Consider the following 142,388-nt stretch of genomic DNA (forward strand, 5'->3'; position numbering starts at 1 on the left):
TATCCTGGAAGATGTTTTTCTCCTGGAGTTCCTGGTAATGTTCCCAATGAAGTAACGATATCGCCACCTGTTTTCATACGAGACGAAATAAATTTAATTTTATTTGTACCACATTTTATACATTTACCTGTAAGTGCACGCTTTTTATATTGTGTTATTATTGTTGTTAATCCATTTGTGGGGGTGGATGCTCTACATCGAACACAATATAAATCCATATTATTTATTATATTTGTATAACATGGATGTCATTGATTTCTCAGCGACACTAAATCAAGAGCCAGTCAAGCATCATCCAGCGCTACCAAATTCTATCAGAGCAATTATCATAGGTCCATCTGGGTCTGGTAAGATGCAATTATTATTTAGTCTGATAATGAGATGGCTCAAATGGAATAAGTTGTACTCAGTAACTCCATCAGTTGATGATCAGAGATGTTACTATGTACTTAAATATATTAATGAAAATGCAAAATGGTTGGACGAAGATGGTAATGATATTATTTATTTTATCACCGATATTGATGAAGCCCCATCTGTAGATGACCGCGATGGGTTTATTAATAATCTCGTGATATACGATGATGTAATGCTGGACAAACAATTCAATCCAGTTCGGATATTTTCTCGAGGCATACACAAAAACACAGATGTGATTATGTTACTCGGCGATATACACAAATACCTAAAGTGATCAGAGATAACTGTAATATTTTAACTGTGTTTAATGGAGTCGATACACATACTCTTCGAAATATTCATCAGGCTTGGTGTAGTGGGAATATATGGATATGATTAGGTTCAAAAACTTCTTTTCAAAAGCACAATCTGCTCCACACGGATTTATAACAATAAATTTACATGATTCTCGATCGCGATATCGTATAGGTGTTGATAAAATCTTTGGTTGAGAGATTTATATAATAATGATTTAATTACTCACACATTTATAGCAGCAGAGAGGGTCACGGTGGGTAAAGAAAATTTAGAAAAACACGAAAGACAAAGGACAAAGTAACAAAATGAATTAACCCAATTAGAGAAACTCTCGGTTTTAGTTAGAGGCTTCGGTTTGACGTTATTGATTTTTATTTTAATTTTTCTTAGAAAGCTTTATTTTTCAAAAATGGACCTTTCAGCAAGTAGTCTGTTCACCCTATCTGCTCCTAAAGATTGCAGAGTTACCGTCACCCACAAATGTAGTATTGGCGTATTCGGTGGAATATTAACCAAAGAAGGCTCTGAAAAATGTGATGACATTAAAGCACATTGTCCACAAGTGTCGGGGATGGTTTTGATACACCATATCGTCGGAACTTACGGTACGTGGGTCTGGATCGTATTATACAGATAGAAAAACGTGTGGGATGTGATTACGATAGTGATCAATAATTCCCCGCATCAAACACGTTATGTGATTGTATGTATGTATGTATGTATGTATGTATGTATGTATGTATGTATGTGTGTGTGTGTGTGTGTGTGTGTGTGTGCGTGCATGCACGCACACACACACACATACATAAATGCGTTCCGTCTCGACCGATTTTCCCTTGTGATTTTTTTTTTATCATGACATGCATTGTTGTTACTACTTCAGTTGGTTGTTGTTGTTGTTGTTGTAGGGTTTAACGCCATTTTTCAGCACACGATAGGCTATGTATGGCGGCCAGTATTAATGGTGGAGGAATAACCCGGGAAACCCCCGGGAAGAACCACCGACCCACGAGAAGCTACTGGCAAGCTTTCTCACATACCCACATTGGACTCGAACCCACGCAGACAGAGGTGAGATGGCAGTGATCCGTAACGGAGAGCGCTTTAGACCACTCGGCCACTCGGGACCCCACTTCAGTTGGTACAAGGAAAGAAAATGAGTTCTGTTTCAGAATGAATTATGCAAACGTAAACAAAAATATAAAGATTCAGCAGAACTGACTAAAGTCATTTCACAAAAGAATGTTCTTTTTGGGCCATTGGAAGTAAATTCATGTTTTAAAACATATTACAGAAAACAATTTGCCTTTCGTATTTACAACACGATACTCGCCAGATCAAAACATAAGAACAAGTTGAAAAATGTTAGATGAGTGGTTTGAAGAAAAAAAAAACACAACAAAAAAACACAAGAAGGATATTGAAATGGAAGGCGGGGAATGACGTTGTTCTTTTAAGTATCTTGGATATGATGACGTACGGGAGACAAGTACGTTAAGCCGTTGGAATTTTATATTTCATTATGTTATAGTAATCTCCCTTAGAAAGACATGTCTCGACCTACTTTTGTGAATGGCATATGGCATTGTTTTGATTTTGAGCGCCAGGTAACGCTGTTTTAAATAACTTTCCATGTAACTGTAACTACAAGTTGAACATACACAACACCCATCAGGTTAATGAAGGAATTATTATATCGGCAAGGTGAGACAATACAAATTAGAATATTTCTGTCCAATGTTATCACATGACTGTCACATCGTTCTCAATCAATGTCATAGACAATGTGTGTCATGTTGGTTTTAATACCCATTTAGTACCTACCAGACTTTTGTGTATTATTTTTCCGTGTTAGGATTTTGCATTAAAGTTTCTACTATTCTACTCAATACCAGTGTAACTGATTTGTATAAGTGTTTGTAGGCCCAGAATTTTCAGTTGCTGAGCACCCGACCCAGACCAACAAGTTGTTCTCGGCCTTTCTTTTGACACGACAACAGTCGTACCAGAAGAATGAAAAAAAGAAAAAAAAAAAGGTCATGTAACAATTTTTGTGTACCTAGCCCATCTCTTTATTTTGTAAGTTGCCTCTGTTAGTGTCTTCTTAACATAGAATGTTGAATGGTAAGGTTTGTTTTTTTTTCCCTCCAGATATATACGTGCTCCATACATGTACACAGACATACTGTGCAGGGAACTTGAACATGCATAGACGTACATGTCCCCAATTTTACACATGTGCACACGCTTATTGTAAGGGTATAAAACTGTATTATACTTACTGTCATGATGTACTGATTTCTCTTTCAGAAGTCTGTGCTACAGAAATTGCAAACATCAGAATAAGTGGTTAATAAAATAATTAAATGAAACCCAATTTGTATCTCTATGACTCGTTACCTGTCACATACCAATTTAATAAACCAAATATTACAGGTACTGGAAGTTCATAACATGAGTTTGTTTATTAAACTATGTAATTTGTCTCAGTGATTGAAAATGAGGATTGTATTTAATTTTAATTGCCGACAATTAGATTTCATTTAGATAGTTATTAATAAATAAATAAAATATAATAAACTGCCACTAGAACAAACCATATTTTGGATAATGTAATAAATTGTATTTTTTCATATAGAAGAAATAAAGGATTAAAACAATTTCAATGAATAAACATTTTTATTGTTCATTGAACTTCACCATACATTGACCAAAAAGGTTCAGAACATTTCGAAATCATTTGAAACAATGCCTGTAAATGGGGAGAGCACAGTCATTCATATCTTCACACCATAGTAAGTGATCATTTATTCTTTTGTGGTCACCAATGTTTTGGGTGAGGCACCATTACAACTATATATTTTAGGGGTCAATTCAAAGGTATATATCGATAATACAAGGTCAGTTTATTTTTTTGTTGGTACATAATGGTCAGTTTGCTTGGTCAGTACATAATGTTCAATTTACTTGTCAGTAAATTATATTGTTTGTTCTATTGGCAGCTGCCAAATCTAGGAACCACCAGCAGTTAGAATTTGTTACAATGTAGGGTTTTTTGGGGGGGGGGGGGCAGCCAGGTTGAAGTCATCTGTTACCATGAATCTTGAAAAAAAGTTTATTAGGTCATGAACTTTATTTTTATTAGGTAAGACATTTCACTGATTGTAACTGTCAAGATGCCATTATGAGCAAAATTTTGCACCTATTTGAACAAGAACTCTGTTTGCTAATGTAACAAGGACTGAACAAGGTGAAAGTCTTTATCGAACCACCTCAACATTAAAGTTGATTCATCTGATCCATCTATTGAAATATAACCCTATCTGTGTTGTGTATTTTCCAGATGCTTTAAATGAATGTACTGAACCACTTGCCGGATATTCTTAGAGACACTAATGAATCCTAGCAGACTTTCATAAAACATCCGTTTCCTACACTCCACAGTTGTCATGTTAAGTGGCGCTGCATCTCATAGTACAAAGTTGATGTTGGATTGGAGCAATCTTTCTTCTAATATTTTGGGAAATCTGTTGCGTTTTTCCAAGTATAGTTTTTTATTTATTAAATTTGCACACCTACCGTTTCTTCACAATTTCTTAACTACACCATATATTTTTATACAGGTCCTGAGTAGATGGTAGATTTGAGTGCCAGACTGGTGTTATCAAAATAGTCTTTAGTACTCTGTATGTTTTGAATTTAATGTGGTCATCTTCCTGAAAGATTTGCTAGGGGTGGCAATATTTTATTTTCTGCTTTAACTGATATTAACAGGATTTGGTACTTATGGGCATGGATACAACTTGTTTCACTATATCTGTGGGCACAGCTGAGATAATCCCTAAGCACTGATGTTCAGGACAACTGTAATCCTAAGTCCAGCTATTCCAAATCTTCTTTTTAGCTTGTCCAAAGCAACTCAGTTTTTGCCAATAATGACAGTTTGTAGATGCATATTTTTAAATAATTTTCACAGCTAAGATGAAAAATAATCTTACATTTACTTTGATTCCATTCACAAATGAATGAAGTAGTAAATGTCATTACTTTCAGTAGAGGTTATTTCTGATACAGTTCCTTCCTTATTTGGTCAAGTAAATAACTAATGTTTGACAATAAACCCAAAACTAATGGCTGTACCTGATATTATTACTGACCACTGACCATTCTTGGATTTTATTAAAGAAGCTGGAGGTACTAAATATGTAAATCAAAATACTTATGTATTACAAAAACTACCTATGTATATGTAAAACAAACAAAAATATGTGTTGCTAAAAATACCTATATGTTACTAAGGCATCCTGTAGTATCCATAGAAAACTTTAAGTAGTTATATAATTCATAAAGAACTGTTGTTGGTATGGATCACGTGCATTATTTGTACAACAGCTACAACAGCCAAGAATAGAATATCTCCATTGTTGGTGATATTTAGTTAAATTATTGATAGAAAAAGAACAGTGGTTATACATGATAAATAAGAATATTACGCTAAGGTACTAACTGAGGTACTAAATCCCACTGCAGTGTTGGTCTACATGGTTAGAGCATATTCCTAAGTTGCGGGTTCGAACCCAGGCCAAGTCATACCAGAGACTTATAAAAATGGTACTGCAGCTGCTTTTCTTGGCACTCATCATTAAGAGGTAAGTGTTCGGGCTGGTCTGCCTGGTGTCAGGATAATGTGACTGAGTGGGACATGACGCTACATGTCTGTGGCAGATGCCCCAGAGCTAGATATCACTATAAACTGCCACACTGCAAACATCGTAGCGATATGATTAAAATTGTTGAAGCTATATTGAAGATCTAAATCTTACACAAACACACACACAAATACTTAATGTAAAGTTATTTATTTTCAAAAAATGATCATTTAAATGTTATTACATCTGCAGGAAAACAAAATTTCAGTCAAATTATCAAGTTTGTTTTGAAAAATGAAAGAACACCATCACAAGTATACGGTGTCTAGTATTTTATTTCTGTTTTCCAGGGCTGTTACATATCAATACATATTCGTGATTGATGGCCATTTTTGAAACAAATTAGCAGTATATTTTGCAGTGTTTTGTTTTTCATATATTTGCTTAAAAAATGGAAGGATCATGCATATTGAAAATACAATTGCAAATATAATAGTTAGCCAAAATCAGCAAAACATTAAACTTAACGTCCTGTCATCCACTTCCTAAATATAAGTCTTTTCTTTTGCACAAATATATATTTGGGCAACAAGGTGGAAAATGTTTAATAAAAAAAATACAAAATGTTTGAAGGACTATAATTTTGCAAATATAGGAGAGAGGGTTTATGCAGCTCTAAACTGTATTTTTTGTAGGGCTATCCATCTTTGCCCTTTATTTTCTCTCACACACGTAGATGGACATGCATACACTGCACACACATTCCTTTGAACAAGAGAAAAATTGTTTTGTATGCATGCATATCACATTTCTTGCCACAATACACAGAATATGGAGGGTATGAATATTCACATTTGTTTAAGCATGTACATATTTGAATGGCATATCAACACATTCATGGCTACATGCTGCCAAGTAAATTTAACTACCCACAAAAAGGTATACAGAACATGGAAAAAAGGCAAAAAAGAGTGAACTCCCTTAGTCAGATTTGTGATATAGAACTGTACTGCAATAAAATTAATAAAACTACTGTGATATAGAACTGTACTATGATAAAACTGTACTGTGATAGAAAACTGTACTTTATAGCAAAACATTTAGGACCTCATCCAGAACATCATCACAGACTGCATCCCAGGGTAGAAAGATTGCCTCCATTAGTGGGCTCTTTTGACATGCATTCCAAGGCAAAAAGATTGCCTCCATTAGTGGGCTCTTTTGACATGCATCCCAGGGCAAAAAGATTGCCTCCATTAGTGGGCTCTTTAAACCTACATACATGCAAATAAGGTCTATTTTACATCCTATAGACTGGCAGAGGGGTTAATTTTCACTATTTACAAGTGTATCTCACCATACGTCAATTTATACAGAGATATTATAACTGCTCACTTAGAGCTGTGTTGATTTAGATCTCCTCAATTTAAATGTGAACTTGTGTTGTCTTGTTTAATATCCAATAGCTCCTTCCCTCTTCACTCGAAGGAATAAAAGTAGGCATACTTGTTCAAAGCATGCTATTTCATCAAGGAAATAACCTTCAGTCCCACTCAAGCATTCTTCTCTTGGAAATTTTAGGGTTGTAAATAAGCCAGTATTGTAAGTGCAGTCAAGCTATACATTTCTCCCAACTAAAGGTTTTATCACCCATTATTCATCCTATGTATGTATACAGACCCAGAATTTTACAGTAGTCAATTTCACTGTGTCATCTCTTTTAGCAGGACCTCACCTGTATTTACAGGTATTTTGTGTGCATCTTCAATTCGAGAACAGGTAAAACCTTACACAGAAAATTAGTTGAATCAAGATAATATGTGTGTAAGCTTATTTTTGAAATTAATGAATGATATACTGTATGTAGTTATTTTTTATACATGTTTATTGTTAATTTTTCTAATATATTTGGTTGAAAAGTGTTGATAATTATGTTGATAATTATGGACTTGTCTTATAAATGAGTATATATGGTATGTATTATTTTTGCTCTAAATTTACCAAGCAGCATTGTATTCTGTGTATTAATTCAGATTTGACCATGTGTGTAAATTTTGTTGGAAGTCCTAGGTAATGTAGCTATCATATTTTGTTGGAAGTCCTAGGTAATGTAGCTATAATGTTTTGTTGGAAGTCCTAGGTAATGTAGCTGTAATGTTTTGTTGGAAGTCCTAGGTAATGTAGCTATCATTTTGTTGGAAGTCCTAGGTAATGTAGCTATAAATTTTGTTGGAAGTCCTACGTAATGTAACTATAATATTTTAGAGCATCCACAATGGTCACTGTTTTTAGGGAGCCTCTGTTAAGCTCCATAGTTACCATGTCTTGTGAAGATGATGTGACAGTGACCACTGAGGTTTTACAAAACAAATCTTGACCATTGTATGCATATAGGGAGGACAATCATCATGAAGAAAGCAGTATGGATATTGGTAGCTTGGATTTGATTTGTGAGCTGTAATGCCATTTTTCTGTTTATGAAAGGCTATATAAATGGTGGCCATTATATTTGGTGGAGGAAGAACCACCAACCCATGGAATGCTACTGGCAAGCTTTCTCGGATACCCATATTGGCTGAGCTGAAACTCAAACCCATGAGGAAAGAAGAGTGAGTCATTGAATTGGTAATGGCAAGTTCTTAGATCACTTAGCCACCCGGGGCTCTTGGTAGAAATGAACCAGATATCTACTCTTTTTATGATGAATTGCCTTAATTAGCCCACAATTTTATATTTTTCTATCCCAGAAGAAATTTGGAAAATAATTAGATGCAGGAATTCAAAAGAAATTGTTTTCTTGAACAATGTGTCAGTAATATATATCACAAAGACAAAATCTCCATTTTTGTGAAATCAGATAAAATATCTGCAAAAGTCTGTATTATGTGTGTGTGATTTGGATTTTTAATGTAGCTTTAACAAGTTTTCAGTTATATTACTATGATGTCTGCAGTGTGGCAGTTTATAGTGATGTCTAGCATTGGGGCATCATGCCGCAGACATGTAGCATGTTGTCCCTCCCAGTCACATTATCCTGACACCAGGATGACCAGTCCAAACATTAATGTCTTAATTGTAAGTACCATTTTTTAAAGTCTTTGTTACGACTTGGCTGGGGTTCGAACCCGCAACCTCCTGCATCCGAGGCAGATGCTCTAACCCAGGGGTGTCAAACTCAATTGCTCAGCAGGCCAAAACTCAAATCACACGTAAGGTTGCGGGCCGAACAGGATAAACATTCAATAAGTGGAAAATTAAACCTTTTTTAAACATTAATATAAATTAAAACAGAAAAAAGTTTTAATAATAAAAAATCATTGGCATACCCATTTTCTCTCTTATGCCAATTTGTCAGAGCTGGATGTTTGGCAAGGCTGCTAATTAGGGAATTTGATTTGCACTTTATATTGCAGGGCCATTGAAAAATATTTTTGCCTAAAATTCTCTCGGGCCGGATATAATTGTATGCCGGGCCTGATGTGGCCCGCGGGCCTTGAGTTTGACACATGTGCTCTAACCACTAGACCAACGGAGCAGTCCTGTATTATGTAGAGACAAAGCTATACCTCTTGTCATCCCGCAATTTAAGTCTTCCTCTGATATAAATAATGGCAACAGTTAATGATTTCAGTGACAAATGATGTAAGTACTGGTACATGTAATATTATTTGACGTAAATTTACTTGGTATTTTTTTAAAAGTTATACAGCAGTTGTTTAAGTACATCCAATATTTTTGCCACAGTGGCCACCTTGAAAATCTTGTTATTGCCACTTTTCTTGAACTGATGGTCATATCAGCGTGGTTTTCACTGAAAGATTTCTTGCAATGTCTAGTTTTTCTTGAATATAAATAGAGGCGATGTTACATGCAATATTGCTGTCACAGAGGTTATTTTTAACATGGCACTTATTAAATGGAAAGTCATAGTGATATGGGGTTTTCACCAGAAGACTTGTTATAGTGTCTTGTTGGTCCTAAATCAAAATGATACCAGTTTCACATTCATTATGGCTGCTGTCTTGAAAACAAAAGATTTCTTATAATGTTATTTGGTCCGAATTTCAAATGAATCTGAACTTAGATTCAATATGGCCACCTCAGCTGCCATCTTGACAATCGGTTTACTGCTCATGAATATCAGAGATGTTTCAACACTCAACAGTTAAAAGGAAGTTATGGTCTTATCTTGGATTCCTGGGAGAAAAAAATTGGCCAGTAGAGCATCAGTCCCATCAAGGGACTCTTGTTAGTTTTAGGTGATTTCGCATATGGTGGCATAGTTGAGGCTATTTCTGATAGCAGTGCATATCACTAGAGATGCAAGATTGAGAGTCAAAAATCCCCTTGGTGTCAGAACTGGGTGTCAGATTGAGTAAAAAAATATACCCTGGTGTCAAAACGGGAGTTCAGATTAAAACTTGGGGGGTCTGTGATGCACAATTGAGGGTAAAGGGAAACAGTGTCAGATGGGGTAGATTATCTGTAAGCGATGGTGTGGCTACCCACTTTGTAGAAATCTTACACAAAGTCCCCTCTTCTTGCAAGAGGTGTGGGTTGGCGGATTGTACCTTCTTTCAAGGTGTCCTCTTAATTTGGTTCTTGTTATCTAGAGGTTGACCACCCTCAATATTATTGCCCAGTTTGAGTAAATAGAAATATAAATGGTGAAACTTATAGGTGGAATAGATAGAGATCTGAACAGATATATAGAACAAACCAACATGCGCTCCCGTACATGTAAATAAACAATTTACTCAATTACATAAAACAACTGTGAGAATTCATTACAGCAGGAATATACTCTGTTTTTAGATATAAAACTTTCACCGAATTACAAAAAAAACACAAATATATTTAAATAAAATAGCTGATCTGTTTTATTGATAGATTTAGTTCATCATAGGATCAAGTGAACAATCGAAGTCAATGCCTTGTACGAATGCATATCCTGTTCCTTTCGGTTCACTCCACTTCCACTGTAGCACATAGATTCAGGTACCTGGATCTGAGGATAAGTACGTCTCACTGTACTTGTCAGAATAATATGTTGCAGAATTAATACGTTGCACCATATGTCACAGGAGCTATTTTCTCCCTTTTAAAAAATATAAATAGAGACAACCTAAATTTTCTGTTGTTTATGATAACAGGTGCTTGCATTATCCCCATCTCGTTTTCAGATCTTACTATAATCGGTGCTAAACAGATGCTAAGGCTATCAGTTGGCTCCACCTGTCCTATAAGACCCTAGTTAGTTTAATGGCTAATTCATCATGCATTAACATCACACATTAACACCACACGAGGCATCACGATTCCGAGCCAGCCTCAATTTACACAAGTGAATAAATGAAATACATTACATGGCTTCTACGTCATGTTCGGCAAATACACATTCAGCCTTAATCATACATAAAATCTTCTAAATTCGGTGAATTCACATGGATTCTCGTAATCATATTAACTAATGTAATGCATGAAATTCTTAGAACCTAATTCTTATGCAAACAAGATGACAAATTAAAACAATTCGTCAAACTTATCTAAAGAAGATCAATGTACGACTTCCTATGCATAAACTCAACACAGTTATACTTTATAAAGCAAATTGATATACGAATATAGAAATTAAATTCATGCAAATATAAGTAAATAAATTCAGCAAAGCATTATATATGGCATCAACAAATTACATGGAATTGTCACAACTACCTTTGCTTTCAACGATCCTCGCTTCTATCGCTTAATTTGTTCGTTGGTTTTCCTTCGACAACAGTCCTCTTTGACAACAGTTTTACGAGAGAATTTCACCCAAATTTCTCTCGGAGTCTTCTTTACACTTGTTTTTTCTTGCAGAAAAAGCTTAGACTGATTAAAATTTTCGATGTGGGTGATATTAAACTAGGAAATTTAGTGTGGGAAACACGCCCCTTATTTAGTGTAACTAATCAGGATTAAGTATATTTGCCGCCTTTTTCCAGAGATGCCAAATCTGGGGTCAATTTGACCTTCTTTGTTGCAACTACTGGTCAATGGAAATTCTCATTTTGTGACAGTTTTAGCATGAAATCAGAGTTTACCTTGTCCCTAATAGTCCATCTGGCTGCTGTATAAACAAATGCTTAATTAAGAATAAAATTCTTCCCTCGAAAAGACATTAGCAGTGATGGCAGTATGGCGATTTGATACGAGCCTGTCCCCATAAATCTAATTGATTGTTCTCTGGTCTCAACTAATGTGTTTTTCATAGATCGCCAGAAATTTGCCCCTTTGCATTAGCCTATTTCATCAAGATCTCATTGAGAGAGATTTTTGCCAATTAATGATATGACCTTGTATCAGACTAGCAGTGTTTTTCTACACTCTGGCATCAGACTGGCCGTGTTTCTTTACACTCTGGCAACTATATTTCTGGAGTGTTTCTCTACACCCTGGCATCAGACTGGCAGTGTTTCTCTACATCCTGGCATCAGACTGGCATGTTTCTCTACACCCTGGCAACTGAATTTCTGATCAGATTACGATTAGTTAAATAGTGTCATGTTATTGGATTTTGCACGAGTCTGATTAAAAGTAAGATCTATGCATATTAATGAGGTAATTCTGTGTCTAACTGACTGCTAAATTTATCACCTTGGAGACCAAATTTCACTTAAACAGGTTAGATTGGTGCATATAAATGAGATACCTTGCATTTGATACCTTAGTAGATCTTGAGATTATATTTCTCGTTCATTTTCAATAAAAAGCTTGGGAAATAGGTCTGTAATCAAGATTTTGGATGACTTTGATCAAGAGGCAGAACATAGCAATGGAAATAATTCATAGCAGACATTACTGAAGTAATTAAAACCAATATAATGTGAAGTTTGGGAGAGTCAGATAGATTATCTGAGTTGTGTTCATAGAATATTACATGAGCTTTCTTAGCAGAATGGCCTTCTGTTATGTTGAGCAGCTTACTAATGGGGGGGAGGTGCCTGAGGTCTTAATGTGCCAAAACCAGGGGTGCTGGAGGTCTTGGTGTGCCAAAACCAGGGGTGCCTGAGGTCTTGGTGTGCCAAAGCCAGGGGTGCCTGAGGTCTTGGGGTGTCAAAACCCATTTGGGCCATCATTGTCACTCCAGGTACCATTTACCCTTAGTATACCACTGGCTGTGTTATGTAAGACAGATGGGCAGTATCAGGTACATGTGGGCCTCTTGTTTATATTATGTTCTGTGACAGTGTTCAATTGTTGTTTTTACGTTCTAGGTAAAAGGGCAGGCACAACAAATAGGGAGTCACTGGTCATTGGTTTTATGGAATAGATTGTATATTGAGCCTAAAATTTGAAAATCAGTATATCATGGAAACTAAATCAGTGACTGCGGGTTTTTTTTCTCTTCATTTTGAAGACTTGTGTAATGTAAGTATACTTTATTAATTACTTAGCATCTGTTGGTCTTAATAGGCAATGTTATACTAAATGTATGAAAATTTAGCAAGACTAAAATAATTTGACTTACAGTAGTCCAACATTTTTGTAATTGCTTTATGTTGACATGGATGAAGATAAAAAAAAGTATCTTAATATTATTACAATATGAAAGATAACAGCAGACCAAAGATATTTCCCATATTATAGTTATACAGAATTAAGAACCAGATAATGATTTATAAACACTCTCTAATGTATATGAGGAACATTAGCTTTATAAAACAGATTTCTGGGTAATTTTCTTTTAGTTCTGTCATGCTAGTCAGCCTTACCTAGCAACTCTCTAATTACCTATGACAAATAACCAGGCCTTCATCTGTTGCTTGGTTTTTCTGATCGTACTTTATTAATACAGTACAGATAAACACGTGAGAGCAAAAAGTGTCGGGTGTTATGTGTCAGGATAATGTGACTGGTGGGACATCATGCCTGGTGTATGCAGCATGGTGCCCCAGTGCTAGCCATCACTATAAACTGTTACACTGCAGACATCATAATGATATGACTGAAAAATTGTTAAAGCTACGTTAAAAATCCAAATCACGCACACACACACACACACAAAAACTGACAAGGTTCTATAGAGTAGATTAAAATATGGAGAATACATTATTTGAGTTTTGGATAACTTTAAAGTGATGTGAAATTACATTTTGTATGCAATTAGTAATGATTTCTCCTTGACAACAAGGGATAGGTTGAGTTCAGGGCAGTATTTTAGTGTTAGTAACATAATATAAGCCTCAGGGATACTTATCTATGACCCTGTATTCAGAGTTACAGTGATTAATGTTTCCTTTAGTATAAACCTAAAGAGGTCTGGTTTCTTTCAGGTACTTTTGTGTCAGTGGCCCATGTAAAGCTGAATGTTATACTAATCTCAGGTTCACTTATCGGCTGAAGTCTAGTAAATACCATAAAGTACCAAATTAACAGCCTTTATGTATTTCTTTTGTTTGTGGGTTAAATGCCATTTTCTGCATATGACAGGCTATATGTGGCAGCCATTATGTATAGTGGAGGTAGAACCACCAACCCACCTTTTGCCACATTTCCTCACATAATGGTTGAGCCCAGGACTCAAACATGCATGGTCAGGGATGAGATTGCAGTGATTTGTAAAGATGAATTTCCTAGACCACTCTGTCACCTGTGGGCCTCCACCTTATGCTTGGAAAAGGATTAGTTGAGTTGGTCACAACTGTGTGTAATTTTGGATTTTTAATATAGCTTTAACAATTTGAGTCATGTAGCTATGATGTCTGCAGTGTGGCAGTTAATAGTGATGTCTAGCACTGGGACATCATGCTGCAGACATGTAGCATCTTGTCCCACCCAGTCACATTATCCTGACACCAGGCTGAGCAGTCCTTACACTAACCTATTAATGCTGAGCACAAAGTGAGGCAACTGCTAGTACCATTTTTATAAATCTTTGGTATGACTTGGTCGGATGCTCTAACCACTTATGCCACCAGAGTGGTCACAATGGTCAAAACTAAAATATAGACCTACAAAATATAACCTTATGCATCTTCATAAGGAGGGGCATTTAGTACTGCCCTTGTCCATCTTTTTATTAGGAGGGGCATTTAGTGTTGCCCTTGTCCATCTGTTTGAATATATGCTGCAAAGTTCATTTGTGTTCCTGTGAATCTTATTCCTGAAGCGTGTGGCATAAATATTACCTTTCTGGTGGAATTGCCATTGTTCTTGGTGTAGACATGATCCTTGAATATTAATTTTCTGGTGGAATTGCCATTGTTATTGGTGTAGAGATCATTTTTGAGCATTAGTTTTCTGGTGGAATTGCCATTGTTATTGGTGTAGCCCTTATCCTTGAGCATTAGTTTTCTGGTGGAATTGCTAATGTTATTTGTGTAGCCTTTATCCTTGAGTATTAGTTTTCTGGTGGAATTGCCATTGTTATTTGTGTAGCCTTTATCCTTGAGTATTAGTTTTCTGGTGGAATTGCCATTGTTATTTGTGTAGCCTTTATCCTTGAGTATTAGTTTTCTGGTGGAATTGCCATTGTTATTCATGTAGAGATCATTTTTGAGCATTAGCTGTTACATTTAACCCACTTTCTCTGGAAACTGTTGCATGTACATTCATCATACTTTATGGGTGTATTTTTTAGGCTCGTAACAAGCAGAAAGGAGGTCAACCTGACCTACATTTTAAACTCCATTCCCCCACCCCATGTATTGGAGTAGGCATCTGCTGAGCAGGCAAGACAAAACACTAAAGTTTTGTTCTAGTTTTATTTATAAAATTACATTTCACGTCGGAAAGAGCATGTTTATTGTTTTCAGATTTGCCATCATGTAATGTTTCTGAAAGTTTTGCAGCTTAAACTGGAAGATACACCTGTCTTGCTGTATATTGTTGGTCTTGTTTCTCGGTCTAAGTCAAGGGGCAGTACAACATAATTACTCTTCTCTCTCCTCTAATTACTAAGTAATTTGAGACAATTGAATGAAACAAAATGCGTTCAAAGTTGTATACCTTATTATAGAAGGTATGTTCGGTTCCATGTTAATGGTCATATCTTCATGGTCAGGGGTCAGTTTACGTGTAACTTAAACCGATATTTCTTGTTTTTCCTGTAATTAATCCGAATTTCGCTTACGGATAATATAATGAAACCTTACCTACTTGGACAGTGCTCAAAGAAATATTTTTTTGACACGGGCTATGGGCTGGCGACTTTAAAAAAAAACACAAGCCCAGACTAAAATTCCACAAGCTCAGACCCCAATTTCCATATGCCTAAAATTTCCTTAATTTAATATTATTTGTCACACAATGTTGCAATTTCTACAACTCAAATATAAATTCACTAAAGGATTTAAAAGTAATATAGGTGTTATTAGTGTTCATCGCTACACTTACTAGAGACTGGATTGTCCTGGTGTTCAAAATTCTACTCTGGATTCTCTGAGCACACCCTGGTCAGAACTAAGTTGATCCATGTCAATACTTTGTTTGCACTATGTGCAAATAATTCATTGCCTCACGACCACCTTATTTTATTTTTTACTGGCATGTTTCACAAAGTAAAACTCCATTGTCCAGATCTGAAATTCATTTTTGTGGGGCTTTGCTAACACTATTGAGAGCTAATTGCTTCCTAAATCAGCTTTAAATTGTCTTTAAAAATAAATCACACTTGAACACTATTCTAACAGTTGAAATGATCATGCTTTGCAGTTTTTAAATGCAGTAAAATCCAACTTCAAAGAAACGTTGTCGCTGTTTACAGACTTGTCAAAAACCTATACTACATACAGCTTAAACATTTCATTCAAAGCAATAATATATAATAACTTTTGTTCTACACGCATCTAACATCTCTTTGATTTGCCGATTGGGTTGTTCCATGTCGTGAGCATATCTATGCAAATTAGCACAATGGGCTCACCCACTGCAGTCTTCAAAAAACATTTCACTAGCAGTTGTCAAAAAATTAAGTAATGTGTGAAATGGTGGTTTATAATCTGACTTCTTTGCCTTTGAATTACCACAGGTTAAACTGCCCAAAGGATAGTTTGACATAATCTCCAATCATGACTGTTTTCAGTTTATATATGCTACATATACATGGTGTTGTTTTTTTTCTTCCATTTTTGAAGATTACTGAAAATTGTTTTCTCAAAACACAGCCATGTCAGGGAGTTTGGGAGTACAAAATCATGTTTTTAGCATGACCTGCCATGTTACAGTTTGATTAAAATCAAATCTCCACTTCACGCAGGACAGTGGCAATCTGATTTTAATCAGATTGCACCCTGTTATAGCAGGCATGTCAACTCTTTAAAATACATTTTCGCATTTCATTAGTGCAATCAAAGTTTTCTCTGACAGATTTGTGCTGTTATAGCAGGTATGTCAACTCTTTAAAATAAATTTTTGCATTTCATCAGTGCGATCAATGTTTTCTCTGACAAATTTGATTATTATTATTATTATTATTATTATTAATTATTTTTTGCAAGTCTGGCACCTCTTTAGAATACAAGATGGGCCCAACCTGAAATTCGAAGGGCCCCGAGCACTGGGCTATCAGAATTTTTTTTAGCACTGTTTAATATCATTATTAATGGAGACGTAAAACTGTTTGATACTTTTGGTATTAAAAGAGTGTTTTGATTTTGTTTGCACTGTTGAACATCATTATCAATGGAGACGTAAAAATGTTTGATACTTTTGGTATTTTTAGAGTGTTTTGATTTTGTTTGTCCAATAAGTTATGTTTTCAAGGTCAAATGTTATAGTCTTTACATTAAAATCTGACCTCTCTTTATCTGCTGCTTCAAAGTTTTTATGCCATTTGTTAAAATGATTTTTTATCTCACTTAAGCATATGAGGCCATAGGTATTACCTATCTGGCTGTAATGGCAGTGATCATCAAAGTTATGGTGTTAGTCATTGAAAGTCGCTAATCTTGTACAGCATTACTTATGGTATATAATATATGACTATAAGTGTAACGTTTTTGGCAGATATGCTAGCAGTGACAGGAAAGTGGAATCTTTGGCACTGAGTACAGTGAAAGACCATACTGCTTATAGGTTTACACATTGAAATTTTGTTTGGAAAACTCAAGGCTATAATAATCAGGTAAACAGATTGGATTAAGAAAGAAAACGTAGTGTTGTACTGTTTTCTCCTGAAAGGGGCTCTAAGCACTCTGTGGATTGAATTTATATGGCCCTTTGAACTTTCAGAGTGCTTTGTCCAAGTTGTTCCTGTGATATCTAAAATCGGGTGAGAAAGTCTAATTTAGGATATTGTTTTCGTGATAAAAGTGACACATTTTGACAGACTATGAAGAACTGTGCCATTGTGTGTAGATAATTAATTCCTTTTGAAATCTTACGACAATCGGTCAACACTAATCTCTTAATCATTCATTTGGAAAAAGAGGCCAAAAATTACATATTGGTACTCTCTCCATATATACATGTACTGCACAGACCCAGATAAGCTGTTACATAATGCAGCAGCAGATCTGGGTCTCAGTGCACTTTGTTATGCGTGATCAGTAGAACAAACAGTATAGACCCTAATCTGCAGGTGCATTATACTATGGCAGATCAGGATCTTTGTTGTATATAATTTGACTTGTAAGTGAGATTATACAGTATCTAATTTCAGTTTCATCACAATGATTACATTTCTTTTAATTAATGGGATGTTTTTCCATTGACCAATAACACTTGCCCCATCGTTCTAATGTTTTGACGAGACTAAAATGATGAGTTGGCAAATTGTTCAGGACTTAATCATTGAGACAACAATTACTGGATAAGCATCACCTGTTTGCTAAAATTTTACATTTATATCATCTTGATAGGAGCCAATTTTGTCTCATCCACCTGTAAATCAGGCTTTGGTGTTTTTGAACCTTCCATACATACGCTTGCTAATAAGTCGGGTCCAGCTGCAAATAACATGGACCCAGACCTGCCATTGCATAATGCACTAGCAGATCAGGGTCTGTGTTGTTTGTTCTACTGATTACCCCTACAAAGTGCATAGACCCAGATCTGCTGACCCATTATGCAATGGCATATCTGGAACTGTGCAATTTGTAGTTAGACATGGCTTATATGTGAGTACATATGGTAACAAGAATTGTCACTGTACCATACGTACTCACTTTTTAGTCAAGTCCAACTACTAACAGCATAGATCCTGATATGCCATAGCATAATGCACTTGTAGATCAAGGTCTTTTTGTTTGTTCTACTGATTACTTCTAACAAACTGCACAGACCCAGATCTGCTGGCACATTATGTGATGGCAGATCTGGGTCTGTGCAGTTTGCAGTTGGACTGGCCTTATAAGCAAATAAAGACAGTAGTATTATCTGGTCTTGCCAGAATGCTAGTAATTGTACCAGTCTATCTGAAATTATATATGGTTAATTGAGAACATTACACCCACAATAAGTACCTGAATAGTCAGCAGATGAGTCAGCTAGTTCTTTAATAAGGTTTTATTATAATTGTCTACCTGTAATGACTAATCTTACTTACTACACTTGTCCCAAAAGTATGACTGTTTTGGTTTCCATGTATTTAACATAACCTGCCCACGGCTGGTTAACTTCAAGGAAAAACCCAGTGTTAATCTAGACACAAGTCAGTTTTTCAGTTAGGCCCTCAGGGACAATGACAAACTAATTCACTAGGTAGTACAAGTGAATGAAGTCAGTTTTGAGGTGGAATAGTTCATAAGGATTGTTAATTGAGAATAGTCCATTAAAACCCTTTGAGACAAGTTTAACAGAGGAATTTAAAGAGTAAAAAGGTAAGGTACAAATATGTTTAATAATGTTTGAGAGTACATCCAGATGTACAGTATGTAATTAATTTGCTGTATAGTCATATTCCATTATTTCCATTATTTAAGTTGAAAAAAATGCACAGGCCAAAGACAAAAAGGTAAAATCCTGGCTAAAAAAAGACAATGCCAACCCTCCCCCAAAAATTAATAGTTGGTCCTTAATCTTCCCATGAAATTTCCAATGAAAATCAGTTTAAGTATACACACGTAGCAAGTCTTGGTTTGTTAATAGGACTTACAACATTTTTTAAATATTGCTTTAACAATTTTTCAGTCATATCGCTACGATGTGTACAGTGTGGCAGTTTATAGTGATGTCTAGCACTGGGGCATCGTGCCGCAGTCATGTAGCATCATGTCCCACCCAGTCACTTTATCCTGACACCAAGCCGACCAGTCCTAACACTAACCTCTTAATATTGAGCGCCAAGTAGCGAGGCAGCTGTTAGTACCACATTTAGAAGTCTTTGGTAGGACTTGGCCGGAGTTTGAGCCCGTGACCTCCCGCATCCGAGGTGGGCGCTGTAACTCTAGTTCGTTTCAGATCTTGATTATTTGGACAGATTATGATAATGCTCTAACTCCATGTACATTCCTTCAACCTGTCATACTTAAAAAATAAGGACATTTCTATAAATCTGACTGCTTACAGGGTGACCACATGAACTTTACAAACATTCCTCTTCAGATTTAAAAAAAAAATTATGATTAAAATTTTTTAAACTCATTGCTTACAAGTTATTTTTTTATATCCAGGGGTGCAGAAATATGTTCATGTCATGTCTTAATGTCATGTCATGTCTTCATGTCATGTCATGTCATGTCATGTCTTGATTACTGCATTACATTATTCCTCCCTTGCAAAGTTGGGAGGAGGTCAAGCATTTTGCTCATTTGTTAATAATGTGTCCATGATATACTTTATATCTTGGACTCCATTTCACCTGTGACCATGAAATGGGCTTGTGGATGCATCATAATGAGAGTAACTGAACCGCACCAGAATTAGGTAACTGACATAAATCTTTTTAAAATTTGATTTAATTTTATATATTTCAATATGTGATCATTAGACCCTACGATGGATCTCAAGGAGAGGAAAGCAACTGTACCCAAACTTGGTTACTATCAGCTAATTATATGTTTGAGTGACTTTTGTATTTTCAACTATTGATTCATTGTGCTCCTGTTAACTTGGACCTTATGGCACCTATAGATATGAAAATTGGCACATGAATGTTTGTAAAGGTGATTGACTCCACTAAACCAAAACTAAGTCACTATTGACTTAATTTATAAGCTTTATTGAATTCTGTATTTTGAGTTGTACACTATCAATTTCTGGAATAATGTTTAACATATTTTCATCAATTGGATTCTGGCTGTAACTCAAGGAGAGTAACTTCACCATATCAAAACCTGGCTATTGTGACCTTATTTTATGCTCATGTGAATTTGTTATTTTGGCTATCAATTTCTTACACCCTCAATATCTTCATCCCTTTTTCACCTATACTAATACAAGTTGGTATGTGGATTCAACTCAGTGCAACTCCACCATACCTAAACTAGGCCACTGTGATCAAACTTCTTTTTCTTTACTGATTTATTTTCAGTTATCTATTCTTTGTACCATCAATATCTTGGATGCTGTTTCACCTACGTTTCTTGTATGGATGCTTCTCAAGAAGAGTAACTCAACCTTTCAAAACCAGGTCACTGTGATTAAAATTTTCACTTGAATATCACACTTTCCCATTTATATTTGTTGTAACTTAGCTATCTTAAACCATACAGTACACCTGTGGTGGGTTACAAATTGCCCAATCAATCCAATCGGCATGGACAGATGGACAAAGGATTAAGTGCCCACTACCAGTAATGGATGCCTACTCAGTTTGGTGGATTTCCCCATAGTCTTCTGGAAATTCACTTCATCTATTGGAAGTCCACCACATATTTTATTGCAGCCTTAGTGGGTTGTATGGCACCCCTGGTTGATCTATTGTATTTGCTCCTTATGTTAACACAAAAACAGATGGGAGAAACCCCAGTGCCATTAACTAGACTATGCAAGTGTCAATTTCATACCTTTACCAGCACTAACTATACAGAGGTAACATTTCTTGTAGTATTTAACAGTGACCTAGCTTGGGATATATAAAGACGAATGCGCGTAACTGCTTGGCTATATTGCATATCAGGGGTCTCAAACTCAGACCACCCTGAGGGCCACATGAGGCCATTTTTGATGGCCCAAGGGCCACACCACCTTTGTTATCTCTCATGACACCTTGTGACACTAATCATTTTGTGGGCCACATGATACGGTTTGGCGGGCCACGTGTTTGAGACCCTTGATGTATATCCTATTGATTGATTATGTGTGTGTACAAGTTGGCATATACAGAAACAGAAATTTACATACAGTTCTGCATTAAGTGGTAACTTCGATCTTCTTTTTTAATTTCATAAAAGTACTGCATCAAGTGATAACTTCAGTTTTTTGTTATTATTATTTACTTACACTTCTGCATCAAGTGGTAACTTAGACATTCTTTTTTAATTTTTATAAAAGTTATTAGTTTACTGGTTATTAATTTGTCATAGGTTGCCTTTTATATGCATACTATTTCCAAGACTCATCTTGATGAAATTAAAGAAAGCAGTAATAGAAAAAAACTGGAATTTTTTTAGAAGTAAACACCATACTATTTATATTGTACATGTACAATCATGCACAGTGGAACATTATGATATACATGTACAATCATGCACAGTGGAACATTATGATATACATGTAAAAACTCTTTTTGAAGTTTATTCTATAAGAATCACATGGCATCATATATTAAAATACGAAGAGATACACAATCTATGCTACAAAAAGGTTCTTCCGTGCCTTCACCCATAAACTTTGGAAATAACATTGTTTGTAAGAGAGAATGCATGGAATCGTGTACATTGCATTGACTGCATTTTTCCATTGGGTATTTTTATCATGAAGAGTGTGATTTCAATGAAGAAAAATGATACTTTCCATTGTCACTTTTTTGCAATTCTGCATGCATCACCATTCACTGGCCGCCAAGGAATGACATTCTTACTTTGAAGTCAGACAATTTACACCAGTTAGTGTAGCTGCCTTGAGCTAACAATCAGCCTGGACAATTCTTACTAGCTAGTTCAAAGTCGTGCTTCGATGTTACATTTGATTGGAAAATATCACAAAACCATAAAGATGTTATATTGTGAAAAACAACTTTGGACTGAAATGCATTGATTTTAAGTTTTCATATTATCATGTAAAACTTGTCTCTAGTGTTACATGAAAAACCAAATATAACTAAATGTGTTTATTTATTTAGAACTGTACCACATCCACTCTCTCCCTCTCTCCCAGCCTACACCCTCTCCAACTCCATAGCATAATAAGTGAATAGAGTATTAAGTCTTAAATGACTTGAATTTAGGTCAGTTCCTAGCAGCAACTGGTCAAGACCATGCCTTCATGTTTCAAAATAAAGACTTACTGTTGAGTGAAAATGTTTCTTCTCGTCAAAACCAAAACTTAGAAGATATTTGTTTGTGAAAAAACAAATTTAGACCCATAGCCATTAATTCTGATATTTTCATTTATAGCTTGTTTCTAGCAGTGTGTATCAAGCAAACCATATAATAACATTTTTATTTTCCCATTTAGGGTCCAAGCATTTAAAAGTAATAATAAGTTATAATGGCCCTGATTCACATTGATGATTTTATTCAATCAAAAGAAACATTAACTTATGAATTTGTTGTTGTTGTTGTTGTTATAGGGTTTAACACCATTTTTCAGCACAAGATAGGCTATACATGGCGGCCAGTATTAATGGTGGAGGAAGAACCCGGGAAAACCCCGGAAAGAACCACCGACCCACAAGAAGCTACGTGCAAGCTTTCTCACATATCCAGATTTGCCGAGCCCGAGAATTGAACCCACGCAGACAGAGGTGAGATGGCAGTGATCCGTGACGGAGAGTGCTTTAGACCACTTGGCCACTCAGGGCCCCAACTTCTGAATTAAAATATGCATCTTTCTTTGTAAACACGAGAGAGAGAGAGAGAGAGAGAGAGAGCTTTTATCACTGACTTGGAGAAGATGCATTTTTTAATTATCTTACAAAATTTAGAAATGAAATTTTAATTCGGCTCTTTATTCAGAAACTGCGTAGCAATTTATTTTGTATTTAATAACAATTTACATTATTAATTAATTGGGTTTTTAAACTGCTATTAGTGCACTTTTCTTATTTTCTTACTGTCTGTTGTATAATCTGGTTATACATAACAGGTACAGACTTAAAGCTTCAAAAATGTAATAGATTGAAAGTCAGATGAGTGGGCATTATTGCATTAGTCAAAGTGAACACAGTGACAATACTCATGACCATCTTAGAATTAATACGAATGATTAAAAATAAACAGGAAATAATTTTTGGGATTTACAACCTTTGAAGCCAAAACCTCTTCCGCTTCCAGGTCAAGTGTATTTAATGAAGTTCTACAAGGGATACCTGTTTAAAACCAGGAAAAATAATAAGCCACATATTAATAGCAATCAGTGCAGAGATTTTTTCTAAGCCTTGGCAAACACATAGATTAGTAGTTTTGGGTGATTTACAAGTCATTATTGATGTGATGTGCTCAGCTTATGCATAATCCAGTACAAGTTAAACAAGTGGGGATATTTTCTGTATGAACAAGAAGAAATCCCACATAGATAAAGATGAAATCAAATTGATATACAAAACTTGAAGCTATTTATTGTACAGTAAATACATCATATCTTCTGTTGAATTACAACAGATGATATGATGGATGTCCAGAAGAAATTAACTGCTGCTGCAAAACAGAAAGAAAAAAATATTTTTGTTCCCCATCTGCACAATACACGTACAGTACTAACTGTCCCTGCCCTTTTGTTATTCTGTGTACATGTACATCTCAAGGCAATTAACCCTCTATCATTATTGCTTTTAATTACACTAGACAAGTGCTTTTAAGCTTAATTTCGGTTCTCAAACAATCGTTATTGATTTTAATTACACTAGACAAGTGCTTTTAAGCTTAATTTCGGTTCTCAAACAATCATTATTGATTTTAATTACACTAGTCATGTGACTTTAAGCTTAGTTTTGATTCCCAAATATCAGTGCCATTTGGGCATTTATGGACATAATTACAGTAATTTCACATTGTTGGTCTGATTGCTAAACCCTTTATAAAATGCATTTGATCTATGTTCTTTGACGACAGAATGCTTGGTGGTTTTTTTTTCATCAACTTTTTTACAAGGATATTTGGGTCAAAATTAGTTACTAAACTGATAAACATTATTCTCTTTGGGAACAGTTTTGCAGTATTTATCATGTACTGTACCAAATAAATTGTATCTTCATTAACTGAAAATAATAAATACAAGTGTATCTCCTACCAAAAATATTTAAGTCATTACACTTTTCCATCAGTTCCATCCATCCATTTGGTAATATTAAACTCGGTCAGATGACCAAACCAGCAATCCTAAGTATGTTTTTAAGTTATAGAATGTTGCTTTGTAGTTGACATATAAGGTCTGTGGTAAAAGTAAACATGATTATTTCCTAAGAAAATCTATCACATGGACATATAAAATGTATCACATGGACATATAAAATGTATCACATGGACACATAAAATCTATCACATGGACATATAAAATGTATCACATGGACATATAAAATGTATCACATGGACATATAAAATGTATCACATGGACATATAAAATCTATCACATGGACATATAAAATTGGGTCCCAAATACTAAGCAGAGGTTGAACTAGTATATTTTGGAGAGCATGCTGTATATTTCATTGAGCATGTTAAGCAAACATTTTAAAAGTGATTGGAAGAATAAAAATAGAAGTCATAGCATTTCTAGCATATTTTAATTTTAATAGTGGAATGAAGCCCACTGTAATACTTGCGATTTCTTTTTCATATTCTCTGTTTAAAGTCCACCAAAATCAGACTTAAACACCCAAATACATTCAAGTACCAATTTTCATGAGAAAGATATGGTTTTAGTCTGTTTTTGGTGGGCTTAATTGCATGTTTCATCTAATGATAGGCTGGACATAGTGACCAGGATATTTAGTACAGGAAGCACTTGGAATAATGTTCTGAGTTCATATCCACTGAATTGCTTCTTACGTAGATGGTCAGATGGATGTAATTTGGACAAATGAAACTGGATTGTACATCATCACTATACTTATTATGCTATCTACCTGATTTAATTTTTAACTATTATGGATGTGCACATATACTTGGGTAAAGAAAGGTAAAATAAAATCCTTGTTTTCAAAACTTTTTAAGCCCAGTTAAACTTGTCATATACAAGAATGAGAACAATTTTGCACCAATGGTTTCAGTCTCAATATCTGAGATAGAAAGATTATCTTGTTTTGGAAGTTGATGGTTACAGGTATTCACTGCATAATATTTGCATTTCATTATCAGTCCTTGATCTATCATGCCCCTGCAGGCTTAGAGATGTAGAATAGACCCAATGAACACACACCAACCCTGCATGCCATGGATGTAGAATAGACCCAATGAACACACATCAACCCTGCATGCCGTGGATGTAGAATAGACCCAATGAACACACATCAACCCTGCATGCCATGGATGTAGAATAGACCCAATGAACACACATCAACCCTGCATGCCATGGATGTAGAATAGACCAATGAACACACATCAACCCTGCATGCCATGGATGTAGAATAGACCCAATGAACACACACCAACTCTGCATGCCATGGATGTAGAATAGACCTGATGTACACACATGAACCCCACAGGCCCAATCATGTTGGTACAGACCTGATGCACACACATCAACCCCATAGGCCTGGGCATGTAGGTACAGACCTGATGCAAACACATCAACCCCACAGGCCTGTGGATGTAGAATAGACCTGACACATAACCCAGCAGGCTTGGGGATGTAGACCAACTACACAGATGCAGTACATCCGAATTCATTAAGTTTCATGTCTTTCAAAATTAGTGCATTAGGCTTCAGGTATGGGAATGGTGTGTAATAAGGTGGATGTTTAATTGTGCATGGACTGTATTGTTTTTGTTTTCAAACATATGCTTAAAATTGTGCTAGAACCTTAAACATTCTGAATCCCTATATCCATTGTTGTTAAATGATTTATAATTAGTTTATGGTTAAAAATAATTTTGTACATACTGTATGTTTGGATGGTTTCAGTATTTTAAATATTATCAAATTCTTGTGATGGAAGAGAGATTTACAGTTCACTTCGTAGTGTCCTGTGAGTCATAGTAGTTTAATCTATAGAATCTTCTGTCTCCCAGAGAACTGCTGTGGCACAGTTGGTAGTGTTGGACTTTTGATCCATGGGTTGATGGTTTGATTTTGCTCAGGCCAACCTGGGTAGGTTGCCCCATTGTGTCCTTGGGGAGAAGTGGCCGAGTGGTCTAAAGCGCTTACTGTTCTGAATCACTGCCATCTCACCTCTGTCTGCGTGGGTTTGAGTCCAGTGCTCGGCTAGCATGGGTATGTGGGAAAGCTTGCCAGTAGCTTCTCGTGGGTCGGTGGTTCTTCCCTGGGTTTTCCAGGGTTCTTCCCCCACCAGTTATACTGGCAGCCATGTATAGCCTATCTTGTGCTGAAAAATGGCATTAAACCCTAGAACAACAACAACAACTATCCTTGGGGAGAGGTGTTTACTGTACTTTTCTTGGCATGATAGAGCCACATAAAGTTCTGAAAGTGCTACTGAAAGCTAATTTGTTTTCAGCTACCATTCAGAAGATGGTATTTGATGGGAAACTTAAAGAAGCCATGATTAAAATGACTACATTGTAATGGTTTCAATATAAAATACATTTTGTTTTGAAAGTATGTACTGTTTCAAAATGATAAATGACCTCTCCAGTTTATTTTGATAGAAATACCCATACCATAATGATACTAATACTTAGCAACAGAAATAATTTATAAAGAAATCTCAGTACCTTTTGCTCATGTAGAACAAATAAAATAGACCCTGATTTGCAAGTAAATTCCGTGATAGTTGATCAGGGTCTATTTTGTTTCTACCTGTAGTTGGACTTCATTTTTATGAGTTTATACAGTACTACCAGCCTTATGATATGACATTGAATCAATATACATGTACCCATTTCTGTTAAGTTTGAATCAATATAGTCATTTGTATTCAACTTGAACTTCCTGATAAATGTGTAATTTTATAACCTTTTATCTGTCTTAAGTCTGCCTTAACAGTTAACTGCAGCATAAATAGTAACTTTACACTAGGACTGTTCTGGCACTCAGCCCCTAATGAACATTTATTTGTATCAACTAAGATTTTGGTTATCAAAATTAATTAACATATTGTGGTGCAGTCTGGTTTTACTAAATTGACTACACACATACCTATATATGGAGGGACTACACATATACCTATATATGGAGGGACTACACACATACCTATGTATGGAGGGACTACACACATACCTAAATATGGAGGGACTATACACATACCTATATATGGAGGGGCTACAAACATACCTATATATGGTGGGACTACTCACATACCTATATTTGGATGGGCTACACATACCTATATATGTAGGGACTACACACATACATATACATATATATGCATGTATTACACACATATCTATATATGAGTGTAAAGTCATGGGATTGCATGTAATATGCGGGTAGAGTCATAGGATTGCATGTGATATCAGGGTAAAATCATGGGATTCAATGTGATATGAGTGTAAAGTCATGGGACTGCATGTGATATCAGGGTAAAGTCATGGGATTGCATGTGATATCAGGGTAAAGTCATGGGATTGCATGTGATATCAGGGTAAAGTCATGGGATTCAATGTGATATCAGGGTAAAGTCATGGGATTGCATGTGATATCAGGGTAAAGTCATGGGATTGCATGTGATATCAGGGTAAAATCATGGGATTCAATGTGATATGAGTGTAAAGTCATGGGATTGCATGTGATATCAGGGTAAAGACATGGGATTGCATGTGATGCAAGGGAAAAGTCATAAGATATGGAAAACTTGGACTTGTATCGGTAACAAAAATCAAAACATTCCTTAATTACACTAATAATTGTACTCTTGAAACATATGAACAATCACCCTTTCCTAATTGGTATTCAACAGACAATACCAGACAAAGCCTCCTTCCATTTTCCCAGTCACAATGGCTGAATCCTGGATCTGAAATCCCAATGGCTGAATCCTATATTCAGTAATTGGTATAGACAGAGTTCAAGTTATGACAGTAATTGGTATAGACACGTTTCAAGTTATGTTAGACATAAGGCAAACTAAACCAGCTCACTAATTGATGAATACATACATGCATGCATGCATCCATCCATACATACATACATACATACATACATACATACATACATACACACATTGTCCAATCTGGATAAGTATGAACACGACAATAAGTCTATATAGAAAACAGGTGCACACTTGCCCTTCAGTATTTTCATACCAAGTATGACTGAGTAACTGCATGTGTATTTGGAAAATAAAACTTTGTTCTGTTCAATATTCCATGATTATCATAATGATATACTTTTGGATATTTTATTCTGCCCTTTGTTAGTTTCTTTGTTTACCCATTTCCTTGTGATATGTTGAAATTGGATGAGCATGAACATTACAACATTACAAATAGTTTTAAAATGTGATGTGTTATTACTGTTGATAAGTGCATATAAAGTAATCACAATTTGTCTTCACTAATTTTGAAAATAAGCATACAAGATTAGTTACTAGGTCTTGAAAATGGATTTTGGATGTGGACTTTGCTGGACTTGATATAATTTTATCTGCATCAAAAATATTACATTTTATAATAAATAACACTTTTTATTTTGTTCCGAGTATTTATTCAGACTATAAGTCTCATAATTAACAAGAGCATAATTAATTTTGTCATACTAAGATCTAATAATTGCCTAATGAGTCATACCAAGATTTAATTATTGCCTAATGAGTCATACTAAGGGGAAAGTATATATCTTGTAGAGGTTTGATATACAATATTTATCTTGGTACAATGTTCATACTTTCTGAGTGGTTAATTAATTTATTCATATTAAGGTCATTAATACAGCACAGAGATAAATGGAGGCATAATTGTTTTCAGAAAAAGTTAAACTTATTTCTGCAATACTTTGTCAAACACCATTTTAAACATAACCACAAAGTGCTGTCTCATGTCTATTATATTATCAGTAGTTCATCTCCCTGTGTAATTATGCTGCTAAAATTATGACCAATTAGCATGCAACAAATAATCAACATGCACCCTAGGTATCTAGTATACAGCTCAGAATTAAACGCACAATTGTATGCTACATGTTATGGTTGGCATATATGGGGAGGTGATGGTGTGACAAAATTAATAAACTTTCAATAAAATTGTTGTGGGTGGGGGTGTTTTGTCCACATTATATCCACCTATGATGTACACAAGGACTGACATATTATTGACTGGTAGCATTCAGTGGTATAGAGACTGTCCAAGCAACTCCACCCACCACCTTCCCCCCTCCCAAGTTTAGGGCCCAAAAATTCCCATCAAGCAACCTTTTTTATTGAGAGGGGGACCCAGAAAATTTTTTATGGGGAGTTGGGGGGTTGAAGCCCAGAATTTCTTGCTATGCCACTGATTATGTTATATGCCTTTCGACTGAAATGAAGTTTAAATTTGATCTAATTGCCAGTGGCATGTTTTAAAGTTTTCTGTTTTTTTTATAGTTTTATGTACATGGATGGGTGTGATATTGAAAACACCAAGGTGTTATCTATGTGACTGTTTCATTCCTGGAGCTATTATTGTACATTGAACTAATAGGAAATAATATCAGTTTGTATATGCTTAATATGCAATCCTTCATATTATATTCACTTGTTAACTTGCACCCAGTGACATATTGAAATTCTGCAAGGCATGAAGGATTTAATTGTTTGATCAATGACTGCTAGCCAGACAAACATTCAGATTCTGCAGGTATGAACTGAAACTGAAACACCATTACATTTGCAGATATAATCAGTGCCCCAAGATATCTTAACCTAGTTGGTGTATCAGCCCTCTATTTATGACTGATGTCACCTAGCTTATTATATATATGTATCTGTGTAGGAATTTTGTTTTCTTTCCTTTTTTACTCTGATATTCTGACATATTCTTGCTACCATGATAAAATGCAGCAGCCTGGATTTTGCAGTACACACCTGTACACACGTTTTCTTTGTGCTAGTGTTCTGAGTCTATGCTCTTAAAATAAGTAACAGAAAAGAGTGAAAGACAACAAGCTCTGTAAAATGTAAGAAATATATTTATTTCTCTAGAATACAAAGTGAAAAGGAGAAAAAAAGAACTTATGGTATTGCGAATTAAATCCCAAAAAAATCCAAGAATTGCAGACACAAGTCCTAGTAATTTAAAGTCCTGAATAAAATTCAGTAAAAGTCCCAAAGAAATCCCACAGTTGAAGGAGATGACATGTCTGTTATAGCTGTTAGATTGCTGATGTGTCAACAGTCTTTTGTTGAATCACAGTAATATAATTCCAGGTTTGAATTCAGTATAAATTCCAGTGAATGTCTTTATCCAAGAATTTTATCAGAGCACATTTGTATTTCCAGAGAAAATAATCACTTGAATTCAATAATTTAAAAAACATTCAATTCTGCCCAAACTGGTCACAACATAATACAACTTGAAAGAGCATGATGTTAAAGCACAAATGACCAAGTTCTCACAATTACAAGATTATAAAATTCTCTACTTGATCTCAGGTCACAATTAGCATTTTCTAAAAATACAAAAACATTACCTAATGGAAAATAACCTTCAAGAATGATCCTGATGTTTACAAAATCAAAACCATAACCTGTAAAATTCACTTAGGAAAGTCCAAAACCCTGACCCAAATAAACATATTTTACTTCTATTAATAATAATTCTGATATTAAGCTCATAAACATAGAGACTAATTTAGCTATGTATTAGTTGTTGACATAAAATCAAATAATTTTTTTTTTTTTTAAATGTCAATCAGGTCAAGTAGAAATGAACTCAATTTTGGAAAGGTCAAGTCCAGTATACAACGTTACATTACAATAGCATGTAATGAAATAAAAATTTTTTTTAGCTAAGAAACAAACAATTAAATTAAATATACATAACAATAGGAAGAGTAATTAACATGTAGATCAAAGGTGGACACTGAATGTTGACACAGTGTTGTGTGTCTCATTCTCACTAGTTGTGAAAATCAAACATCTCACTGCTTTTGTAGGGACACATAAAGTTTTGTACCATGTGTAACTAAATGTAGTTCATCACTGTAATATGAATATATACCTTAATTAATGAAGGTTTTGCAGTTGTGTTTAGTGCAGTCATTACAGTAGTTTTCTGTTATGCCACCTTTGACTGGCTTCTCATTGTGGAAATGTTATTCTATTTACACATAAGCCCCCCCCCCCTCTGCCCTTCAGTGGTCTGAAGTACTCATCTTTACAGATCACTCACATCTCATCTATCTATGTGCAAATTTGTGTCTCGGCTTGTCCAATATGGGTATGTGAGAGACCTTGCCAGTAGCTTCTTGTGGGTCTGTGGTTATTTCCGAGTTCTCCCTCCAACCAATAAACTGGTCACCATGTATAACCTATCTTGTACTGAAATATGGCATTAAACCCCACAAAACCTAAGCAAACCTACACTAAATTTGTTCTCTTTAATAATTTGCATTGTACTTTAATAGTTAAGATAATCTGATTACCTTTTGTTTTGTTCTTTGGACTGAATGCTGTTTTTATTAGCTTTGCCGGTCATAGTCTTGGAGAGCCTATAGGATGGTTTTTAGTCCATCTGTCCATTATCACAAGTTTATTGTTGTTAAATTGCTTGGTTGATTGCCATGAAACTTTACATATCATTCTGTATCACATTCTGTATCATCCTACACACTATCATCAACATTACCTGTATAATGGTAAATGGAAATGGCGATGTTGTGAGCAATGGGACTCATCAGAATCTTGACATTTTCTTGTGAGTGGGTGTTTTGAAGTTTAGGTGATTTAAGTTTGAAGCATTTCCATTGTTAGCTAATTTAACTTTGTATAGCTTACAATTTGCTTCTTTCAAAATGGTGCCAAACTTGCTGGGTGAACAAACAAATATTCATATACCAATTTTCTGTGTGACAAAAGTTATTTGAATGTTAGTTACTTATTTCAGCTCAAGTTAACACTCAAAGTCAAAGGTGAATTTTTTTGTCTTGTAATCAAACCATACCTGCTTAAATACAAGTCATGTAATTTTACCATTTCTGCTCAAATGTTTATCTTCATTTCTTCAGGACAATGGTGTCACATACACTGTAATCAGAATGTACAATGTTAACTTTATTTAGTTTAAACATGCCCATATTTACCAAATTTTGCAAAAGGAGCTGGAATACAAGCTCACAACATTAGAAAAGACCCTTGTCACTACAAATATAATGGCAGAAATTAGTCAAACATGACAAGCATCGGAAAAGAAGAAGAAAAAATTATGATCTTCTGATAAATAAAGATTATTGGTTTGAAACAGGAAAAATCAGATATTCAAGGTAAAGGATGGATACCAAACTTCAGAAAGAATATCATTGTACGTAATGCACGTACATTATTATCAATTGATCATTGTTCTGTCTGAGATAAACAAAACAAAACAAAACAAAAAAATTAATACCATTATATTTAGCATCAAAGGAAGGAACATTAGTTCAAATGCCTTTTATCCTAAATGTACTTTGAAACAACATAAAGTACAGTTGAACCCGGTTATGTCGCCGGCCTAGGGGTTTGCCAAAAAGCGTCAAGATAACCGATGATCGAGATAAACGAAAACCAATATGGCGGCAATTCAGATTGTTATAGTTCAGGGGAGCTAAAAAGAAGAGTGTTGAGACAGGAATGAACATTTCATTAAGACTAAAATAGATTTTGCAAATGCTATGCACCTTCTGCTTCAACCCCATGGTTGCATAAGGGATTAGGTATGACATGATTGTTGTAAATGACCTTTCTCAAGGTCACTACATTGCTTTTTGACCTAGTATGAAGAATAACATATTTGCAATCACAAGAAAGAGAACAAGAAGGAATGGAATGCTATTACTTTCTTTGGTAATATATTTTTTAAATTTTAAGAAATCACTTTCTTTTTCGACATTTTCAGGTAGGGTATGAGACTAGAAGAGTAAAGCGAAGACTTGGTGGGTGGGTGGGTTGAAGACTGCCTAGCAGAGAAATTTGTTTGTCATTTGTGTAAATTGTATATTGATGTTTCTCACACCAAAGGAGGAAGCAGTTTTTTAAAAACATAAATTGGTGTCCATGAAACATGGTTAATATTATGATAGAATTGTGGGTATCTAGGATTCCTCATGTCCATGGTAAATATTATGATGATCATGTGAAGATGCACATATTGACAAAGTATGTATGATGATGAAGGCTGTAGGATTTGAACCTGTACAATGTCAATGAGCTCAGAATGCTAACTATTCTGATGCTTTTGTGTCTGTTAGCCACCATTTACAACATACAGAATAGTGCACCTGGCCTATTCTGCCTCCTGGAACCCACAATATAACATTTTATCATCATCTGAAGATGCTCACATTGATAAATAATTTTGCTTTTAGAGTTATTGCCCTTTTTGTATTGCAGCTGCATGTGATATAATTACAAATCTTGTGAATGTTGTGAAATTTGGTTTACTAGAATATTATAGTCATCAACAGAAGATGTGTACATTTACAATACACTGTATAATGTGTGTTGCCCTTTTTGAATGTATTGTGCTGAGATGCAGTTAAATGCTGCTACATATATACCATAGTTTTGAAAGGATCACTGAAAGAATGAAAACTGTTTTGACACAGTAAATTGACATTTATATCAGACATCCTGACTAAACTTTTTAAATGGCTTGCATTTGAGTTACAAACACTTATTGACAATAAGATTTTCAAATTAGTCATTCTGGTGGCCATATTGAATGCAAGATCAGCACCATTTTCTTCAGGACACACTGGTCATCAGTTTTGGTTGAAATCTAGTGCCAATATGACATTCCATTTTCATCAGGACACACTAGTCATCAGTTTTGGTTGAAATCTAGTGCCAATATGACATTCCATTTTCATCAGGACACACTGGTCATCAGTTTTGGTTGAAATCTAGTGCCAATATGACATTCCATTTTCATCAGGACACACTGGTCATCAGGTTTGCATGAAATCTAGTGCCAATATGACATTCCATTTTCATCAGGACACACTAGTCATCAGTTTTGCATGAAATCTAGTGCCAATATGACATTCCATTTTCATTAGGACACACTGGTCATCAGGTTTGCATGAAATCTAGTGCCAATATGACATTCCATTTTCATCAGGACACACTAGTCATCAGTTTTGCATGAAATCTAGTGCCAATATGACATTCCATTTTCATTAGGACACACTGGTCATCAGGTTTGCATGAAATCTAGTGCCAATATGACATTCCATTTTCATCAGGACACACTAGTCATCAGTTTTGCATGAAATCTAGTGCCAATATGACATTCCATTTTCATTAGGACACACTGGTCATCAGGTTTGCATGAAACCTAGTGCCAATATGACATTCCATTTTCATCAAGACGCACTAGTCATCAGGTTTGCATGAAATCTAGTGCCAATATGACATTCCATTTTCATCAGGACACACTAGTCATCAGTTTTGCATGAAATCTAGTGCCAATATGACATTCCATTTTCATCAGGACACACTAGTCATCAGTTCTGCATGAAATCTAGTGCCAATATGACATTCCATTTTCATCAGGACACACTGGTCATCAGTTTTGCATGAAATCTAGTGCCAATATGACATTCCATTTTCATCAGGACACACTATTCATCAGTTTTGCATGAAATCTAGTGCCAATATGACATTCTATTTTCATCAGGACACACTATTCATCAGTTTTGCATGAAATCTAGTGCCAATATGACATTCTGTTTTCATCAGGACACACTAGTCATCAGTTTTGCATGAAATCTAGTGCCAATATGACATTCCATTTTCATCAGGACACACTAGTCATCAGTTTTGCATGAAATCTAGTGCCAATATGACATTCCATTTTCATCAGGACACACTAGTCATCAGTTTTGCATGAAATCTGTGCCAATATGACATTTTATTTTCATTAGGACACACTAGTCATCAGTTTGGCAATATGACTTTCCATTTAGATTTAGTAGTGATGACTGCTATCATGATGACAGCCGCATTTGATATCAGATCAGCACTGTCTTCATTTAGGACCAACCAGTTAAAATAATTAGTCTTCTGGTGAAAAACGCAATGATGAAGAGACTTTCTGTCTCTTGGAGGTTTAGCTTTTAAAAGATTTTCATGGGAGTTTCACTAAAAGACTTCTTATAAGATCTGGCTGGTAATCAATAAAAATAGTGCCAATCTGACAATAATCCAGTAGGGCCTAATGGCAGCCATCTTAAAATCTAATTACAAGTCTGCCTTAACAGAAAGTCATAATGGCACGGGGTTTTCACCAGAATACTGCTTAACATGACCAGTTCATATCCAGTAAAAATAGTGCTGATATGACATCCAGTATGGCCACAACTTCATAAGCAAAAATGGGGCTAATCCTGTATGACCACCATAGCAGCCATCTTGAAATCTTGTTATTGCCACTCATTAATGGAAAGTCATATCTTGAAAATATTGTTATCTCTACTGTCATCCCACTCGGCCAATTGTGTTTTCACCAGTAGTTGCTCTTACATGAAAATGGTGACAATCGTACATCCAATATGGCTGCCACAATGACCGTCTTAAAAATAATGTTGTCATTACTCCCCTTGAAAGGATGATCAGTTTGATATGGGGTTTTCACCAAAATGTATTCAATTATGTCTGCCTTGTCCTATATGAAAATGATGCCAGTCTGACATCTCATATGTGCACCACTGTAGCTAAATTGAAAATATTTTGGTTGCTGACAAATTTTAGAGATGGTTTCAACACTCAACAGCTATAGAAGAAATTGTCTTGAATTCCTGGAAATTCTTTTCATCCAGTAGAGCATCAGTCCCTTAGAGGGACTCTTGTTTTCTTTCTTTCTTTATGTTTCTTTTTTTTATAAATTCTATTTTGGCTATTGGAGGAACAGACATTGATGGACATGCATATGGATTCCAAAGTAATTGCAATGTCAGTAAAGCTTCTGCCAAGGAGAACTGGACATAAGAGTCCTTATTTATATGTTGAATATCATGAGAAGACTACATGTTGTAAAGTAGTTGTGTGCGGTTTAAATTTAGTGTACTAGTAGTCTTAAAGAAAGACATTTAAATATCTTAAACTATTTTAATAAATTATAATCTGATGGTCAGGAAATGTTACATAAATTAACACACAATGTGAAAATAAATGAAAGCAGCATTTCCTGTTGTAAAATTAATTAGAATTTGATTAGACATTATCCAAATGATAAGGGCCAGCATTTCCTGTGGTACTATTCCACTTATCAATGGAAGTCATTGGGGTCAAGTGTTTTTTGCCAAGAGACATGCCACACTAACCAACATGGGCTGATCTGATGGTGAGATTTGACGCTTTTGGGTCTTGAATCTGGCATGGTGACCACTGAGCCATTGTGACCTAGAACTGTCAAAATTCAACACAGTTCTGTAGATTGAGTATTAGAAAGTCAAGCATATGACATTTAACTACTAACTTCATGAAGGAATACATAAAGCTTTTATCATAAGTGATTTAAATTTTAGTTTCAGATTATTTTTTGGCAGCAGAATAGAAGTAATGGGTAAACAATTTTATATTGGGCTATAACTGACAGCATGGAAAAAAGTTATTTTAAACCATAACATTTGGAAATTGGCAAAGGTAAATATTTCTAGACTTTTTTAATTCAGCAAACTTTGAATCTTAATATTTTAGTCATTTTAATTATTTCGGACGTTAAAATTTTGTGATTTTCTTATGGTAATACTCATTGAGTTCCATTTTAGATGAATAAATTTTTTACCATTTCTTGAAATAATATATTTGCAAAATCTTTGTGTGCATGAAAATTATGAGATTTCATACAGCACGTTAAATACTGAATACAGTCAGTACTCTGGGTTTTGTAGATTCCATATGCAGTTAATTATTTGAATGCATAAAGTTGGTTCATATTTGCTTAAATGTGTAAAATGAACATTTATCACACAAACAGTTCCTAAGATAAAAAACTAATGCATTGCATTTCTTCCAGAAAATGATTGTGGCATAGATGTCCAGTTATCAATTCTAGAATAGATGTCCACTTAACAGTACTAGAATGTATGTCCATTTAACAATACTAGAATAGATGTCCACTAAAAAATACTAGAGAAGATGTCAACTTAATAATACTAGAATATATGTCCACTTAACAATACTAGATTAGTTGTCCACTTGACAATACTAGAATATATGTCCACTTAACAATACTAGATTAGCTGTCCACTTGACAATACTAGAATATATGTCCACTTAACAATACTAGATTAGTTGTCCACTTGACAATACTAGAATATATGTCTACTTAACAGTACTAGAGTAGATGTCCACTTAAAAGTACTAGAATAGATGTCCATTTAACAATGCTAGAAGGTATGTCTACTTAACATACATGAATATATGTCCACTTAATTTTTGAATAGATGTCCAATTAACAATGCTAGAAGAGATGTCCACTTTACTAGAAATACTATGTGACATGTCAATTTAATATAATCAAAGAAAGAGACTAGATGCAAAGAGCAGGGGTACCTATTGGAATCAACTTCAAAACAAACTTGAATGTGATAAAAGCGTATAATCTGGCCGAGTGGTCTAAAGCGCTCTTCATCATGGATCACTGCCATCTCACCTCTGTCTGCGTGGGTTCGAGTCTCGGGCTCGGCCAATGTGGAAATGTGAGAAAGCTTGCTGGTAGCTTCTCGTGGGTTAGTGGTTCTTTCTGGAGTTTTCCTGGGTTCTTCCTCTACCATTAATACTGGCCATGTATAGCCTATCTCATGCTGAAAAATGGCGTTAAACTCTATAACAACAGCAACAAAAAGCATATAATCAGTACAGTAAGAAAGAAATCACCATGAGAGCTAAGCAAACACTACTAACAGGATTAAGTGTATAATGGCATGATCTACAAATTTTTGTATGTGCTTCTCAGCATTCGATTTTTTCTCCATGTATACATAATGCAATTACAACATTGAGACTGACCGACAATCATGGGGCTGAGTGACATCAGGACACCATGATGACATTATAGTGTTGTTGGTTCACAGTTCAGAATGGAGAGTTCATGACAAGTTGAAGAAACAGTTTAGCCTGGGTAGAGTGTTTTTCTTGAAAAGGACATCACAAGGCAGAAAGTGAGAAAAGAAGCTGTTTTGAATAGTGAAAACATTGTTGGAGTAGTGAAAAGCTTGTTGGAAAAATGAAAAGCTTGTAGAAATAGTGAAAAACTTGTTGGAGTAGTGAAAAGTTAGTGAAAAGCTTGTTGGAATAGTGAAAAGATTGTTGGAATAGTGGAAAGATTGTTGGAATAGTGAAAAGCTTGTTTGAATAATGAAAAGCATGTAGAAACAGTGAAAAACTTGTTGGAGTAGTGGAAAGCTTGTTGGAATAATGAAAACTTGTAGAATGGTGTAAACATATTTGGAATAATAAAAAGCTTGTTGAAATAGTGAAAAGTTTGTTGGAATAATGAAAGCTTGTAGAAATAGTGAAAAACTTGTTGGAATAATGAAAAGCTTGTAGAAATAGTGAAAAGCTTGTTGGATTAACGGAAAGCTTTTTGGAATCAAGAAAAGCTTCTTGGGATAATGAAAAGCTTATAGAAATAGTGAAAAACTTGTTGGAATAATAAAAAACTTGTAGCAATAGTGAAAAGCTTGTTGGATTATTGGAAAACTTTTTGGAATAATGAAAAGCTGGTTGGAATAGTGAAAAACTTGTAGAAATAGAGAAAAGTTTGATGGAATAGTGAAAAGCTTGTTGGAATATTGGAAAACATTTTGGAATAGTGAAAAGCTTGTTGGAATAGTAAAAAACTTGTTGGAATAATGATAAACTTGTAGCAATAGTGAAAAACATGTTGGAATATTGGAAAACTTTTTGGAATAGTGAAAAGCTGGTTGGAATAGTGAAAACCTTGTAGAAATAGTGAAAAGTTTGTTGTAATAGTGAAAAGCTTGTAGAAATAATAAAAAGCTTGTTGGAATAGTGAAAAGCTTGATGGAATAATGAAAAGCTTGTAGAAATAGTGGAAAGCTTGTTGGAATAATGAAAGCATGTAGAAATAGTGACAAGCTTGTTGGAATAGCGAAAAGCTTGTAGAATTAGTGAAAAGCTTGTTGGAATATTGAAAAGCTTTTAGAAGTAGTAAATAATGACAAACTTGTTGGAGTCATGAAACCTTGTAGAAAAAATGACAAGCTTGTATAGGTAGTGAAAAGCTTGTTGGAATAGTGAAAAGCTTGTAGAAATAGTGAAAAGCTTGATGGAATAGTGAAAAGCTTGTAGAAATAGTGAAAAGCTTGTTGGAATAGTGAAAAGCTTATTGGAATAATGAAAGTTTGTAGAAATAGTGAAAAGCTTTTAGAAATAGTGAACAATTTGTTGGAATCATGAAACCTTGTAGATAAAGTGGAAAGCTTGTAGAAGTAGCTAAAAGCTTTTTGGAATAGTGAAAAGCTTGCAGAAATAGTGAAAAACTTGTTGGAATAAAGAAAAGCTTGCCGGAATAATGAAAAGCTTGTAGAAATAGTGAAAAGTTTGTTGGAATAGTGAAAAGCTTGTTGGAATAGTGAAAAGCTTGTAGAAATAGTGAAAAACTTGTTGAAATAAAGAAAAGCTTGCTGGAATAATGAAAGCTTGTAGAAATAGTGAAAAGCTAGTTGGAATAGTGAAAAGCTTGTAGAAATAGTGAAAAGTTAGTTGGAATAATGAAAAGCTTGTAGAAATAGTGAAAAGTTTGTTGAAATAGTGAAAGCTTATTGGTATAGTGAAAATCTTGTTGGAATAATGAAAGTTTGTAGAAATAGTGAAAGGCTTGTAGAAATAGTGAAAAATTTGTTGGAATGATGAAACCTTGTAGATAAAGTGGAAAGCTTGTAGAAGTAGTTAAAAGCTTTTTGGAATAGTGAAAAGCTTGTAGAAATAGTGAAAAACTTGTTGGAATAAAGAAAAGCTTGCTGGAATAATGAAAAGCTTGTAGAAATAGTGAAAAGCTTGTTGGAATAATGAAAATCTTGCTGGAATAATGAAAAGCTTGTAGAAATAGTGAAAAGCTTGTTGGAATAGTGAAAAGCTTGTTGGAATAGTGAAAAGCTTGTTGGAATAATGAAAATCTTGCTGGAATAATGAAAAGCTTGTGGAAATAGTGAAAAGCTTGTTGGAATAGTGAAAAGCTTGTTGGAATAATGAAAATCTTGCTGGAATAAGGAAAAGTTTGTAGAAATAGTGAAAAGCTTGTTGGAATAGTGAAAAACTTGTAGAAATATTGAAAAGCTTTATATGCATCTGTTTTTTTTATTAAGTGCATTAAAATGACATCTCTGTGAGAGCACATAATTATATGTTTGAACTTCATCTTTTACTTTCAGTTTATCTAGCAGGGAAAAAGTGTAAATTCCACAATGGAGAAGGCTTCATGGTTTAGCCCTGCAAATGTGGTGCTATTCTGATCTGATGGGGAAAGAACAACTCATATACCTAGGTGTCACCATGGCAATTCAGGTTCCATTGTCAGCAGCGAAGACTCCGGAGAAATTGCTGACCAAAGGGTCAAGTTACTTGCGTATCAGGACTACTCCTTTGCAGACATATGGTAAGATTCAGATCAAATTGTATTACTGTGTGTACTGTCTCGCTAACATAGCAATTGTTTGATCTGAGGTTATGGTGTGATCCATTGTCCATTATATGCCATCTATTCAGTCGCTCTTGACAACTTCTGATGAAAAATCACTTGACCAATGCATATGATTTTAAATGGCAATCCTTGCATCAAGGCATCTCAGATTTGTTCAAATGAAGTTTATCCATCAGCATATATGGCCACCATTACTAAAAATATATTTTTTTAAAAATGACTTCATTACATATACTGCTTAATAGACTTTTATTCCATTTAACAGAATGTATGCTGGTATGTAGAGCCATCAGTAACGATTGACATTGCAATAAACAACAGAAAAACCTTCAAACAACAACTTCTCAAAACTGCTCAGCTGAATTGGACCAAATACAGAAAACATTTTAACATGAAGAGCATTAAAGATCTGTGTAGGTCATGTTTAAGCCCAAACTTAATTATGATAATTACAGATGATGATTTATACGAATTTAGAGGAAATGGAAATTTACTTAACATAATGGGTTGTAGTGCAGTTTAGGGTGTAGCAGTAGTCAAAAGTACACCATTATACTTATCCAGTCAAAACATCCAAAGATTTACTTGAAATATACATTAAATCAGTGTGGTACTTTCACATTAAATATCATAAAATTTCAGGCATGCAGTGTTTGCTAGTGCTGGACAGAAACAAGAATTTGCATGTTCATGTTTTATAGTAAAAATTACAAACCCTAGTCGTGTAAGTAATGGCTATCAGTGACATTGCCATTAGAAAATTTATTTCCTATCATAATTTCCGATGAAGGTGGTATATTTTAGCTACTTCATATTAAGGTAATTTTAAAGGTTCGAAGTTATTAATCAGTACACATAGTGTTTTACGGGAAGAAAGTTGTGTATCTTTGATATCTGTTGTCATCAAAGAATGATGGAATGTTCTGCATTTTAAATTTATGGATTTTTTAATTCCATGAAAGTAACAAGGTTCAGCCTATAAATAAACATGCTGTATGAAATATAATTGAGAATCCTGTGAATGTATTCACCTGTAGGCACAAAGTAGGTCCAACTTTTTGCAATGGTTAAAGTAAAAACTTAGTCACAAACAGTAGCATCGCAATGATTTGTATTTGAGCTGTGTTGGTGGGTTGGTGAGATTTAAGAAAAAGGTTTCTGAAACGAGTTGCATGACTATCATTGTGCACAGGTACATTATTTGTTAATTATCCAGACACAGTTGTGGTCATTAATTTTGGTACAGATATTTGTTGATCTGGATGGCGGATGCATGTAGCTTTACACAGAATATGTTCTTTATCTGGAAGACACTCAATCATTGTCTTCAAAAGGTTTGGAATTACACTGCATCCATACATTCATCTGTATTTTAAATTTGTGTCTTAGCTGTACATTCATGGTGAGACAGAAAATAAGTTTTAGCAGGGAATGTTGTGACACAATCATTACTATGAAAATTTTGTGTTCAAGATTTTGAAAGTCCAATAAAGGAGGGGTACTTCAGCATATTGTCAGAGGGGAGACATCTGGTTCCATTAAACACTTGTCTTTAATTTCAGAAAAAGAATTCCATTCTGTAGGCTTGTTCTGATAAAGCACATTTCCCTTTGCTTTCAGCTGTAGACAGCCATTCTTGTGTACATCTTGAAAATACAAAGTTTGAATTACTGGTACATCAAAATACATCTCAGTCATTTGTATTCAGTGCTTATAAGAATTGTAGTAATTTTTAAAAATAAAATATGTAATTAACAAGTAAGATATACAAGCAGTGAATGGCAGTTTACTTTAGTGTTTGCAGTGTAATAGATCAAGGTCTGATTTTTAATGACAGTGACATGTAATTGGATATCAACAAGTTAATACCAGGTCATGTACCTTGTATTGTCAATGTCCCCTTAGTAGGATTGATAGCCCTAAGGCTGTTTTGTATTTTGTCAATGTCCCCTTTCCCAGTAGGATTGATAATTGTAAGGCTGTGTTATATTTTGCCAATGTCCCCTTTCTTTATAGGATCGATAGCCCTAAAGCTGTGTTATATTTTGCCAATGTCCCCTTTCTTTATAGGATTCATAGCCCTAAGGCTGTGTTATATTTTGTCAATGTCCCCTTTCTTTATAGGATTGATAGCCCTAAAACTGTGTTATATTTTGCCAATGTCCCCTTTCTTTATAGGATTGATAGCCCTAAAGCAGTGTTATATTTTGCCAATGTCCCCTTTCTTTATAGGATTGATAGCCCTAAGGCTGTGTTATATTTTCTGGGTGACTTCAGTATGGTATAGTTTTTCCAGTCAGTTAAGTTTGATTATTAAGTTCACTGTAAACAAGCTTTACTAATGTATTTTACCCACTTTTTATTAGTACTAGTTGGCAGGATTGAGTTACGAAGTGGGTCATGTGTGAAGTTTTATAATATACAGGACCTCAAATGACTAATGGAAAAGTTTATAATAGTTTTAATTCAGATTCAGTTTTTGTGGGTGTAGTACCTATGCCATAAATATATATATATATATATATATATATATATATATATATATATATATATATATATATATATATATATATATATATATATATATATTTGAACTGAATAAATATTGTTAAATATTGTTAGTTTACAAAAAAAAGAACAACCACAGCAACACAAAGTTTTTATGTAAATTATGCAGACCAAGAGATACATTTTCCATACCTGTCTATGTAAAATGTTTTATAGTAAAATGACTTTTCCAGTAATGCTATTCTGTGAAGGCATAATATGATAAACTGAACAACAGTGCATAGAAGTTCCAGGTAATGTTAAAATTATGTACCATGCCTTTCGGGGTCTGAGGATGCAACAGGTAAATTATGCTTTCAGTTCAGTCAGTTACAGAAATAGATCAGTGTCACCCCAAAGGCCACTGACATGGTTGATGAATGACTGTGACTGTCACAGTGACTTTATTATCAGGTTACATTCAAATCCTTACTGTATTCACCCACACAGATTGTGCACCCAACTTCAGTCATCTTAGAACCAGATCTATCTTCACAGTACTTTGTGCCCCATTAAATTTATCAGTGTTCCATTCTGCTCACCTGAATTCATAAATACAATGAAGTGCATAGACCCTGACCTGTTATTGTCATTTTTGGTGGTAGATCCTGGTCTATTTGTTTACATTTGGATGTATCTTATATATACACCAAGAACATACATAGTTTCTTTTCTTTTACTCCAATTACACTGGTGCATATGTATATGATTATAAATATATATATATACAATTTGCATCAGGTTTACAGACTATATTTCATATAGTATTCTGCTTTGTGTACTCTATATGGCATATATTAATTGGCTTTATAGGCTATGTATGGCATATAGTAATTGGATTTGTAGACTTTGTATGGCATATAGTAATTGACTTTGTAAACTTTGGCATATAGTACTTGGCCTTGTAGACTTTGTATGACATAGTAATTTGATTTGTAGACTTTCTATGGCAAGCATTAATTAGCTTTGTAGACTTTGTATGGCAAGCATTAATTGGCCTTGTAGACTTGATGGCTTATAGTAATTGGCTTTGTAGACTTTGCATGGCAAGCATTAATTGGCCTTGTAGACTTTGTATGGCATATAATAATTGGATTTGTAGACTTTCTCTGGCAAGCATTAATTAGCTTTGTAGACTTTGTATGGCAAGCATTAATTGGCTTTGTAGACTTTCTATGGCAAGCATTAATTGGCTTTGTAGACTTTGTATGACATATAGTAATTGGCTTTGTAGACTTTGCATGGCATATGGTAATTAGCTTTGTAGACTTTGTGTGACAAGCATTCATTGGCTTTGTAGACATTATATGGCATATAGTAATTGGCTTTGTAGACTCAATTTGTCATACAGTAATTGGTTTTGTAGACTATGTATGGCATGTAGTAATTGCCTTTTAGAGTTTGTATGGCATATAGAACATGTAATTGGCTTTGTGGACTTTGTGTGGCATATATTAATTGACTTTGTAGACTTGATGGCATTTAGTTGCTGGCTTTGTGGACTATGTATGGCATATATTAATTGGCTTTGTAAACTTTGTATGGCATATAGTTATTAGCTTTGTGGACTTTGTATGGCATGCATTAATTGGCTTGGTAGACTATGTATGGCATATAGTAATTGGCTTTGTAAACTTTGTATGGCATATAGTAATTGGCTTTGTGGACTTTTTATGGCATGCATTAATTGGCTTTGTAGACTGTAAGGCATGCAGTAATTGGCGTTGTAGACTTTATGGCATATTGTAATCCCTATTGTATACTCCATATGGCATATTTGAATTGGCTTTATAGACTGTATGGCATATTGTAATCCCAATTGTATACTCCATATGGCATATATGAATTGGCTTTGTAGACTATGGCATATTGTAATCCCTATTGTATACTCCATATGGCATATATGAATTGGCTTTGTAGACTGTATGGCATATTGTAATCATTATTGTATACTCCATATGGCATATATGAATTGGCTTTGTAGACTGTATGTTATATTGTAATCGTTATTGTATACTCCATATGGCATATATGAATTGGCTTTGTAGACTGTATGGCATATTGTAATCATTATTGTATACTCCATATGGCATATATAAATTGGCTTTGTAGTCTGTATCACAATTAGCAATTTTTTAGACTCTTTATGACATTAAGTTGAAAACTCAGAGGCCATCACTATGTATTGAACCAGTCTATGAAGACTTTGTCCATTTTAGAACCTCGTGGAGACTTGTTAGATGTAATTTTACTAAAACTAAACTTAGCATCTTAGATCTACATACACGTGCTATACTATGTGTATAGAAAATGGTAACCTCTTCAGTGCAAGTTTTCTTTATTACACAGACATTAAATGTAAATGAAATTGTTTTAGAAAAATGCTGGTATAAGTAATCTTGTATATATTGCTTAATTGATTATCTGGTTATTAAAAAAAATTTACCAACTGCATTTGATTATTTTATGCAATGGCAAACAAGTAATTTTTTGGTATTTGCTGTCTGTGCCATTAGATGTTGTTCCATTGTATACAGTGTACAATAGACATTTGTTGGAGTGTGTTCTGTTCTAATTAAAATCTATACTCGCTTGTAACTTGAGGCAAACTGCAAACAACAATCTGATCTGCTGTAGCATAATGTGCCTGTTAATCAGGGTCAGTGTTGTTTGTTCTCCTGATCGCTCCTAAAAGACTGCACAGACCCAGATCTACCAGCACATTAAGCAAGTATATACAGTATAAAAAAAATTCATCCCCCCTTATAACCATTGAAACCCCTCCCCCCCCCCAATAGTCAGAACACATCATATTTGTGAAAATCCTGGAGAAATCACTGGTTAAGTATTTTGGTATGTATAGATGTCTGTGTATGTCTGTATTGTTATGTATACCTATATTATGTATATTATTTTCATAATAATAGTTTACTTAATGTTCATTTAGTTAATGACCTTTTTAATGATTATATCATTTGATCATAGTCTGTACTTTAAAGATGGCATTATAGTGCATAAATTGTTTCATTCATGGATTTAAATTTTGAGTTAGACAGTCTGTGCAAGTAAACATCAAGTAAACATCACATGATAGACAAGGATATGATTTCTAATGCAAGAGGCCAAGCTGACCTAGTTTCATAATGGTTGGTGTTTTTTGAATAGCTTATTGGTTGGAGTATTTTGAAATACCAAGAATGATTCATCAAAGCTTTATATTACAGTTTTAGCTATTGCTTATTATCTGTGTAAATGAATTTTTATGCAGAATTAGACATTCTTGGTGCTGTTGGTCTTGGAAGAGTTATATGAGAGGATTGATTATTTTCGTTTCACCCATGGAAGTCGCTGATCAACATTGGATTAATTTATACCCATGTGAAAAATGGCCAGGTTTCTCAGTTTGAGGGATAAATTACATGGCCCATAAGGTGATGAAATGTCAATATTATATGGTTTTAATGGAAACCAGTGATGTTTAGGACAAAATATCTTTCAGGATTCAGTATTATTCAGATGCTTTGGCATACATGACTTTTTGCATGTAATAGCTGCATTGGGGCTTTACGACCCTTGAATCATAACAGTATGTCTGTGTATGTCTCAATGTCTGTGTATGTCTAGATATATGTGTATGTCTCGATGTCTGTGGTTTAATGGAAATCAATACAATCCTGACTGTACAGTGAAGTCCAGTTTTTTTATAAACAGGAATATAATTCAATCTTTTTTAAAAGTCTAGGACCTACTTAGATGGATCATCATCATATGCTGCATGCCAGGGCACAAAAGATGCCCCTCAAGACATGCAGGAGGGTGCATTGGCCCATTCTATAGACAGAGATTGGATAATCAATTTGTTTTTCAGTTTTTTTATGGATATATTAGTTAAACAAGTCACTTAACTGTCACCAGCTTCAAATTAGCACAATTTTCTGGTCTCCAATCGGTAATGTGGTATTGATTTCTTAATAGTTAATGTAAAATGCTGTGGGAGTTCATCACCATCATTTCCATGAAAATCATGATCTATTGTATGTACTCATGTACAAGTTGGATCCAACTGTAAACATTATTGACCAAGATTTGCTGTTGTGTAATGCACCTGCAGATTTATGTTCAGTTGTTCGGAGTAATCCATAGAACAAAACAGCTTAGACCCTGATCAGATGGTGCATTATGCACAAGGTATGGATGTATATATGCGCCATATGAATGTGTGTATGCATGGTATGGATGTATATACGCATGGTATGGATGTATGTATGCACCATATGAATGTATGTATGCATCATATGAATGTATGTATGCAAGGTATGGATGTATGTATGCATGGTATGGATGTATGTATGCAAGGTGTAACTATGTATGTATGTGAGGTATGAATGTATGTATGTAAGGTATGAATGTATGTTTGCAAGGTGTGAAGGTATGTATGCAAGGTATGGATGTATGTATGCATGGTATGAATGTATGTTTGCAAGGTATGGATGTATATATGCATGGTATGTATGTATGTATGCAAGGTATGGATGTATGTATGCATGGTATGGATGTATGTATGCATGGTATGGATGTATGTATGCAAGGTATGGATGTATGTATGCAAGGTGTAACTATGTATGTATGTGAGGTATGAATGTATGTATGTAAGGTATGAATGTATGTTTGCAAGGTATGAATGTATGTATGCAAGGTATGGATGTATATATGCATGGTATGGGTGTATGTATGCATGGTATGGATGTATGTATGCAAGGTATGGATGTATATATGCATGGTATGGATGTATGTATGCATGGTATGGATGTATGTATGCAAGGTATGGATGTATAAATGCATGGTATGGATGTATGTATGCATGGTATGGATGTATGTATGCACCATATGAAAATATGTATGTAAGGTATGAATGTATGTTTGCAAGGTATGAATGTATGTATGCAAGGTAAGGCTGTATGTATGCATGGTATGGGTGTATGTATGCACCATATGAATGTATGTATGTAAGGTATGAATGTATGTATGCAAGGTATGGATGTATGTATGCATGGTATGGCTGTATGTATGCATGGTATGGGTGTATGTATGCACCATATGAATGTATGTATGTAAGGTATGAATGTATGTTTGCAAGGTATGAATGTATGTATGCAAGGTAAGGCTGTATGTATGCATGGTATGGGTGTATGTATGCATGGTATGGATGTATGTATGCACCATATGAATGTGTGTATGCAAGGTATGGATGTATGTATGCATGGTATGGATGTATGTATGCACCATATGAATGTATGTATGCAAGGTATGGATGTATGTATGCATGGTATGGATGTATGTATGCACCATATGAATGTATGTATGAAAGGTATGAATGTATGTATGCAAGGTATGGATGTATGTATGCATGGTATGGGTGTATGTATGCATGGTATGGATGTATGTATGCAAGGTGTAACTATGTATGTGAGGTATGAATGTATGTATGTAAGGTATGAATGTATGTTTGCAAGGTATGAATGTATGTATGCAAGGTATGGATGTATGTATGCATGGTATGGATGTATGTATGCACCATATGAATGTATGTATGAAAGGTATGGATGTATGTATGCATGGTATGGATGTATGCATGCAAGGTGTAACTATGTATGTATGTGAGGTATGAATGTATGTATATAAGGTATGAATGTATGTTTGCAAGGTATGAATGTATGTATGCAAGGTATGGATGTATATATGCAAGGTATGGATGTATGTATGCATGGTATGGATGTATGTATGCAAGGTATGGATGTATGTATGCATGGTATGGATGTATGTATGCAAGGTATGGATGTATGTATGCAAGGTATGGATGTATGTATGCATGGTATGGATGTATGTATGCAAGGTATGGATGTATATATGCAAGGTATGGATGTATATATGCAAGGTATGGATGTATGTATGCATGGTATGGATGTATGTATGCAAGGTATGGATGTATGTATGCAAGGTATGGATGTATATATGCAAGGTATGGATGTATATATGCAAGGTATGGATGTATGTATGCATGGTATGGATGTATGTATGCAAGGTATGGATGTATATATGCAAGGTATGGATGTATGTATGCATGGTATGGATGTATGTATGCAAGGTATGGATGTATGTATGCATGGTATGGATGTATGTATGCAAGGTATGGATGTATGTATGCATGGTATGGATGTATGTATGCATGGTATGGATGTATGTATGCATGGTATGGATGTATGTATGCAAGGTATGGATGTATATATGCAAGGTATGGATGTATATATGCGCCATATGAATGTGTGTATGCATGGTATGGATGTATGTATGCACCATATGAATATATGTATGCACCATATGAATGTATGTATGCAAGGTATGGATGTATGTATGCATGGTATGGATGTATGTATGCAAGGTGTAACTATGTATGTATGTGAGGTATGAATGTATGTTTGAAAGGTATGAAAGTATGTATGCAAGGTATGGATGTATGTATGCATGGTATGGATGTATGTATGCAAGGTATGGATGTATGTATGCATGGTATGGATGTATGTATGCAAGGTGTAACTATGTATGTATGTGAGGTATGAATGTATGTATGTAAGGTATGAATGTATGTTTGCAAGGTATGAATGTATGTTTGCAAGGTATGAAGGTATGTATGCAAGGTATGGATGTATGTATGCATGGTATGGATGTATGTATGCAAGGTATGGATGTATGTATGCAAGGTATGGATGTATGTATGCAAGGTGTAACTATGTATGTATGTGAGGTATGAATGTATGTATGTAAGGTATGAATGTATGTTTGCAAGGTATGAATGTATGTATGCAAGGTATGGATGTATATATGCATGGTATGGATGTATGTATGCATGGTATGGATGTATGTATGCACCATATGAATGTATGTATGTAAGGTATGAATGTATGTTTGCAAGGTATGAATGTATGTATGCAAGGTATGGATGTATGTATGCATGGTATGGGTGTATGTATGCATGGTATGGATGTATGTATGCACCATATGAATGTATGTATGCAAGGTATGGATGTATGTATGCATGGTATGGATGTATGTATGCACCATATGAATGTATGTATGCAAGGTATGGATGTATGTATGCAAGGTGTAACTATGTATGTATGCAAGGTATGAATGTATGTATGTAAGGTATGAATGTATGTATGCAAGGTATGAAGGTATGTATGCATGGTATGGATGTATGTATGCACCATATGAATGTATGTATGCAAGTTATGGATGTATGTATGCATGGTATGGATGTATGTATGCACCATATGAATATATGTATGCAAGGTATGGATGTATGTATGCATGGTATTGATGTATGTATGCACCATATGAATATATGTATGCATGGTATGAATGTATGTATGCAAGGTATGGATGTATGTATGCATGGTATGGGTGTATGTATGCATGGTATGGATGTATGTATGCACCATATGAATATATGTATGCAAGGTATGGATGTATGTATGCACCATATGAATGTATGTATGCAAGGTATGAATGTATGTATGCAAGGTATGAATGGATGTATGCAAGGTATGAATGGATGTATGCAAGGTATGAATGTATGTTGTTTGCAGTTGGACTAGACATATCCTCAAGTATCTTTACACAGTGTACATGATATGTGTGTGTGCCACATCTATCCCTTGTAAGTATAGCGAGATGTGTCATGGGCAGAATGGAAAGTGTGAAGGATACGGCTTTATATATATGTATACTGTTCTGGCTTTTGCAACATAATACACTTTTTATATGACTTTGAGAAAGAAATTCTTTTCTTGAATTTCTCCGACAGATCATTAAAAGTTTGGACTAATAAATAATTAGATTCCATTCAGTCTGAATGAACAAAATTTAGGTCTGCCTGAAATATGACCAATAAATGTGCCAAGTTTAGACCTAATTTTAATGGAGTAAAAATTTCACATACCACACCTGGTCTTTAAATAAAAGGGGATGAAATGGGGGGGAAGGGTCCAGATCAAGATTTCGCTAATACTGTTTAAGTCTGGACTAAATCCAGCAATCAGATTGGAAAGGTGATTGGTTTGTGTTTATGACATTTTTAACACATTCTTGGCTATATCAGGAAGAGGAACTGGGAGTTAAGTGCCTTTACTAAGGACACATCAAGGCAACCAAAGTGGCTTGGCCGTGGTGGATATGTTGAATTGGAGACCATTAGATTGCAAGTCCAGCACTTTACCAACTGTGCTGTGGCAATGAAGTTGGTCCTTTGAAATGTCTGGAGTCAAGAATTAAATGTTTAAGATAATACATGTACATATATGTTGTTGAATTGTGGCCAGCAAATAAGTAAGATCAATTATAGGAAATTTAAGTTTAGGACCAGAGATGGGAGTCATTTAAGATCAGGGACACACTCTATGAAGACCTTTGCTAAGAAATTAATATTTGATGAAAAAGCTGTTGGAAACAGTACAAAAGCAGAATGGTAGTTTTCCTTTTCAAAATAATCGGTGATAAAATATATATTGCAGCATGTTATAATGCAAAATTCCTAGCTGTCTAAGCATTACAGTGTCACACATAGTACAAACTTCCTATGTGTTTAACCATTAGTGTCACACAAGTACAAACTTCCTAGTTGTCTAACCATTAGTGTCACACAGCACAAACTTTCTAGTTGTCTAACCATTAGTGTCACACATAATACAAACTTCCTAGTTGTCTAATTACCATTACAGTGGCATGCTTAGTGCAGACTTCCTAGTTGTCTAATCATTAGAGTGGCATTCATAGTGCAAGCTTCCAAGTTGTCTAACTATTAGGGTGGCACACAGTGCAAACTTTCTAATGTCTAACTATTAGCCTGGTATGCATACATCATCAATGTAAACTTCAAAGCTGTCTAACCATTACAGTGGCATGCATAATGCAAACTTCCAAGTTGTCTAACCATTTGGGTGGGATTTGTAGTGCAAACCATAGATGTTAAAAACGTTCAAATTAAAATAAAAAACATAAAAAAACTCATTTTTTCTCAATAAATAAAAAAAAAAAAAAAACGTTCCAGTAGATTTTAGGAACACAAAAATCAATATTTTACTTATTTACATGCTACTTGCCAGTTTTAAAGTTTCAGTGATACAAGTATGAAAAAATGTCAAAAGTTTTAAACCATAGTCCAGATAACATTGAAAATTTTTTCACTCAATGTTGTTATCACCATCTGACTGATCTGACCACTCTATGGTTTCCTCCATATAATATCCTGTATGGCCGATGATAAAAAAAAATGGAAGTACCAAATAAAAAAAATGCAAAAAAATAAAAAACGTAAAAAAACGTGTTTTCAAGGTAAAATAAAAATGAAAAAAACGTTTTTATCATCTATGGTGCAAACTTCCAAGTTGTATAACCATTTGGGTGGCACACATAGTGCAGACTTCCTAGTTGTCCAAACATTTGGGTGGCATTCATAGTGCATACTTCCTAATTGTCTTACCATTAAGGGTGCATGCATACATTTTTTAATCAGAAAAGCAGCAAAACATGTATCATTACAAAATGCTTGACACTTTGCCTGGGAAAAGATTTGCCTAGGACCCCTTGGATTTTCAAATAATAATTGATGTTCAGCTAAGGTTTGATACAGCAGATGGAGTTTGGGAATATGTCAGTGAACTTTGGATCTGCGAGAACTTGGGATTTCACTTGTCAGTTCTTTGGTTCAAATTATGGACGCTACATGTAGTAGCAATCAGCTTTTTTTTTGCAAAGTGAACCATCTGTTTGTTATGTTTATTTCAGAGGTCCTTTTTGTGGATGCAGTGTTTAATGGCAACCTGCCATTATACTTTTCAATTTCAGCCAGCTACTAAAAAAAATAATAAGGCAGCTTCCAGAGGTGTGACGTGAGTGCATTGCCACTGTGCAGTCCAGGGACCTGATAATTCCATAGTGTGTTGAAGTCCTAGCATAACACAGATTTTGGAAAAAGTTATATTGGCACTGGTCAATATTATCAAGACGGCTCCAAAGACATGCACTAATAAACCTACTTTCTCAGATCAAAGCTGTGCTAACTTTTTGAGCTTTTTAGTTTTGACTGGTTATAAATAAAATATTTAAAATAAAATAAAAAAAATGTAGCCAAAAAAGAAGGGGAGAAATAATAAATCAAGAGGTATATTTAATAATATGATTTAAATCATATCTACCATGGTTTGCACAGGCTTGAAAAGTCGTTCAGTTTCATGGGTCCTTAAAAGTCCTTCAATTAATCCTGGCCTGAAAAGTCCATGAATTTCAGTAAATCTACAAATGGCCATAAAAAGTCCATGAATTTTATGTTTTAGAGCCAGGTTCCGCAGAAAAGAAGTATATTTGATGTAGTTTAACAACTTTTTACAAAAAAATGGATGAATTTTTAGTCAAAAATAAAGAATAATGTACACTGGTTGACATTGAAATAGCCTGTTGAAATGTGCAAAAGTATTAGCATTGCATGATTAGCACTGTATCCACACTTTTGATTGGATATCATATTATATATAGCCAATAGCTGTTGCCATTACCAGCAACTTATTTGTCAGAAATTTATCTTTGCGGAATCCAAAGGAAAGGAAATGACTTGAAACAAAGACAGATATAATGAGAAATTGAAGAGAATTTCTAACACAACTACAGTAGGTTCATAGAGACATACAGTAGGGTCATAGAGACACAGTAGGGTCATAGAGACATACAGTAGGGTCGTAGAGACATTCATTAGAGTCATAAAGAGAAACAGTAGGGTCTTAGAGACATACAGTATGGTCATAGAGACATACAGTTGGGTCATAGAGAGAAACAGTAGGGTCATAGAGACATACAGTAGGGTCATAGAGACATACAGTAGGGTCATAGAGAGAAACTGATGAGTATATTCAGCAGTACAATGATTTCATGCACAGCATTCCAGCATTTAGTTCAGAGAAGTTTTTTAAATAATCCCTATCAAGATAAACTAGACAAGTTTTACTGCAGGTACATATCAGGTGAATAAAATGGTCAAATCTTGGATGTTGTTAAGATGTTGCTCATTCTTTCAGGCCTCTGTAGAGAGGGATTTTCTATAAGCAAGTATAAGTTGAAAACTTGAAAGAATAATCTTTGATTACTGTTTATGTATATTTAATTTATATTGTGTGCTTGACCTTTGTCCTTGATTGAGAGTTTATATCTGTCTGATTCTTGTCATGTTTGTTAGTTATAAATAAGTTGCTTACTGATATTAGAGTTCAAAATCTAGCCTTATTTGCAAGCTTAGAATGTTCTGGAATCAAACTTATAACCCAATTTCTGGTCATTTTATTGTGTCTTAGGTTTTATATAAAGTTGTTGTAAACAAAAGTATTAATTCCTATTATCAGTCAGTGGAATCACTTTTATTGTGTTCATTTATAATTTGAGAGAAATCATTTATTTAAATTATGCATTGGAATTATTAAGTGCTCATTTAATTTTTGGACAAAACAATACCTTTTGAGATTATTGAGGACTCATTCAAAGACATTGTGATGATGTTATTGTGGTACATCAACTCATTCAAGACTATTGGTACATCAGCACTTTCAAGACTATTGGAATTCATTCAGAATATACCAACTTTATGATTATATGGGATTTAATTCACATTGCTATAAGTACCTTTTATAGTTTTACTTTGTATTATTTGGGAAATAAATTGTTTGTTGAATTTTACGAAACCTTGTTGGTTTTGCTTCTGTCTGTTACATAGTTTAAGGTCATCAAGATGTAGTGCTCACAGTAGAGTAAAAAGAAACCCAGTGTAGACCCTCACCATATTGTGCAGGTACATGAGGTGATGTCAAATCTGGTTCTGTGATAATCACAGTAAAAATAGACAAAGTATTATAAAGTCTCACTCTCTTGTTCAGGTACATGTTGTGACAGCAGATCTATTACTGTAGTGTTAACATTAAAGTAGATACAGAAGTTTAGACCTCACTCTGTTGTGCTGGCATATGATGTGATGTCAAGTCTGGTTCTGTGATGTTAACCTTAACGTAGAAAACACATTGGACTCTCACCTATTTGTGCAAGTGCATCATGTGTTCACATTAAAGTAGAAAAAAAAAGCTTAAACATGCAGACCCTGAGGTATACGTGCATTATGTGAAAGCAGATCAGGTTTTACAGTGTTCACATGAAAGGAAGAATAAACAGTGCAAACCCTCCTCTATGGGTGCTTTGTTGGACAGCTTATCTGGATCTATACAGGTTACAGCTGGATGTGTATTATATGTGAATAAATACAGTAATGCTTGCTCTTAGTCTTCAGTCTGTGAATAGTAATACACAGGTTACCATTGAATTCAGCTTTTGTCTGACTTAGGAGAAGTGTAATCAATTAGCTAGCTCTTTTGTTTGATTGGATGATCTTGAGGCTGATGGACCATACCTGGCTAGCTCTTTTGTTTGATTGGATGATCTTGAGGCTGATGGACCATATCTTGGAACTGTTGAATGAAAGCTTAGTCTAGCTCTCAGCATCAATATCTGCTTCTCATTCACACTCAAGATGAGCTTTTGGAACATAATGGGGGATCCATTTTGAAACTATTCACATTTATTGAGGTAGGCATCTTAGGATTTTATAATTTACATAAATTCTTTGATAAATGTTACTTTATGAGTTTGCAAAAAAGGTTGTTCTAATCTCAGATTTTCTATATGTAGGATTGTTTTACTTTCACACAAGATACTGTACATGTCAAAATGTTAATACTAAGGATCACTGTAAGAATTTATTGCCATGAATTCTTAAAAATTGCTTTCTACTCATGTGATCTGCAGAAGTGGCTGTCTAAATTATTGATTCTCTGAGAACTTGAAAGGTGTATCCAAGAGACATGTGTGTGAGATGGGTGGGTGTATTTTTCTGTAAATGAAGTGTATTGCTTATAGAGTTCTCACTGTTAAAGCAGGGCCTGGGGGAGGGGGGTAACATCGATGGATCGTTCCTACTCATTTCTTCATTATTACCTACTGACCTATTGTTATCCAATGTCAAGTAATGGTTGGTGATTCCAGTTTATATTTCCTGTTTTTCATGTTTGCATATAAATTGATCATAATCAGTCCTTGAAACTGTTTCAGTTCATGATCTTATGCCATGATTGGATGTGTATGGTTCCTCATCAGGCTTTTTGGATGTGTAAGGACCTAGTCAGGCTTTTGAGAGTCATGTTTGGAGGTTCTACGAATTCCATTTAAGGCCGTGAACAGAGAAAAATCTAACAGACATTACTTTTTATTATCTTATGAGGTTAAGTGAGTGGTAATCCGAGTTTCCTCTGACCCTTGTCACCCCATTTTTGATATTTGGATATTTATATTGGGGTGTAGAGTCAGAGTCCATTCCCTATCGAAAAGTTGGAATTCGCATACACCATTTGGTGTCAGCATGGGGTGGCCACTTACTAACGGGCCTAGTCTGAGTTTCCTCTGACCCTTGTCACCCCATTTTTGATATTTGGATATTTATGTTGAGGTGTAGGGTCAGAGTCCATTCACTACTGAAAAGTTGGAATTTGCCAACACCATTTGGTATCGGCATAGGGTAGCCACTTATTAGCCGGCCCAGCAAACTTGAACGACTTTTCATCGAGATATACCTGCATGAAGTTGATAGGAATATGATTGATTTTCCTATAAATTGTGATCATAGCATTCATTCTGTCTTTAATCCGCTGTCAGATGAGACAAAAGTACGTCGTTGCTGAAATTTGAGCTGGATCTGGCCATTTGCATTTCTATAGTCATGTGATTACACAACTCTCACAACCTACATGTCAATGGCTTCAGAGGTCATACAGTCACATGATATCAACAATAAATAATTTCTAGTGTCACTATAGGAAAACAAATCAAACACATAAATGAAAGTCACATAATTTTTATAAAAAAATTAAAAAACATAAACTTCTCAAAATATTTATTGTGAAAACAGCAACCGAAAATATGTAAATGGTGCAGCAATTTGAAGAAAACCAGATTCACCAAGAAGAGAGCACATGTCAATGTGGTAGTCACATGACACCTTGACAAAAATCATTGCTGACACGTGCTCGGTACTTATTTAAAATGATTTTCTCCAACCTGCTGCGATACAGACAGGTTTCTGGTCATTGTTCTCAGAATAAATATGTTGAGAATTAAGTGTGCATTATATTTATTTACAAACATTAAGTGACTTCTACATAATGTCCAAATTCTATGTACAAAAAGTTTGGAAATTTGTTTGTCGATATCACATGACTATATGACCTCTGATGTCAGTTGTGAGATTTGTATAGTCATGCTACTCGGGATGCAAATGGCCAGATCTAGGTCAAATTTAAGCAATGACGTAATTTAGTCTCATCTGTCAGCAGATTAAAGACATGATGAATGCAATGCTCACAATTTTTGAGAAATTAAATCATATTAATATCGATTTCATGCAGGTATATCTTGATGAAAGTTTGTTCAAGTTTGCTGGGCCGGCTAATAAGCGGATACCCAATGCCGACACCAAATGGTGTCGGCAAATTCCAACTTTTCGATAGGGAATGGACTCTGACCCTACACAAAAACATAAATATCCAAATAGCAAAAATGGGGTGACAAGGGTCAGAGGAATCTTGGACTAAGTGAGTGGTTCTTGCAGACCTTATTAAAATAATAATTATTGGATTTCATTAAAAATAGGAAATCAGGGAATAATAGTAATAAGTGCAAGTTTGAATTGGAGACTATTGAGTGTTTCTCAAAGCTCAGTTCATAAGTCATTCCTTCTTTTGTCAAACTGATTGAGTTTTCTTCAAGGCTTTTAACAAGTTATTCCTTACTTTGTAAACCCAAGTGAGTAATAAATTATCAGTCATTTTGTCTTGTAACCAAAGAGTGTTTCTCAAGGCCCTTCTCAAGTTGAACCCATATGAATATAATTAAATATATGAAATCATTACATTAAAACTTTGATGTTTATAAATGTTTCTAACAAATTTCTTCATAAATAAAGTTTCTGATGAATTTTTTGGTCCAAAAATACATGCAACCTCTGTAATACCAAATCAATGAGTATTTTTGTCCAAAAGGCACACCAGCACTGAGATACAAGATCAATGAGTTATTCCATGTAGACATGATGCAACTGATATTTCAGTCTTGAATTTTTAATACCATTTGTTTCCACGGCTTTTAATAAATGAAACAAAACTTAAATTTGAAATTGTAATACCATTTAATTCCATGACTTTTAATAAATGAAACAAAACAAATGTGAATTTCTAATACCATTTGATTCCATGACACAAAACTTAAATTTGGGTCATGTGTTCCATCCATGATCTCATCTTAAATCTAGGATTGCCCACTTCAGCGGAGAATTAGATAGCTCATAGAGTCTGAGTTTGACTGGGTCCTTGTTCTCCAGGGAGTTTATGTTCACAAGGAGTTGAGTGGTTTATTACATCCAAGGCAAAGAAGATTGTCATCTTGTATGACATGCAAGTCCAGGATGCATCAGGCCTGCTACACATCCCTAGACCCGCAGGGGGAGGACCTTTTAGAATAACTAAATCCAGTAAAGAACATCTCTGTGCAGTTAGTCTCAGTTTTGTATCAGTTTGCCTCCAAAGAGATAATGGTTGCAAAACAGCTTGGATCATTTTTGGATACTCGTTAATGGTGAGTTCATTAGCATTTCAGTCTGGGTTTTTATTATAATAGTATTTGGGATGGCTTGAATTCTAGAAATTTAGTAGATTGATGTGACTTGTAAGTTTTCTTTATGGTTTGTGTTATGGAACAAGGTTTTATTTTTCTGTTCTAAATATAAAGGAGATAAAGATTATAATAAACTTGAACCAGCCCACCAGCTTGATCAGGAAAAACAGAAAGTCATAAAAATAGAATTGGAAGCTGATCTGTACGTACATTTCCTAATGTCTTGTGCAGATGTTAAATACATGCATGCATCAATGTGAAATGTTGCAGCAGCTGGAAAATTACGTAGAACTTAAATAATGCTGTTGTAAAGAACATCCTTAATTATGAAATCAATATTTATACCATTATTATTACATATATTTGCAAACAGTTGATCTCTTTGTATTATGGGATTGTTTGTGTATGCTTCCATCTTGGGAGGATACATATTTGTTGTCTATTATATATATGATCATGTTCAGTCCTTCTTTTCATACACATGTATAATTGTTTCACTTGTGGGTACAACTTGTGAGTACAACTTCAGCAAAAAGCATTTGTATGTTTAACTATTCTGTACTGATTTGAAACCTCCCACTTTGTCCCAGCATTGAAACTTTTAACGTTACCATGCCACCCACCACAGACCCTACCTCACCCCAGCTTCATTTGCTGGGGTATACTGAACTCAGCTTTTCTTTCATCCCTCTGTCACACTTGTCATGTCTGTTTCACATCTGTTTGTATATTGTCTAGAAGGTGTATTGTACGTAAAATGGGCATTGCCACTTTAGTACTTCTTTAGTTATCTTCCCCTAAATTTCTAAATTTATGTTTATACTCCGTGAACACAAGAGCTGCATTGGCTGATTGGTTAGCCTGCCAACTTATGATCAAAAAGATGCAGTTCAAATCATAAACCTGGGTCAGCTACTGGGCCATGCACTTTACTCCAATTGTCTTGGCCCAAAATAAACCTACTTGTGTTGCTGTGCCCTTAAGCATGAAACCAAAACAAGTTCCATCACACAATTGTGTTCTGTTTGTATCTCCAGAAGTGTTTGAGATATATTCATAAAACTTGGTAGGCATGATAAGTAACTGACCTGTCATTATTCATGAAACTTTGTATGCATGGTAATTAATATGCATGCCATTATTTATGAAACTTGGTATGTGTGGTAGGTAATATACCTGTCATTATTCATGAAACTTGGTATGTGTGGTAGGTAATTTACCTGTCGTTATTCATGAACTTGGTATGTGTGGAAGGTAATGTGTCTGTCATTATTCATGAAACTTATTATGTATAGTAAGTAGTATACCTGTCATTTTTCACCTCATGATAAAGACTACTTTTCCTTTTACTTTGCACATCTGATACAAATTTAGATTTCTCACCATTAAGGATGATGTCACCTAACACAGGTTGTGTGAAGTGAGTATATTTTTACATGTGTTTATTCCAGTGTAGTCTGGTTCATATTGGATTAATTGTTAAATATGTATTCATGTTGGTATACATCTTTATGATTTATTCACTTTCATCATATTTGTATGCCATTTACATTTCCTGAAATATCTTTCCTTTGCATATGTGTAAGGACTTTGCATGGAATTGTGGGCTTTATTGGATTGAAACTGCTGAGTTATTGCCCCCTTTTAAAAACTTGGCCATTTTCATATTTTGAACCATTTCAGATACTTTCATTAGACTTTTATTTGTACATGTATTATTATTAGGTTGTGTGTCACATAAAGAGCTGTATTATCAGTTGACAGTGTCACATTTATATTATCAGTGGATGTTGTGTCACATACAAACATGTATTACATGTGTCACTAGATGGTACATCACATACAAACATGTATTATCAGTAGACTGTTACATACATGTACAAAGTATATTATCAGTAGATGGTGTGTCAGTCATATCTGTTATCAGTAGATGCTGTGTTATTGTCACATCAGTTATAGGTAGATGGTGTTTCGCATGTGTATTATCATGAGACAGTGTGCCACATGTATTATCAGTAGATGATGTGTTGTGTGGATCATCAGTAGATTGTGTATCATGTGTATTATCAGTAGATGGTGTCTCGTGTATTATCAGTAGATGGTGTCTCATGTGTATTATCAGTAGATGGTGTTGCATGTGTATTATCCATAGATGGTGTCTCATGTGTATTATCAGTAGATGGTGTTGCATGTGTATTATCCGTAGATAGTGTATCATGTGTATTATCAGTAGATGGTGTCTCATATGTATTACCAGTAGATGGTGTTGCATGTGTATTATCAGTATATGGTGTCTCATGTGTATTATCAGTAGATGGTGTTGCATGTGTATTATCAGTAGATTGTGTGCATGTGTATTATCAGTAGATGGTGTTGCATGTGTATTATCAGTAGATTGTGTGCCATGTGTATTATCAGTAGATGGTGTTGCATGTGTATTATCAGTAGATGGTGTTGCATGTGTATTATCAGTAGATGGTGTTGCATGTGTATTATCAGTATATGGTGTCTCATGTATATTATCAGTAGATGGTGTTGCATGTGTATTATCAGTAGATGGTGTTGCATGTGTATTACCAGTAGATTGTGTGCCATGTGTATTATCAGTAGATGGTGTGCCATGTGTATTATCAGTAGATTGTGTGCCATGTGTATTATCAGTAGATGGTGTCGCATGTGTATTATCAGTAGATCTTGTGTCACAGACAAAAGTATACATTATATGAATTAGTTTATTTTCATGATGTTTTTGTGGTTTGATGGGGATAAAAGCATTTTTCTTGTTATTTTAAAATTTGTGGATGTGAATCTGAAGGAGAAGGGAGTCATTGTCTTTATTGATGGATACTTGTTTATTATATCTATTAATGCCTGGTTTGTATTGACCACAACAACAATGACGATTTTTGTACCTCATAAAAAAGTATCAATTGATAGTGTTTTCTGGAAGTTTCTCATGTAGGGACTTTATTCCATAAGTACTTGCTTCCTGACAGATCTTGCTGTCTTTTAACTTTGACAGTATACTAAGTTTGAGAGTATATTAAGTTTGACAGTTTGACAGTATATTAAGTTTAACAGTTTATTAAGTTTGAGAGTATATCGACAAGATATTAAGTTTGAGAGTATATTAAGTTTGAAAGTATATTGACAGTATATTAAATTTGACAGTATATTAAGTTTGACAGTTTGACAGTATATTAAGTTTAACAGTATATTAGGTTTGAGAGTATATTGACAGCATATTAAGTTTGACAGTATATTAATTATGACAATATATTAACTTCGACAGTATATTGAGTTTGACAGTACTTCTGAGTATAAATGTTTTTCATACTCTTATTATTGCCTTAAGTCTGTTTGTACTATGTGCAACTCTGAGTATCAGCTCAGACTTCTTGACACCAGCTGAATACATGTATAGAATGCTAGTTTTAAAGTTTTATCAAGATGAAAGGCCTGAAGATTCAATGACAAATTGACCTGCACTTAATAATCTCCAGTACAGAAAACCCAGAGCCACTCCTTCCATGATACTGTTAGCTGTCATTGTTTGGACACAGCATTTGATTAGTTATGTAGCACCAGTATTGCCCTAAAAGAGATTATTGGTGCTTAGTTGTCCAGCATGGAAAATTTACCATGCATAGTTTATTTTCTTTGGATAGTTGTTGATAATATTATTTGTTTTCTTTTATATATACCAGTTGGTCAATGGTTATACTTGGCTAGCATGATATATCTGGACTTCTAAATGCAGCAGTCCCTTTTTATAGTCTCGTCAGTATGATCCTTTGACTATGCTTCCTTACAGTGAGACTATTTTTTAATGAAGTACATAATACGTACAGTTTTGCTGCACAGAACAAAATGGGATCAAAGACCATATACAGCTTGAACTAGTACCAGGTTATAAGGAAGGGCCTAATGTGAGAGAGTGCTGTAAACTGGAACCACATTATAAGAAGGGCCTTAATTTGAGAGAGTGTGGTAAACTGGAACCACATTACAATGAAGGGTCTTATATTGAGAGAATGCTGTAACTGGAACCACATTATAATGAAGGGCCTTAATGTGAGAGAGTGTGGTAAACTAGAACCACATTATAATGAAGGACCTTAATTTGAGAGTGTGGTAAACTGGAACCACATTATAATGAAGGGCCTTATAGTGAGAGAGTGTAGTAAACTGGAACCACATTATAATGAAGGGCCTTATAGTGAGAGAGTGTGGTAAACTGGAACCACATTATAATGAAGGGCCTTATAGTGAGAGAGTGTGGTAAACTGGAACCACATTATAATGAAGGGCCTTATAGTGAGAGAATGCTGTAAACTGGAACTACATTATAATGAAGGGCCTTAATGTGAGAGAGTGTGGTAAACTGGAACCACATTCTAATGAAGGGCCTTAATTTGAGAGTGCGGTAAACTGGAACCACATTATAATGAAGGGCCTTATAGTGAGAGAATGCTGTAAACTGGAACCACATTATAATGAAGGGCCTTAATGTGAGAGAGTGTGGTAAACTGGAACCACATTATAATGAAGGGCCTTAATGTGAGAGAGTGTGGTAAACTGGAATCACATTATAATGAAGGGTCTTATAGTGAGAGAATGCTGTAAACTGGAACCACATTATAATGAAGGGCCTTATTGTGAGAGAGTGTGGTAAACTAGAATCATGTTATAATGAAGGACTTACATTGAAAGAGGGCTATTGCAGTATTTCAGGCCATGATAAGGTCAGGGGTCAGCCCTATAAGTTTTTCGAATGTAAGGGATAGGGTTACATTCATCAGACAAAATCTTCTGTTGTAAGAAATGTTTGCCAAAATTATGTTGTTGTTGTAGGGCTTAACGCCATTTTTCAGCACAAGATAGGCTGTACATGGTGGCCAGTATAAATGGTAGAAGAAGAACCCAAGAAAACCCTGGAAAGAACCACCAACCCATGAGAAGCTACTGGCAAGCTTTCTCACATACCCACATTGACTGAGCCCGAGACTCGAACCCTCGCAGACAGAGGTAAGATGGCAGTGATCCGTAAAGGTGAGCACTTTAGACCACTTGGCCACTTGGGACCCCACAAAATTATGTAACCTTTATCGGATAGTCTTGTCAGCAAGCATGGGGTTATTAGGAAAGAATTATTGTACATCATTCTCTGGAGCATTTGTTTTTCTCTCTGTCATTTTGCCTCATACAGTAACACAAGCTTGCTGTTAAACATAGTACTACATTTATTTAAGGCATGGATAAATCTGAAAGCAAATAAAAAATTGAATGGCCTCAAGTCTAATTAGGTAATCTACAAATCTGCATGCCATATTCATTTTTCTACCTTGGGTAGTTTTCGCTTAATCTGACTACCAAATTCATTTTTCTACCTTGTTAGTTTTTGCTTAATCTGACTACCAAATTCATTTTTCCTCTACCTTGGGTAGTTTTTGCTTAATCTGACTACCAAATTCATTTTTCTACCTTGGGTAGTTTTTGCTTAACCTGACTACCAAATTCATTTTTCTACCTTAAGTAGTTTTTGCTTAATCGTTAGCCTAAGTTATATTTAAAAACAGTAAAAGTCCAAAAAGTTTAAAATGGTTGTGGGGGAGAAAGTAGTGGTAACTGCCTGAAAATCTAATTATTTCATCAATTTTTGACCATAATAAAATGTGTAAAACTTAATGGCTTGAAGTACAATAAATTGTCTAAAAAAGGCAAGACATAGTAGTCACAATGCCTGTCTGTCTGTCTGTTTGTCCGACATCCATAAGTCTTTTCGTCCTGTGTCTAGTTTTCATTCAAGTTTTGCACATATTCACATTTGAAGGAGTTTTGAAAACCAGACCTGATTGACCCTGGGGTCAAATTAGTAGTTATTGCTTGCAGTCTTGCATTTCACTGAGGTTCTGAACACTTTCTATTTAGTTGTATTCCAATGACCAAGTTGATAGTCAGCACTCTGTCACTGATTTTAAGGTCAAAGGTCATGACTCATTGCTGTAACCTTACTGTCTTGTGAGCATGAAAACAAACCAGTATAAGTGATTTTCTTTGTCAAACCAAGTAGTAGCTGAATAGTGGTTTGGCCATGGAAAACCTTTGGTGACTAGCATAGATGACAAGAGTTGTGATTGGCGACTAGCATCGATGTTGGCTATAACTGCTGTAGCGGCAAGCGTGCCTTAACACTATGATGTGTCCAACAGTGGGAGAATGAAGTATGAATTTAAACTGAATAAATTCAACAATAATTACAAACTTATATCATTGAATATACATTATGTGCAATTGAGACTAACTTAAATTGTGCTTTATCCAAGATTCATACCGCCTTATAAAGTCAGATCTCTCCCATTTTACATGTCCCTCGTTCCTGATACAAATGTAAAACTCTTATTTCCCAGAGTCAACTTCTTGCTTCTTGCAGAACTTAGATTGCTTAAATCCTTGAGGGGAGCTATTCTAAAACCCCTGAAATTCCGTCAGGAACACACCGTGTCATTTAGCTTAGCCAATCTAGATTACTGCTTTACCTGCCAAAAATCTTATCAGTCCCACAGAAGTCAGAAATTTTGTTCTAGTCCATCTTTATTAATAACTATTCTGGAAGATATCCTTTTATGGCACCAGTTTCAAATGGACCACAACTTCCTAAAATACTTTCTCCAGGTGCATGTCACTTTGGACACTTTACAGCTATGACCTCACATTAACATTGCACCCCCTTATCTGATCTAATTGTTGATAAGCAGGTCCTAATTAAAACTCAGTTCATGCCCCAAACAGAACAGATTAATTATTACAAGTTGTCAGGCTAGGGCAATTCAAGCCAACACATCAATCTTAATAGGTACATGTCACACGGACCCCAATAAAATGTACTACATAATCTGTATAAAAAAAATTGCATCTTTCCAGTCTGGCACATCGAAAATTAAACTCACAATGGTTCTGGCTGGTACTTCACAATGTGCGTAGAACTTGAACCACCCATTCCGTGAGCAAAGTTTATTATGTCTTGCTGAGTCAGTAATGTTAAAAATGCAGACAGCTGCAGTTTTGAGTGGGCCATTGCATGTCAACCAGTCAGAAACGTACAGCAGGCACCTGGGCAAGCTAGAGTTATATGGGATCAATTTCCCAGTGAAGGTTTCCAACATCACCTCAACCCAGATTCATGGTCAGTGTCTTTAGTTGGGTGAAAGGTCTCTACCTGTTGTGCAATACAAGAAAGCAAGGCCACATGCTGTATTGCCTGAAGTGAAAGGCAAAGCCAACAAAAGCCACTATGTCTGTATTGAAAGCTTAAGCCACCTGGTATATAAAACAACAGGTACTAACTAGTACAAGAAGCAGACATACCACTTGCCTGCATATCTTCAGCCAAATCAACCTACTGGAGGCCCACACAAATGATAGTGCCAGCATAGGTGACACTGTGCCATGGTGGAAGCTGGAGATGTGCACCGTGGCTTTGCCAAAAAAGCCAGGCCTCACACTGCTCATCAAAGAGCTATGACTCCGTATCCACGGCTCAATGATCCACAAGACTTCTGCCTGAAAAGGATTTTGGAGGTCAATGGTTCCCTTCGCATGGAGACAAAATGGCAGCGGGGACTCTACAAAAAGTACTGGCGCATTACTGATGTGGTTCACATGGTTGATGGTGCTCTGACTGTTGTGTTTCCAGGGATAGCCCTGTTGTCCACAATCATCATTGCTCCCTTTGCTGTCAGCCTAGAAATTCTGTCCATGACCTTTGTTCCTGACATGGGCTTATGCCAGTTGGAGGCTTGCCACAAAGGCCAAAATACATGACAAAATCCATGTCCTGGCCAAGGTCAAGCTTAACATAATTCTGGACTGCATGACAGTGTCAACTCCTCCTTAATGAGCGGTCAGAAATGAGATACGAGTGAATGCAAAAGAGGTTCATGACACTGAGGCCATCAATGAGGCAGCAAGTAGCAGCTGATCACCTGATCAAAGGACAAGGCCCACGTGGAAATCCTTGCAATGCTCAATGCGGCTGGGAAGTCAACTTGAGTTGTGTGGCACACCACCTGATCTCGCCCTCCATGACCCCTTCCCTAAGGGAGTGTGCCCTGACAGGGCTGAGGCTTGCTCCTAGTATACCTCCACCATATTTGCTGGGGCTCTATCCCAGTGGAAGCCATTTTTCATAAGGAGTTGGGGTGATGAGCAAAATGGATATCCAGGCATCAGTCCACTAGTTGTACAAAACGTCTGGTGTTTGGCTGTGGCAAGAAAGCCAGTAGCCATGCACCAGACAAGCACAGTTGATGGATAATGATGATGAGGACTAGCACTTTTTGGATGATCAGGTCTTTTCAGACAATGGTGTTGCATATCTTTCGAGCAACTAGGATGAAGTTCACAAAAAGGTGGACATTGATAATCCAGATTTCACATGCCTGCATCCTGTGGCCATATGAACATCTACCTGACCTGCCTTGGTGAGATCAACTTTAGCATGTTCAAACGATCAGTAGCAGTGCCACCATGCCTTGGCACGAGGAGGTGCAAAGCCTTGCAATAATGCACTTTTAGATATTTTCTTTAACATGCCTGAGTGACCATCAATCATGTTGCCGCTGAGTAGCTGAAATGCACCAACAAATACAAGCACAGTTTTGTGGAGAACACAGGGCTGGGTTATGTCACAGAATAGGAGTGCTAGCCACCACAGACGTCACCTATGCAGATTGTATCACATACTCATTACTAGTTGCAGAAAGTTTTCATTAGCATCTATACTTGTCGCCAAAAGTTTTTCTTTGGGTGAAGCGAAACTAATTTTCTCTTAGTACTAACCCAGTTTGTGGATATTTCTTTATAATACCTTAAATGTTGTCACTTAAGTAACTTCTTTTTTTCTCCAGAAAATATTTGTTATAGACTTAACTCATTATGGCCTGTGGGTGTAGCTTGACATTGAAACAGTTAAATTTTATGATCTGTTGATGATATCAGGTTCAGTGTCCAAGGCCATGACAAAAAATTATACGCTGCATTTGCAGGTAATTGTGAACATGTTAACAAAACATGAGAAATTTTTGTTTCCAAATTTAATATCTTGGAATTTCACAAGAATATCAGAGATAGCTTAAATGCTCTGCAGTTACAAGAATAAAATGATGGAAGAAAAGCCTGATCCTGGATTCTTGCATCTTTGCTAGCCAAATGTCATTTATCCACTTGGTTCCACATTGACCCTTGGCATGTCTAGATGGGCAGAAGTGTTTTGAACAAGTACATTTTTGTGGATGAGAGAGTTATTGCCTCTAGCAATCAAATCAATTGCCTAAATAGAGAATTTGTTTCATGACATAAGTTTTCTGTAACCCTCTTCCAATGTGTCCATCAGCCTCAAGAAAAACATGAAAAGTTAAATTAAGAAATTTACTTGTGATGCGTTCTGTTTTATAGGGAGGCCACTGTGATTATTCCCAACTAAGTAAGTGCAGTGAATAATCGGATCAGATGATCTGCATCCATGCAGTTAGTGGAGCAGTAGATACTGTTTGGCTAGTTATATTGCCACTGGTTGATGCAGTATGAAGAGTGAAGCTTGAATTCTTGGAAATTAATTTTGGCCAATAGTGCATCAGTCCATTTTGGGGACACTTGTCATTTCCAATAATGTATCAGCCCACTTGAGGGACTCTTGTCATGGCCAATAGTACATCAGTCCATTTGGAGGAGACTTGTCATGGCCAATAGTGTATCAGTCTATTTGAGGGACTCTTGTCATGGCCAATAGTGCATCAGTCCATTTGAGGGACTCTTCTCATTGCTATGCTTTTTACTGTAATTCTTCTGTGATAGACCCATGCTTTGGTAATAATTCCATCTGCAACTTGTGCAGAATTTTGGAAATATTTAATTTTAAAATTCCTTGTTTATTGACAGGTTCATTCCCAACTTTCACCAAATTTAAAAATAACATCCCCTGGGGTTGTATCACAGTCTCTTCCCCTGGGATCATATCATAAGGCACATCCGCTGGGGTTGTATCACAGCAACAGACTCATAGAGTTCTACCACAGGAGAAACATTACTGTAATAATTCTTATTGTTTGTACAATATTTGTATTATTCGGTTCTGAAGCAGTGAACAAGTTATATCACAGTATCCTGATATGTATTGTATATACTTGTGTATAATTAGTAGTTATATCACAGTATCCTGATACGTCTTGTATATACTTGTGTATAATTAGTAGAAGAAGCAATGTAGACCCTGATCTTTCTTCACTGAGACAGATAACTGATATTTCAGTGTTATATATGGCACATGATCCTGTGTACTTTTCTCTAATAATATGCTCATTTTCAGAGCAGGTGAAAATAAACTTATCCAAATATACCTGAACTGATAGCCAGTAAAAGTTACCTGGAATTACTTTCACACCTGTTCATTAGGTGTGCCAAAATATCTGATTGAATCCCTGTGCTCCTTTGAGTGCCAGAAATGTCTGGGGTTGAAGCTTCTTTCAGTTACATGTACCTGTACTGTGAAACCTTCAAATAAAATTGTTGGCAGCCAATTACCTTGATACATATACAAAGTGATCTCCAGATGTCTTTAAAGCAAACCAGACTTTCTGCAGGGGTTCTTTCAGCCTTTTTTCTGCCTGCATATCCACCAATATTTCAAGAAATTGTGAATCTAACCATATATCTGTCCATCCAGCTGTAATGCATTCATTGATATCCATTACCCTGTCTCCTCATAAACTGCTGGTTTGGGATTTCATCAAACTTGGTATTTTATTTCCCCAATTACTGATCATATACAAGAGGAATTATATGGGGGGATGTCTGTCCCACACACACACCCCGGCCTAAGTGGCTAGAATGTCCACCTTGGATGCAGAAGGTCACAGGTTCGAATCCCCAGCCAAGTCAGAGCATGAAGGTGCATACTGTACATGTTAAAAGTTTGGGTTACAATGCCTGAATCATGATAAATTAGTGGGAATGGGGTAGGGGGAAGGGTCGAGGTAGGCAATATATAAAAAACATTGGGATTTGTCTCCATATACTGAGTACATACTATTGAATACTTGTTCCCCATCAAATTTTATTACAGCTGCTTTGTTACATTCCAGTTCCTGGACCATGGAAGTGATGGGGTTTGTTGGTATCATGGCACAGAAAATAAAATAAATTCCTTTAGTATTAAAAGTGATTGATCAGACTGCAGTCATATATACATTTTTTTAAATCAAAATCTTTTTTTGATCCACACTTTTGAATCAATGATATATACAGAAAGGTATAAATTTAACATTTTGTATCAAAGATATATATACAACTAGATATAAATTTAACTTGTATTTTATGGTCAAGAATTATTGGAAAAGAAATACAGATTGTAGAATAATACCTGATTTTGGTTGTTTGTTTATTTCTTTTTATTGATTTTTAGTTACATGACTATATGGCCAAGTAAGTTTGTAATATGGCCCTGCAATTTCCATGTCTTGTCCATTGTATGTCAACATTTGGTTTAAAATATTTTTGACTTGGCCAATAAAAACAAAATTTAAAAAGCATTCTGGCAAATAAATACAGTATACCAAAAGATCTTCTTGGAACCTTGTTACCATGAGAGGATGGTTTTATTTATTGCTCACTAAAAGGTTTATCTCAAGCCAAGTCATTTATGATAACCAGATGGTGTGCCACAATCTTTTATCACAGGCTATGTTATTTATAGAACTTTGCCTGACTGAATCTTTTCATCCTTGGATGATATAAGCCCTTTGCATTATCATCTTGTATGATATAACCCCACTGCATTTTCATCCTTGCATGGTATATGCTTAATAGACAAATTCATCATGCACTGTACATATTATTTCAATTATATTGCTGGGAAGTTCAGTTTTTGTTACATTCATATTAGCTTGAATTTTATTAGTCAGATTAAATTTGTTTAAACAATCTTCACATTTCCTTTTTTCTGAGATAAAAGATAAATTTGTAATTACTTGTTATGTGGCAAGTGACAGATGTTGCATGACACAATGAATATACAAGAAATAACACTTCATTGGTTCAGTACTTCTGTCTTTTGTGATGAAACTTCTGTTACTGGAAAACGGGTAAAAAATAGTTGCATAGTTTTGGGCTGTGACAACCTCCAGTGAGTGAAAAAATGACAGTATTTCTTAAAGACCCTTAAGGTGGGGTTATCACCCTTGGAAAAAAAAACCTATATATTTCCCTTATGTGCAGGCCATGGAAGTCCCTCTTGGGATTAACAATGTAGAGGCAGACCTGAAATCTTGGTAACAACTAGTATGGTTTATGTAAAAAAAAGGTGGAGGGGGATGAGAATATTTCCAGTTATATCTGGAAGCTTTTATATGCCTGCCTTAAGGCAGAGCACACCATGTTAAGCTTCATCCATTAACAATATAGTTTCCTTAGTGATAAATTATGCATCACAAGCCTTCATCAAACTTTGCATGTAAGTTTTCCTTTAGGATGCAACTGAGAACCCTATTGATTCAAAGGTCAAATCGTCAAATGTCAAGGTTACTCACTAACCAGCTAGAAACAGTATCCAGGTGATAACTTAATGCTTGACATAACCTTGACCTTCTCTGCAAGTGCAAGGTTATCTTTAAGTCATGTATTATCATAAGTGTGACATAAGTTTCGTTTAAAGGCTCAGTTAAACATTTGGAAGCATACGAACATCAGACATGGGATTAGCTGTTTTCAGCCAATTTCAGACATACGAGATAATGATATATATTAATGGACAAAATTTATTTGTCCTATGCCTCAATCAAACAAAGCACGGTTCAGTATAGAATTCAGTGATATTTTATAAAAGTGTCAGGTCAGATTTTAATGTGCTAGTGTTTCACATGTTTTATATTTTTTATTACAAAAATGCTTATTGTTCTTTTGTACCTTTACATTATGCAATTCATAATAATGAATGCAAATAAAGCAGCATCAAAACTTTCTTCATTTTTTTGTACGATATTGTCTGCACTCTTCCCATATTCAGTGAAAAGTAACACCCACATTTTATATGTAAGTCACAGAAAAATGTTATGTTTAAGATGGATTGTGCATGAAACATTGTCAGTCCAAATGAAGGGAAATCGAATGGTTCCTCCAGTGCTTATTAGCCGGCCTGTTCATAGAGCAGAATAGCTTATGGGATGGCCTGTTAAGGGTTGTCTGTCACCTGTCATCCATAATCCATCCATTTATTAACACAAGTTTTTGGGTTGTTGTTGTTTTTGGGTTGTTACCTTTTTAAAATGACTGAGGATTGAAATTAACTTTATACACACATTTGTCTCTAGTTGGTCTTAAAGAAAATATTCTGTTAAGTAGGGCCACCATAGCAGCCATCTTGTTAACTCTACTCTTTGAAGAGAGACTCATACCAACACTGGGTTTTCATCAGAAGACTTCTTATCTAGTTGGTCCTAAGTGAAAATGGTGCTGCTAGTGACCATTTTGAAAATCTTGTTATTGCTTTCCCTCCTGAATGGATGGTTATATCAACATCGGGTTGTCACCAGGAGACTTATTATGATGTCTGTTTGGATGTAATGAAAAAGGTGCTACTCTGACATCCATTATGTCCATCATAGCAGTCATGTTGAAAATCTTGGCAAGTAACTTCTGAATGGATGGTCATTTCATCATGGGGTTTTCACTTGTGATGTTTTGTAGTACCAGTCTGTAGTACCAGTATGGCCACCATGGCAGCTACCTTAAAAATCTTATCTCTGCTCCTCCATAACAGAAAGTCAAATCTACTGGGATTTTCACAGGAAGATTCCTGGCCAAAACAAAAATGATATCAATTTGATATCCAATATGGCCGCCATGGTGTCCATCTTAAAGAATCTTTTTATTGCTACTATTAATGAATGGATTGTCACATTTACTTAGGGTTTTCATCAAAAAACTTCTAATGATATCAAATAGGGCCTAAATGAAAATGGTGCTGATCTTACATCAAATATGGCCATCACAGCAAACTAATTTTAAAGTGTTGTTATTACTCAAAAATATCAGAGGTTATTTCAACACATGGAAGTTAAGTAGAAGAAATAGCATTGTCTTAAATTCCTAGAAGTTCTTTTCTGTTTGTAGGAACTCTTTTATTGAATTAAATTTATGTAAGCTGTCTTACTCTTGTGCCAGCCAGGATGATGCAGTCATTACTCATTGCTGATATGTTTTTTAACTCGAAGGCTTGAAATGGCAACTTGAATCTGTTTTACAAAGCTATCATCTAATGAAAATCACTTGTACATCTGGCTGTAGTGGAATAATTTTATATTTACCACTACTTCATTGCACTGTCTTTATCCTGAGAGAATTAGATGTAAAATAATTGACTTTGATGTTTTACCGTGGTTTTAGCAAGCTGTGATGCATGTACAGCTAACTTCATTTTACCACTCTGTTTTCATTCTTAAAAAGTTCATTTGATCCAGCCCTGTTGTGCACTGGTTGAAAAGAGGGAAACCTCTTTTGACCATTTCTGTTGGACAGTATCACTTTGATTTAATAATTTGGTGTGATTTTCTGCAGAAAAAGTCACCAACATGTTTGTGAAGATGTCTGTTTGCATTTTGTTTAAATGGTAATCATTTTTCACCCTGTTAAATATCGATTTGTTGGAATCAGATAGTGTCACCAGTCTAGCTAAATCATCAGTTAGCATCACATAGCCAATACCGTGCTGACATGCCAAGAGATTCTGCTGCACCCCTTTTGCAAAACTTAATTCACAGTGTTGCTTGGGTGGTTGTTATGGTAATAAACGACTCATCTACAATAGGTTAAGGGCTAAATGGACAATTAGGAACGTGATGGAGACATCCAAAATCTTGCACTAATTATTTGACACCATGCAGTCTTGGCATATGGTTGTATTTGAGTGACCATTGATAGTGACGCAAAATCACAGCCAAGATAGAATTTTAAGCAAGGGAAATAATTTTGAAGACAATTTGAAAGACCACAGTTTTACTTTGAAGTTTAAAATGACATGCTACAGAAAAATCAGAAAATGGAAGTTTTGATGGTAAAAAGAATCATGGCTTGCAAAAGTAGAGTCATGTACCATTGCATGGTAAAATTTGTGTAATGGTAGTGGCACCATGTAAAAATAAAGTCATGTACCACTGCATGGTAAAATGTGTGTAATGGTAGTAGCACCAAGTAAAAGTCGAGTCATGTACCATTGCATGGTAAAATTTGTCATGGTAGTGGCACCATGTTATGTGACCTGCAGGGAATAGGACATCGTTTTCCTTTGCTGTAAACACATTTTGTTTTAAATTTTGAAGATGCAGAAAAAACATTAAGAAAGTAATACAGCATGGCCTTTTCTGGGCTATATATTATTGTGGGCTTAATGCCATTTTTCAGCACACAATTGGCTGTACATGGTGGCCATTATATATTGTGAAGGAAGAACCAGAGAAAACCCAAGGAAGAGCCACTAACCGATAGGAAGCTACTGGGAAGCTTTCTCAAATACCCACTGGGGTATATAAAGGGTACCTGTTCTTAGAAGACAAAATTAATTTTATTTACATATTCGACCTTTCTATAATGTATAAGGACACCTATCCATAAATGACAGCATTTTGAGGCCCTTTGTAAAAAGATTTTCAATGTATGTAAATCTATTTTTATCACTATTTTTAACAGCTGTAGTGTCAGTTTAACACAGGTGTTATTCGTGTAATTATAAAATAAGCCAAATTTTCCTGATGAATGTTAAAGGGAAAGAACTTTACCGTATTTACTCAACTATGGATTGCATAGACCCAGATCCACCATTGCACAGTTGGAAGGCAGATCAGGATCTACAGTTTGCTTGAAATAATAATTTGAATGAACAATATGGACCCTGATCTACTAGTGCATTATGCAATTAGGATCTGGGTCAGTGTTGTTTACAGTAGAATGTGTGTGTTATTTGAGCAAATATAGTTTTAATGAATGGGGGAGCTAGCAGCTGAGAGGCAAATTGAAGCTAAATGGTGCCTGTTAGTAATTCAGGTGTGTAATTTCTCCTTGTTGTGTTTCCAGCTCATCACAGGAAGAGTGCTGTGGAGCTGTTGGAGGCATCCAAATCAGAATATGTCAAAAGTGAAAAGGTGCTTAACCACAAGCAGGAGCTGAAACACCCAGAAAATCTTCAAGTTGGAGTGAAGTAAGTCATGTTTGTGTATGTCTGGGGAGAGAAAGAGAAACTGGGTAGGATTATTCATGACCACATGGTTTGGTTTTGTGAGGTTTAATGCCATTTTTCAGCCCATGATTTTCTTTACATGGCAGCCATTATATTTGGTGGTGGAAGAACACAGGATGACCCCAGGAAGAACCACTGAGCAACAGGAAGCAACTGGCAAGCTTTCTCACATGCCCATGTTAGTCAAGTCAGGACTCAATCTCATATGGACAGAGGTGAGATGTGTGAGTGATTTATAAAGACAAGTGCCTTTAACCAAATGGCCACCAAGGGCCCTCATGTATGAGCAAGTTAAAAAGGAAGATAATGTTGCCTTATTTGACACAATATCTGCTCATGGTATAAACACCTGTTTGATATAATATCTGGCCAGGGTATAAGCGCACATAACCTGCTTTGATAAAAATTGTACACACATGCATGTATGGACACAAATGTTTCAATCCTTGCATGCCACGTAGGAGGGAAGGGGCTGTTAAATTTTCATAACCATGCCTGCCTTTTGACTTCTTAAATCTTAAGTAGAGATATTAATACATGTATATCTAAGAAAGAGATCTTACATGTGTCTGGTTCAGCATGACCATGTTGAAAGAGATAATGAATCCACCAAATTGAAGAGCTTACAATAGCTAGAGGAAGCTGACTCTACGAATATGTACATACACATAGTGTTTGACGTTATTGGTGTACCCTTTTTACGATATGAATCAATATGACACAATGTATCCAAATATTATCTTTTATTTATGCATACACTGTGGGTATTACATCTAGCACAGTTGTACATCAGAAGATTATTCAGGTTAGTAACTCCATACTTTTTTGTGAGTTTTGTGTAGAGTTTGACACCTTTTCGTCTGTTGTCTTTTTGCTTGTAACTTTTTCAACATGAAAATGTACAAATTCTGTGGAGTCCAGTATTTGCATCCAGAATTCACACCATTAGCTATTTCTTTATTTCCACAGAAACATTGTCTGTGCTCTCTATTGTTGCTGTACATAGTATGTTAGTCATTCTTAATGGTCAAATTTCATACTGGGAATCAGAAAATATGGATTACTTGATTCAGAAATTGTGACTCTGAAAGCTATTACTATTGATTTGAAAATTCATTGTTTTATTTGTCATTTCAGTACCTTATAGCATGCACCCAACTTTGATCAATATGGGCCCAGATCTGCTGTCATTTTTTTATGGTTGACAATATATATATATTGATATATGGTTGACAATATATATATATATTGATATATGGTTGACAATTTATACTCTTTAATAAGTTGGGTCCAGCTGCAAGTGAAATAGAACCTGATCTGCCATTGCATATTGTGCCAGGAGATAAAGGTCAGAGGTGTTTGTCTTACTGATTATTCCTAACACATTTTTAACCCAAATCTGCCAGCACTTTATGCAATGGCAGATCTGGGTCTGGCTTGTGCTATTTGCATTTAGACTCAACTTGTAAGAGAGTGCATGTGGTCGATTTTTGTTCTGCTTAATATACTAAACCTTGCTTAAAGATAGGGCTCATGGACATTTTGGTCCATATTTATAATGGGTATATTATTCTGGTGTTACATACACCTCTACTTAAAGACAGGGCTCATGGACATTTTGGTCCATATTTATAATGGGTATATTACTCTGGTGTTACATACACCTCTACTTAAAGATAGGGCTCATGCACATTTTGGTCCATATTTATAATGGGTATATTATTCTGGTGTTACATACACCTCTACTTAAAGACAGGGCTCATGGACATTTTGGTCCATATTTATAATGGGTATATTATTCTGGTGTTACATACACATCTACTTAAAGATAGGGCTCATGGACATTTTGGTCCATATTTATAATGGGTATATTATTCTGGTGTTACATACACATCTACTTAAAGATAGGGCTCATTCACATTTTGGTCCATATTTATAATGGGTATATTATTCTGGTGTTACATACACCTCTACTTAAAGATAGGGCTCATGGACATTTTGGTCCATATTTATAATGGGTATATTATTCTGGTGTTACATACACCTCTACTTAAAGACAGGGCTCATGGACATTTTGGTCCATATTTATAATGGGTATATTATTCTGGTGTTACATACACATCTACTTAAAGATAGGGCTCATGGACATTTTGGTCCATATTTATAATGGGTATATTATTCTGGTGTTACATACACATCTACTTAAAGATAGGGCTCATTCACATTTTGGTCCATATTTATAATGGGTATATTATTCTGGTGTTACATACACCTCTACTTAAAGATAGGGCTCATGGACATTTTGGTCCATATTTATAATGGGTATATTATTCTGGTGTTACATACACCTCTACTTAAAGACAGGGCTCATGGACATTTTGGTCCATATTTATAATGGGTATATTATTCTGGTGTTACATACACATCTACTTAAAGATAGGGCTCATGGACATTTTGGTCCATATTTATAATGGGTATATTATTCTGGTGTTACATACACATCTACTTAAAGATAGGGCTCATTCACATTTTGGTCCATATTTATAATGGGTATATTATTCTGGTGTTACATACACCTCTACTTAAAGATAGGGCTCATGGACATTTTGGTCCATATTTATAATGGGTATATTATTCTGGTGTTACATACACCTCTACTTAAAGACAGGGCTCATGGACATTTTGGTCCATATTTATAATGGGTATATTATTCTGGTGTTACATACACCTCTACTTAAAGATAGGGCTCATTCACATTTTGGTCCATATTTATAATGGGTATATTATTCTGGTGTTACATACACATCTACTTAAAGATAGGGCTCATTCACATTTTGGTCCATATTTATAATGGGTATATTATTCTGGTGTTACATACACCTCTACTTAAAGATAGGGCTCATGGACATTTTGGTCCATATTTATAATGGGTATATTATTCTGGTGTTACATACACCTCTACTTAAAGACAGGGCTCATGCACATTTTGGTCCATATTTATAATGGGTATATTATTCTGGTGTTACATACACCTCTACTTAAAGATAGGGCTCATGGACATTTTGGTCCATATTTATAATGGGTATATTATTCTGGTGTTACATACACCTATACTAAAAGATAGGGATCATGGACATTTTGGTCCATATTTATAATGGGTATATTATTCTGGTGTTACATACACCTCTACTTAAAGATAGGGCTCATTCACATTTTGGTCCATATTTATAATGGGTATATTATTCTGGTGTTACATACACCTATACTTAAAGATAGGGCTCATGGACATTTTGGTCCATATTTATAATGGGTATATTATTCTGGTGTTACATACACATCTGCTTAAAGATAGGGCTCATTCACATTTTGGTCCATATTTATAATGGGTATATTATTCTGGTGTTACATACACCTCTACTTAAAGATAGGGCTCATGGACATTTTGGTCCATATTTATAATGGGTATATTATTCTGGTGTTACATACACCTCTACTTAAAGACAGGGCTCATGGACATTTTGGTCCATATTTATAATGGGTATATTATTCTGGTGTTACATACACCTCTACTTAAAGATAGGGCTCATTCACATTTTGGTCCATATTTATAATGGGTATATTATTCTGGTGTTACATACACATCTACTTAAAGATAGGGCTCATTCACATTTTGGTCCATATTTATAATGGGTATATTATTCTGGTGTTACATACACCTCTACTTAAAGATAGGGCTCATGGACATTTTGGTCCATATTTATAATGGGTATATTATTCTGGTGTTACATACACCTCTACTTAAAGACAGGGCTCATGCACATTTTGGTCCATATTTATAATGGGTATATTATTCTGGTGTTACATACACCTCTACTTAAAGACAGGGCTCATGGACATTTTGGTCCATATTTATAATGGGTATATTATTCTGGTGTTACATACACCTATACTAAAAGATAGGGATCATGGACATTTTGGTCCATATTTATAATGGGTATATTATTCTGGTGTTACATACACCTCTACTTAAAGATAGGGCTCATTCACATTTTGGTCCATATTTATAATGGGTATATTATTCTGGTGTTACATACACCTATACTTAAAGATAGGGCTCATGGACATTTTGGTCCATATTTATAATGGGTATATTATTCTGGTGTTACATACACCTCTACTTAAAGACAGGGCTCATGCACATTTTGGTCCATATTTATAATGGGTATATTATTCTGGAGTTACATACACCTCTACTTAAAGATAGGGCTCATGGACATTTTGGTCCATATTCATAATGGGTATATTATTCTGGTGTTACATACACCTATACTAAAAGATAGGGCTCATGGACATTTTGGTCCATATTTATAATGGGTATATTATTCTGGTGTTACATACACCTCTACTTAAAGATAGGGCTCATTCACATTTTGGTCCATATTTATAATGGGTATATTATTCTGGTGTTACATACACCTATACTTAAAGATAGGGCTCATGGACATTTTGGTCCATATTTATAATGGGTATATTATTCTGGTGTTACATACACCTCTGCTTAAAGATAGGGCTCTTGGACATTTTGGTCCATATTTATAATGGGTATATTATTCTGGTGTTACATACACCTCTACTTAAAGATAGGGCTCATGGACATTTTGGTCCATATTTATAATGGGTATATTATTCTGGTGTTACATACACCTCTACTTAAAGCTAGGGCTCATTCACATTTTGGTCCATATTTATAATGGGTATATTATTCTGGTGTTACATACACCTCTACTTAAAGACAGGGCTCATGGACATTTTGGTCCATATTTATAATGGGTATATTATTCTGGTGTTACATACACCTCTACTTAAAGCTAGGGCTCATGGACATTTTGGTCCATATTTATAATGGATATATTATTCTGGTGTTACATACACCTCTATTTAAAGATAGGGCTCATGGACATTTTGGTCCATATTTATAATGGGTATATTATTCTGGTGTTACATACACCTATACTTAAAGATAGGGCTCATGGACATTTTGGTCCATATTTATAATGGGTATATTATTCTGGTGTTACATACACATCTACTTAAAGATAGGGCTCATTCACATTTTGGTCCATATTTATAATGGGTATATTATTCTGGTGTTACATACACATCTACTTAAAGATAGGGCTCATTCACATTTTGGTCCATATTTATAATGGGTATATTATTCTGGTGTTACATACACCTCTACTTAAAGATAGGGCTCATTCACATTTTGGTCCATATTTATAATGGGTATATTATTCTGGTGTTACATACACCTCTACTTAAAGCTAGGGCTCATGGACATTTTGGTCCATATTTATAATGGGTATATTATTCTGGTGTTACATACACCTCTACTTAAAGATAGGGCTCATGGACATTTTGGTCAATATTTATAATGGGTATATTATTCTGGTGTTACATACACCTCTGCTTAAAGCTAGGGCTCATGGACATTTTCGTCCATATTTATAAGGGGTATATTATTCTGGTGTTACATACACCTCTGCTTAGAGATAGGGCTCTTGGACATTTTGGTCCATATTTATAATGGGTATATTATTCTGGTGTTACATACACCTCTGCTTAAAGATAGGGCTCTTGGACATTTTGGTCCATATTTATAATGGGTATATTATTCTGGTGTTACATACACCTCTACTTAAAGATAGGGCTTTTTCACATTTTGGTCCATATTTATAATGGGTATATTATTCTGGTGTTACATACACCTCTACTTAAAGATAGGGCTCATTCACATTTTGGTCCATATTTATAATGGGTATATTATTCTGGTGTTACACCTCTACTTAAAGCTAGGACTCATTCACATTTTGGTCCATATTTATAATGGGTATATTATTCTGGTGTTACATACACCTCTACTTAAAGATAGGGCTCATGGACATTTTGGTCAATATTTATAATGGGTATATTATTCTGGTGTTACATACACATCTACTTAAAGATAGGGCTCATTCACATTTTGGTCCATATTTATAATGGGTATATTATTCTGGTGTTACATACACCTCTGCTTAAAGATAGGGCTCTTGGACATTTTGGTCCATATTTATAATAGGTATATTATTCTGGTGTTACATACACCTCTACTTAAAGATAGGGCTTTTTCATATTTTGGTCCATATTTATAATGGGTATATTATTCTGGTTTTACACCTCTACTTAAAGCTAGGGCTCATGGACATTTTGGTCCATATTTATAATGGGTATATTATTCTGGTGTTACATACACCTCTACTTAAAGATAGGGCTCATGGACATTTTGGTCCATATTTATAATGGGTATATTATTCTGGTGTTACACCTCTACTTAAAGATAGGGCTCATGGACATTTTGGTCAATATTTATAATGGGTATATTATTCTGGTGTTACATACACCTCTACTTAAAGATAGGGCTCATGGACATTTTGGTCCATATTTATAATGGGTATATTATTCTGGTGTTACATACACCTCTACTTATTGAGGATTTGGACTTTGTATCTTGGTTCTGATCTACAGTGTTGCATCTTGTCTCCATAAATGTAAGAAATCCACACATCTCATTATTGGGATACAGAGTTGCATTAATGTGGTTGCTTAACAAAGTACAGTACTAAGATTATCTATATAACATTCCACACTTGTACATGGTATGTAATACCTAGGTCTAGAATTATACAGGGATTGATATCCAAGCTGTTTTGATATGCAGTTGATGTCCCCAGTCATTGGTTTAGAGATTGAGGTTTTAGTACTATCAAAGGAATGGCAGGGGACCTGTTCCCAGGTGTTAGTTACCTGTCTTTTTATTACCTATGGAAGAGGTTTCTTGAGGTGAAATTTTGTATTTTGATGGAGAGGATATTTTTTGGTTTCTTGTTATTCCAAATTAAATTTTTTAAAGTCACTTCAAATTATATCAAGAAAATGTCAGATACCTATACACATTGTGATATATGTAATATCAGCAAGACCTGTTGTTATTTGCATAGTTAGTACTTTTCTGGATTGAAAATACCCCAACCATTTGGTGGGAATTCGTTCTCCCATTAACATTTGGCCAAAACGGAAGATTTGAGGAACTCTATCACCCCGATGGAACTTGGTCTCACATTGACATTTGGTCAAGTCAGAAGATTCGAGGGCAATTTTTATCAGTTAAATTAAGTACTCTCTCAAGTTATTTACATTTGTAGAAGAACATGCACATTGTATGCAGCTTTGCATTTTATCCTATTTTCTCTTTCACCTGGTGTTAGTAATTAGAGAATAAACATAATTTGGTTGTTCATTTTCCTGCATATTTTGTGAGATTTTCCCAATCCTTGCATAACTGTGGTTTTCAGACTTGCCTTGATTCATACTGTTATTTAATGTAAATCACTACCTATACTGTGTACTTGGCTATTTTTATACTCAGTAACGCAGGTGGCATGCACACACCTTTTTACCTTTATATCAGGTGTTCAGTTATAAAATAAACTGGGTTCTGTTTCAAAATTAGTTTTGGATAGCTGTCCTTGATTTTTACCAATTTCATTAGCAATCTTACTAACTGTTGTTTTACTAATTTAGTTGTCCTTAGCTTTCATTTAAGTATGGTTGACTTCATTATCTCATATTTTTCTATACTTGGTTTAGCATTTCTTCCTTTTTTGCAATTATAACATTAGTCATCTTCTTTGCCAAGATTCATATGTGTTATCCTATCAACACCTTGGTGGATCGATTGAATATTTCAGGGATTCGCTTTGAAGCCACTGCAACAAAACAAAGTGAGGTTCAAAATTGAATACTGTTCCAACATGATTAAGACAAGGGTATAACACAACTGGGATGGACTCATAAATAAGAAATTTTCCACTGCCAGTCCATGTTTGCACAAATGCATCCTTTCCCAGATACACCTATAAGGGCTTTTGTATGGTACATAGTTGTTCTTTTGATGTAAAAATTACAAAGTCACTTGCCTCAGCCATTTTCAGCCGATGTACAATGCACTGTTGTTACATTAGTCGGCATTACATACTAAGAAATGCAAACTCATGAAATCCAATAAAAGTTGTTAGGACAAAGCACTGAAAGATTTAGTCGATCTGCCAAGGTGTAGATAGGTAAACAAGGTGGAACCTTGGCTGGTGAAGGTGTTAGGGTGGCTTCTTGCCCCAACTATCATAATTAGTGTAGACTTTGTTTTCATGCATTTCTTGTATTACTTTAGTTGTATAGAAGATTTTATTGAAAATAAATTCTTTTCAGCTTTCTTTTACTGGAATAATGTCTAGGCAGGGTGTGGGTAGGTGGTTACAAGAAGTACAGTGGGATGCACATCCCACTTGCTTATCTTGTACTGGCTGTATGGGTACAGATGAAAAAAAATGCATACAAGTCCACTTTAATTTTTCATGGTTCTCATTCTCTGGGTCCCTTGGGTATCAGAGAATGGGAGGGTAAATGGGCACCCTCTCAGAGGAGGTTAGAAATGCGTGGAGAGGTTTGACAGCAAGTTGAACCCTCCCAAGAGCACCCACCCTCTTTACCACTAGACCAGAGAGTTGCTGCTCCCTTCCCTATGAGGGGAGCAGCATCATCTGCTTGCCCACAGCTCATTGTGGGCTGAAAGTGAATCATGCCCCCCCCCTTAAGGGGGAGCAGCATTCTTAAAGTCCCTGGAACCCTTTGTTGGTGATGATATTGAGCCTCCTAGTCAGGGGAGAGCTTAAAATCTGTCGTATCTTACACACACATGCACATGCACACACACACACACACACACATGGGGGACAATGAATCAGTTTACAGATGCTAGAGTAGGGAAGGGGATTCCACCCTTTCCTGTTAGCCCTCAAAATCAACACTGGTTGGAGCCTTTAACTGCATGAAGCAAGTGACCCTTTTTCTATATGTGGCCATGGACTTCTGGACCTTGGCTGCATGGTATTGAGGTTGTGGCTGCCGGCCATTGAACTGCATCATCTTATGAAACTAGCACAAAAAGGGTGGGTATGGACCTTCTTACCCCAAATCCTCTATTAATATGGAGGGTCACTCTTTCCCTCCTGTTGAGTCTGTTAATAAGGACAGTCCATTTGCTATATTGAAGAAGTCACTGGTTTAAGCTCCTCTTCCCACTTAGTTTCCCTGCAACAGAGAGACATTGGAACTTGTAGTCCTGCCTCCAAGGAAAGGAATGAAGACATCCTTCAGTCCTTGTCATGTGCACAAATTTGATACATACTTGACCAATCTCTGCCATCTCATCTCTGTCAGTGTGGGTTCGAGTCTTGTGTGGGTATGTGTGTAAGCTGCCCATAGCTTCCTGTGGATCAGTGGTTCTAACTAGGCTTTTCCTGGGATTCTTTCTCCTCAAGTTATACTGGCCACCATGTGTGGCCCAACCGTCACTGAGAAATGGCATTAAACCCTGAAACAACAACATATTCAGTGCAAAACAGGCTGAAGTGGTATCTCTTCCCATCAGGTCTCCTGCCTCCTTTCAACTGTAAGCTAAGGTGACATGAAGAGAGCCAGTCTTTCAGTAAAGTGGTAAACAATATGACCTGTGTCCCAAACCTTCAGGTTCTGGTGGTTCTAAAATTACCTCCAGTTAGGAGTTCTTGGGTAAACCTCTCACTCAGCTAGGATTAAAGGTCTCTCCCTCGAAGGTTTAGCAAGGGCCATGACTTTTGCTAGACAACATAGGGGTGGTCCATCCCCATCTCTATACTTTGATTCATGGTTGTTACTTGTAGCTATAAGGTCCATAACCCTTCTTGGCCCACTAAAACTCCCACATTGGATGCTGAATTGGCTCTAGTGGGCATTTCTGTAGAAACATAGCCTTCTGGTAAAAACTGGAATCCCTAGACAAAAGTCAAAGTCACTAGTAATCATTGCCTCACATGCTGACTTCTTTTCAGCAGCCTAGTTCAGCCTGCTAAATGAGAAATATCTCTCACGAATATCTCTTCATCATTATTTGGAAATATTGGCAAAGGTTATAGGCATGTTTTGTTCCTGTCCATGGTCTTGACAGCAAAGCTTCTCCACCTCCACAGAGATGTTGCCCTTGACATTTCCAAGGTCTTACTAGAACACAGTAAGAACCTTCTGTGGACTGCCTCCCAGAAACAGGCTGCCGAAAAATGGGACTGCATCCCTGGACAGCTACTCAGGTTTTCAAAGACCAACAACACATGGCCCTTGGATAAGCACCTGGCTCTTTGAAACCAACTAAGAAGTGAAATTATCAGAACGGTAGGAGGTTCACAGGTCATTCCCTCTTTCCTAAGGACAAAAAGGGACAGCCCTATGGACTAGCTCCCTCTCCTGCAGAGTGTATGTATTCCATACATTCCTGTTGGTGCCAGACTAAACCTTTTTTCAGAGGCTTGGTCTGGCATAACATTCTTTTCTATCATAGAAGATGGTTACCAGATTCAGTTTTGGGATCTCCCTAATTTAGTAAGACCTTCATCTTCTTCTTCAAGTTAAATCTGGTATACATTAAAGAGGAGGCTTTTTCCGTTCTTCAACCAATCTACAGCCTTCTACTCCTGGATTTACGTGGTTCCCAAGAGATGGGAAAAGTCCTGTCTAATTATAGATCTTTCCTCCCAAAACTAATTTCTGCTGTAGGAACCATTCAGAATGGAGTCTGCAGCATGAGTTAGGAATGCCAGAAGATCTGGCTTTTAGGCATTCTCAATTAATATGTAGGATGTGTACCATCACATCCCAGTCTTTCCTCCCTTCATGAAGTACCTCTGGTTTTACTTTGATGAGTAGGTCTTCTGATGCTGAGTGCTGCTGTTTGGCCATGGATGTAGTTGTAATCCATATAAGGTCACTAGGTACCCCAATCCTCTAATACTTTGATAATTGGTTGATCCACAGTGGCCATCTAGAGTCCCTCTCACAAAATCTATCTTGCTGCTTGCACATACTGACCAGGATGGGCCTTCTGCCAAACCCTGAGAAATCAGAGCTCACTCCATCCTCAGATGGGGATAAATTTAATCATTAATATATTAGCCCATTTGAACCTCATTCACTGGGCTACTTTGGAGGGAATTATCCCCCAGGTTTGCCCCATTCCTGGCAAAATGAATATTTGGGCAGACAGTCTGTAAAGGAAAGGGAAGATAGTTCTCATGGAATGGTCACTAAAATAAATGAGACAAAAACATCAGTAGATAACATGCTTTCCAAGTGTAGATCGTGATGGTTACAAAGCTAAGATAACAGGTAACTTGAGAAGACTGCCCTAGTACTGGTCTATAAAAATTGGTGAGTTTTCATGGTAAATAATTAATGTGCATAAACATAACTACTGAGCTGCTATTGTTATGGGACTGTACTTAAGTTTCAGTTTTATCCGTTTCCTCCATATAAGGTTAATGGCTACTCTAATCTGAATTATTAGCCTTGGCACAAAACACATGGAAGAGCTGGAAAATCTATATCGTCTTTGAGGAAAAGAGTGCTTTGAAATGCTGCAGTGATAAATATTTATACAGCATTGCATTGAATGGTCTTTTTTATAGAGACACTTGATGCTTGCATGTCATGCTGATTATTCACAGCAGTATCTGCATGTCTCTGCATGTGTCTGACTGAACACGGCATTGATTTCATTTTGCCTCTACCTGTCACATTACACTGTGTAGAAGTACATTCAACAACAGACACATTTTATTGAACCACAGAAAACTCATGTATTCCAGACTGTTAGCAGCTAGCCCATAGTTTCCAGTGAAATTTATGGTGAACCATTCAACTTGTTATCATCAAATTTATGGTGAACCGTTCAACTTGCTATCAAGTCTTCATGTATAGTATTATGTTATGATGTTTTATCTCTATCTCTGTCCAAATGTGCCAGTTATCAATTCATTTCCGCATGATAAGCTGTGTTCTTCGATATTTACTGTTACCAGACCTAGTTTGTACTTGTGGTTACAAAGAATCTTATCAATTTTGTGGTAAGGTCACAGGTCAAGTCACTGCCACTGAAGAAGGAGAGTGGTTTCTGCAATAACTCAGGGTATCCTCCATCTACAGTTACCAAACTCACTGGATAACTTGCCATTGTGGTAAGGAATATTCCTGTTGATTTGGGGTCAAAAGATTAAAGGTCAATGTTACTGCAACTGAAATTTAAAAATTTTTACTGCACAAAAACTTGGGTTCCAGTTACCAAACTTTGTTGATAGGTTGCACTTGGGGTAAGAAAGAAGCCTTAAGGTATAGAAGAGGTCTATTGATTAGAGTTAAAAGGTCAAAGGTCAGGGTCATTGTGACTCAGAGGAAAATGGGTTTTACAGAACAACTTTTGTTTTGAAGTAAGTTCCTTGACCAAACTATGTAGATGGCTTGCACTTATGGTAGTAATGAAACCAATAGATTGAGGGGTCAAAATGTCAGTGTTGGTAAGTCTAATAAGAAAATAATGGTTCTGCAAATTAAATATAGTTCATGACTGTATACCTTGACCAAAGATTGAGGTCATTGAGAACTATAGGTCAGTATATATCCAGGGGCAACAATGTTCTGCTGGTGCTTACATAGAGGACTGTTATATGGGCAGTCTTATAATATGCTGGTCACTCTTATTATAATTAGCCTATATGTCCATTTGATGGATTCCTGTATAAATATGATGAATCATTATAAAGCAATGACAGTTCTTTCCACAACACACTTGCTTACCCTTTGGATGCAGGTCACTGTCTAAGAAAAGTTGTATTATGGTTTTGGTTGATACTTTTACATTTGCTTATATTTCCTAAACCCCTTGATGTATTTTATTCTTACATTGGATTAATCATTATGAAGCTTTGAAAATTAATTAGGTGATGTTGCTTACTCAGTCCTTTAACCTTGGCATCAAAGGCATTGTAAGAGGAAATTTCATTAAGATTTTCTTAAAAATTTTTCATATTTATGATACCCCATGATGGACTATGTTTATACATAAGATGAAATATTTTATGAAGCTGAGACTCACAATTCATTCTGTGACATGCTCACTCAACTCTTTGACCTTGCGATCCAGGTGACACATTTTACCTAAGTGCATTGATGGTGGGCTTGACATCCAGTCCCTGGTCTTATAGTTAGTTGTACTAATTTCCGTGTCTACTTGATGAACAAAGTCAGTGCTTGCATATATGTTGACTCTTCTGACTCATCTCATTGGAATAAAAATTGTAATGTTTAAAACAAACCAAAGAAACCCAACTAATTTTATGAAAGTATTACTTACAATGGTAGGAACCTATTTATTTAATATACTACATTGCCAGTGACCTAATTGGGAAAATTGCTTGACATAAATATGTGGGTGTTATTGAACTTGCTGAATGATGCTAAAATTATAGTGATGCAAAATATCAAAGTACTCGAGAAATTAGCTCCGATTCAGCCAGTTAGACTGATTTTTGAGAGAATTGTTATTGTTGTTGTTGTTGGGTTTAACGCCATTTTTCAGCACACGATAGGCAATGCATGTCGGCCAGTATTAATGGTGGAGGAAGAACCGGGGAAAACCCCAGGAAGAACCACCGACCCATGAGAAGCTACTAGCAAACTTTCTCACATACCCACATTGGCCGAATCCTAGACTCGAACCCACGCAGACAGAGGTGAGATGGCAGTGATCCGTAACGGAGATCACTTTAGACCACTTGGCCACTCGGGGCCCCGAATTGTTATTGATGAAGGGTGTTAGAAATGGCTTCAACACACAGCATCAAACAGGAAGAAATGTTCTTATCTTGAATTCTCGGAGATTCTTTTTTAGGCCAGTAGAGCTTCAGTCAGGGAATTTTGTCATAAAAAAGTAGCCCTACTTTATCTCTACTTTTTGCAAAGGGTTGCTGGGCAAACTGCATATGTCTCTTTAGAAAACATGCAATAGGCATGTTGATCAAACAAGTAAATACGAATTATCATTTTTTAAACTACACCTAATACTCAGATTATGGCTTAGTGGTTAGCATGCATCTCTGGCAGCTTTTGGGTTCAGATTGCTTCATCTTCAAATTCATGTACTGTAATCTGTCATATTTTAAAAGGCATCATGGCCTAGTGATTGGCACAACTGGGATTGGCACCAGGAGATCATGAATTTCAAATCTTTCCATGGGCAATTTCACTGCTGAGTCTGTAAGAAGTGATCACTTGACACAGTCAGTTGCTATAAAAAATAGTTACCCATATTTGGGGCCAGATGTTTTCTTGGTGTTCCCTCCATGTCCGAATCATATCTGTTTTACCCCATGAAAACTCAGTGTTTATATGAAAGATCAGATCAAATCTGGACTGTTATTTTGTCACATCCTTTTACGTCTGTCACCTATGTATTTTCTTCAGTCTCATAGCACGTATAATCAAATATTTTCACCTTGTTAAACCAAATTTTCATATGAATATTGATAATTGCACTTAAATTGCTGAGAAATACTGTTACCAGTCAATTTATTTTAATTGATATTGTGTTGCAGATGAATAGACAAAAGATTGTTACCACCGAGTTAAAATGGGGATTAGTTTTTTCATCAGTAGGTTTGTTTTTGACAAATTAAACTTGCAATGATGTTTTTGTTCAAAGCCAGGAACAAAAATAAAAGTTTTAGTACCTTGAATATTTACAAGTCAGATCCCACAGCAGCTGCATAGACCTAGATCTGTTGTCGCATAATGTGCCATCAAATCAGGGTCTGTGCATTTTCTTAGAATTAATTAGTAGAACAAACAACATAGAACCTGATCTGCAGGCACATTATATTATGACAGATCAAGGTCTACGCTGTTTCAGTTGGTCCAACGTTTAACAGAGACCATACTTAGTAATGCCAGAATACAGATACAGGTCTTATGGGTTGTAAACAATAATTTTCAGGCAACTTAATGTAAAACATCTTTCCCATCTTGACATTTCTGAGTATTGTTCTGTGGATATCCTTAAAACTATCATTTCTTGACTGCTGAGAGGCAAGCTATTTTTTTTCCATGCAGATTTACAGTTAATAGCAGTCATAAGGAACGTTCATATAATAAAAAAAGACATACTGTTTCTAGTTGCTTTTAAATGAGATTCAACTGCAAACTGCATAGACCCAGATCTGCCTTCACCTTTATGCACCTACAGATCTGGGTTGCTGCAGTTTGTTAAGAGCAATCAGCAGAGCAGTGTAGACTTTGATCTGGTAGCATCTTTGCATTTGGACCTGATTTATAAGAGAGGATATATGGTAAATATTTAATTTTCCTACATCTATATCCTGCATCCAACTGCAGATAGTATAGACCCAGAACTGGTTGTTCATAATGTGCCAGTAGATTATGGCTTTTGCTGTTTGTTGTGTTATTATATGCTCTGATGTTGTCAAACATGGTAACTTTACCATATTTCCCCATGTATATCATAGTTAAGTAGATATTTAATTGATAAGGATGCAGTTAATAACATTATGGTGTCATCCTACTTTTTTCATTATGGCATCATCCAACTCGGCTGATATATTAATGTGTATCATTTTAATGAGTGTGAGTTAAGAACATGAAGAAAACATTTATTTGAATTTTTTCCCACTGTTAAGACATATGGTAACTGATTCTAATGATAAATTACAATGTATAATAAACAACATACATTGTAGCTGTACTACCTGATAATCTCAGATGGACATGAACTCAGAACCTGCTGCATTGGCACATCATGAGACAGCAGATCTGGATCTGTGTTGTTCATAACTGGCATAATGCCCCCAGCCCCTTGTAGAATTTAGTTATGGATCCTAAGAAGAAGAACTTTGTTCTAATGCACAAAGGATTGTTTTTTGACTCCATTAGTCATAAACCAGGAAATCTTATGAGATGGCCTTTTGTATGTTAGCTTTCATCTCCATATGTTTCTTAGCACAAGTTTGCTGTTGCTACTCCTCCTTAACTACTGGCATGATATTTTACACACTCATGCATCCCAAGTTCTCCTAAATAAAAATGGTACAGCCATCTTGAAAATTTTGTTATTGCTACTTTTTTAATTTATAATTTCACTTTAAGTGACCTTGACTAAATGAGTTCTTTATTGACCTAATACTATATATGTGAATTTCCTGAGGCTAGCTCATCGTAATGCATCCTGACGATGTCATAAACAATTTGTCCAAATCATTGCACATAGACTATAACAGTCTAGATTTCCTTTATGTGTAGTGATAGACTGCTCTGGTGGCCTGTTGGTTAGAGCATCTGCCTCAGATGTGGGAGGTCATGGGTTTGAACCTCAACAGAGTCATACCAAAGACATATAAAAATGGTACTAACAGCTACCTCGATAGATGCTCAGCATTAAAAGGTTAGTGCTAGGACTTGTCAGCTTCATGTCAGGATAATGTGACTGGGTGGGACATCATGCTACATGTCTGCGGCATGATGCCCTAGTGGTAAACATCACTATAAACTGCCACACTGCAGACATCGTAAATATGAATGAAAATTATTAAAGCTATGTTTAAAAGAAAATCCAAATCCACATGTAGTGATAACTCTTCTCTTTGGACATTCATTTTCTTTCGAAATATGATCACACGCATTTTAATTCATGTAAGATCTGTTTTTAGTTTTTGGAGCTGATTTAACTCACAAAGTCTTTAGGCATACTTGGTGGTAGGTTACAAGAAAATCATGTTTGAAACTAATTTTTACAACCACTTACCCAGATCAAGACACGAGTACTTAAAAATTTATAAAATTTATATTTTTAGATGAGCTTTGAGTAGAAAGAGGGCTAATAATTTATGAAGTATGTGGATGTACCGTATATACTCGCCTTATAGTCTGGTCCATCAACATGCGACAAAGACCCTGATCTACCGTCCCATAATGCATCAGCAGATCAGGGTCTGTATTGTTTGTACTACTGATTATTCCTGACAAACTCTATTCTAAAACCCAGATCTTGAGCACTTTATGCAGTCAAATCTAACTTGTATATGAGTATGAGTGATATCATGTTGAATACAATAAATGAAACTGTACTAGTTAGGTATTTAAAAGATTTGGATAATAAAGTTTGAATAATAGAGATTTTACTGTAATTGGCAAAGCCTAATAATATACTCACCCACATCTGAGCTATTGGAACCTTGTTTGAATCAATATTTGACTTGTGCCTGTAAAGAATCAACATCTTAAACTGGTGAAATAAAAACAAATTTTCTTACCTTATAATTTCAGATATAAATGAGTTTGAGGTAAAATTAAAAGGCTCTAACAGAATATTAATATATCCTAATGCTTCATATGGCATATGGTGATATAAGACATGAATTTCTTATTAATTAATTTGCATTATTTAATTAATGTTGGTATAAAACATTACATTCATGCTGGATTAATTTAAATGAGTTCTGGGTCTGATGGTTCCATTTGTAATTCAGTGAGCTAAACTTGGATCAGTTAGAAAAGCTGTATAAATCTGACTATGGAATAGTTATTGTATGCATTACAAGATGCCACGATAGCGCTATCTAGAGTTGGTTACTGGATAAAACCTAAATTTTGCTGCAGAATTACTGCCATACTAATAGCTTTAAACTTCCTTGTAAAATACAATTCTCATCATCTTTTCAGAATCTCATTCCACATAGAAAACATTGCTAAATGAATGTTTTCAAAAAATGGTGGGAGTAGGTGGATGGGTGGGTGTTATCTGCACTTCATATACATCGATGGCTATATTATGCTGAGGAAATGGATAAGTGTCTTTTTCAGTGGCACTTTGACTAGGGAAGTTATTGCACCTGTGACCCTAAGATTACCAATCTGATGCTTTACCAACTGAGTAACTGCATCTCCCAGACTCCTAAAACTGAAATAGTGGGTTCCTAATCCATAAAGGGATGGTGTCTCATGTAAATTGAATTGAAAAAGATTAATTTTGACATTTTTCATAAGGTCTTCACTCAGCTGCAAAAAATACATGGCTATGCAAACCTTAATAGGCACAAGCAATTGTCATGAGACTTGTGTGCATCAGTTTTAGGTCATGACTTTCTCATGTGTGCATCAGTTTTAGGTCATGACTTTCTCATGTGTGCATCAGTTTTAGGTCATGACTTTCTCATGTGTTCATCAGTTTTAGGCCAAGCTTTATCAGCTGTAGTATTAGGGGATTGTGTAAGCCTCTATAGCAGAGATCGACAGACACTGTTAATTGCTAAAAGTAGTGTGTCTATTTACAACTCGCAGACTCAGCTGCAGAATGTAGGACAAATAAACTGATTTTGTTCTACAATATAAATGGCTGAACACACTGAAGAGATTGCATCTATCCCTGAAAAGCAAAAAAATTGCGGTGCTTCAAGACATTTTTGCTTTGGACTTTGTAACAGAGATAGTAGATATTCAGATCGTGAACTTATGACGAGTGTATTTTGGATTCCATTTTCAAAACCAAAAAGAATCTGAAGAAGCACGGGCGTTAGGTGCATGCTTGTGGATGGGGAACTTTTACTACTGACAAAGTCAAAAGTTGGACATGTATCTGCAGTAAACATTTCTTAGGTAGAATAGACCAACGACAGATCATCCAGACCCTATCCCACCAACACTTACACCAAATCAGGTTTGTCATTTACATCTATTTAGAAACTAAAACATGTTCGATTAACATTGGGGCTGGGGGGATGATTTTAATCAATAGATATGTTAGTAATGCAAAGTCTTTCAGTTCCGTGATGGAGGGGCGGATCCAAGAATGAAACAGAGGGGAGTCTAGATAAATAAATAAATAAAAAAAGTACACAAGAGCTCAAACTTTAAAGACAATATATATATATATATATATATATATATATATATATATATATATATATATATATATATATATATATATTTATATATATACACGCACACACACACACAACAAAAATAAAAAAGCACACTTAAGATTTATTGAACTGAGTAACTTTATTGCATAGTTTAGAATAGACCAGTTATATATATATATATATATATATATATATATATATATATATATATATATATATATATATATATATATATATATATATATATATAATGTGTGTGTGTGTGTGTGGAGTCCTGCCTCCTAACTCATTTGTATACTTCAGAATTATATACAGGCCTGCTCAGTGGAAGGGGGGTGGGGGGGGTACTTAGGGTTCCACCATCAACTTAGATAACAGAAGAAGAAGAAAAATATTTTAACAATAAATTTTCAAATGTTATCCTTGCAGGTGTCTAAATAATGGTAGATTACTACAGGTTTGATACCAGTATACAAAACTGTACAAAGATGTTTATATACAAAAAATAAACTAGTAGTGAGACCCATGGGGCATAATTTATGTATTACCAAAATTTTCACTTTATATATTACATAGTAAGGCAATGTTAATGTTCAAATGGCAGCTTATTTAATATGTAGGAACCTTTATTCAGATATTTCTTTTTAAGAGTAAAAATAAATACACAAGTAAACAAACTTATAAATCTCACACATTCAAAATTCAACTGTAACATATTTACTTATGTCTTCTGATTCGTTTTGTAGATACCAGAAGAGGCCATTATGTATAGAGCAACCCCAGTTTGTGATGCTGGGACACAAACTACCTAATATGGCAGTGATGTGGTTGCCAATAAAAATATAAAGGAAACAATGATTCCAAAACTGTGGAAATTTCTCTAAAGAAAGACAAAAGTTGCATCACCAATAGATTTTATTTTGATATTCTATCTAAAAGTAAAATGATTCATGAATATTTCAGAATGGCATGTTATTTACTAAATGATAAACATTTCTACATTGTCATCAGTTTTAAAACATCTTGTGTGTACAAGTGTATTATCACTAAAATAATACACAACTTTATTATTTGGAAATGATACATGTAGATTAACTCTTCAAAATGTTCTAAAAACATGAATTAAAACTGTCTTCAATGTAAACTAAATCAAAACAGAGAATCATATCAATTGCTTCATTATATTTATATCTTTTGTTCTGTCAGTTTCCATTGTTGAAGGCTGTAAGATAAAAGCAGCAATAAAAATGCAGTTCCATATCATTGTTTTGTATTTTCTTACACATGCTATATTATTAGCCGCTGTCATTGTTTGTCCAACATTTTCACTTTTGCGTATCATGTGTGTGTGTGTGTGTGTGTGTGTGAGAGAGAGAGAGGGGGAGAGAGAATATCCATTTGTTGCTGTTCATTGGTTGTATTTTTGATGTCTTATACATTTTGTTTCTGTTTTTATTTTTCAAATTGATCTGTATATGTGCGTAGATCTGTGGGTGTGTACACATGCAATCTGAAATCCTGTAAGCACTGGGTAAAATTCTCCACCATAGTTGCTGCATTATTTCAGATTAAACAATAAATGAATAGTCTGATTGCCAGCCCAAAGTAGAGTATAAATTATATTGATCCTTGAGTATGGTGTTCCATTAAATAAATATAGATGAGTTGCCCAAAAGCTTGATGTCATGTCTAAGGGTGTGTCCATGCATGCACAAGTGTTTATAGATTCCTTTTAATGGATTCTCAATCAATGCACAAGAAAAGCATTTTGACATTTATCAGACCTGCTTATTTCCTTGTTTCATTAGTCAGTTGAACATTAAACAATTGGTACACTTGTACTCAAGGCTTGGTTTTATGTTTAATTTTGGGGAGAGGGAATTTCAGATTTTCTTTCAATCCTGTATGTATTTTTGTTTTACAAGAATTTTTTTTCAACTGATACAGTGGATATAATAGGTTATTTTTACTTCTTTACATCTAAACAGAATATTTTTTCAAAGTATTTCAGATTCAGATATTTTTGGGATGACTTCTAATTGGTTAAGTGACCATGATGATGTTGATGAAATAATGGTGGGATTAAGGGGGTGCACACTGGAACAGATAAATTTGTAATCATCTGAATATTTTTTTAATTTTTATTTTCTTCCCTTCAGTTTTGAGGCCAATATAATATAAAATAAGAAACTGTTGCCTGTCAGTTTATCATCTTCACAATGAATGTACAATAATTGATATCCTCAATTTGTTCAGTAACAAAACCATACTATACAGAATACACAAGTGCATCACTTGCTGTATGCCTTACAGCTAATGTACTATCTTTTTCTCTCTTGTAAATCATATAAAAGTACTTAATTTTGTGATCATTGATCAATATAAGGATAATTTTATTGAATTGGTAATAAAATAAAGTATTAATGTAAGCTTTCTCTTCCTAATACATACATAAAATTGCTTTGATCACTTATATTTTGAACATTTGGTTTTGATTCTTAATTATACACTGTAGCAACATAAGGCTATTGCTACAACACAAAAGATCTGTGCAGCTTTTGTCGGTATATTTTTGGTAAAGAGATTTTTTGACATTTTTCAGTGTCAAAAAGTCAGTATTAAACATAAACATAAGCATTCCTTTTTAAATGAAAATGAAAATAGGTGTCAGAGGTAATCAGCTGTGCTTGACATAATACATCTCTTTTTGTGACAATTAGTTTCATAATGGTGTGTTAGCCATTCTGTCTAAAATCCATGAAAATAGGTTCCAGAACAGAAGTTGACCATTGGGATTTTAATAATTGATTTTCTTTATTCATAGTGATCCTAGATTAGAATCAAATACTTGTTTGGGAAGAGAGAAGGACCTCTTTCATTTTTATGAATTTCATGGGAATCTAATTAGGAGCTAAATAATAATCCATGTCCTCAACTGCCCGGTGGAAAACTTGTAGAGAGATCTCCGCTATCAAATTACATGTTGCAAAAACATATTCTCTCCCTTTAGAGCCAAGCATCAAATACCAACTACATAGCTAAACTATAAGAAACGCTATTGCATATAACAGTCCCTGGTATTTTTTTATTAATATTTCATGTATGTACGGCAATTGTGTTGAGGAAACGCACGATACATTCATACCATAGATATCTAATACAGGCAAATAAATCTACGACATGTACGAAAGAAGTACATAAAATGCTATTGGAAATACACATGAATTGATTGTAGAGTTGACTGAAATTGCCTAATTAACTGACCCATCTATAAACTCAAAACATCCTGTTTGCAGCGAGATTTTACACATGTAAAGATATTGAAAAGACATCCTTGATATGCAAAATTTATTTTATGATTATTAAATGAGCTATATCCATCCTATTTCATCATTTGCCTATTCATTATTCAAACAGGAGAGAACAGATGTAAATCAAGTGAAAAGGTGAGCTCGAATTATCACTAACTGAATTTGGAAGTTATACGCTCAGAACTTCAGTAAATATATAGAAAGATAAACATATTATATAGAGATCAAATATTTATCATCGTGATAATCAGCCCCAGAATGAAAAATTTAATTACAGCAATATGTTTTTCATTATCGCACTCTTAAAACCTGCAACTACACATGCAAACAATCATAAACTGTTGAATGCATTCACTGTTCTTTTAAATGTATATACTTGCTTCATTTGGGGATTGGATAACTTTGATTAACATATCATTAATTATATTTGTATCCTTAGTTACTGTTGTGAACAAAGTCTTCCTAAAACAACACACAAAATGTAAACACAAGGTATGAATCTATATTGTTTTCCCAAATTTAAATAAGGTTTTTAACAACAGCCAAAACGCTCAGATGTTCTACTGGACCAACTTGCATATATAACTTAAAATAACATTTATTTAGAGCTGCATTAAACTGTAATATTCTTACTCATTTAGTCTTTTTCAGTATGTTTTACACAAAAGGCGACGCAGGAAAAAAACTGCTTAAAACTTCCAATCAGCAATGCAAGACACCTTTACGAGATACCTTGAATTGGCAAATATATAAACTAAGTGATTTGGAAAGTGAACCATGAGAGTTTTAATTGTACCACTAAAGTATATTCTTGTTCATTCATGGTGCCTAAACAATAAAAACAGGATAAACTGTTTGTAAAAAGGTATTAGAAAATTATCCCATCTGCTAACTCTATACATACATGTACTTTCATAGAACTCTGTACTTCACTTCTGGAATTACTGAACTTTATAACTATTTAGGAGGTTTCATTTCAGTTAAAATAGAAAAGTTGTTGTTATTGCTGTTTTTAGTATATAGTTCTTTGTGTTGAGGTTGAAATAAAACACTGATTTATTCAGCCAAAGTGACTATAAAAATACAGTCTCCATGAAATACACAATATGTTTAACATCTTATGTTACGTGTTTAGGCTTGAGTAAACAGTAACACAATAAAGAGTGAAAACAATGAGCTTTGAAAAATATTTTAATTTATCTCTCTGGAAAAATACTGTGGAAATGAAAAACAATGAACTTATGGTTTTAAGAATCAAATCCAAAAATAATCCAAGAATAATCCACACATTTTTTTTAAAAGTCCTAGTAATGAAATATTCTGATGAATTCAAGTTTGAGTCCCAATGAAAATCCAAGATGGAAGGCAATAATGTATGCTGTATCCTGTACAATGCTTTAGTCTACACAGTTCCTTGTAGATACACAAGAAATAGCAATCCTTTGTTGGAAATCCAGATAAAATTTTTAAGAAATGTCTTTTTTCAAGAATTCTGTATGAGCACTCAAGTATTTCCAGAGAAACAAATTAATCTTTTAGAATCCAAATAATCTGAAGAAAAATTAACATATAACTCGAAAACTGGCTACAACAGAAGGAAACAACTTGACATCAAGTGTTATAAGCCCAGACTGAGATTATTTCTCAGAAACAATGGTTATACAGTAATTTTGAGATGCAGAATAGGTATATGTCTGAGGGTCACATGATCATGTTTGCATCACATACTCTCAACATGGCCCTGACAAAAAACAATCATTTTGCTCTATACAAAAAAGGTGTTTACTTCACAAAAACTATTTACAAGTCAAGGGTCACATATCCAATGCAGCCTTGATCTCACCCTTATTATTCCCACAATAAAAAAAATTAAAACAAGAACTTGTTCACGTGGCTGTTATTAATTTTGAGTTGAGGTTGGGAACTAGGTCAGCTTTAAGTGTTTACAAATGAACAGTCAAGGTAAAACTATTTTCTGGAAAAATTTTCCAAATCATGTAAACAAGGTTATATTATAATAACATGTAATAGAATAAAAAAAATTAACTCTGACAAACAAACAATAAAATTAAAGTAATTATAAATTAAATCAGATATAAGTAACAAACACAAACATTCATTCTTATTTTCAACATTACATCTAAACATGCCAGAGAGAGAGAAGATTTGTAAGCGTGTTATGCAACGAAGATATTACTCTATTTTGTCAATAGGCAAATAATCATTGCCGATAAGGCAAGATTCCTGCCATAAATGCTCAAATTCAGCTAAACAGTATTGTTACAAGCCAGGAGCCAGGGGTATTTACTTGACCAAGTGGTGTCAAACCCTGGCATGATTCCGCTGGAAGTCATAAGTTTACCCCAAATTTCCAAATACTTCAATACAACTTCAATTTCAAATTAAAAGAGCCTGACGTGTCCATTCTATACATAAATTTTTTGCTAATCAGTGCAAGACCACATATCTCACAACTTGCTAAATATCTATCAACTGTACATTTGCATGGTTTCTCTTCATCAACTTTCCATACCGTCAGCAGTTCATGCCGTAGAAACTAGACAACTATCCCCTAACACAGGGAACTATTTTAACTACACCACCATAGGCCAGTCAATTCATGGTTTCAAGGCACATTTTGCCAGTACAGGTGCATCACATTTGCCACCATGGTGATGTAAACGGTATCTGCCGAGTCCCTAATCTAAGAAGTCTTTAAAACGAGGCACAATAACCAAATTTATTACAGTATGATCTCCAAGGCAGTGGATTAGTCTGAAGTGTGTTATGTTGCATTAAAGTCTAATTGCAGGCAATTAGTTAAATTGATCAGTCAGTCAATAACAACAAGATATATATTCAAATAATAATGTAATTGCCCTAAAGAACAGTTGTAGGCAAAACCCTCATGGAAGTTACAGTTACCTATACCTGCATGTGATTTGGATTTGAGTTTAACATAGTTTTAACAATCTTTCAGTCATATCACTACAATATCTGCAGTGTAGCAGTTTATAGTGATGTCATGCACTGGGGCATCATGCTGCATACATGTCACACCCAGTCACATTATTCTGACACAAGGCCAGTCAGTCCTAACACTAACCTCTTAATGCTGAGCGCCTAGTGAGGCAGCTGTTAGTACCATTTTTTATGTCTTTTTTATGACTCAGCCTGGGTTCGAACCCACATCCTCTCACATCTGAGGCGGATGCTCTAACTACTTGGCCACCTGAGCAGTCGTATTGATTGTTAAGACTGGACTAGATGTGCAAACATGTCCTTGTTGGTAATAATGTACCAATGTCCCTGGTCTCTGTATTTTGTCAAATAGTGTGTGTCCTTAGTCTCTGTGAATTTGTTAGTAGTGTGAGTCCCTTGTTTTCATTTAGACTAGATGTGTTCTCTTTGTCCTTGATTTATAAATGTCCCCATTCTTCATGTTTTCTCAATAATTAGTTTGTATTAATGTTTCTTTTGTCTGTGTAAATATGTCATCCTTGTCCATTATGTTTGCAGTCTCTATTTTGTCAACAAGTATGTTTATCCTTTTTATTGATATTTGATTATACATGTTTAAAGATATCTTCTTTGATTAAGATACACCAAATAGCCTTCATGATTTTTGAAAATCTTTGTTTTCTTTCATTAAAGAATAGTACAGACGATCAGTGTAAAAGTGTTCATTAAATTCTTAAGTCAAAGTTAACATATTAACTATTGTGGAAGAATTAATTCAAATTCAGTCATAATACTAACAAGTAAAATCAGTTTCAGATTTCATGAATTATATGATGGTTTTAAGATTTAGTAGAATAGGTTCATGTCATATATAAATTGTTCTTGATATTATCAATTTATGCACATGTACAATATAACAATACATGTTTTCATACATGAGCATATTAACAACCCCAGTATTGTGCTTCTGTCTAAACACATCTGTGAACAGTATGGAATCACCAGCCTGCCACATTGTTGTATGAAATAACACTTAAAGGCTGATGCTTTAATTATAGATGGGATAATCATAATATGATCAGCCTTTTATTCTGGAAATGGTTAAAGATATTTCTGAGATGAAAAAAATGAACCACAATTACATCTGAGTGCACCAACCCTCTTAGTCGAATAATGTTTCTCTTCATTTTCATTTCGCAAGAGGGGCCCCAAGTGGCCGGGTGGTCTAAAGTGCTCTCCGTTATGCCATCTCACCTCTGTCTGCATGAGTTCGAGTCTAGGATTTAGCCAGTGTGGGTATGTGAGAAAGCTTGCCAGTAGCTTCTCGTGGGTCGATGGTTCTTCCCAGGGTTTTTCCGGGTTCCTCCTCCACCATTAATACTGGCTGCCATGCATAGCCTATCATGTGCTGAAAAATGGCATTAAACCCCACAGCAACAACAAAATCATTTCGCAAGATAATGTTAGTCACAGCTGGCCATGACGTCACATTGTCTACAGTTTCCATGTTGTGGTCAATAATTATGTGTGTCCTTAGTTTGCATGGATTATACAGAATATTTGTGTAAACATGTGCGTCCTCACTTGCATTGTTAAATTTCATATTCCTTAGAATTGATAATACAGTTCCCTCCTTGATACATCACCATTTGCTATTAATTTACTGCCTCAAACTGTATTTCTTTTCGCACTAAGATCGCCAGAACAAATGTCCTCATTGCACTGACTTACTTAAGTCCTCGATATCCACCAAATACAAGAATGTGTGTGTGTGTTCTCAGTCTGATACCAATATCACTTCCCCAGTGCTATCATGTACAGAATCATCAGTGACATCATCACCACTATCAAACTTTCATCATCATCTACCATGTTTTCTCATCAATGGAACAAGTAGATTACAAAGAGTGTTGGGGGGGAGGAGGTGTAGTTCTATTGTCAATTGGCCTGTTACTACAGTGGTGGCCAGATCTAGATCTGCTATTGCTGACATTATAAAATACAAGTACAGCCATTCCTTCTTGTCTTTCCTGCATGACATATCAGTTGCAAGAGTTTTCCAACTGTCTGTCCATCCATCTTGTTTTCAGTATTTTTAGCTGACCTCGCTATAAAATCAACTGAGCTTTCGGAATTGTACCGTGTGTATCATCTGTATTGTCAATGTTTGCTTGGGACCACTCTGGAGGTAATGTTTCTGTGTTATGAAGATCTTAAACAAGTTCAGACTCATGACCGAAAGGGTGCAGGTTCAAACCCTACCAGTGGACCAGCCTGGGTCAGCTACTATGGTGTGTCCATGAGCAAGTCACTTCACTCATGTTGCCTTGGCACTAAATAACCTATTTGTGTCGCTGTGGCTTAAAGCACCAAAACCAAACCAGACTTCAAGATGAGTGGTCGTACCATTGTTATGCTTTCATGAAAAGAATTATTATGATGTTGAGTTGATGGCCAATCTGATATTCAGTGTTATAAAGCCACCATGGCAGCCATCTTAAAAATCTTGTTCTTGTTACTTCTAAATGGAAAGGCATATCAACATGGGGTTTCCACTAGAAGACTTCATATATTTTGTGGATCCTAGATGAAGATGGTGCCAATTGGACATTCATACAATCTAATTTTTGAAAATCTTGTTATTGTTATTCAACACTCATCAGTTAAGAAATTGTCAAATCCTGCATTCCTTCTTTTCAGCTAGTAGAGGGTCCGCCTCTTCAAGGGTTGTCAAATTTGGAATGTAGGATTATGCCATAGAGCTCTTGCATAAGGCATATTATCAACTTCGTTATGTTTTTGGTAAAGTTTTAGAAACTAACATAAATTTAATTGTTTATTGGAATTGCATTGTATTATATATTTTTATCTATTAGCAATTACCATGATGTAATCTTGGAAGTATGAACAGTTAGAATTCATTGCAGTGTTTAGTTTTTCTGGTGCTTTTTTGAATTCATATTGCCAAGGTCGGTTGTGTAATGAACAGAGTGACTGTATAGATTGATCCTTTATAATATGATCTTATATTTCACTGGTTGAGTTTGTTATCTTTCTAGATCTTGAGAATATATCTTAACATGTTTCAATAAACTCGGTAAAGAGGTTTACATCATCAAGATCATGTAATGTATTTATCTTTGGAAATAAGTTTATAAGGAAAATATGAAAATTTGACATGATATTGATGATTTGGACATGCAGTTACATTCTTACAATACTACATAAGCCTGCATAGTGAAATCTTACATTCTGTTAGCTAAGTAAACTTGCTTATACCTCATTTTCTATTCTATTTGATAAATCCTTTTTTTGTGTTAATTGCAATCTAATTTCACTCAGAAAACCCTGGTACTTAATGTTTCCCTTATATATCCATTTCATATCTAACTCTTTCTGATTAGGTTCCAGCATTAATGTAACTTTAGGACATAACAGTTTATAAGCATATGACCACTATATGTGCATGGTAGAGTTTGCAAAGTTGCAGTGATTTATTTATTTTTTTATATTTTCAGGGAAGGAAGTGGTAGAAAATCACCCGGTCGACCTAAGTCAGAATACGATGTGTTACGACACCATAATAATCATGGAACAGAGTGCCTCGGAGATTTGGTTTTGGCAAATCCAAGCCACCCTAACAAATGTTGTCAGGACATCAGGAAACAAAGTTCAATAGCTAGGAGAGCAACCTATTCTTCAACTGACTCACCAAAAATCAATATGTCTGAAACAGCAGATAAAGCAGGCAGTACTTCAAGTGCAAATAAAACTGGTGCACTGACCCCTTGTAACAGTAGTAGCAGTGCAAGCAGACGACATTCTGCTACCTCAACAGGGGCCAGTTCAGGCTTGGCCATGAGTAAGGACAAGAGCCCCCCTTCATCCACAGGGAAGGGGGAGAAGTTCCTCACTGTGACCTCCTGTGCAGATGATAAGCTGGATTTCAAAAGGTTGTCTGCTAGTGATGTGTTTTTAAAGCCTATGAATTACTCAACTCTCAGTACCTCTGTGGGAGTTCTAGCAGAGAGAAACCCATCCCCAGTTTCCAAACCAGAGCAGGATTCTGAATTGTTGATTTCTCGAAGGAAAAAACACCTTCACAGGTCTCACTCAGATCTGAGTAGTTGTCGACATTCAAGGACAAGTTCAGATTTCTCAGATCTTAGTTCGCGCCTTTCAAGGACCAGCACAGAAATTGAAAGATTTTTCAATGAAATGGGACTTGATAGAACAGTGCTCGATCCAGTGTTTAAGTTCCATGATTCTAAAACTAAAGATATAGACTTTCTTGATAGTTTGAGTTCACTAGGGTCTCGAGAAGCCAATAGCCTGTGTAGTGGACTGTCTAAAAATGAAATTGACATTGCTCCTGGAGAGAGTGAAACAGATCTGATGGAAAGGAGTTTGACACAAACATCAGTGGTTGAGAGAAATGCAAGGATTATAAAGTGGTTGTATAATGTGAAGAAGGCCAGATCCAGTAATCAACCATTGAAAACAACATGACCTTCACAGAGGTATGACTGTAGTAGGAAAATAGTGTTATTCTTGTCTCTCTGCCCATCAGTTTTTGTATAGTTTTTCATGCACTTTAAACATGTACCACTATAGAGGGATCAGTTTTTTTTATAGTTTTTCATGCACTTTAAACATGTACCACTATAGAAGGATCATAAGCAGTATTGACGTTATATGACCATATATAATTCAGTGCCATTCTCATGGAAAATTAGATTCAATACATATGGAAATGTTTTACTGTTAGTTTAGTCCTTTATGTCAGCTGATTTGGGATTTGTCTGTAATATTGCTCAGAACACTGAAATGTGCAAAGGTTACACCTATCTTTAAGAAAGGAGAAAAGGAGGATCCAGGAAATTACAGATCAATATCAATTCTACCTGTATTGTCAAAACTATTTGAAAAGCATGTAGCCATTCAAGTCTATAAATTTTTCGAAACATACTCTCTATTTCATTAAGCTCAATCAGGATTTAGAAAGTACCACTCATGCCAAACAGAACTTACCAAATTAATTGATCTTTGGCTGAAGGAAATGGATAATGGACATATGACTGGGATTGTTTTCCTTGACTTCAAGAAAGCCTTTGATCTTGTTGATCATGAAATTCTGCTGCAAAAGTTGAACTGTTACAGATTTGACAATCCTTCTTTAAACTGGTTTAGATCATACCTAAACCAAAGGTCTCAACAAGTAAGCATTGGTAATATTAGCTCTCAAACTCGCACTATTCATTCAGGAGTCCCTCAAGGCTCAGTTTTGGGCCCTCTCCTCTTCCTTATCTATATCAATGATCTACCATTAAATAATGAATCCACAAACACAGATTTGTTTGCAGATGATGCAACTTTGTATACATCTAGTTCTGATACTGAAGTTATCCAAATGAAATTAAACTCAGACCTTATCAGAGTCCAAAACTGGGCACAACAAAATAGGATGATAATTAATGAAGGTAAAACAAAATGTATGATTTTAGGGACATCACAAAAGCTACACAAATCAGGGAACCCAAAACTGTCTCTTGCAATAAATAATCATCCATTAGAAAATGTCAAACATGAAAGGCTTGTAGGTGTGTCTGTAGATAATAATTTATTATGGAATGACCATATTGATAAGCTTTGTAAAACACTGTCATCCAAAATTGCCCTTCTCAGCAGAATCAAGAAATATTTACCTATGGAAACTCGCAGTCTATACTACAAGTCATATATTCTTCCAACAATGGATTATTGTTCTAATGTATGGGGAAACTGTGCCAAATCTGAGCTTGACAGGATTTATAAACTTCAGAAACGAGCAGCACGTGTAATTTTAGATGCATCTGTTGATCATCCCTCAAAAGCATTATTTACAGAACTCAAATGGTTCACAATATATGACAGGATAGATTTTCACAAGGCAGTTCTTTTATATAAATGTCTACATGGAACTGCACCAGAGTATCTTCAAGACTTATTCAGGCCTTTTTCAGCACAATACCAGTTGAGATCAATATCACATGGAAACCTTCTAATACCAAAACCAAGAACAGAGCAATTTAAAAAGAGTTTTCAATACTCTGGTACAGTTCTGTGGAATAAGCTTCCACTACATGTAAAATCTGCTGAAAATATTAGAGTATTTAAGAAAAGATATCATGAGCATGTATGTGTTTCTAACAGATAATGGAATTTAGTATTTTAACACTAAACATGTTAAAATAAACAGTAATTATTGCCATCTTCATTTAATGTGCATTGTTATACTCTCCTTAAGAGGGCCTCAAGGGAGAATAGTCCTTGACTAATGAGTCACCCTCTATAAATAAAGCATTATTATTATTATTATTATTATTATTATTATTATTAAGTCATCAGGGATTTTACATATTATTCTGCAAATTGATCAGTAGAGATTACTTGTGTTCAGCAATGGTTATGAATGTAATATGGGAATCAGAAACTTGTATTCCATCTGCTGCCAATAAATTAATTGTATGACAGGTTTACAATTAGTCATCATCAATTCAGGGATTGAAAATTCACTTGCCCAACTCGAAATGGCAAATTAAAATTTGCTACAGTTGAGAAAATTTCACATCACGTGCCTGAATGGACGAGTGCTGATTCAGTGATGATCAGTGTTTTTCTTTGATGAAAAGAATGTTGGTCAAGAATATTACAGAGTTCACTGATGTAATTGAAAATCAATACTTTCTGCCAAAAGTTTGTTTTCCGTTTGTTGTGATCAATACAAGTGCTTTACTGTCACTTTTCGATACTAAAAACACTTACCAGTAGGAGAGCAGACTTGTGTATTTGTAACTTATAACTGGTGTTAGAAATGACAAAGAAATAGTTCCAGAAAACAACCTTTCACATGATAAAATTTAGGTCATTACCATCAATTTTAAAATTTACATTTCTGTAATCAGGGTTTAAAAATCCAACTTGCCCAACACCCAAATTCAGCTCATGCAAGCTCAAGTTTACAAGATACTTGCAAGTCCAAAAATTCAAGGGAAATGTCGTGTTCAGTTTGCACTGCTTGATGTTCTATATATTATTTAGTCTGCAATCTCATCACGGTACACATAGCACATCAGCACCTTCATTTTATCTTTTTATGTACAGTATTCTTCAGTTTTATGATGGCTTACAGTTTTTTTTGTTCATCTGTCAATCCTTTATTTCACATACGTATACTGCCAAATTCTGTGATTTCCATTTTGTAGTCAACGTTAAGGTCAGTCTTGCATTTTCTCACTCAGACATGATTTTTGGACTTTTATCACCCTCAGTAGCATATAATTTCATCACAATATGTTGGTTGACAGTTACGTATAATACTGCATCCATTATCATTCTCCTAGTAGCTGGTAGTCCCAGTGTTAACCTACACTTCATCCAGATATGTTTTTGTACTGATTTTGGATGACATCTTTGTAATCCAGTATAAAAATGTATTTTACAAAGTGTGTTTCAGAACCTGCCATCTTGTTAAAGAGATCCCATCATACAGTCTACAAAGTACCAGTAACTTCACATCTCAGATAAAATTGAACGTTATCCAAATTCTTTATCAGTGTCGTTCTTTGAAATAATCAAGCTGTTAGATTTATTCAGATATTCAAGGGCCCCGATCAGCTGAGTGGTTTAAAGCACTTGCTGTTACAGATCTTGCCATCTCACTTCTGTCTGCGTGGGTTTGAGTCTCGGGTTTTGCCAATGTGGATTTTGAGAAAGCTTGCCAGTAGCATCTCATGGGTCAGTGGTTCTTTCCAGGGTTTTCCTGGGCTCTTCCTCCACCATTAATACTGGGCCACCATGTATAGCCTATCTTGTGCTGAAAAATGGTGATAAATCCTACAACAACAACAACAATGTTCAGATATTCAGTTAAGAATTAAGAGGTGCCAACCCTTAATTCAGTCAACAAAGTACCTTGTAATTCTGTTTTTTGGGGGGATTGTTCCAAAAGTAGTGATGTCATACATTCAACGAATTCTGTTTAATGACTAATCTAATAACAGCATTCACATGTGGTACACAGATTGATTCATGAGGGAATGAAGAGAGGCAGACCCACCTTTTTTAAGCAGATTTGAGGAGAAAAGTGTGCATTAGATATAAGACTTGAGTGAATAATGGTGATCAGCTGGTGCACTGAAATGCTTTGAAGGGTAAACTTGGGCTTAAGACAATCTGACATAGCGTGGTGTTAGTTTCTTATGTTTACCATAGTGATGTCATCAAATCTTGTGTTCCATCTTTTGAATGAAATTGGTTCACCCATGGATATCACTGATCAACACTGGATTAATTTTGTACACATGATAAATGGCAAGATTTCTCGGTTCAAGGGAGAAATTACATGGCTCATAATGTGATGAAATGCCAATATTATCTGGTTGTAATGAAACCCAACAATGTTTAGAACCAATATCTTTGAAGATTCAATATTAATCAGATGATTTGGCATATACAACTTTTTGCAGGTAATAGCAGCAGTGGGACTTTAAATGTGATGTATATTTAAGTTCTTTTGAGAGAGGACATTTTTGAGAAGTGAGGTAGCCTAAACAAGTTGACATTTTTTATTGCATTGCAAACAAAACATTGTTGTCCACAAAGTTCAAGAAAGTATTGGACAGAATTTTTAGTTTGATTGAATTAATAGAGTTAAATAAATTAACTTATTAATTTTTGTAATTTAATGCCATGGAAATGCTAATAACATTTCAAACTTTTCACTTGAAAAATGAAAATGATATATCATCAGTGCTAGAGATTTTTTAAAGAAGGAGTTAGCACAGTTTTGGAAAATTTGTGCAGTAAGATGGTCTTGCAGTTAACATGATATATGTTGTGATTTAAGGAGTATTTTAACTATGGTGTTGTTCGTTTTCAGATGAAGACCTATCTGAAGAACAAGATATTCAGCTTGAATCCCAGCTAGAATGAAGTTTGCAAGACTGGATTCAGGCAAATCCACAGTATCTGAAGTGTTTGCAGTGAAACTTGAGGATCGAAATACTGTCTTGGAAGTAGCCAATCCACGTTTATCAAGCAATAGGCAGGGAAGATAGTGAAATTTGATTGAAGCAAATTAGTTTGTTAGCAATTCACTGTGATTATTTATTACCCTTTTGGAGTCATAGTAAGTTAGTACTGTGTTAGATGTGACTCAATAGTTATATATCACAGTCTTGTGTCTACTTTATACATGGCTTTAAAGAGGAATGTTGTTTGGAACATTCCATAAAACTGTGCAAGTCTTATAATGATATCCGCTTTTATATCGATTTTCATTGTCTGTACATGTGTATATTTGTCCATCCATCCATGTCTGCCACATTTCTCATAAATGCATACTTGGCAAGTGACGTCCTTATAGGGTGTTGATTTGCAGTAAGGTTTATTAATTTCTTTTACATCAGTGATCCCCAGGACAGAGTTAAAGGTCAGATTTACCTAAAATTAATTATCTTCTCTTGGTTATGCAATTCATTTCCATTTTGGTTCAGACTATTAGCACACTATGTCTAAGGCAAGTGAGCTTACTATGTCGCCATACTGTGCCATTTGCTGTGAATTGGTGAATCTGTCTACCAGTGATTGCTTGTTATAAAGCTGGAATCCATCTTTCTTATCCATATTCAATCAGACTTGGAATACGGGTTTATATCATCAAAAACTCGGACAAGTTCAACAGTGCGATCCATGCACATTAAAGTATTTATCTTGCATCCAATTGGTTAAATTTGTTACCAAACTAAGATAATTGTTTATATTATTAAGGTGTTTTAAAAGTTCACTAACATTGGTTATGCCTATTCATGATGTGATTTTTCATTTGATTGGCTGAACTTGGTCACACTCTGGATGCCACATTTCTCTGAAATTTGGTGAAACTTGGAATATATCCTTATATCATTAAGGTCTCAGACAAATTCATAAACCAGCAAGATCCACACATACTAATTGGGTGACCTTGCCTCTGGTTGGCTTAGTGTGTGATCCCTTAGAAAGCTACATGTCCCATCAAATTTTGATCAAACTTGAAATGTGGGCATATATCATCAAGATCATAAATGGGTTCATTGATGAATAAAATCCAAACATGTTAATGAATTAATCTTGAAACTGATTGGCTGACCTTATAACCACTCCTGAGGCAAGGTTTCTGATTTGATTTTGGTTAAACTGAGGCAAGGTTTCTGATTTGATTTTGGTTAAACTTGAAATATATGTTTACATCATTAAGATCTAAAATGAGTTAATAAAGAGCATCATCCATTTATAAAGATGAAGAGCCATGGATATTTATGAGGTGATCTTGCATGTAATTCACTAGGCTTATTTTCATGCATGGCTCAAAATGCCACAAATCTACTTTTTATTAACAGTTGGAATATGGGCTTGTGACAAACTGTTGGGCAGTTTCAAAAATAAGCCTGATCTTGTTACCACTTTTTAAGCCATATTTTATATCGATTTGGTTTATTTTCATTAAAATCTGGATGACTTTGATTATAAGCAAGAAACAGTGCATATTAGTTATGCCTTTATTTTCTTAAAGGAAATGACCATATATGTCAAATCAACATAATAAAATGTTTGGGGCATTGCTCATATAGTATCTGTTCTTACAATACAGCATAAGCCTACTGAGTGAAATGGTTGACTGTTACATTAAGTTATGTAAGCCAGGTGAGAATATCAGGCCCACTTGCACCTCTTGATAAACAAGACTTTTATTATAGACAAAATGTGTTTGAAAATTTGTTTTAAGCAACTGAAATCGGTTAACTTCTGATTTTTTTAATTACTACATAATATTTTATTAAACGTTGCTTAAAGTGTACCATGCATATAACATGTTACAATTTGCCTTAAGGTCCCTGCAGTAAGGGAGAGAAGTCAGAGCGGATAATGGGATCAAAAAATATGATAACATGCCTGGGAGAGATCAGAATGAAATCTAGGAATCAATTATTGAAGGTTTATGAACAATAATATTCTGATGATTGTTCTATGGTAATTTCAAGTTCATCATTACTCCTCTTCCCCCACTACTGCCATTACTGTAAATTGTACTGTCTGGCCATTGTTTTTGTTAGCTATGGATCTCATGATGATAGAATAGGCATACTTATAAGGCAAATGAACCCTGAATTCATAAATGTCAAGCTGATATCTTGAATAAAGAAATGCCACAAACTAATGTCTCAGATATCACAGCCAGAATCGCCAAACCTGCCATGACAAGGAAAGTTTCATCAATGCTAAGTGGTGTTAAAACAAAATTACTGTTTCTGAAAATAGCTCCACCATGCAGATATCAAGTGCAAAGCAAGTTTAATGCTGAATTTTTTTAAAATATTCATTTAAAAAAGTTAAATGAACTTTCTGGATTGATTGAAACTTGGGATTTTTCATTTATGGTGGTATTTTATACCTACTAACTGTCCACTGTTGGAAGTATTTGAAGGACAAAGGGATAACTACATTTATTGATGTCTTTTGCACTACTGACTTATATGGGATGCAAAAGATTAAATGCATGCACACAAAAAGGATTTAATAAAGCAAATGTCATCATTTTCATCCTTATAGAACATGATTTGAGCATAATTTGAGACAAACATTATGATTAGTAATTCAGGATGGGGTTGGGGGAATAGAGTAACTTCTGATAATTGGTTTATAGGAATTCATCCGCTTGATGATTTATTATTGTGATAGCTCATCATGTCTTTGATGTGAAAATTGCTGTTTGTTTCATGGTATGGATTTTAATTGCCTCATTGAACCATAATGTCATAGGCTTTGGAGATCTTTTGTAACTGCAATATTTTTTTCTGTTATGATATGGCTTTCAAACTCAGTAAATGACTTCACATTTGGATGTAGATTGACTGTAATATTCAGAATTTCAGGATACTCCTGGTCCTCCCAACCCAAGTCTTTCAAGGCCTCCAAGCAAGGTTGTACAGTCAAAAATGCATCTTTTTTCAGTTAATTTTTTATTTTCCTTTTGGTAGAGTTCTTAAATTCTTAAATAACCAAGGCATGTCATGTATGTTATAACACTTTCTTGGCCAGAGTACTTTGGGATAGGCAGGGCAGAGGGTTAAACGAATATGGAATATCATAAACGCATGGCCTTGTAGGCATCAAATCAAAGGTCTTTCACAATGGAATGAATTATAATCTTTGAAAACTTACTAACTGTGGAAGGCAAGGATGTAAAAGAATTTGTTATTGTCCTGTATATAGCATCAAGAATAGCATTCCATTTCAGTCAGAAACAGATACCATATCCATAAAACAAGATATTGTACAATAGGGTACCATCAACTTTTCTTAGTTCTTTTCTTTTCATCATTTGTTTCCTTTCGTTTCGCTTCAGTAAATTTGTATTTCCAAATTCATTTTAGTAAACTGTTGTTGTAATCATTGAAATGACACGTTCATCCATTTTGAGGTGAATGGTTATAAAAACTATAAACAATACTTTATTACATGAAACTTGATAATGATGACTTTTTTGGTTAATTATCATTTCAGTTTTTGTTTTAATGCTTTATGAAATATATGGCATCACAAATCATAACTGAAGAAAAATTAACTGGACCACAAAATTTATTTTGATTTTGTGGTCGTGATGAATAATATTTGCTGCAAATTGTTTTTTTTAATAGTGTTGATGATTTATGTGTGAGCATGTGTTTTTATCATCATTTGATCATTTTATAACCTAAAATGTGTTCCATCATTATTAGTTGTTTGCTTTTCTAAAAACCTATCCTACACTGCAGATAGTTTTGTATCATGATCAGTGGGCTTTCAAAATAATTATGCATTTTGCATTTGTTTGCTCTCTTATGAAATATTACAGTGTCACAGTGTCAGTCATTATCTAGCTGTTGATTGAGATGAAATAAGTGCAACTTTTAAAACCTTTTATGTAATCATTTTTAGGTTTTGCTAAAACTTGGCAGAGCAACATTATTGTCACACTCCATTTCTGTGCACATGAATAATGTAATTTCCTGGGTATAATGTTCTTTCTTGTTTTGCCACAAATAACACTTTCATTGCTACTTAAAATTAGCACATTCCTTTAATATGTTTTTGTCAGCTTGTCTGGTGATAAGACCAAGTGAGCTTTTGCAGCATTGCCCTACATTCATTGTGTTTCAGCAATTGCTATTTTCAACTTCTTTAAAGAAAAACACAACCAGTTTGAAATATTTGGAAGATTACATGTACTTTGGTGCTAATTATATGTATGAAAATCAGTTTCACATATCCTTTGGAAAAGGATCATTGCTAGATTTTCTTTCATGATAAATTTTGAAAATTGGGAAAAGTCTATTCTCCACAGGGGCTCGTTTATGAGAGTTTAAGAAGAACTCATTATATGTAGTCAGCTGTTTCCAATTCTTATAAATGCTTATAGTTTTATGAGATGTTGATAAAAAAATCTTGGAAATGTTTACTGTTTTCATATCTTTCAGTCACATAAATGTCAGAATTTCTCTGCAGCGTTTTAAAAGTGTCATATATTATATAAGTTTCAGAATTTTGAAAGTTGAAACTAGCCTTACTAATTCCTCACTTACTGTTTGTTATGTTTCTGTGTTTTGGCAACTGACCCAAATAGTAAAAGCATTTTTAAAATGTAAATAATCACATAGTTCATATCAATTGGTTGATTTTGGAATCAATTGGAGTGGAGTTGGTCTTGATGTTATCATTGATTTTCTTTTAACATTACTCCTAATGGCTGCATTCTTGTTTTACACTGTAAACATTGGGGACATCACTTACCACAAATTGATCAATAATGGCTGTATGCCTTTTTTCAATGAAAGTGTCTTTAATAGTGGTTGCCTTATAATATTGCATTTTTTTCCATGCATAATTCAGTAGCTTTTTTATGATTTGCTTAAAACAGTATTTTTGACACACTAACAATGTCCTGATAAAGGTGATAAGTTTTTAAGTTGGCACCATATACAAATGAATTGTACTGCCAATGTTTTAACTACACAGAAAGTTTTCTCTTATATCACAAATTAGGTGTCATTTCTTGTGGGTTATATGCTTGAGGGCTATTCAGATGAAAAGTTTTCCAATTATTTATATAGTGTAGCATAAATTGTTTATTCATACTTATCTTGAAACATTTTGTTGTTTTTTTTTTTCCTTTTGATAGCTGTGAGTGCCTTTATAATATTAGCCCATGAAAATTAAAGTTTGTAATCTCCTGAGATATATTGTAATCTTCTGAGATACATTGTAATCTTCTGAGATACATTGAAATCTTCTGAGATACATTGTAATCTTCTGAGATACATTGTAATCTTCTGAGATACATTGTAATCTTCAGAGATACATTGCATTTGCATTTCTGTTATACATTTATATTATGATTATGATTATTATTATTCTGAAATCCTACGGTGATTGTTTTCTTTTCACAGCATGTTAAATGATGGCTGTTAAGTTTGCATGGTATATCTGAATCAGATTTATTTATTTTTCATTGTAGAGAGTAGTCTGCAAATGTCAGTTGTAAGTGTACAGCAAAAATCAGATCTGTGCATTCGGTAGTTATTTTGACTTATTCATTGCAAGTCGTATTCACCTTATTCCGAATTTTTCTGGGATTTACATCATGTTCAAAGAATGTATCTCACAAATATTATGAAAGATACTAATTATATTGTACAACTCAAAATAAATGCGATTTGCTTTGTTGACAGCTTATCATATGTAAGAAAATAGTACAATATATACTCACTTATACATCCACTTCCAACTGCACAGACCAGAATCTGCCATCATGTAATGTGCCATATTATCAGGGTCTTTGCAGCTTGTTAGGACTGGACTCATTACTAAAACATGCAACATTGACCCTAATTTTCTGGTACATTATGCAATGGCAGATCAACATTTATGTTGTTTGCAGATGGATTTGACTTAAAAGTGAGTATGTATGGTATATGTCTCGCACAATGAAGAAGTTACCAAAAACCGTATAGTCTGATTATGCCTAATCTTATCAATAACAAATGTGTCCCCATTTTTAAATGAATTAATACATTTAAGCAATATATATATTAGATTTCAAGGTTGTTATTAAGTTTTATAGAGCATGCAGCCCTTGAAGGAAAAAAAAATTATGCTTGCTCTCTCCCCACATTTAACTTGGTGTATGCATTTATGTTTAGTGTTATACTTTCTTGATGTTTCTTTAAAAATTTGTGCAATAGTGGCTTTCTTTGATTGTTTGAGAAATGAATCAAACTACTCCAAATTTTCAAGACAGCAGTTCATGTCTAATTGAAGAATGATCTCCAAGGAGATAAGCAAGGGTTTACTTTAAGGACAAAAGGAATCCACATGTCTACCTTTACCATAGTGCTGTTTAGTCATTTTTATAACACTCCACATCGGATTAGTCTTATAATACAAGAGTAGATTTCAATCACTTTGTATTGCCATGTGTGGTTATACCCTCTTGGCTTCATATTGCTGTATATTGGTACAGTAAAAGTCACACAAGTCGTGTAAGCACATTTACTGTCAACTAATTTTTAGATTTAAAATTTCATTGTAATACAGTTATAATAGTTTACTAAATTGTGATTTTTGAGTGATCTACACATTAATTGTCATAACACAATTTCCAGACAAAAATTACCAATCATCGTGTACTTTTACAATGACAGTTTGTCATTAGAATGGGTCAAGAAAGTTGATATTGGAATGAACTATTACTAGTGCAAGCAGAATGAAGGTAAGATCACATGAATAAGAAGTCATGTGCAGTTTCATTCATCTCCTGTATGGATGTTCAACTATGAATGGGATAGACGGAGTAATAAATAGTAAGTTTTATTCGTAACTTTTACATGCGACATTTCTTCTAAATGATAAATTAGCATGCGTTAAAATTTAACTAAAAAAATGTGAATTGACAGCAGTGTTCCTACTGTCCCTCTTACATCTCTTACATAAAAGTGCACAACAAAACCAGTTTAAATGGGACCACCCTGCTTGCTTGACTGTGCCAAAAATGTCAATGTACATTATCATTAAATTTGTCAATAACCATTTTCTGAGGAATTTATACAATATAACTTCAATGGAATTTTGATGGACAGGTGCAAAATTAAGTGAACAAACACCATTTAAAGGATGTGTAATCAGATTTTCCAAAATGACACCTATAGCTGCAAAAAGTGACTTAGATCATGTACATGATCTATGTAAGTTGTACTATATATTTTTGCTGTACATTTGTCAAGATTGCATAGAGTTCATGTAGATATTTTTAATAAGATTTCTTTTTTTTGCTCACTGGGCCAAACGGCCAAGTGAGCTCATGATATAATCCTGTGTCTGTCATGCATGATCTATTGAGCATCTGTTAAAAATTGCTTGTTGTCAGACAAGTTCAATATTGAGGTGATCTTTCATCTAATTGGCTACCATGTTACCACCCTAGAGACAGTGTTTGTTTGATTTTGATCTAAAATGTAATATTGACTTGTGTCATCAAAATTACAGATCAATAATGAGCAAGATCCATGCATATTAATGGTGTTACTTTGCATATGATTGGTTGAGCTTGTCTTTCTGATCCAGTTTTGATTAGAAAATGTGAATATAAACTCATGTCATCATGCTCTTGGATTGAGTTTGATCTTGCATCTGATTGACTAGCTTGTTACTACTATGAAGGCCATATTTCTAGTCCATTTTGACCAAACATAAAAGATATCAGGATTTTTATATCATGAAGATTTCAGATGAGTTCAGCAACAAGTAACACCCATGCATGTCATTTTGGTGATATTGTGTGAGCTTGTTGTCATTGGAGGCCATATTTTTGATCTCATTCATATTCCATAAGAAGGAAGATCAATACATTTCAATGAGGTAATTATACATCTGATCAGCTGAGCTTGCTGTAGGAACTTTTATTCAGATTTTCATTTGACTTGGTCAGTAGGCATATATCATCAACATCTCAGATGAACATATTTGTGAGATCCATGCATATTAATGAGGTCACATGGCTCAGCTTGTCAGCCATCTTGTGACAGTTTTGATTTTGATCCAACTTGTTAAATTGTTTGACGTCATCAGGGTGTTCAAAAAGTGAATTTGATCATGAACTAGATCAATGCATAATTATGAGCTAGTCTTGTATAATACTGTATTAGCTGAACTTGTTACCACTGGAGATTGAATTTCAATCAGAATTGAATTTCAGTCAGATTTATTCTAACTTGGTAATGTCGCTTGGATCATCATGGGTTCAAATGGGTTCTGTAGTAAGTAAGATTTGGGCATATCATTGAGGTGACTTTGCATCTGATTGGCTGTTTGTTACCTAACCGGAGACTATGTTTCTCATTTGATTTTGATAGAACATGGTAAATAAGTTTGTCAAAATCTTAGATGATTCTGATTGCGAACATATATTAATTGTGCATTTCTCTTTGGAAAAAATGTTTGTCGAGTCCACTTCAATGGGAAAGGAAGACTTAGCTGTCTCTTTTTAGGCAGTGGTTGCAACAGTATCAGATCAGCAGCATCCATTTGTTATTTAGGTTTTGGTTAAACTTTCTCATTTGCATATGCTTCCAAAACCACATAACGTATTTTCTTCATACTTTATATAAATCATTATGAGCTAAAACAGTTCATTTTGCAGGACACTCACTTCCCACTTTGACCGTAGGGTCAAATTTGTAGTAAATTTGCATCAAAGTTTCGTTTACAGTGTTTCATTGCTTATATTTCCTAATCATTATGAAGCTAGGAGAATTCATTCTGCAACATGCTCACTCAGAGTTATGACTCCAGTGTCAAGGTCATATGTTTACAGAACTGCTTCAGTCAAGGACATGACACGCATGTCCTGGCCTTCTTGTTATCAGACTATAGTAAAATTGGTAACTTAACATGATATAAAGGTTTGTGAGATAGTGTACATAGGGTTGTGTTCTTGTAATGCTACATAGGCCTGCTTAGTGAAATAGTTAATCATTAACCAAGTCAGATAAACAATGTCTTGTTTATGTAATCAGATAGATTTTCTGCATGTGGTTAAAACATTTGTCAAACATTTGCTTTTGTTTTAAAATAGGAAATGTTAACTTTTGCTTTTGTTTAAAAATAAAGTATCATTTTATCATAACTCTGCAGTTTTAATCCAGTTCACATGTATATATGTATTTTCTTGCACTCTTTTTATGGTCTAAGTTGTATACACTCAGTTAAATGTTTCTTATATCATTTACAGCAATAGGTTGCCTGTATGAATTTACAAGCTTTTTAAATGAACCACACATTCTGTATAATTTTTATCTACTGTTAGTCCAGCATTTGTGTCCATTTCTTTTTAAATGTTGAGGTCACCTCTATGAAGTGAAAGAGAACTACTTCAGTATTAATGCCTACACACATAAAAGCATATATACTGAATGTATTTACAGCTTCACTGCTTCTCAGTAGTTCTTTTTTTCTAGATCATACTCAGCAGTTTGATGCAAGTTTCATGGCACCTATCCCTTCAAGATGTATGTGGTATTTAACTGTGCATTCATTTACATTAGTTAATTTTTTGGCATTTAGCTCATGCCAGGAATCATCAAACATGGTAAGGAGATGCATCTCATAACAAAAGTAGGTCATGACCCACACTTCATGCATTACTGACTTGCTTAAATTGTGTGTTTTAAATTTATTTTAACTGCACTGTTCATTCTAGAATCATTAAACTAGATGACTGTATGAATCTGGTTCTAAATGAAAATGGTGCCAATCATACATTCAAGATGGCTGCCAAAATGACTGTATTAAATATAATTCTGTAACTACTCCACCTGAATGGATGATCATTATGACAGAGTTTTCATGTGAGGAAGCTTGCCTGTAGCTTCTCGAGGGTCAGTGGTTCTTTCTGGCGATTTCCCTGGTTCTTCCTCCACCATTAATACTGGCTGCCATGTATAGCCTATCCTGTGCTGAAAAATGGCGTTAAACCATACAACAACAACAACAACAACAACAGAGTTTTCACCAAAACACTTCTTATTATGTCTGCTTTGTCCTAAAGTAGCTAATTTGAACATCCTGTTATCACTGATGAAAATCAGAGATGTTTTCAACACTCAACAGTTCAAAGGAAGAAATGGTCTTGTCTTGAATTCCTGGAAATTCTTTTCACCCAGTAGAGCATCAGTCCTTTATAAGGACTCTTGTTTTTTATGCTTTGTACGTTCTGTCATACCTAGAATCAGGAAACTTGGTGTAAACTGTGAAACACAAGGTCAAGATTGTTTTCCTGCTAGTAATATGACATGCTAAAAAATGATACAGATGTTATAATTACTACAAAAATTAATCTTAGCTTTTGATGACAAATTACTCTGGGTCATATATTAGAAAGAAGGAGGAAATGAACAACTTTATCACTACAAATACATATTGCCCTAATATGAAATTGTTATTTAGATTAAGAATGATATCATGTCTTGTGTTCATAAAACTGTTGAGATAGAGTTTGAACTTCAGATTTGCACCAAACCAGTCACAAGAAACTTTGCTTTTGTAACATAAATTGTCAATTGTTTGACAAATGAACTTCAAGCTCATACCCAAATTCTAGAATATTATGATTTCCAGGCCAATAGTGTTTCTGCAATTTTGAGTTAATGTCATGGTGTCTGTAATTTTGAGTTAATGTAATGGTTGGTTTAACACTTGTGTATTTCATGCTGATGGTCAATAGCATTAACCTGTTGTATTTTATTATGACTCTGTTTTAATTGATTGGAAGGTGTAAGATAGTGATAGTGTCAGTTTTACTAAATGCTTTTATGGTTTATGCTATTTGCCTTAAAGTAATTTATGAATATTGCAGTTGCTGTGTTCCATACAGTTCTAGATTTTCCTTCCTTTTAGGCAGGAATTCACTTTCCATGGGTATGCATCTTCAAAGCAGCTGGCAAAATGTTCCGACAGTCATCTGAAGAGTAACTGTTTTTGTGAACAGAGGAAAATACTGTTTTTGTGCTATTTATAAATAGAGCTGTTAGCCTTCTGAATTTAACCTCAAAATTGACTAGGTATCCATTGAAATCATGGAATATTCCATACAATTCAGTAACTATTAAACACATCTCTTCTAGCTTATCTTTTTATTTTTATTTCTAATAATAATTTCCAATTGTACCATATTAGTCAAAAGCTTGAGTAAGATAACTTAATAATAACCATATAAAGTCCATTGTAACATGTTTAAAAAAGTAATATTTTGCTTCATTTGTTATGCAGTAAATACCATTTGGGAGGTACACTGTAGATCATGTCAGAAGGAAATAAATCTGAGTGAAAAAAGAGTGAAAGTATAATACTATATTATTGTGAGCTTGTGATATTTTTTCCACAGAAATTTAGTTATACAGAAAAATAATTAGTTTGTTTTCAGATGTATATCTGATATAATCATTTGTTGATTTTTATGTGTGTCATTGATATGGATGAAATGTGAGAACTTGTAAAGATAATAGCAATAAACAACTATTGAAATTAAAATACATCTTGTTTTTATTTTATTCAAAACATTGATTAAATAATCATTGTGGACAACAAATAACAAATAAAATTGAAAACTTACAAGTAATACTTATTTGGTACAACAATTAATAATGAAAAAATCCATTGTCTAGCAGCCTGTAACAAACTGATATTTTTCTACAGAAGTATACTTTTCTGCCAATTGCCCAGTATACTGTATATAATATGAAGAAAAATTCCAGCTTGTTAGGTGATTATATAAAAATTAAAAATCCTGGCAATTAGACAATTTAGGGCTTTTTCCAGCCCAGACTATCACAGTTTTGCTTGGATGAGCATGTTTTAGTGGTCAGTTGAGCTGCATTGCCAAAATGTTGATAATAACAGCCCAACTTTGCACCAAATTAACAACAAAACAGAAAAATATATTCAAACATACAATATAAAAGGTTCTGGAACCTTGAAAATGTAAAAATGGTGTATTATTTTTTAAAAATATATTTACATTATTAATTCAAATTACCCTAATGTAACAAATGTCTTTTATATGAAAACTAACACCTTTAAAGGTAGACCTGAATGCTATTGCTAAGATAAGGAAGCACATTCATTCATTGGATCCGGAGATGGCTGTTTAATTACATGTACCACTAAAATGCTACCTCTATGAAAACAGTCGAGTGACTTTTTGTAAACAGCTTCAGACATCATCAAGGGAACAGTGCACAAATGTGAATAATAGTCAACAACAATACCAATAAAGCTTTTTGTTTTGTAACATTGTTTAAATGAGGTGTTTGTTTCCATTCAGTATAGCTGACTACCTCAGATACCTTATTTCGTTTTCATATAAGTTTCACTTCTGTTTATCTTTAGTACTTACTTGCATATCTCTCATCAATTTCTATACAAAAAAAAGACACAGCAAACCTTTTGTACAATAGTGATAGCTATATGCCAAAAAAAGAATCAAAAGAGGTGTATATCCAATACATGTGTATTTATGTGTAATCTGACAAAATTAACAGCTCCAGTTGTAGTTAAGCAATTATTTAACTGGAAGTGTTATAACTGGATAAGAATCATTGATAACTTCAGATCCTGACTGAGAGAAATGTTATCTATATTAGATGAAGTTTTCTGTTTTAAAGTGTCATTTTTAACATCCCAATTGTAGCCCAGCATTTAACAGCAGAAATTTGATAACTGAAAACAGCTCTTTAATTTATTGTGGAAATGAATAATAATATGGGAAACTTGTCATGTTTCCAAGACTTTCTCTCTCTTAGTCCAGGGTTTGCAGACCCCTCATGATCTAAAATTGTCAGTGTTTTGGAGGTTGGGGTACTTTATCTGATAATAAAATTAATAGTTTTTTATATTCTATATTTGTGCTGATGAGACTGCATATATCCATTCATTTATTGCCCTACTTCAATTATCCTTATTTGCTATTGGTATGCTGCTTCTATTCTTAAAGTTTAATTTTAACTTTTTTTCCAATCATGGTTAATTTAAAATAATGAAATTCACTTTAAGCTCTAACTATTTATTCTTAAGTGCATATTTCAGCAACTGCTCACAACCTACACTCTCTTTTCAATTTGAGACCTGAACCAACTTTTATTTAAATAGTCATGAAAGATATTATTATATATAAAGCTAAAAATATCTTTGCAAACATTGAGATTTTAATATTGATATGCTTTCTTCAGACATACATGCTTGTGAAGAGAACCATGTTTACAAAGATATGCTTAATTTCCTCATGCATTTTTAAGTGGCGGCAAATGATACTTCTCAGCCACAATACAGTATTGTTCAAATAGTTTTGGGGAAAAATATACTGTATTGTGAAATATGAGGACTGATATTTACGTCTTAAGCAATTATGAGCTATGTCTCATATTGCCTCTCTCTCTCTTGCAAAGGAATTTGATGATTGATAACAATGCATTTTCATTTGATATTTATCTGATAATGAAATCAACAGTTTATGATGTTGTTTTCTTTTGTGATGTTGAGATGCCAAGGATATGCTCATACTACTACATCCACCTATGACACACCTTCCCATACTGAATAATGCAAGCAGTCGGAAATAATCCGAAAAAACTTCACACTCAACAACAGTAGGACAATGCAATTCTCATGGCAGAGTTCCCTCAGTGATGTTACCCAGACTCTAATCATGGAAATGAAGTTGCACATAGCTACAAAGAAATATTTTAAAATGCATATTTAAACTTGAATCTCTCACTATCTGTTGATCATATTGTTGAACCTGTCATAACTATAATACCGGATAATTTAGAGGTAAGTGACATGGGGGTCTTTGATCTACCTCCTAGTGCAAAGATATGCATTTTAAATATAATGATGTTGCTTTAAGTCAGCTTGCGGCTCATAACTGAAATCTAGATGCAAAAATGTAACTTTCTTCATTTAAATGATTGAATATCACCACAGCTGATAAAATATGTTTGGTGAAACTGTTTCAGAGATATTTTGCCAACAAGCAAATAAAATAAAAATCAGTACAGTATGTTTCCCTCGCCACAGCATCTGCATGATTCCAGTCAATATCAGAGGATTTCAAAAAAGATCTACAGCATATGCACCATTTCAAGACTGTAAACCTGATAATGTTTTAAGTATATTTTATAAAGTAAATATACAAAAAGAAACAGAAATAGGGCAAGTATATGTAGGGCTTGATAGTCAAAAGCTGATATAATTCTTTCTTCATTTTGCAATATTTATTCAGTAGGTTTTCTTACATATAAATGTACTCATTATACAATATTTATTCAGTAGGTTTTCTTACATATAAATGTACTCATTATACAATATTTATTCAGTAGGTTTTCTTACATATAAATGTACTCATTATACAATATTTATTCAGTAGGTTTTCTTACATATAAATGTACTCATTATACAATATTTATTCAGTAGGTTTTCTTACATATAAATGTACTCATTATACAATATTTATTCAGTAGGTATTCTTACATGTAAATGTAATGCTCTACTGGCTCAAAAGAATTTCCAGAAAATCAAGATAATCCCATTTCTTTCTTTTAACTTCTGAGTGTTGAAACCATCTCTGGTATTCTTCACCTATATAACATGATTTTCAAATCAGCTGCAGCAGTGGATGTATTTGGATATCAGATTGACACCATTATCATGCATGACCGACAAGTCATAATATGTCTTCTGGTGGAAACCACATTTTGATATAACTTTCCACTTTGAAGGAGTAATAATATTAAGATTTTAAAAAGATTACTGCCATGGTCACTATGCTGGATATTAGACTGGCACAATTTCCATTTAGAACAAACTAGACATCATAAGAATTCTTTTGGTGAAAGCACGATGTTATGACCAGCCATTTAGAAGAAGCAGTTATACATTAGTACGAGTTTCAGGATGGCCATTGTAGTGGCCATATTAGCAGTCAGACTGGCACCATTTTCATTTATGACAAACTAGGCATCATAAGAAGTCAGGAGTAATGATAATATTTTCAAAATGGTCAGTGTGGAAGCCATATTGGATAAGCAAGTGGCACCATTTTCATTTGGGATCAACAAGACATATAAGAAGTCTTCTAGTGATATTATGGTTTTGTGGCAATATTACTTTTCATTCAGGTGTTGATATGACAATCCATTCAGGAGTAGCAATAAAGATGGCCACGGTGGCAGTCCGACTAGACGTCTGAGCAGCAGCATTTTCAATTGAACCAACAAGACCACGGGACGAATGTGTATATACCAACTAGACCATGGGATGAATGTGTATATAAAGTTTATTGCAATGCTCCAAGTAGTTTAGAAGGGGCAATGAACAGATGTTGGACAACAGACCATCCAATAAGCTCTCCTAGTGTATCACTGGTTGAGCTAAATTTAAGATCGCTGAAAATATATCATCAAGGTTCAAACAGATCAGGAAAGAGTCAGGGAAAATTCAAATATTTATAACACCTTGTTCAAGGGGATATTCTTATTTTGATTTATTATGAATATAGGTATATATTTTAAAAAGTCGATTTAGCAAATTAGCATTATAATTTGTGCATTTTAAAGCATTTTAACTTGAAAAGAAGAGTTTCACACATCCAAGAGATTTAATAAAATTGTTAAATAAAAGGTAGTATAGCACTGACTGAAAGGGGAGGTGGAGGCCAGCTTTAATGACTATTTCTTATTTGGGCTTATCATAAAACATTGCTTTCCTAACATATACAAATTTGCCAATATTTTGTTCAGGGATGGAGGTGTAGTCTTTTAGTCAAATATTGGCATATCATTAAAGAATATGGTCAGTTTCTTTGTTTGTGTTTAACAAATAAAGTATGTGTGCATGTTTGACAGGAAATTAGTGGTTAGAAAATCTGCCACTGGTCAGGACAAATGCCATAAAATATTTTTCCAGTAACTTATGGGAACCATGTATGTAAAGCAGAAGAGTTTCAAAAGAACCATACACTGTAATAATGGAATAGTGTACTGAATGGAACAAACTTAACTTCTTAAAGATAAAATGATAACTGTAACATCATGTTTGATGAATGTGATGCACAACTGTGCATTACAAACCTCATGAAAACATATACGTTTTGCTTGTCAAAACCAAAAATGTTTTTTCAAATTACAGACAAAATTAGATTTTATTGATGTAAGTTGCTTAAAAAAATTTGTATACAAATTTTGCCTAAAACAAAAGTCTTGTTTAAAAGAGGTGAAAAGTGGTCCTGATATCACTCAGCTAACATAACTGACCATTTCACTAAGCAGGTTTATATTAGTAAGAACATGACCTTATGAAACCTATCTCCTAACATTTATATCATGCCAATTTTCCCTATTTTACTATAGTCTGATACAAATTAGTTCCAAAGATAGAGGCAAAATTACTAATGCGTAGTCTCTTATAATCAAACTCCTCCAAGAATCAGATGATGCAAAGTTATTTACCAAGTTTCATCAAAAAACTGGATAAGAAATAAAAGACTAGCTCTTGAGAGGTAACAAGCTCAGCCAATCTGATGATAGATCACCCTATTACCATGCACAGTCTCACTTATCATCAAAACCATGCATGATTTATCATCATTAGAGTATATGCCATGTTTGATCAAAATTGGATTAGAAATATCGCCACCACTAGCAACAGGATCAGCAAGTTCAAAGCAAGATTAATACGCTGTGTGTATTGATTTTACTATCAAACTTGTCTAAGATCTTGATGATATAAGACAATATTCCAAGTTTGATCAAAATCATATCAGAAACAAGACCTCTCTCTCTCTCCTTCTGGATGTTAATCCCTCTCTAAAGAGCGGTCAGCCATTTGGGTTCTCCTTCTCCACATAGCTCTGTCACCAGTATCTTTTGCAGTGAGTCTGAGTTTCTTTAGATCCTACTGTATCACTACCATCCATCTTTTCTTCTGCCGTCCTTGGCTCTGTTGCCCATACACTTCTGCCTTCATGCCTTCCAATGCAGCCATTTTCTTCCCATTATCCCACATGCCCATACCACCATAGTTGGGTTTCCTGAACCTTGTCTGTGATATAAGCTACTCCAACTATTTAGCAGATGTCTTCATTTCTTTTCCTCTCTTTAAGTGAGATCCCAAGTATCCAACATAGCATCCTTGCTTCTGTTCTCTCTCCCAGATCAGAAACATGATCTCCAAAGTTGTAACAAGCTTTATTGACAGACACGTGCTGCACAATAGATGCAGGACAATACTATGAACTACAAATTACCCATGTTCTCTATTCACAAAACTCTTAAACTTAAGTGCACACTCAAACTCAAAATGTGAGAGATTACAAAAATAAATTAATTAAAAATACAAGAGATTTCAAACACACATTACACAGAGATTATTCGTAAAGTAAGTAACATTTTGAAGTCAGACTTATTACAATGAATTTGGCACAAATGTGTAGTAAATGTACACAACTTTCTTTTCTCTTTCATAATGTGTATATTTAAGGTGGCATTGACATTGCATTTGAGCTATTTTTTTTAAGTTAAATTTTTTAAAGTGTGTTAGAATAAAAATGAAATACAGTTTTTTGGACTTAAGGTGGCATCCATACAATTGCAAGGCTTGTTTTTCTGACTCCACCAATGCATCACTGATATACACTGTACTGTAACTCTGCATGACAATATAACCACTGACATACCATATATAATTGCTTATAAGTCGGATTCAACTGCAAAACACACAGGCTTAGATATGATTTCATATCATGCATTTGACAATCTGGGTCCATGTAGTTTTTTTTGTTGAGTTAATCAGTAGAACAATCAATATCGACCCTAACCTGCCATCACATTGTGCTAACAGGTCTGGGTCTATGTTGTTTGCAGTTGGACCCAAATTATAAGCAAGCATCTATATTATGACATATGAGTGATACCTGATATTATTCACCACTGAAACATATATTCCCAATTCTCCTGGTCATAATACCAGGATAAATAGTTTGTACAAAACATGCTTGATGGAACCTCTAAGAGATTATGGTTACCTATGAGTCATTTGAAATGCATTTATTTTACTTATAGAACGTTAATTACTTAATGTTATTTTGATTTTGCTGGATATGAAACTGTTAAAATCATCATCTGAAACTGTTTAAATTATAAACTTAAAAACGGTCTGAAAAAGATGTAGAACATATTTGATTTAAATGGGAAAAAGTTCAGCGTGGGTTGAAACGATCTGTATATATCTCTATACTACCACTATGCACACTAGTTTTAGCAATACTTGCTTGATTCATAAATCAATATTGGTTGTGAATTCAGTGTATGCATAAAATATGGTATACTATTAGGGTTGTTTGAAAGTCATGTTTTACATTTTTCTAACATGTAGTATTCAGTATACATATTTTTAACAAGTCTCACTGACAACAGAATGCTTCATATTTATACATGTATTGCTGAACCTTTTTGTATATATGCTCATTCTTCACATTACTGAATTATTAATTTACAACAAAGAAACAATCAGATGGACTTTAATTAACCTGATTCCAGTTCAATAAACAGACTTATTTTCTTGGTGATCTATGAAGATGATGAACTCTCTGTCTCTTACTTAAGCCAACACGAAATGGTCTTGCACAAGTCACAAGAGATTTCACTGTGGCCATCATGTCCTGTTGATTACTGTCACATTCGGAAGGAAGAACTTCATCCAGATTGCAGGAAGGAGTATACTTCCACCTGAAGCAGCCTTCTTGACTTTTGTAAGCTGAAAAGTATAAGATGACCCTCTACATAAAAGCATGAGATATGTATTCTTGTCAAACTACTGCAAAAAATGATTACACTCTTTCCTTGCAGTACTTTAAATGCAATCATGGATATTTGTACTAGGCACAATATGAGGAAAATTATAAATTCTGAGGGAAATATGTCTATCCCACTTTCAATTAGTGTGTAATACCTTTCATATTCCAATTAATCAATGAAAGAACCATTTAACATCCACAGATACTACAACTCTAAGGATTGGCTATTTTTGGGGAGTTTTGTTCTCTCGAAGATGCTTGCTGATACAAAAAAATGAATGAGATAAATAAATTAACTTATTTAGCAATGATGTGTTTCAATACCTCTCTCTGGTTGATCCTCATAGAACAAGACTGGCTCCAGTTCAGCTTTTGCATCCAACAATTCACTTGGGTGTACATGGTCACCAACTTCCAGATCAACAGGGACTGCCTGGTCTTTGATCTTCTCAACCATCTCAATGGATGCCAGGTCCATGGTTTCTGGGGAGAGTTCTAGCTGCTCCTCTTGGGACAGATGATAGGAAAATCCATGACTGCTTCCCATAGATTCTTGAGAGCATAGGTAGTCTTTGGTAGAGATAAACCCTGGAGCCTCAATTAAGGACTGGATGGAGAGCTCACCACCACTGGATTCCATGGATACTTCAGCTATATGGAATTTTGGCAAAGTTGTTTCACAGTTTTCTAGAGGCATTGGAACAGATGGATTGGTCAGACATTTGTGCAGTAATGAGATCTGATTTTCATCCATCAGGTCATCTGTTGAAAGGATCTGACCATGTACATTTGTTGAATAAAGAATATTTTCCAATTTCATTCTTTTCTCTGGCCAGTCTGAAGTATCTTCAGTTTGTGATACATGTCTTTTGTCATGGGAAGTAATTTGTGGAACCACTGAATCATCCGCATGATCATTATTTGACAGAAAACCACCTATTTTCCACAGAGGACCAGCTAATGTGGCATCATGGTCTGAGATTGACCTTTGGTATGAATTGTCCAGCTGTTGTTTTTTTAATGAGATGTTCTCAGCTCTTCCAGGTTTGATAGCTCTCATATCTTCATCAGCAACAGCTTTGCTTCCATCTGAAAGCTGATTTGTTTCTGTAATGCATTCCGCTTCTGCAACTGCATTTAATGATTTGCAATGTTTTTTACTTACATCCTGTGTATTAGTATCACAATCCTGAATTGTTACTTGAAGTAAATGTCTAGGAGTCTGTGATTTGTTGAACATTTCTGGATGTTGAGACTGAATAAATTCCCCACCATTGGTTAAATTAGGGGTTATCTCTGTTTCATCATCATCATGTGGGAAAGAATATTTTGGTTTAGATAATTTTAGTTGCTCTCTGAAACTGTTAACAGAAATGCCATCAAACGTGGGTTTCTCTTCTACATTTTCATTGTGGCCAAAATTGTGATTTTCTTTCTTGCCATCAAGATTCTTGCCAGGTGATATAACTGTAACTTCATGGGATACATCTAGGTTATTATCAATATTTCCTCTTTTGTTCATAAATGATTTTGTGTGGGGACTTTTTGCTGTAGCATCCATGGATGGCCACGAATGGCCCATTTGCAAATTTCCACTGGAATCATTTTGACAATCTTCTTTACAATCATCTGACTTGTGCTCTTTACATTTCTCATTCTGCTTTTCACAAGCATCTATATTTATACCATAACATGAAAGCTGAGGGTCCTGGGTGCTTTTTTCCATAGTCATTTTGCAGATCACAATATCTTCATTAGTGGGAACTGAAATATACAAAGTGTGTGTTTTTGACCCATAATGCACACCAGGTAAATATAAATCCTCTTTATTTTGTTCTTGAGGATTGTGTATCTTGATATCTTCACTTCTGCATTCTTTCTCTAAGCTAACAGTTTGCTGCTGGGTGTTAAATGTATCTGCAGATTCACTGTTATTAAGATCTGAGCAAATCATTGGCTGAGATGAGTTGAATACATCTGGATCTGCACTATCCCCATCCTCTGAGCTAATAATCTGCTGTCGATTACAACTAGTTGTGACATCTGCATTATTATCTAAATTGTCTGTCTCTTGACCTGAAGGATTTAAAATGTTGACAACTTCCGTGCGATCCATATCCTTTACAGCGAAATTTATCTGGGAAGAATTACCAATCTTAAAATCTGCATATCTGTCCTTTTGTCCCAACTCTAATGATTCATCAATGTGTCCTGTTTTTATAAGTCTTTGCATTTCATTGTCTCTTTTTATTCCATCCTCTGTTCTTGCGATGAAATTATCTAAGACAAAATTACAGTTTCTTCCCTCTGCACTCTGGAAACATTTTTCTAAAATTGATTCTATGATGCTCCCGGTGATGGTTACTGGTATAGTTGCTGTTTGGTAATCCTCAGAATTTACCTCTCCACCTGCACAACCTGATAGATTTTCTTGATCACTGTGTGTCATGTTTTTTTCTTCACTGTTGTTATCATTATTAAAGCCTGTAGATTTCATTATCTCCAACAACGAACAATTGTCCTGTTGATCAAGAATGAATGTATTTATATCATTTACAGAAGATGCTGAAATAGATGGTGAATGCTCTACTGATTCAGCTCGTGAACTATTCTCCAAAACCAATTCCTCCGCTGATGTTTTTGCACTTGATTTTTCATCAGCAGTGTTACATTGTAACTCTTCATTCCAAAGCACATTTACTTCAGTCTGCTCTGATGACTGTGAATCTATTAGGTCAAGTGTCTGAGTGCTTGGAGTACTTTGGGATTGTGAGTAATCATAATGGACAGCAATGGGTGAAGCAAAATGAACTCTCTCCCCAGTCATACCTTGACTAGAGCTTCTGGAATCAACCATTTTGAGACAGATCTTAAAGCCACCACCTGCAAGCTCATCAGCACCAATATTTTCAGTATGTTCTCTGTTCTCATTCTCAATGAGTGTAGGGCTTAAATTAATTGCCTTTACAAATTCAAGCTTGTCATAGTCAGTGGTTGGTTCTTCATAACTAGGAATCTCATCATGGCTGGAATTTTCATTGTATTGCTCATTTACCTCAGCATCCATGTTGCTCATGCTGTCCAAAATTTCAGGTGCTCTCTCAATAAGTTGTTTAGCACCATTCAGTTCCACCCCATAAGTTTTAACTGTAAAGAAAAAAACCAACATCTAAAAGGTTGCATTTATTAATAACCTCCACATAATACAAGATATATTTGGTCAAATAAATTCTTAAATAATAATAAGGGTAGCACTATAATAACAAGAAATATTTCCAAATGATAAAGATCCCACCAACCTGATAACATACAGTTAAGGAATGGTTTGAAGCATTAAATTTCACCTAATTTTGTTAATAAAAAAGTTCATACCAATCTTGTTGAAATATTATTGCAATTTTTCCAAAACAAATCAGCAGATCATTGGCACCAAACATAACCTGTCATTTGAGCTGAAAAATTACTTCATATCAATCAAGAAATTTTTTTAAGGATGCTTTCAAAATACATTTTCCATTTACAACCCTATGCAGATAAAAGGTAATGGTAACCGTTTATATATTTAAAAAAAGAATTTTACTTATATTTAAATATTTTTTCCTACTGATATCTGATAAATGAAACCTGTGGAGCTGATCTAACCTGTTATATTTTGTGCTAATTAGTATATTCATTTAATTTTAATGTAAATTGTTGTAAAAATACAGTTTTTTTTGTATAAATCTTAGATTTACCCATCAGTGAGTGATTTGAGAAATGTTGCAGATGGGTTTAGCAATTTCAGTCACTATACCTCACAACTAGGATCAAGTAACAGTTAATTGTAGCCTCCAGATAATGTCTAAATTCCAACTGATGTCTGCAGACTACAAAGGACACAACAAATAAATAAATAAATACATAAATTGCATACTTTATTGCAGTTGACAACATAAAATATTGTATAAATCCTATTTTTTCTAAACACCAACTATTACATTATTTCCTGTTTAATCTAATTTTTAAAAACTAAAATTAATCAAATTTTCCCATGTATGATGCACAATAATCACTGTATTGTGCAGTGGTCTGTGTTGAATTTGCAAAGAAATAGCTATGGAAATACAGAAGTGAGGGAATCAAAACAATTCCTACTTGTTTGTTTAAAAGCTAAGTGCCTTTCCCAAGGACACATGGAGGCAACTAATCTGGGATGACATGGGTGGTCATCAAACCCATGACCCTTGGATTACAAATCTAATGCTCTACCAACTGACCTACATAGCTCCCCCAATTCTTAACTGAATAGCTTCTGTGTAGGTGGTATTATTTTCTTTGCAACAGTCTATACCTTAACTGAAAGAAAAAAATGGTGACCCAAATTCCACATTCATTGTACAATTGTGTTATGTTTAAAACTCATGAACTCTTGTGTAATGACTCTATGATCTTAAACTAAGTAACTGAAATGAGCCACAATCAAAAAGTTTGTAAAATTCAAAAGATAATTCAATTTTTTAGAATGCAAAGTGAAAATTGAACAAGAACTTACAGTATTGTGAATTAAATCCCAAACAGTCCTAAAAGTTATGTCTAAATGTATGAAGTTCCTATTGTATTCCAGTGGTATTACAAATAAATTCCAATACTGAGTGTGGAAGTGCCAGTAATCATGAACATGCTAATGTGCCAATGGCCCGGAATGTGGCAATGTGCTAACAGTCTTTTGATATATCGCAATAACATAACTCAAAATGTCCTTGACTAAAGTCACTAAAATTCCAAGGTAATATTTTAGTCCAAGAATATTACTGAGCACTTTGTAATTCCAGTGAAAAATAACTGGAATAAAAAGTCCACCCAAATTAAAAACTGATCACAACAATAAGACTGATTCTACTTTGAATGTTAAGACAATAATGAATAATCCTAATGAAAACAAATTTATATAGCCCTCTACTTGACCTAGGTCACAGTTACCATCTTATGTAAATACTGTCAATTTAATGGGAAACTTCCTTTCTAGAAGATTTTAATTTCAGAATCAAGACTGCATCTTTAACTTTAACAATGTCACTAGTCAGGTAGAAGATTAAACTGATTTGGGAGTTAGGTCAATTACATAATACAGATATACATAACACATAATCAAGGGGTAAGGCAAACAAAGAATACAAATAAATATATAACACTTGTACTGGCCATATCCTTGGTCTTTTCAGAGAAAGAAACACATAACGTATGTGACCTTGAATGATAACACCAAAACTTAATTGGTTTTTGATGAAGTAGAACAGAGTGTACCATCCTACAATGTTTTTCACTTCACTGCTGCCAGACATAATTAAATCTGATCATAGGCTTAGCTCTCAGAATGACATGAAATTCCTTATTTCTGAAATAAAAAGATAAGTCACTCGCTGATAATTTTTTAGATTCTACCATAAAAGGATAAAATACTTTGAACTTAATATTGCAGACCAAAAAGTTGTTGTTGTTGTCATAGGGTTTAAAGCCATTTTTCAGCACAACATATGCTATACATAGCGGCCAGTATAAATGGTGGAGGAAGAACCAGGAAAAACCCTGGAAAGAACCACTAACCCACGAGAAGCTACTTGCAAGCTTTCTCATGTATCCACACTACCTGAGCCAGTGACTCGAACCCATGCAGAGGTGAGATGTGGTGATCCATAACGGTGAGTGCTTTAGACCACATGGCCACTCAGGCCCCCAGACCAAAAAGAAAAGCTCAATATAAGTTGATACTGGTGGGTCTTTTATTTAGTTTTGTGTGAACATAATCATTTGGAAGTATAATAATAATATTAATAATAATAATAATAATAATAATAATAATAATAAAGACTTTATTTAGAGAAGGTAACTCAGTTAGTTACAGAACTAACCTACCTTGAGGCCTTCTATCTGTTATGTACAATATATACAGTATATACAACATGATGTGAAGAGTCTAGCTTGACACTAAATAATTAAGTAATTTTAAAATTCAAAGTATCAAGCCTGGAACACATTCACAGGCATCAGTGAAAACATAAACATATACAAAACATAAAATATAATCCTGCATTGAAAAATTCAGTCATGAAAATGATGTAAAATTACAGAAAAGCAGGTGGTATTTTTTGTACTAGAACTGTTCAATTTTCTAAAGATTTCATCCATTTAAGACATTGATTGTGAAAAGATGAAATGCTAGGAGCCTGCCTTATGTCACTGGGAATGTTGTTCCATACCAGTGGACCAGTATATTGAAAACTTTTTTAAACAATTCCTTCTTTGGCCTTGGTATAATGTAATTTTTTCTTCTTATGGACCTTAAATTTGGAAGTGAACTGTACAAACTTTCAGTTTTAGTATTTTCCAATATAATAGCCAGAATTATAAATTATCTATATTATATATAACAAGAGGCCAAGTGTGCCTTACATTATTCACCTACTTAACTATGTGAAACAGTTTACCATTTCAGTGAGCAGGCTTGTGTAGTACTGTAAGAATACATTTTTTTAATTCAAATGTCTTCATATGAATTCACAGTACATGTATTTCTGTGACAGCTACTAAATACCCAAATGTCTTTGAATGAATTCTGTGATGGATGTTATTCCAATTAATCTAAAATATTTCGAGCACCGTAATTCCCAAAAATGATCAAATTAAATAAATGAATTCCTCTAACAGAACTGAATAACTTCCAAGATTGGTGGTACTACTAAGAATGTATAATTCTACATAATAGTTTTATCATACAGAATACTAACATGCAATACTAAAACATAAAAATGGTTTAATTACTAATTTATGCTGCACATCCAACCATAAAGAGTCACATGGGTTATACTGTGTAATCAGAAATTAGGTCAGCCTAGCATTTCAGAAAAACCAACAACCTCTATTCACGTCATGTGATGTTTACCTTGATTTAATTGTACAACCTAACCTTGAAACGTTATGAATGGATCAACACAGTATTGCAAGAATAACTCATCTTTTGAGATTGCAAACTTTCAGTCAGTGGGGAAATTAGTATTCAAAACATTATTAATTAAATAACTTTTACTAAATATAATCGTGAATGATAATTGTTACAGATATCCATATCATACATTTTTTTTATATAGTTTTATTTAAGTCATTTCAGTTTATGACATTTATTTTAAATTATTTTAAATTCAATGGCTGGCTTGAGTTATAATAAAAGTATATGTATAATACATGTAAAATTTCATTCATCAATCAAGGCCAATTGCCAAGTTCATGTCAAAAACTATTTTGGTCAATGTACGCTATGCATTATTTTCAATGGAGGTCATAAAAATATCACAAGATACTAGGAGTACATTTTTCCTGTAGAGTTATCATGTGTGCCCTAGTTGTTGATTGGTTCAACACAGTAATAAGAGGAGGTTGTTGTTGTTGTAGGGTTTAACACCATTTTTCAGCACAAGATAGGCTATACATGGTGTGTGTACACTTGAAGGTTCCACCTCCAGCATGACAAAAATGTGAACCAGAGACAACAGCCCACATAAGGGATAACTTGTCTTTGGCGGTTAGAGGCATGGGCAGGGGACAGGGGACCATAGGATAGTGAATAAGGCAAAAACAGCATTTTCATACTACTATCCCATTAGGTAGGGAGAACAAGAACTGCAACTGGATTAACTCCTTGCTTACTGACTCATTCAATATGGATGCAGTCCACTGTCATTGTTTTTCTCATAAACTATCATGCCTAGCTTTTCCAAGTGATCACTTTGCAAATAGATGGTATAACTTATTTCATCAGGCATATTGTTTCTCAGAAATGGCTTATAAACATAATTATTGCTTGAAAAATTGCAGGATAGGATTTTTTATCAACACAAATATAGCAACAACCTTAACAGTTAAAGTACTTAACACTCAAAACTCTATTGATTAAATAGAAGAATCTCACATAACCATTATTCTCCAGTGAGAAGCTTATCAACCACTTTTACAAAATTATGCAAATTTTCATTTAAGAATGTTTTCATTTATGAATTCACTTTTTGAACACCCTTGTCAATGTCAGAGATCAGCGAATTTCTGCATAATTAAATACCTGAATATTCAACAATTCTCTATGATTAATGATAATTGTTAAGAAACCATATACATTTCTTTTACTCAAGCTTAATTTACTTTCTCTGGTTGAAGCTGATTTTATTTTATTTACAAAAATGTTACAGTAGTTACTGACTTACTTACATATCAGATTAGCTTAAAAATGTCCTGCCATCCCTTGTGACTACCTAAATCTTCTTTTATAAAAGAAACGCTACTGTTTGAATCACCCAAATTTTCATGTTTTTTTCTATTAAAGCTTGTGTAAAAGGAACTCCCTTTTTCCCTTAGTGAAGCCATTTGCATTTATATATCTGTAGATGCAGCGCCAGGTACCAATGCCATTTGAAACTACAGTCCATGTCAGAGATTAGTATATTCATGCATCATCAATGCTTTAATATATTCAACAATTCTCTTAGATTAGTAATGATTATTTATATTTTTTAAAAACTGTGAAACTTCTGTACTCAAGCTTAATTTACTTTGTTTGAAATAGATATGATTTTCTTCATACAAAAATGTAACAGCACCTTTTTAATATACATACATCTTAAATCAGTTTAAAACTGTAAAATCATCCCTTATGATTACATAAATCATGACCTAATAGGTATTTTTTCCTGCTAATTGTAATAAAATGAACAAATTACCCAAATTTTCATGTTTTGCTACTGAAGTCAACTAAATCTATTTCCTCCATTTTCTGCCAACTTCCCTGCTTTATTGTTAATATTTATGTAATGAAACCTGCTTTTAATAAACTTAGAAATAGAATAAATACATTGAGTTCATTACAATATAGTGTAGAGTAAACAAGTTCTTTCACTATTTCATATAGCAAACCATTTGATTTATTAAAGAACCTAACATATTAAGGAAATAACACAAGACTGCAAACGTGAAATTCCATTAAAACCTTCCTGCAGAGCTGCACTTCTCTACTAGCTACATCCATGAGGCCACTGGCAAAGAGAACAAAAGTTAAATCGAAAAGAATTTGGTTTTTAAGTGCTCAGTTTGAATTGTAGATCTGTAAATACTGTTATCACAATAGTTATGTTACAATTTATACCTCTGGTGGCCTATTGGTTAGAGTGTCCGCCTCGGAAGCGGAAGGTCGTGGGTTTGATCCCCAGCCGAATCATACCAAAGACTTACAAAAATGGTACTAACAGCTGCCTCGCTTGGCGCTCAGCATTAAGAGGTTAGTGTTAGGATTGGTCAGCCTGGTGTCAGGATATTGTGACTGGGTGGGACATCATTCTACCTCTGCGGCATGATGCCCCAGTGCTAGACATCACTATAAACTGTTACACTGCAGACATCATAGCAATATGACTGAAAAATTGTTAAAGCTACATTAAAAATCCAAATCACACACACACACAATTTATACCAAACTGAATTTACTCCCAGATGCAATTTTTGCAATACACAGACCTATGGGTATGATGCAGTATTTAAGTAGAATACACAAACTCCAGCTGGGAGTAGGCAAAAGAATCACCATCTTTACTAACCCCAAAAAAATGGTACTAACAGCTACCTCGCTAGGCATTCAACATTAAGAGGTTAGTGTTAGGACTGGTCAGCCTGGTGTCAGGATAATGTGACTGGGTAGGACATCACACTACATGCCTGCGGCATGATGCCCCAGTGCAGACCTTGTATTAATATGACTGAAATTTTTTAAAGCTATATTAAAAATCCAAATCACACACACATTTACAAAAATACTGCAGTCATACATTTGAACCTTCCAGATGCGAAGGTTTACTTCCCAAAGACAAAGTGTGTCTCCCATCCTTCCCATCAGTCACCGAAATCTCGAGAGTACATAAAATTATTATTGAAAGTTTTTGTATTTTTTCAAGCCTTGCAATGGGCCCCAAGTGGCCAAGTGGTCTAAAGCGCTCTCCATTATGGATCACTGCCATCTCACCTCTGTCTGTGTGGGTTCGAGTCTTGGATTCAGCCAATGTGGGTATGTGAGAAAGCTTGCCAGTAGCTTCTCGAGGGTCGGTGGTTCTTTCCGGGTTCTTCCTCCACCATTAATACTGGCCGCCATGTATAGCCTATTGTGTGCTGAAATATGGCATTAAACCCTACAACAACATCAAGCCTTGCTAACAGTATAGTATACTTATGGTAATACTGCATATGAACACATGACTGTCAACTGGATTAAGCAGGGCATGATAATTTTAGTGGCAAATTTCAAGCAGCATAAAACAATTAACATCCCTTTGATTCTGTTGGCAGAGTTGATTGGCTTCAGTGTTTGACATCTGTTAACATGGATTATAGAATGTGTGATCAATCGTAATTCAGATAGGATTAAAGAGATTAATTGATTATGGTTGGATTACTAATGAGCTCAATCAGCTTAAAACTGGGCTGGTTTGGCTTCAGTACTTTAAGTTTGTAAAGATGTTTAAAAGTGCATTAACTCCCAGCGCTAAAATGCCAAAATCTAAGCAACCAAGATACCATAGGACAATCAGCAAGTGATGAAACAAGGAATTTCAGTGTTTGGCGTCACAATCAAAGGACATGAATATGCATTCTGCCCTTCCAGCAAAGCTGATTTTAAAAACTGTGACGGTGGCATGAATGAGATGAGATACAGCATATTAAACTTGGCTATAAAGATGTCATCACTGAAATCCATGTTCACAAAAATGCATCAAATGTGGATAAAGATATATATGCAAATACACCATTTGCCAACTTTATAACAAACATAATCTCCAATTGACGGTAGCAAATCATTGTTTAGAACTAGTCAAAATAATGCCCTGCACTCAGAAATCACACAAAAGTTCCCATACAAATATTTGAAAAGACACAAAAATGACTCACATGATGAACCAAGCTTTGGGTCATCAATGGAATAAAAAAGTCAAGACATGTGCTGCATTGAAAACTTCATCATTCTCACTGAAAATCCCCTTCTTTTGAAATCAAAACTTTCAACCAAATTTTGCAAATCTCACGATTTATCCTCAGCTGACTTCTCTGTTCTGTTCCATGTATCAATCATGGTTACTGATTTACCTAAATCTCAGATCAGTTTAAAAATTTCCAATCATCTCTTGAGATTTTTAAATCATCCCCCTTCAGTTTCTAATATTGAACATAATCAGGTCTCCTAGTGCCACTGGAGCTACCCATAAAATTTATCATTATATGTTTTGGCTGGTATGCAAATGCCGGTACTTCCCATAATGCACTCTAAATGTTAAGTATCAACTTCCTCATTCCATGCAGGTATTGTCTGCTTTAGACCGTGGGGAATATTCACCATGTTATCTCTACCCTCTGATCTTTTGGTACCCACTACCAATTTTAAAAACAGAAAGTATCAAAGATATATAAAATACACAAAACTTAGTCACTCATTCATTGATTTATAATTTATAACCTGACTGTTGCCAAGTGATCACTAACACTGTCAAATTACTGACTGTCCATTTCTGCTTTCTAGAATAGTCTATTTCAGGAAAATCTGTGTCATCTGCATCTAATATTTGCAATGTCTAGTTTTAATATTTCTAAAATGAACTGAACAAATAAATAGGATGAACTCATGTATACATTTGTTCAAAGAGGTGTAATTCCAAATATTACAAAATTATTGAGATACATCACATCTGTTGCAAAAAAAACATAGACTGACATAGGCAAATATGGCAAATGTATTGCTAATGAAACTCCCTTGGATTTGAAACACCTACAAGTTGACAGTGTTTGGGAACCCTTGAAAAAATCGGAACAAATACATCAATGAATGACACACTAAGTTTTGTGCATTTTTTAATATCCTTGATGCCTTCTGTTTTTATAATTGGTTGGGACGATACAAACAAATGGGATGGTGTGAGAATACTACAACTCTACTGATTATATATAGTACTAGTCACACGGGTCATGTAGGCTCTGACTATTTCAGTAATTGGTGTCATTTTTCAGAATTTGATTGATCATACCTTTATGTGGCTAGTATTCACTTCATTTGGATTCGTATACATCCATATTCCTTTGGAAGGTCATTATTTTATTCCCTACCAGAGGCGCATATGGCAAAATTAATGTTACAATTTTTGGATGAAATGAACATAAAAGTGTGATCCAGTACAATCCGGACTGAATGTCATGCACTGTGATGTCACAATTAAAGCTACTGTACGCATATAGATAAACAAATTCTTACTACCCTCGATTGTGATGATTCCACTCAACATACTTTTATTTTGACCAAAATTTAATATATGTTCACCATGTAAAAGTCCATAGTGATTGATATTTTTCGTCTATAAGTTTTCTGGTGACAGTTAAGGTCAGAACGCTCAATAATCAGGATTGAATAGACTTTGGTTAAAGAAAATTAGTGTTAAATTTTTAAAGAACAATTTATATTTATTTTAAACTAAGTAAATGCGCATGCATGACCTGTGACTTGTGCTATAAATTGTTTCAATGTCATTTATGTGCTCAATGGATTTTAAATACTACAAGTGTCAGATGTTACTCTCACATCATGTCTGGTTTCACCTGAAACGACCCAAGCTGACACACCGACAGGACAACTCAAGAGTGTGAAAAATGATGTGATCAGTGTTGACAATCGTTGAAAAATCTTCCAATTAAAAGTGGAACCTCCAACAGATATTACTATAATTTTCACTACTCATGTATCACAAGTATGTGCCAATAAAACACATAAATGGCCTAGATGTCTCAATAACCCCCGAACTGGTCTGACATAACCTGTTTGAAAGAAGCTAAAATCATTTGGGTCAGGATATTATAATTTATGGTGTGCACAAAACATGTTCTTCCCATATTTTATAGAGAAAATCATTTAATTTATTAAAGACTACCATATTTACAATAACTCAGAATGCAATGTGAAAATCCAAGAAAACCCTTATGCAAAGCTACACTGCCCTACATGAAGTTAAATAGAAAAGAGTTTATTTTTGTACATCCGAAATTTTAATTATATATTCGTCAGTACAGTAATGATAGTTATGTTACAATTTATACCAAACTCAAGCTACTTCAAGATGCAATTTTCAAAACGCAGACCTCAGGGTGGATGCAATAGTTGAGCAGACGACACAAACTCGCATTAGTAGTGGGAAAACTTGATACAAATTCTTACCATCTTTACACTTTTACAGTG

At 34.8% G+C, this 142,388-nt stretch overlaps 2 protein-coding genes and 1 long non-coding RNA gene across 3 annotated transcripts; 2 read left to right on the forward strand and 1 right to left on the reverse strand.

Moving 5' to 3' along the window:
- The first annotated feature begins 2,277 nt into the window (after positions 1 to 2,277).
- On the forward strand, positions 2,278 to 114,060 carry LOC149808015 (uncharacterized). Its single transcript, XM_089972536.1, has 5 exons — positions 2,278 to 2,421; positions 41,079 to 41,302; positions 75,827 to 75,950; positions 104,667 to 105,668; positions 110,069 to 114,060. The coding sequence occupies exons 2-4, from the start codon at positions 41,143 to 41,145 to the stop codon at positions 105,655 to 105,657; spliced, it is 1,275 nt and encodes a 424-aa protein (XP_089828662.1). The 5' UTR covers positions 2,278 to 2,421; positions 41,079 to 41,142; the 3' UTR covers positions 105,658 to 105,668; positions 110,069 to 114,060.
- On the forward strand, positions 93,790 to 96,134 carry LOC149808016 (uncharacterized). Its single transcript, XR_016423858.1, has 2 exons — positions 93,790 to 94,671; positions 95,623 to 96,134. It is a non-coding gene; the product is annotated as an uncharacterized LOC149808016 (long non-coding RNA).
- Positions 114,061 to 124,686: 10,626 nt separating the features above from the next.
- On the reverse strand, positions 124,687 to 138,710 carry LOC149808017 (uncharacterized). Its single transcript, XM_089963606.1, has 3 exons — positions 138,611 to 138,710; positions 129,431 to 132,253; positions 124,687 to 129,066 (listed from the first exon to the last, which is right to left on the reverse strand). Exons 1-3 carry the CDS (start codon positions 138,708 to 138,710, stop codon positions 128,864 to 128,866), a joined length of 3,126 nt encoding a protein of 1,041 aa, XP_089819732.1. The 3' UTR covers positions 124,687 to 128,863.
- Positions 138,711 to 142,388: the final 3,678 nt, after the last annotated feature.

This window comes from Sinohyriopsis cumingii, chromosome 1 (assembly GCF_028554795.1).
Source record: "Sinohyriopsis cumingii isolate HCF-2022 chromosome 1, ASM2855479v2, whole genome shotgun sequence".
In the NCBI taxonomy this organism is placed as follows: Eukaryota; Metazoa; Mollusca; class Bivalvia; order Unionida; family Unionidae; genus Sinohyriopsis; species Sinohyriopsis cumingii.

Excerpts from the sequence above, each read along its gene's own strand:
- LOC149808017 (XM_089963606.1), bottom strand. The coding sequence starts at position 138,710 with ATGGTGATTCTTTTGCCTACTCCCAGCTGGAGTTTGTGTATTCTACTT. Across the intron at positions 132,254-138,610 it reads TGCAAAAATTGCATCTGGGA|TTAAAACTTATGGGGTGGAA; the intron begins GTAAATTCAGTT and ends TTTTCTTTACAG. Across the intron at positions 129,067-129,430 it reads TGAGGATCAACCAGAGAGAG|CTTACAAAAGTCAAGAAGGC; the intron begins GTATTGAAACAC and ends TATACTTTTCAG.
- LOC149808015 (XM_089972536.1), top strand. The coding sequence starts at position 41,143 with ATGTGGTGCTATTCTGATCTGATGGGGAAAGAACAACTCATATACCTA. Across the intron at positions 41,303-75,826 it reads TACTCCTTTGCAGACATATG|CTCATCACAGGAAGAGTGCT; the intron begins GTAAGATTCAGA and ends TTGTGTTTCCAG. Across the intron at positions 75,951-104,666 it reads AATCTTCAAGTTGGAGTGAA|GGAAGGAAGTGGTAGAAAAT; the intron begins GTAAGTCATGTT and ends TTATATTTTCAG.